Consider the following 116659-nt stretch of genomic DNA (forward strand, 5'->3'; position numbering starts at 1 on the left):
TGCTGCAGTGCAAAGTTCAAGCTTGGTAAACTCTGACCTGCGAAATCGAATCACTTGACTGTGTGAGACCAATTGAGGATCAAAACATGGCCTCTCTGGACAGAAATTTAAAACATGGAGCAATCGCTCGCTTTTTTTAATGTCTAATAATCTTGTTTAATCCCGCCCCTTTTCGCAGAGCCATACGAACAAAATTTCGCAAACTCAAACTCTGGTGTGATCACAGCTTAAGACCTTGAGTTGCTTGTTCAGGTGCACTGTAAAAAAAATTCCGTTGTTTTTACAAAAAAAATTTGGCAGCTGTGGTTGCCAGAATAATTTTGTAAAAAATACAATAAAATTGTAAACCTGTTTACAATTTAAAACTGTTTATGTACAGAATAATTATGTAAAAAACTATTTAATAATATGTCAAATTTACAGAAATTTTATGTAAGAAATAATAAAAATTTTTGTATTTTAACAAAAAAATCTTGTTGTTTTTACAAAAAAAATTTGGCAGCTGTGGTTGCCAGAATAATTTTGTAAAAAATACAATAAAATTGTAAACCGGTTTACAATTTAAAACTGTTTATGTACAGAATAATTATGTAAAAACAAATTAATATTATGTAAAATTTACAGAAAGTTTGTGTAAGAAATAATTACATTTTAAGTATTTTAACAAAGAAATCTTGTTGTTTTTACAAAAATATTTTGGCAGCTGTGGTTGCCAGAATAATTTTGTAAAAATTACAATAAAAATGTAAACCTCTTTACAATTTAAAACTGTTGAACATATAGAATTACTAATCTGGCAGCTGTGGTTGCCACAATAATTATGTAACAAAAATACATTGTAAAATATAAACAACTTAACAGCATAAAATCATCACTTTAGTCAATTGTTTATTCATAATTATCAAAAAGTAAACAAGTAAATCTTTTCTGAAATGGCACAACTACACCTAAACCAATTATTTTAAGACCAATGTTGTTTCGTATACTGAACATAGTTTGATTTCAGTAGCAACTGTAAATCATTTGCTTTACCCTTGACCATTAATACGATAACTTGTATGTTACACATTACTTAGGAATATAGATTCTAGATATGCTTAGACCAGAAACAGCACTCAAAGACTTAGTAACCAAATTATAATTTGTATTTATTAACCATAAACAAGTCAACATTGTCTGTCAGTTCACATTTGTATTGCTTACTTTCCTTACAAACTATACATTCACCATTTTGAAAGCATGTGACAGATTAATGATTGTCTTCTTTAAAAAAACAAATAAGGAAAATTATAGACAAAGACATGGGAGACATTGCCAGTAAAACTAAAATTTAAATGGCAATAAAATGAAAGATATTCGGTAACACTTTGTAATACCTACACACTATGAATCATTTATCAACCATTAGCATATAGTGAATTAACTATTCACTATATGCTATTAACAATAATAGCTATTAACATTAACTGTTAAGCATTAACTCTACATTAACAGACGTTAGTAAGCAGTTTATATACAAGGCTACAAATGCTGTATTCTTGTCTTATGAGCACATTTATAATGTGTTTAATAGTTGTACTTTCATAATTTGTGAGTAATTGATTTTTCATGACTAAATTAAGTATCACATTATTTACGAACCATTTGTATTTAAGAGCAGTTGGAGATATTTAAGACAATTGAGTGAGTTAGTAAATGACTAATAAACCATTGAAACCAATGTTTATATATCTTATTATTCAGGCATATAGAAATGGTTACCATGTATGTTGATAAATGCTTTACTAGCACAACTTCATCCAGTTTTATGACCTAATCTAAAGTGAGGACTATTTATGCTTTATAAATCCCTTCTAAATGACTAATAAAGGCTCAGTATAAAATGACCAATACATCTTTTCAATCTGATCTAAAAAGTTAAACTACTGTAAAGTTTAAACATTACTGAATAACAGGAGTGTCATAATATGACATAAAATTGGATTAAACAACAATATAATTTAACAATATAATAGGATGCAACATTTCATTATTTAGCAATGTTTAAACTGTACAGTAATTTTATTTTACATAAGATTGCAAAGATTATTTTTTCATTTGACAGAGTTTCATTTGTGTTTCTTCAAATTAAAAAAAATAATTCCTGTTAAGAATTTAATAAGGGATTTATAAAGCATAAATAGTCCTCACTTTAGATTAGGTCACAAGATGAAGTTGAGTTAATAAAGCATTTATTAACATACAAATTAACTATTAATATATGCCCGAATAATAAGATATATAAATGTTGATTTCAATAGTTTATTAATTATTAACTTACGCATTCTGAATGATCTTAAAAAAACACCAACTACTCTTAAATAACTGGTTTGTAAATAATGCTATACTTAATTTAGTAATGAAAAAAGAATCTTTAACCAAGTATGAAAACACAATTATTAAGCACAATACACATGCTTTTAAGTCAAGAATACAGCATTTTTAGCTGTAGCTATAAACTGTCTACTAATGTTTATTATAGTAGAGTTAATGCTCAACAGTAAATTAATTCACTATATGCTAATGCTTAATAAATGGTTCATAGTTTGTAGTTATTTTAAAGTGCTACCAACTTTTCTTTTAAATCGATTTAAGAACATTTAAGAGTTGTTTTATAAACAAATATTCCATACAAACAACCAATTCAGGAATAACCTAATTCAGAAAACACTAGATAAAAACGCTAATAGTTGTGTACTAACTTAAACACATACATTAAGCATGGCAGATCAAACAAACCTGAGAAACTGGCATTCAGTGTATGTCAAATCTTACTGACTTCAGTCCATATTTAGACGTCACGCCATTCATGATCTGAAAGTTCCTGAATCAAGGTAAGAACTCTTGGGTTCACATGAAGACGGGCTGTGTTTGTCTTCTCCACTTTAGTGCCTTTCTCTGGGTTGATAGAGAAGAAACACCTGGGCAAAAAAGAGAAAAAATTAAATAGTATTAATGATTAAAAAACAACTTATTTTTGGGGGGGAAAATACCTTTTTAATTGAAACTATAGTGAAATGTATTAACCTATACATATAAACCAGGCAAAATAAAAAGAAAACTTTGCATTAGCAATTTAAGTATTCATAAAAAGCCACTGCATCAATTACTTTAATTTTTTTCACTTCAATGTTGTATAAAGCCTGTACAAAAACACATACTTCTGCAAAAACTCCAAGATTGATGCCAGCTCTGATGGGTAATGGATGTCGAAGCAATAATAGCTCCCAAACATCATACACAGGGCAGAAATAAAGGAGGGGATGTTGTCATGTACAACATTTCGATCCACACACAGCAGGAAACGCTTCGATGAAAAGCAGGATTGGCCTAAGAAAAAAGTTAAATAAAAGTTACATTTGGTATTTATTTATAATACCATAAAAGTAAAAAATACAAACAAATTAAAAAAATCTTTTACAAGATTTATGTTACTATTATATTAAATGTTATCATGACAGTCTTTGATCTTGAAATACATAATAATTTTGGTAACAACAATTATTAAACACCATATAAGTATTGTTGTACATTCATGATTACTAATGGTAACACATTTATTCTTATTGTAAATTATGGAGCTAATAATATGATTTTCCAATCTGAATTTGAATTGTGTTAGTTTGAATTATTGACAATTGTAATTCTATAAATCTAAATTTTTATATGCCGTAAAAAAATTTGAATTTGAATTTCTTTACTTGAATAATGAACATCTGAAATTTAAGACAACTAAATTTTTTAAGGCTGAAATTTTTTTATAGACGTTTCAAGTTTTCCGAACAAAAAATATAGAACATCAAATTCAATATTGTAAAATTCAAAACCAGAAATTCAAATTGTGAAATTCAGATTCAGCAGACAGTAGGTAAGGGGGGGGGGGGGGGGGGGGGGGGGGTGGCGGGCTAGAGGAAGGATGCTTTTAGTTTCGGGTCACATAAAAAAAACGTTGAAAAATCATCAAGTGGCTTTCGCTGTACATTATTCACAACAATAAACTTACCACCTCTTATGTTGTAACCATTTGAAACAAAGTTTAAAGCACTTAACAAATGAGGTTAACAAGAATCTCTGAGCGAGTCATTCATAGTGAGTCACTTAATTCATTTATAAATGAGCTGAATCGAACGACTCTGAATGAACAATTCAATGACAATGACAAAGATAGGGATTTGGCGCCACCTATTGGACATTTTGGTTTCAACGTATTTTAGCTAAAAAATAATGTCATATTTTTAAATATATGGAAAAATCTGATCATTCAAATAAATATAAATGCAAGGTTAAATATGACATTTTGGATGCCAATAGATATTTAAAACGGGCAGCATTTCAGTGTTGATGATAGGCTTTGGCCAAACATCATTCAAATCTTCCTTAAAATACTATACGCTATGCTGTACTATAAATATTGTAATAAATATTTTATATAATTTTATGAAATTTAACAATATAATATCCTATATAATTTGACAAAAAAGCAGGAGCACTGCAGTTCACTGAAGCATATTTATTACACAAACTACTGAAAATAGCGGACTCCGATAGTCAGTTTGCAGAAGAATTGTGTCCTCCTGAGCCTCAAATACACCAGTAAACTCACACAGCTCTGTGAATAGCCGAAATGCTTAATTTTAGCTTTAACTTTTCAGTGATTGTCTACTCTTCCCTGTTGATGACTCCTGACCTACTTTCTGCTGAATCTGAATTTCACAATCTGAATATCTGGTTTAGAATTTTAGAATATTGAGTTTGATGTTCTGAATTTTTTCTTCCTGAAAACTTGAAACTGTACTTTTACAAACTGGATATGTCCAGTGAATGGAATTCAAAAAGACTGCTAGCAAAGTATACAGAGTAATAGATGGGGGTGTGGTTGGGCCAGGGTACTATTCTTTAGTGAAGAATCTCATTTACCACAATTCGGACCATCTCTCTTCTCATTCGTGAACTTGGTAGTTTTCCTCTCTCCAAAAAATGTATCCCATGGTATCAGAAACGTATCCACCCAGTCTACATCAGGGCTTTGGGAGCTGCTGGTGGAGGACGATTGAGAACTTGCAGGTGAACTATGCAAGGCTGTGGAAGGTTGTGATGAGCTGCTTGTTTCTGGTGTCTGGCCTGCAAAAGATCATACACAAACAATAGTCAGTAACAAAGTTTTTTTTTTTTTTTTCTTTTCAAGACCTTTTTACACCTGTTACTTTGTGAAGTTGTCTTGTAGCATTCTGCTCTGTAACACGACTTACATCTTAACTTCCAAGCAGCAAGAACGTTGAGCTTGGATTGGCCTCAATGCTGTCAGCAAATCAGATTCCTCAATAAACTGAAAATCATCATATGTCTCCACTCCAATGGATTGCAATAACTCCTCTAAAATATCTTTTGTTGCCTCTGGAAGGTTAGGCAAGACCTCTGTGATGGCAGTACGAAGAAATGTTGTCTCCAAGTCAGTCAATACTGAAATTAAGCAAGTAGTGATTAAACATGTAGTTATTAAATTTATAAAAAGTTTATTTCTGTTCATCTAAATGCAAATAAAACAAAAATTCAGATCTTACTATTATTTTAAAGAGATAGTTTACCTAAAAATTTGAAATGTATAATTTATTTACCCTTGACACATTTAATACCAGTTTGAGTTTTTTTGGGGGGGGGACAGAATGTTGGAAACTTGTAATCATCAACTTTTATAGTAGCAAGAAATACTATAGAAGTCAACAGTTACAACATTCTTCAAATATCCTCTTGAGAAAAAAAACAAAAACAAACAAACCCTAAACAGGTTTGAAAAAAAGAAAAAGTCAAGGTTAAGTAAATGATATCAACACTTAAAATTTTGGGGAAAACTATCTCTTTAAACTACATGTTATTTTAACTAAGCATACATGATGATTTTTACCATATTTTTTCCACCTCTGTGGACAAGATGTCTTTACTTCAACAGCACGCTGTGTTTCAGCAGAATGACTTGGTACCCATTACCAAAGTATGATATTAGCGGATAAAAATCAACCAAGTCATTAATGTTAAGACACTGTAGCCAGTTACTCTGTTTAGTCATAGAGTACAGATGGTATTCAAAATGATATTCAGCTCTTTGTATTCTCATTACAAAAACACAGCTTCGCCATTTTGAATTAAAATGATGAGAAGTTCTCCAAAATCAAACTCATAATTTTTAGACACAAGAAAATGTCCCTTTTTGTATGATGTTCCTTTATACATTATTTCTGTCAGTAGTATTAAACTCTAAAAAGAAAAAATTCTCTGTATGTTTGATTGATTCACTGTAAAGACTTGGGTAAAAAGGCAGGCATGAAAAGATTTCAAGTATTGAAAACAGCATAGTTTACCTTTATTCCTTTGATCTCTTGATAGTCTTCAGATTGTAAATCATGAACAACAGAATCAAGTTTCAGGGGTTCACTGTGGACCACAAACATTTAAGTTATCGCTCTGAAATTCATTTCTTGTGATTTCACAATACCTGCAAAAATATTGAGCATGACTGAAATTTTCAGTTAACCCACAAATGGCGTGTGAACCCAAATTATGGGTATTATCACTTATAGTATCATTTGAAGCAGCTCTATGCTTCCTGATCATGTGAGTTGTAAAAGACGATTGATTGTAAAAGTATTACAACCCGTTACTGGACAAGACACAGGTCGGCCATCTGCTAAATGCTCTTTTAAGTGGCTTATTAAATCTTTAGCCGTGTTAAACGTGCGGTCACACAACAAAATGGCACATTTAAATCAGCAAAAACTGCTTTAGTACTAACGGTTGAGGCAAACTCAATGTGATCCCTATAGACATGTGCTTTTAATGCAGCGTAAGCGCAAAATGTTCGCATACAGCCAGCAATAACACATTTGAAAAAACAATGGGGTTCGTTTCTGTGAACTTTACAATGCAACACATAACGTTAACGTCTCAGTGTGTCAAGTGTTTTGTTGCAAAAATGACACGTAACGTTAATCATCTTTAGACTTCTAACAAAATCTTCAGTTTTTTCAGCGTTACGTTAGACGGACGATACGACAAGTGACCGAGTTACCTTTGCATTGTAACACAGATTATTATTCCGAAGACCGTGCAACACCCCAAATAATACCCTCTCCTTTTTTGCAGGTGTTTGTATGGTAAAGCGTTTAAAGTACAAAGTAAACCAACTTTACACTAAACTTACCAGTGCCTCGGTAGTTAGAAATGCTGCAAGACGTCTTCCACAGCTTTATTCGCGGGCCGGACAGATTGAGCGCGCGCTCTCACAAACAATATCTGTAAAATGGCTGCTCCCGCAAGAATCAGATAGCCGATTGGTGATTGGACAAGGCAGAACAGAGTTTGAAATTCAAACGCAGACGTTAATTTACGCAAAAGCATACATTTTAAATAGAAACACATCGCAAAAATAAAGGACCCCTGGGGACAAATAACCCTTATCTTTCTATGTAAGCCTACATTAAATATGATAATTAGCAAAGCTAAAATAGCTTATAGACCATAAGGACAATTCTAAACAGACACATTGCCTTAAAACCCCTCATTTAAAACTTGTAAATATGTCATGTAGGATAACATTTGTGATAGTTCTACTTGCTTACACTTGCTTTTTTATCTGTAATAGCTGATTTTTGTTTGTTTAGTATCATTTTGTAATTTTTACAGCAGTTTTCAGTATTACATGTTTTTACTATTCAAATAACAGTGATCAGTAAATTTTACAAATAAACATTGTTATTGATACACAGTCTTACAGTACAATTAACAGTTTAATTTAGTTTAACATTTTACAACTGTATTTTTATTTTTTACAAAAGCATACTGTAAATTTAACGCTGTTTCATTGTTTTTCTATTTACAAAATTTAGATGTCACAATTTTACAGAATTTCACTGTTATTTTCACAAACATTTTTTACAGTGTGTGTTTGATTAGGGTTGAAGCTAAGATCTGTAGGACTCCAACCCTCCAGGAACAAGATTGGTGTCCCCTGGCATAAGTGATTAAATCTGATTAGACAGTCAGCATCTCAATCAAAAAAAATAAAAATCCCAAAAATATAATTCACATTTAGAATTTTCCTATTTAAAGCTTGACGTGTCTGGAGTAATATTGTGTCCTAAGACAGACAGAATCTGAAAATGCCGGAATAAGAGTATATTTCTTGTTTCCTATATTAAAAAACAGCAACTGTTCATTTTCCATCTGTCTTATTATACAATGCAACTTCAGAAGCAGCAAGCTTTAAATAGAAATATCAAAAACTTTCAATTTGAGTATGATGCTAATGGTCTAATCAGATTCAATGATTTATGCCAAGCTAAAAGTGCTCAAAATTCAACTATTTAACTCCAGGGGATTTGTAAAACAAGCCCTTTCCCAAAAAAGTTGGTGTTCCATTAAGTGGCTTCACTGAGGAATGAAAGAGAGAAAGGAGAAGAGAGAAAGGAGGGAGGAAGGAAAAAAAAAAAAAACTCATTAAAATTGTTGCAACAAACTTCTGGATGGACACCCTTACCCAAGAGCCTTCACTAAACGTTTCATTGTGGCAACATTTTGCAATAGGTGATGCTGTAAAGCTACAGCATCTCGCAGTCAACGGAAAGCATGAAACCAATCTAAAAAAACTACAGTAGTGTTAATCTACTGAGTATTGTTGTATTATTGAGTACAAACAGCACAGAAGGACAAATTGGGAGTTAAGGGAACTTGAATAGCTCATATAAAAATGCTAAGTTTATTCGCATTGCCTTTAACAGATAAAGAAACTCAAAAGACGAAGTATACTTCCTTCCCTACTATGGATGTCAAAGGCTAATTAATTGCCAAAATCTCTTGTGAACAGAAAAAAAATTCAATCAATTTATCAATTTTAGACCAAGAAGGAGTAATTTTCTTGTTTGGGGTGAATTATACCTCTAATAATAATAATAACAAAAAAAAAGTACTTAATTGAGTTTATTAGGAGTTTTTCCTTCTTGCAACCCAAAATTAATTTAAAAAAAAAAAAAAAAAAAAAAAAAAAAAACTATTAACTTATAATCAGTGCCAGACGGAATCTGCGGACATTTTTTGCTATTTCTGCAGAGAATTGATAAAATCTGCAGATTTCTGCTGAATTATTTTGGGAGTATTATAACTAAAACCTTAATACATGAAATAAAAAGTAATAAATTACTGAATAAAAAGATTTACTCAAGTAAATAAACAGAATTAATGGGCTAAAAATCTGCGGAATTCTGCAGAAAATCTGCGCGCACAGATTTCGTGTGGGCCTACTTATAATTAGGATTTCTTAGCTGAAGCAGCCTCAAGCACCATCCTTAAAGAGAAAACCTTAATAAAACGCACATCTTGATCTCTAGCTTAAAATGAAAGTGAAGCACATGCCAGCGCAAGAGAATTTAAGACTCGTTAATTCTCAACTTCAGTCCAGATCATATTGTGTCAGGACCATGCTGCAGGAAGGAATGGATTTACTGTAGATCAGCTCCAAATACAGTTAAGTCAGTTACTGCTGGCACTTGCAAACGGATGTGAATAAGATAAGGTGCGGTGCAAATGGAAAGTTGCAAATCTAGGCAGCCGTACCACCAAGTTGACAAAAAGACATCTTAATCTGAATTACTTTTAGTAAGCACTTTTTTTTTTCTTTTTTTTTTAAATAAACCTTAAGAATATTGCCCAAATGTTTACCTTACTGTTCCTCGCGTGAAATCTACATTGAACATTACAAGCTTCTTTAAATAATGTTCAATATGAATGTATCCTGATTTCAATGCAAGGATTTTCATTGATCACTGGTTTGAGGTTTCCAGTAAAAATTCAAAAGTTAGTCACCTACCAATCAGCAGTGAAAGCACGTTACAAAAATAACCAGTGTCCTGATAAGTTATGAGCATGTCTACTTTGCTTTCAAATATCAACAGTTAACTTAACCTTTCATTATTAGTAATACATTCAAAGTAGACTCTAGCACTGAGGTTAAGAGTCCAGAATAGATGAATCCTTACTCTCGTATATAAAAAGGAAAAAGTAGCGGACACTTCAGTTGATCAGTAGTAGTTTAAATGAACATTTAATTAATCATTATTAAAAAGTTCCATGTTTAAAACAATTCATTAAACTTAAATCTATAAATAAAGGATTGTAAAACTGCACTTTTTTTTTTTTAAAACAGATCTTGAGCAAGTTTTCAATTCACAACATAAAATCTAAAAGACCAAGGTAAATATACCCAGTCACATATAAACTAAAAATTTCAAAAGTTGTCATCCTCAAGAACGTCGTCACGCTTCTTAAGAACAGCCCGGTACAGAGAGGTTCCTCTAGCCTGGATAAACGTAACGGTCATCTGTTTCTTATCAACCTCAATGTGAGCAAAACCACCCAATGTTGAGGCATCGCCATTGAAGAACTTAAGGTAGCCTTTGGGAACGCGGTTGCGGTGGCGCACATCAGGATCCATAAAGTTACCAGCTCCACTAACTACATAACCAATACCAGACTCCTTGATGTACTGGAAAACAAAGCAAGAGGCAGAATGTCAGATTCAAATTAATCAAAAAAATGTTTAACCTTAAATTGATCAAAAAGGCTTGGAGGAAAATTTGAAAATAAGCTCATTTAACTCAAAGCAGGAGTGCCCAAACTGTGTTCTAGATGGCTGGTGTCCTACAGGGTTTAGCTCCAATCCCAACTAGACTTAAACCAACCAATTAAATCTTGGTCATACAACAGGCATGGGTAAACTGTGTCCAGAAGGGCCAGTGTCCTGCAGAGTTTTGCCCAGGGTCTTGAAATCTATAGGTAGGAGTGTTAGGACCAGGGGTGGCCAACCCTGTTCCTTGAGATCTACCTTCCAGCAGATGTTAGTTGAAACTGATTAAACACACCTGCCTGTAATTATCAAGTGTTGTTCAGGTCGTAATTAACTGGTTCAGGTGTGTTTGATCAGGGTAGGAGCTAAACTCTGCAGGAAGGTAGACCTCCCGGAACAGGATTGAGCACCCCTGGTTTAGGCAAAGTCAGCAGGACACAAACCTTCCAGGACGGCGTTTTTTTTTTTTTTTTTTTTTTTTTTTTAAACTACTGTACTAGAAGCTTTTAGGCAGGACTGTTAAGGCAAGTTGGAGCTGAACCATACACGGGCTCTCCATGACAGGGTTGGTTCACCCCTGCCCTAGAGTTAAATGGTGGATTTGACTTTTCAGAAGTCTTTCAGCCAATCTCCAGGTGTGGCAGGAGCACTCAGCTTGAACCATTGATTTGGGATTAAACAATTTGCCTCACATGACCAAAGGGGTTTTGATAACTCATTTAAATTTAGACTTTCAGCAGTTACATTGTGTACCAAGACTGAGGAAAATGAAATTATTTCCAAACCACATCAACCAAGAACTTTTCTGCAGTTGTTAGTACAGCACAGTAGTCAACTTTTAAAGCCGACCAAATCGTGACAAGAATAAAGTGCCGAATAGTTTAAAACGGGTGTCCAAACGCAGTCCAGGAGGGCTGGTGTTATGCATGGTTTAGTTCAAACTTGCCTCAACGCACATGGCTGGAAGTTTCTAGTATACATAGAGCTCGATTAAATGATTCAGGTGTGTTTAATTGGGGTTAGAACTAAACTCTGCATGACACCAGCCCTTCAGGACAGAGTTCGGACAACCCTGGTTTAGAACTACTATGAAAGCTTTTGAACCTCTTCGTTGACTACTGTACATGCAACTACAGAAGCTCTAAATAGTAAAATTTTAACTTAAGATGCTAATGGTCTAATCCAATTTAGCACATTCCAGACAGACCCAAAAACTGGCTGAGTATTGAAAATTGGTAAAATGATTTAACGGAGATCGCTTCAAAAGAGAGGGTTCCTTTAGAGACGTACTTGTAGGTTGTGATCATGGCCACAAAGGTAAGCCGTGGCCTTGTACTTCTTTAGTAATGGCCTCAAATTCTTCAGCAGGCAGTCAGTTGGCCCGTGCTCGGATATGGACCACACTGGATAATGGCCGGCCACCAGGAGATAATCAGCTTTGGACTTCGCCAAGCGTTCCTGAAGCCACAGCAGCTGCCGGTTGGCCAGTACACCACTTCGTGGAGCTCGAGGCTGCTGGTCAAGAAAGTCGTCAGAGTTGCCACACAGCAACACAGTGTCCAGCATGATGATTGTCAGAGTACTGTCTGTTCGAGGAATGCGGAAGTTCATCTCATAATAGTAGTAGGGGAAGTTCCTGGCAGATGGAAAGATTGTTAAAAGCAGCCCATTTGGAAAGAGAAGAGGGCAAAGTCAAAAGTACAGCTGCAATGAACATCAAGTCTCAGTGCAAATTGGCTTAAGAGCCAGGAAACTCAATTAGACATTGAGGCCTATGTACTTTGGCTCACGTACCATCTCTTTGACCTCTGGCTGTACTCAATTTGAGCTTTGACGTTTCCTACATGGTCGTGATTGCCAGCAATGACGTACCAAGGAATGTTAAGAGAATCTTGAGTGTAGACGTCTTCAAAGGTTTCCTATAAAGAGCATAGAGATATTCGATTACTAGGAAGTTACAAGCTGAAAACTGAAGCTGAACTGTGGACATGAAGTGAAAATAAGGTTTCAATTAGTGATGTGCAGATTGATACTAGAATATCAATATCTCTGATACCTGCTTAGCGTGTTCTAGAATTGATTATCAAAATATCGATATTTTAGTAATGGAGCAAATATGTAGTTTATTGGAAACAGAAATGGAGTGGAGGAAGGAAAAAAAAAAAAAAAAAAAAAAAAAAGAAACCATTGCTACCCTAGTTTATCTAAAAAATGCCAACTTAGGCAGAACTACTTGTTCTTCCACCTGCCAAGTCATGTGTAATATGGCACTGTATAACTGCAGAGCACGCTAGCTAGCCACACTCAGTCGGCAGATGTTCAGTCACATGGTCATTGGATATGGGTAACTGCAAGCAAAGTTTTGTGGGGAGCTACTTCACTTCCATAAACTCAATGTTTGTGACACGCAACAACAGCGAGGTACGGTGGTAACCACAAACCTCTTCAAGGGGACTGGATTAACATGTCACTAAACTAAAAGGTGTGAATGTTTGTTTCATGTTAAGATGTTCAGGCAGGCGTTTGAAGACGAACATGCTCAAATGCTGTCAATGAATAAGTTTGCTCTTTTTTTGGTATAATAATTCAAATCAATAAAGAACGTACAATTTGTCTCGTATTCAGTATAAAAATGACACTCAAGTACACTAAACCTTCAACTTTAATTTCCTAAACAGTCATTTTTGGGCAAAAGTATCAGATTGGTATCTCTGATACGTGCCTTTTACTTGGTATCGGATAGGAAGCAAGCGGTATTGCACATCACTAGTTTCAATAGCATGGAGTTCATTAGATCCAAAAGTACAAACAGGCATAATAACATGACAAGAGCACTGCAAGGGTCTCTATTTCAGCTTTCAGAAGGGCATCACAAATGCCCCTTTTCTAGGTGCCATGCACCCTTGGAGCGAGAAACAAACTCTGACAAAGTGGCATTACATCAAAGCAGATTCAAGTCAAGCAGGCTAGAAGCAATAGCCCTACAGGGATTGGTTCAAGCCTTGCTATTCATAACTTAATTGTAGTCTTAACTTTTAAAGTCAGTGTACCTACAGTTGAAGTGTCCAATTTAAAAATGTACACTTAAAATTACATTGGTTTTTAAAATAGTTTGCCTTTGTACCAAAACATGCCCCCACCACATTCTAAGCATCATGGAACATTAATAAAGAGGCTATACTGGAATTGGATGCAGCATGCATAGGGGTACCATATTTTAAAATTATGTAGTCATCTAACAAACACAAGCATCTCCCATATTACAGGCTGTGGTATTACCACAATGGATGGCTCAATAGAGGGAGTCCATTTTAAATGCTTCTTGCGTGTAAAGATAAGGTGCTGATCTGGGTGCGGATCAAACTTAATATTTGAGGTGTTGCATGTTACCATTCAAGGCGTTAAGTGGATAATTTGCAGATCAGAAAAATCTAATTTAAAAAAACCACCATTTCCAAACTGTCACCTAATATACAATGGAGGATGACATGATTTAAAGTCTGGATTTGGGCTCATAGGACCAGACTTTCCTTGTAACACCATGTGCATGCACGTAACATTTGTTAAACTTAGATTTTTCTCAAATGGACATGCCAAAAAGCAATACATAAACTGCTTACAAAACTACTCATTTGTAATTTGCTATCCCATTTGGGGGAGGGGGAAAGATAAAAAAAAAAATAAAAATCCTTGGACCTTAATTCGCTAATCCAGCTGCATTTGATTTGAGTTCACCAAATTAACAGAACAGTCATGCTCCAGTACAACACATAACCATGCAGGACTCTTGTCTCTTATGAACATTTAACCCATAAGGCCATGGAGAGGATTTAGGAAAAAAACAGATGTATGGATGGGATCACGTTCATACTAAATAAACTTTATGGTTACAAACTACCAACAATAACTACCTACTCAAGAGTCTGCAATTTAGACAGCAACACCATAACCACACAATTCCCCCACTCCCTTAACACACCTGGTTCGCCTCATAGATGTGCCATTTTTTGGTAGATGGTGAAATTTAAAAAAAAAAAAAAAAAAAAAAAAAAAAAAAAAAAAAAAAAGCTGACAAAAGTAAACAAATTGCATTAAGACTTAAATTCAAACCTGGAATCTAGGGTCATTGACATCAGTGACGCCCTTGTAGTAGAAGTTGTCACCAACAGCCAAAATGAAGTCCGCACCCATCTGAGAAGCAGTTTTGGCCATCATGCGGGCTGTAGCGGTCTCTATGGGGGTCACATATGGAGGATTAGGTAGTCCACCCCAGTCCCCCAACACTAGGAACCTGATGGATGACTGGTTACCTGATTGAGATGGGAGACAATATTATATTAAAAACTCAGTCGTCAAGTTTGACAAAACTTAGAGATTCTTAAATTCCAAATGAAACCAAAATTTACAATGTTTATTTTGCCAGCTCACGCTTGTTCTTACAGCAAGTCCACACAAAAAAATAATATGGTCTTCAATAAGAACAACGTCTGACCATTTGCTTCCACTTTATGAGTGGTCATTTTGACGACTTCCATTTCAGCTGTATATTAATCTTTGACCACTACCCTCTTGCATTAGATTGGGATGAGTTAATATGCACGAAATTAAGCCCTGCCTCTATTCAACATTACATTTTAGTTGGAAGTGCATCAACATAATAAAATTACTCACCTTCTGGCTCACACAAACTTTAAACATACTACATGAAATCAATAGCAACTCACTTCCTTGAGCTTCCAGGTCAACGAATGAGGAATAGTAGCAAAGGACCCCAGGGAGAGCACTTAAAAACACCAGCATTAGTGGTGACGCCATCTACAAAACAACATACAAACAGTAAACCACTCAATTCTCATAAAACCACACCAAGAAGTGAAACTTGCCAGAAAGCACCTACACCAGCAGCTTCTGCTCTTTGAGAGTCCTCTCTCCACACCTCATACCAAACTAACGCCTAACTTCCACATTTATATCATTCTAATCACCAATAAGCCACGCCCTCATTTCAGCTACAGCTGTTTTCTCTTAGTAAACTAATCAGCCTGATCAGCGTGATTGCGGGAAATCGGCAATACTCTCTTAAAGAAGCAGCTCACTCAAAAATGAAAACATTTATTCTGCCTACTGTGGTTTTACATTTTGTGCTTATAAAATAATGTAGTTGTATAGTAAACGATGATAGAATTTAAATTTTTGGGTGAACTATGCCTTTAAATAAATGTATGTGCTTCTTTCAGAATTCTTTTTCAGAAATCTTTTTCTTAATTTGATTTAAATAATATGAAATTAAATAATAAATAGTCAAAAAAATTACAATTTAATAATTCTTTTTTTTAATTTACAATATATAACAAACAATTTGTGCAGTGGACAAGTTCCATAGATGTTAAAAGTAAACAAAACCAATGATGCAATTAAATTATATAAAAGTCTATTTATAAAATGTTTTTTAATCATTTTTTATCAGTAATACGCAACAATGCTATTCTAAATACCAAATACCCCTTTTTAGGTTAAACTGAACAATGAAGATATTATTCACACAGAAAAAGAGGAACCATGTCCTGACCAAACTTTTTTGAACTGTGTTTTTATAAACATAGTATACACGTAACATTTACGTAAACGTAAAATAAAAAACATTTACCCAAAAAAAAAAAAAAAAAAAATATATATATATATATATATATATATATATATATATATATATATATATATATAAGACAGTAGTAGATAAATTACTTGTACATAAATAATAGTAACAGCTTAAAAAAGATATTACATTACATTAAATGAAAAAAGTAGATAAATAAATAAATAAACTCCAATATAAAGACAATAACTGTGTCCATTCTGTCAAAGCAGGTCAGCGGGTCTTCATCCAGTTCTCTATAATTATCTTCCTACAAGGTAAAACCCAAAAAGTTAAGGAAACTGATTGCTACAAATCATTTAAGTTCAAAAACTAATCCTAATGACTACTGTGAACTTACCCCATTTGAGTAAACGTAGCAATGAGCACAGTAAAACCCACAGTGAACTCAAATCAACTGAGTACTGTAAAACCCAATAAGTTAAGGAAACTCAAACCGTTTGAGGAAACCGATTACTGCAAACTATTTGAGTTAAAAAAAACTATCTATATGAGTACTTTGAACTTACTCCATTTATATTGAAGTAATGAGGTATTTATTGAACTCATTACCTCCAACACTGAGTTCAAAACTCTTTTTAAATGAGTAGAATTAACTTTCAGTCAATTTTGAGTTAACGACACTCATTTCATTTGATAAAGTTGACTGTTGGGTTTTACAGTGTGGGTGTTATTAATAATATATGTAGTGCAAATAAGCGAGACTTACTGGGTGCATTTGTATGTCGTACCCTAAAACTTCACTATCAACCTCCTGCATTTACACTTGTATTTTTAGACATTCCCCAAATCTGACCAAACTGTAACTGAAAACAAATATTGGTGGCTGTAAACATAATAGAAGAGTTGATAAAAGAGACTTACAATGATTGAGTGGCTCAGTCCTCAGCGTCCTCATGCTCAGCGTGTCTGTCCTCAAATATATATCAGACCCATAAAGAGATGGGAGTGTTTATGCATGTGACTTAACCATGTTCCTACTGACTCAATGACCACAGACACTTGTGACACATGTGTATGTGTTTTAGTAACATTTCCACCTTGATGCTACTTCCATCCCAGCTTAATTTAGATGCTCAAGAAACAACTATTGACCCTAAATGCTGTTTAATAATACAAATGAACATGCATTTCAATTTAAGTGTATAGTTCGACCAAAAATAACTACTTATGAGCTTTATGGGTTTATTTTTGTTTGTTGAACACAAAAGAAGATACTCTGAAGAATGATGGTAACCACTGAAATGCATAGTAGGAAAAAGAAACACTGTGGAAGTTAATGGTTACAACATTTTTCAAAGCATCTCCTTTTGTGTTTAACAGAAGAAACTCAAAACTGAAATGAAGGCTGAGGACAGGTAAAATTAGGGTGAACTTTCCTTTTCAGGATAAAGACATCAATGTGATCAGTTCAAAATCAATGTTGTGACTTAATGTGAGCTTTGCTTTGTGTCTTAGTTGACAAAAGTGATCAGGAACAGACATTTGGTCACGTCAGCGGTTCAAAAGTTCCTCATATGTGTTTAGGTTTTGGTTTTGTGTAGGTCGGACAAGTTTCTTCCTCTCCGATAAATCATTTTTTGTGTGTTTGTGTGTGTGTGGGTTTTGCTTTGTGCATTGAAGTATTGTAACTGCGAGAGAAAAGGGCCTTCGCTAAAAGTGTTGCCACAATATTAAAGCACAGAACTGTCTAGAAGGCCATTCTTTGAACCAGTGATCTGACCTAATCTGTTGATTATAGATTAGTGTTTCCCAATACGTTTGATCAGTGCATCTCATAGTAGATAACAAACAGGTATCTTAAACTGTCAATGGGACTACTCATTGTAAAATCAATCTTAATCATAGTTTCACCTCAGACAGGTTTCAACTAAATAATGGTCAGAAAAAAAAAGAGTTTTAAATAATATTAAACAAATTTGGCTCTTGAACGTTTGTATTGAGTATTAGATGGTATAAGATATGTGACTGAGGACCACAAAACCAGTCAAAAGTGTTGATTTGTTTTTTGGACACACTATTTGGAAAATAAAGTGGTTTAAAAAGAGAAATATTAGGAAAATTGGAGCTAAAATTATACAGAATTACTAAATGATGAAAAGAACTGTGTTAATAGTTTTGCTAAAAACTGTTAATTTTAAAAAATCCTTCAGAATTAGCAAGTTTAAGTTGCTGTCTTTGACATCAACTGATTAAAAACATGAAATTATAAATACATTTTACAAATAAATTCTACAAATATATGATACAAATACATTTACAATTGTCCCCATTTCGGGTCAGTCCTGTCACATTTGCATTCAAAATAACATGCAATGTGTGCAATACACATTTAAGGCTATGACTCGGGAGTGACTCGAAGAAGCTGACTGATCAAGCATGTGTTCTCTCATTGAATACTATGATTTTGTGCTTGGTTTGTACATTTTTTTTTAGGACAAGCTTATGTGACCGCCCACTTTTTTTTTTTTTTTGGACAATATTTGGGAAATAAAGCTGTTTAAAAATCTGCAATCTAAAGGGGCAACCAAACTTTTTTGGGAAAAATTGGAGTTAAATACAGTACAGATTCAGTTCTTAGCTTTTGCATATTACCAATCAAAAATAAATTGACAATTACAGAAGGGAATGTACAACATATATTCATGGAACATTCTCTTTATTTATCTAATGATTTTTTAGAACACATTTAATGTATTTTTAGCTATTGGGAAAAATATACCTGTGCAATATAAAACTGGTTTTCTGGTCCAGGGTTGCAAATAATATGAACAGGACACCCCATTTTGAAAATGAAAAATTTCTCCATTTCTCAGTGAATATAGGCATTGTATTTTGGTGAATGTAAACAAAACAGATTTATTAAACAGATATTTATTAAAATAATATTTTAGTCACCAAACATATTTAGAAATTGAAAGATAACAATTAAATTCAAGCAAAATATTGCAAAACTAAATTACAACCTACAAAATTTCAACAACATGTTTTTTTTTTTTTGCTTCTCTTGATTTTTTCTCTTTTTAAAATTGTATTTTTCTATAACATATAAATGTGGATGTACTAGTTTTTGGACCATTATGGTAAGTTATTTTGTTAGATAAGCTCCAGATTTGGCTTCATTACTGACTAAGTAGGAATTATTAATAAGTCAGAATTATTAGCCCCCTTAAATTTTTTTCCTTCTTTTTAAAATATTTTCCGAATGATGATTAACCGAGCCATGACATTTTCACAGTATGTCTGATAATATTTTTTTTCTTCTGGAAAAATCTTATATTTTATTTCAGCAAGAATAAAAGCAGTTTTTAATTTTTTAAAAAACATTTTAGGAACAAAATTATTAGCCCCTTTAAGCTATATATTTTTCTCAAGAATCTACAGAACAAACCATAGTTATACAATAACTTGCCTAATTACCCTAACCTGCCTAGTTAACCTAATTAACCTAGTTAAGCCTTTAAATGTCACTTTAAGCTGTACAGAAGTGTCTTGAAAAATATCTAGTGAAATATTATTTACCGTCATCATGGCAAAGATAAAATAAATAAATAAATGGGGGGGGGGAGGAATAAATCTGACTTCAACTGTATATGCACAAATATAATATTGTATAGCTTCTAACTAAAAATATGAACTCAAAAGAGAGATTTGTGAGGGGTTTACTTGTATATGCTGAGCACTGTTTAAAGGAGCAAAGCAGAATGATATTCTCATAGCTTTTAATATAAATAATGTGTTAATAACATTTTTGCAGACTGTTTTAATAAAACAAATAAAAATATCAATTGTCACCTGATACTATTAAATAAGTGTAAATAGTAAATGCTTTGTTTTGTGAATAATAATAAGAGTCTTTACTGTGGGACGTAAAGCAATGGACTACAATGATAACTGAAAGATGAGCAAATAAATCCTTCCAAAAAGCCCAAATATTTGATTATTTTAACTTGGTTTTACAAAAAAAAAAAAAACTTAAAAATCAATAAACACTTGGCATAAAATGTGCTCCAAAGTCTAAAGGGAGACATTTGACTTGAAACAAAGTCAATAGCATGCGCACAATTCAAAACGTCAGTCAAAAGAATCAAGAAAGCCATTAAAAATAGAAAAAAAAGGTTTATTTCTCAACAGTTGCAAGATTTCACAAACAACATCCACCTCGGAGAACACAAAACATCCTGCACTTGCCTATTTCACGTTGAACCGCAACACTACATAAAAGACGACATAAAAGATGCCAAGATTGAACTCAAATCTCTTAAAACTCCAAAACAAGGAACATCTAAAGTGGTTTCAGGCAAGGAAACAAAGTCTTGCTCATTCTACCGTCCACATTCAGTCCGAAACAAACCAAAAGCTAAAACCTTAGAAGCAAAACTAAAGGATGAGAATAAATATATCTTAGGGGGAAAAACAGAGTAATGTGACAAATATCTTCCATTTGAATCACACCAACCATCTAGGCACAGACAGAAAGCAACTTCCACCATCCTGAAGTAGAATTTCCTGAAATGTGTGGTGAATCAAAACCATGCTAAATTCAGAAGGCAAAGACAAAAAAAAAGAAACAGTATAAAATCTCAAAAGCTTTCGAGTGAATGCTTTAACCTAGCAGTACACGGCAAGCTATAGAATTACAGAAAGGATGTCTGAGTTGTTTGAATAAGCGTCTGTACTGCTCAAACCTGCAGTGTTTATCTGTAAGTGTAGTCTGTGGTGCTCGCTCCACCGCTGCTGTAGCCGCCCAGGTTTGGATATGCGCTCTGGGTGAAGTTATAGCTCTGATTTGTTGTTCCAGGTGGTCCGAATGATGCTGTTCCAGGGGGTCCACTGTATGCTACAGAGAAGAAACCAGAGTTTTAGACAGCTGTGGCTTCAAGAATAAAGACTAAATTACTCAATTTACTAATTAAAACTGAAGAGACTAAATTTATTGGACAAAAACATATCTGTGAACTGATGATTTCATAAGTGAAAAACTAAAATGAAAGAAACTAACAACAGTTACTGAAATGCATAATTGTTTACAGAAAGAGAAAGCACTTATTAAAGCATTTTTTATCTAACTGTAGTGTGCATATATGCGTTTATATACAAGGGTTGGACAATGAAACTATAACACTGGCCAATTGAGTGTTGGAAGTTACATCAATTTGACCAGCCTCGTGGACAATCTTCATTCATTGCACATTCCACCTGTAAAGTCGCGATCACACTGGACTTTTCGCCCTATAGACTTCCATTTATACGCACACAAATGTGTCAGACCGGAAATGCAAGCTTGTGGGACAAGTGTCACAGTTTGCGAAGTTCAAGCTTGGTGAACTAGGACATACAAAATCGCATCACTTGACTGCGTGAGACCAATTAAGGATCAAAACATGACCTCTCTGGACAGAAATGTAAAATATAGACCAATCGCTTGCTTTTTTAAATGTGTAATCATCTTGTTTAATCCTGTCTCTTTATGCAGCGCTGTACGACAGAATTTCGCAAGCTCAAATTCTAGTGTGACCATGGCATAAGAGCAGAGTGTGATGGGTTAATTAGCACAGCAATAGCAATGTTTTGCTCCAAATATTGCAATGCACACACTATTAGGGGTGACAGAGTTCAAAAGAGAAAAAATTGTTGTTGCGCATCTCCCTGGTGCATCTGTGACCAAAAAAATATACAAAATATAAATATACAAATGTTGAACACACAGAAATAGGCCTATATAAACACAAGCATATTGAGAACGCAACAGTCTATCAAGCATATCATTTTCATAGTGATTAATAAGTTGGTTTGATTTAATATTAACCTCATCTAAAGAGACTGGTGGACACAATGTTTACAGCAAAAGTCTATTGATAGTTTAATTATGGAGACCGGCAATCAGAGATTATTCTCAATATTCAGTTGTGGCCTGTATTTAAACATATATTTATATATATATATATATATATATATATATATATATATATATATATATATATATATATATATATATATATATATATATATACACATATATATATATACACACACATATATATATATATATATATATATATATATATACACATATATATATATATACACACATATATATATATATATATATATATATATATATATATATATACATATATATATATATATATATATATATATATATATACATACATACACACACACAACCACATACAATCAAGTCCGCCAAACTCAATGCATAATTAAATGCGTTTCTACCAAATGCGATTGTTGGGAGCTTCACAGGGTCAAAATACAAGTGGAATTTGCTATATCCGAACCTGTGGTCACTTGTGGCAATGACAAACATCTTCTTTAATGATACCAGCAGTGAAAATCTTGGGCTGTGGAAAATGTGAAACATGTATTGTTCTCTGACAGGACCACCTTCATTGTCTTTCCCACATTTGGGAGAGTTATGGTGTAGAGAAGCCCCAAAGAAGTGTAAAGCTAGACTGTTGCATGACCAGAATGAAGCATGGGGGTGGATCAGAAATGGTTTGGGCTGCAATATCATGGCATTCCCCAGGCTCAATACTTGTGCTTGATGGGTGTCACTGCCTAGGACTACGGAACCATTTTACAGGACCATGTGCACCCAATAGTAGTTCAAGCATTTTATTCTGAGGCGATGCCGTGTATCAGGATGATAATGTACCAATAACGCTGCAAAACTGGTGACAGACTAGTTTGATGAACATCAAGTTGAACATGGCCTTCATAGTCACTAGACCTAAATATCATTGAGCCACTTTGAGGTGTTTTGGGAAGTGAGTTACGAAAGGTGTTCCTCCACCAGCATCACATAGTAACCTAGCCACTATTCTGCAAGGATGGCTCAAAATCTCTCTGGCTACTGTGCAGGACTTGTATCTGTAATTCCCAAGATGAAATGAGGCTGTATTGGACGCAAAAGGAAGCCTACACCATACTAATGAATTATTGTGGTCTACAACTAGGTGTTTCAGTTTCGACACTTTGTCGGCACTCAAACTCACCAGCATAATTGTAATTAGGTGGTGCTGCCATGTTCATGCCAGCCCCTTGATACCCATAGCCATAGTCTGGTCCAACAAGAGGAGCCTGTTGATTTGCTGTTTTGCTCTGGTTTTGATTCTCATTCTGGGCCTGGTCCTGGGGTTTTTTGAACTGTGAGTAGGATTGGGTGTATTGGTTGTAATAACCAGTCACAGGTGGAGGAACAGCCTGGTAGGTGGCTGCGCTGGCGGTGGAGGCAGCGGATGGGTCTGCCTGGGGATTCACAGAGGTGCTGGGGTCTGCAGGAGAAAAGTTTTGTTTTAATGCTTTCTCAAAAGGCTGCATTTTTTGATCAAAACATTCATTGAAGATTGGTTGTCACATAACTTTGTTCCGAGACATTTTAAGAGTGCTTTTATACCTGTAGATCGATTGTTTGGTTCTGAAAGAGGGATTAAAATTGTTACAATGTTGCTTTTCGTACCTGGTGCGGTTCGCTTTCACAAGGCACTTTAACTAAATGGACCAAAATAGCTAAAACAAGCCACGTGTGCGTAAACTCTCATCACATTGGTCAGAGTTCCACAGTTTATTTTTCAGAGTCCCGCTCAGCTGTCATGCATCCTTATTTTAATTTGTGACGATGAGCAATAAGACATTAGAAGCAAAAAGCTGCGCTTTAATTTTGAATAGTGACACCTACAGACAGTCACAAAATATAAATCAGACTTTCTCAATCATAGTGGTTAGTAAGAATTATGCATTATAGGCTTTACATTTGAGAGAGAAATTGAGAGTCAATTTTCCTAACAGATTAACAGCTCTGGTTAATAGTTCAGCATGCTTTTACTTTCGTATTTGATATGAAACCCACATTAACTGATACGAATGTTGACATCCCGCTCTACTCATAATTCTCTCTTCATATAGCCATATATGCCCATTACATATCCATAATACACCATGATAAAACCTGTTTTGTTATTTTGTTGAATCGTATTACTTTCTCGCTAAAACTGATCTGCTCCAGAGTTCATTTTAATCAAGTCGAGACCACCTCAGTCGATCTCTGACCAATTGTTTTGGCGGGATCAGATCGCGATTGCTAGATTCACATATGCCAAAAACCACGCCAGCTAGGGAAATGGGCTAGGTTCCCTCTAAGATGCAATTTAGTTCACTGACTAAAGCTGAAACTTCAGCATAATTATTTCATTCTAATATGCTGATTTGCTGCTCGTAGCGCTAAATATTTTTGTTGATACCATGATTAGGGCTTTGTAATATCTATGATTAAACTGTAACTGTTGTTTTAATGAATATCAGCACCATTTTTATGATTTACAGATGGGATGTTATTTTAAACAATTATTTAAGAGAAAAACAGTTAACACCGATCAAGTAACATTTTAGATGATATTGTTACTTTTTTTTATTTACTTTCTTTATTTAGCAATTTCTTGCTGCTATTTAAAGTTTAAAAAATTTCAAAAAGGTCCACAAATTGATAAATAATGCTATGACAGCGGTGTTAGCGTTAGGATACGATTAAATTGCATCTTGTCGCAGTTATGAAATAGCTTGAAAACAAGCAGGGAATGTTCATGAGCCAATTATATCACTACATTGAAACAAGTTTTATCTATTGCTATTGTACCTGTAAACTTGGTGGTGTTAAATCCTCTGCCTCGACCTCTGCCTCTACCCCTGCCTCGATTGAAAGACACCCCACCCATACCATATCCCTAAAGAAAAACAAAAACATCAAATATTGTAGACCTATTCAAGAAAAGAAGCTTCGAGAGATTCTCAAAAACATGCTTATTTACCATAGGATTGAATTTCTTTTTCTTGACCGGTTCTGGAGGACAATTTGGAAACAGCTGCTCTAAAGCCGCAAGTGCTGCGTTGGCTTTGGCTAATTTCTTATTTGATCCAGAGCCCTGAAATTTCTGTCCATCAACATCCACCTGGGAGAGAGAAAAACACACAAGATTTAATAAGAACAGCATGTTTCTAAACTTAGGACAAGAGCAGCAGCAGAAAAACAGCAGAGGTTGAGAGCAAAAGAATGTTTTCAGAATGACAAGTGAAAACACATGAATATTAAAGATACAGGTGTTGTAGCTGCAGTGCATTATCTACAACTGAATGCAAATGCACAAGTGAATTAATTGATCAGATACTAGATATATTATAAAGTGGCATGCCTAAAAAGCCATGCCTATGCATCTGCAACCGTTTATAATGAAAAGAACATGGAAGCAATGTCCTGGCTTTTCTCATTCACCCTAATTAAATATTTATATAGTAGTTGTCCTTGTCACTTCAATTAATCCAAGTTCCAGATACTGTGGTGCTACTTACTTGCCCAGACAGAATATTTTAGAATTTCATCTCAGAAACTTTTTGCATACTTTCAGGCTTCAAAACATTGATTTCTTTATGCTATTATAGCTTAATAACAGCATGTAACAAGTTGCAAGTATAAAATCACAGTGCTTAAAGGAGAGTAGGTGAGATTCTAAAATGTACATATGCTGGACATATTACTATAAGACTTTGGATTTGCGATTGCCGGTGAGATTAAATAATTGACCTAAAGGTAATGACAAATATAGAATGACTGGATTATATATACATTACAAAGAACATACTTTTAAAACCTTAAAATCATAGACTAAATGATCTTAGTGTTGTTATACAGATCAGTTACAGGACCATCAGATCCAACAAAACCAAAATAACTCCCATGAGCTTGGAAGACTGAATCCATAAATCTCTGCAATGACACAAATAAATTATTAATAAAAGTAATCTGGAATGGCAAAGAAAGCTTTCAGAGATCATCAAGATGCATTGGATTCATCTTCATTGCCTCATCCTCCATCTTACACCAGACATGCTCAATAATGTTCATGTCTGGTGACTGGGCTGGATAATCCTGGAGCACCTAGACCTACTTCGCTCTCAGGATCTTTAATGTGGAGGCTGAAGTATGAGAAGGAGCACTATCCTGCTGAAGAATTTGCCCTCTCCTGTGGTTTGTAATGTAATGGGCAGCACAAATGTCTTGATACCTCAGGCTGTTGATGCTCCAATCCCCTCTACAGATCTCTCGCACGCCTCCATACAGAATGTAACCCCAAACCGTGATTTTTCCTTCACCAAACTTGACTGATTTCTGAGAGAATCTTGGCTCCATTCGGGCTCCAGTATGTCTTCCGATGATTGGGATGCAGTTCAACAGATGATTCATTGGAAAATACTACCTTCTGCCACTTTTCCATTCCTATTATTTGTTGCTCTTTCAACTGGGATTGACGACCAGACCATTGTCAGGTAGTGTACTTTGCTACTCATTAATAGTTATTAAGTTAGTAGTTGGGTTTAGGTATTGCGTAGGATTAAGTATGTAGATTAAGATCATACAGAATATGTACTTTATAAGTATTAATAAACAGCAAATATCTTAATAATAAGCAGGTAATAAGCCACGTTAGGAAGAATTGGTACTTTAAAGTGTTACCAAAATGTTCTATAACATTTTGAGATTCTTAATACTTTAATTTTTTAATTCTTTAATTCACTATTTTTTTAAAGAAGTCACTTCATTTTAAGATACAATTCATACTATTAAAACAATTAACCAAGACTTGTAGTGTGATAAATTACTAATTTGCAACTTATTAGGAGTTAGTAAGGTAGTAGTTGAGTTGGGTGGGATTTGGGATGCACAATAAGATCACACTTAAGTACTAATAAACAGCCAATATCTAATTAATAAGCAGGTAACCCATCCAGTCACATAAATCGAAAACAATATTGATATCAAAGGGAATGTTTGCATGATTTGTCAGCATATAGACAATAAGCAAAAATGCACTAGCTTCAGTCAACAGGTCTAACCTCAATAGTGAAGGTCTTGTCGTTGAAGCGTCCCTTGACAGAGACAAGCTCATATTTCAGACTTCTGCGCTTCTCATTGAGCTCCATGACGGGATTCTTGCCATGTTTGGTGAGGATGGGGCCACCCTGTAAGATGAAGTGGAACCAATCATACCAAATAAAACGTCTACACCATACAAAGGTGTAACTCAATCTTCAAAATTTGGACTAGGGCTGGACCAGAATATTTGATTACTTATTCGGTGGGTTGGCATTTGATTTTCAAGTTTGAGATTCAAATATTTTTATTTAATTTTCCTGAATACCTGGCATCCCAACAAAACCATTCTGAATGTGAATTACCTATTAGTAAACATCATAGTTCAGTTAATCTGGAAAAAAATAACTAAAATAACAAAGACGTGCTCAAAGCTGTGTCGAAGCAACACTTGAATTGTTAAATCCCTGAACAGCCATTTTTCAGCTGAACACTTTTGAATTCACAACACGAACGCTGTCTACATTGTCAGAAGCAAGGTTAATTTTAGTAAACAGAAACTAAAAGACTAAAACTTAATTTATTAAGGATGCTCCGATCGATCGGCTAAAGATTGGCATCGGCCGACAATCCCATTTCATGACTCGATTGGTACTTGCCAATCTGGCCGATTTCATGAACTGATTGCAGATGTTTGTTTATGAGTTTACAAGCAAGAGTTTATACACAGACTTAACCGAAGAAAAATGAATTGTTTTCTGTAAAGCTGCTTCTAGCCATGACATGTTCAAACCTAAATGGTCATAAGTGATGTGTTTAAGGGATTATTTGCAGCATCCTCAAAAGAAGAAATCCTTACTCTGTATCGTCTCGAAAAATCCTGATCGAAGCATCCCTAACATATCTATACATTATATATATATATATATATATATATATATATATAAATAAATATAAAACATCTCAATTATATTAAAAGGTTTCCGCAACGGTTAAAGTAAGCTGTACAATTACTAATCTTTGCTTTGGTCAGCACAGGATGCAGGATGGTCTGTTTGCTAGAATTACTAAAACTAAATAGAAAAACTAAACAGAAACTATCACAAAATAAAAATTCAACTAAAACAGAACCGTTCATGAAGCGAACTCAAACTAGACTCGCGTATAAACCGAAATTTAAAACTATCAAAAATAAAAACTACTTTAAAAATACTATTATTTTCAATTTCATAAGGTTCCTATTACAGCATCGATGTTATTCAGGTAAATAGACTTAGGCATCCATTTAGTTATTAAAGCGTAAAAACAGACGAAATACTTTTCAAACGAGGCGCAGTCATTAGCTGCAGGCTAGCGCAGAAATTCCATTGACAATACTTTTTCTAGGTTTTTTTTTTAATAGCCTACTATTTACAGTGTCAGCACAGTAATTACATTTGCTGCCTATTTCTGATTTGGGAGTGATTTGTTTACTAAATTGTTTACTGAATTCCCACGCTGTTTTGCAGTTTAAACGTCCCTATGAAAAGCAAATAGTTATTCGAATAAACAGCAAAAGTAAGTCCAAGGCACTCGAAAAATGTTGAGTTCACCTTGCGTTCAATATATTATTTTAGTATTGTTTAGATATACTAATGAGTCATGAGAACATAGTGTTCAGAAGAAACTCCAGACGCACCAGATCTCTGTTACCCTGATAAAGTCAAGTGTTTGCCAAAGCACCTAGGCGCAGTTAAGGAATAGCCATGTCAATAAGAGCTTTTTAATATTTTTTTCCCACATTCTTTGAGTGCCATGGACTTACTTTTGCTGTTTATTCTGAGGAATCCCTTACCCAAAGAGCACCGACACATTAATTGAGCTACCCTGAGCACTTTTTGTTTGATTTTGCAAGCTATTGTTAATTCTTAATGTGCCACGTGTCCATATTGCACTAAAATGCCATACTGCACATTCTTGGATTCACACAAGACACCCGCCGCACATGAAGTTGCTTGGAATGAACAGTTCTTGACAATAAAAATCCAAACAGACAAAGCACACAGAGATTCCAGCTTTTATTACAGATAAGAAAATGTTCAGCCCCCACCTTCTGAAGCTTCAAACATTCGATGTTGATTACTACAGTAGCTTCGAAGTTCAAAAAATTGGTATTTGGACCAGCCCTACTTTAGACTCTAACCTCAGCGCCGTCATCAGAGCCTGTGGGAGTGTTTTCACTTGAAGCAGTGGCTGCAGGAGTGGAAACAGACTGGCTCTTCTTTTCCTCAGCCGGCTTGGTCTCTGATGGCAGAGGTACACCTAACGCCACCAGTACCTGTGTAATGTGAATACAAAAGACAACAAGTGAGACAAGGGGGCTTCAACTCTAAATGCATGTTAAAACCAGAAGAAGTTTAAATGTAGCACCCCATTTATGGCTACAAATTTAAGATGAACTAAACACTCACTTTCTGGGCAACATGGAGCTTGGCGCTGCGTTTGGAAGGGCCTGTTGCCTCATATGTTACCCCATCCACTTCTACAGTCATTGAGAACTGAGGCTCATGTTCAGGCCCAGTCTGTGATGCCAATTTGTAAACAGTCCCAGGACGCAGTTGATTTAGCTTCATCAGGGCATTTGGTGGCTCTTTCCTTTCTTCTAGGAGAAACCACAGGTACCATGGACAACCAATATGACTGACCTATATCTATTTGCTTTAATGCCATAAAGCAGTGTCGCCATGAATCAATCAATCAATCAATCAATCAATCAATCAACCAACCAACCAATAAATCTATCTATCTATCTATCTATCTATCTATCTATCTATCTATCTATCTATCTATCTATCTATCTATCTATCTATCTATCTATCTATCTATCTACCTACTGTATCTATCTGTCTGTCTGTCTATATGTCTGTCTGTCTGACTGTCTACCTACTTACTTACCTATCTATCTATCTATCTATCTATCTATCTATCTATCTATCTATCTATCTATCTATCTATCTATCTATCTATCTATCTATCTATCTATCTATCTATCTATCTATCTATCTATCTGTCTGTCTGTCTGTCTGTCTACCTACTTACCTACCTACCTACCTACCTACCTACCTACCTATCCATCCATCCATCCATCCATCTATCTAAGCTATCTATCTAAGCTATCTATCTATGCTATCTATGCTATCTATGCTATCTATCTATGCTATCTATGCTATCTATCTATCTATCTATCTATCTATCTATCTATCTATCTATCTATCTATCTATCTATCTATCTATCTATCTATCTATCCAAGCTAGCTATCTATCTATCTATCTATCTATCTATCTATCTATCTATCCAAGCTAGCTATCTATCTATCTATCTATCTATCTATCTATCTATCTATCTATCTATCTATCTATCTATCTATCTATCTATCTATCTATCTATCTATCTATCTATCTATCTATCTATCTATCTGTCTGTCTGTCTACCTACTTACCTACCTACCTATCCATCCATCCATCCATCTATCTAAGCTATCTATCTATCCAAGCTATCTATCCATCTATCTATCTATCTATCTATCTATCTATCTATCTATCTATCTATCTATCTATCTATCTATCTATCTATCTATCTATCTATCTATCTATCTATCTATCTATCTATCTATCTATATGTCTGTCTGTCTGTCTGTCTGTCTACCTACTTACCTACCTACCTATCCATCCATCCATCCATCCATCCATCCATCCATCTATCTAAGCTATCTATCTATCTATCTATCTATCTATCTATCTATCTATCTATCTATCTATCTATCTATCTATCTATCTATCTATCTGTCTGTCTGTCTGTCTGTCTGTCTGTCTGTCTGTCTGTCTGTCTGTCTGTCTGTCTGTCTGTCTGTCTGTCTACCTACTTACCTACCTACCTACCTATCCATCCATCCATCCATCCATCTATCTAAGCTATCTATCTATGCTATCTATCTATCTATCTATCTATCTATCTATCTATCTATCTATCTATCTATCTATCTATCTATCTATCTATCCAAGCTAGCTATCTATCTATCTATCTATCTATCTATCTATCTATCTATCTATCTATCTATCTATCTATCTATCTATCTATCTATCTATCTATCTATCTATCTATCTATCTATCTATCTGTCTGTCTGTCTGTCTACCTACTTACCTACCTACCTATCCATCCATCCATCCATCTATCTAAGCTATCTATCTATCCAAGCTATCTATCTATCCAAGCTAGCTATCTATCTATCTATCTATCTATCTATCTATCTATCTATCTATCTATCTATCTATCTATCTATCTATCTATCTATCTATCTATCTATCTATCTATCTATCTATCTATCTGTCTGTCTGTCTACCTACTTACCTACCTACCTATCCATCCATCCATCCATCCATCCATCCATCCATCTATCTAAGCTATCTATCTATCTATCTATCTATCTATCTATCTATCTATCTATCTATCTATCTATCTATCTATCTGTCTGTCTGTCTACCTACTTACCTACCTACCTATCCATCCATCCATCCATCCATCCATCCATCCATCTATCTATCTATCTATCTATCTATCTATCTATCTATCTATCTATCTATCTATCTATCTATCCAAGCTATCTATCTATCCAAGCTATCTATCCAAGCTATCCATCCATCCATCCATCCATCCATCCATCCATCCATCTATCTATCTATCTATCTATCTATCTATCTATCTATCCATCCATCCATCCATCCATCCATCCATCCATCCATCCATCCATCCATCCATCCATCCATCCATCCATCCATCCATCCATCCATCCATCCATCCATCCATCCATCTATCTATCTATCTATCTATCTATCTATCTATCTATCTATCTATCTATCTATCCATTTATCCATCCATCCATCTCTTTATATCAATCTCTATTTATCAATCAATCAATCAATCCGCTCAAGCTATCCATCCACCCAACTATCTATGTGTGTGTATTGCAATTTATATATGCTAAAAATGAGTGCAGGATAATAAGAGCATGCATACCTTTTCTTGGAAACTTCAGCCTAGTATCAAAATCCCCACCATCAAAAGATTCCCTTGGTCTCTTTATTGGAGGATCAGGCACTGTAATTTAATTTAAAAACCATGATGTGATGAATTAGTAACTTTGGCTTGACTGACACACAATTTAATAGGTAACATTACAGATTATGAAAAAATTCAGCAATTTGTTTCACTCAAATTTTTTTTTTTAATTAAATAAAAAAAATTAAATCAACAAAGTGAACTACGCCAGCAGTTGTCATATGTCAAAAAAAGGGTTTACATTTAGAAGATATAGAGGCAAATAAAACTGCTTTAGTTGCATAAATGTAACGTCTGGTACCTCTGTGTTCAATCATTCTAGCAGCTTTGGAAGTGAGCCTGTCCATTCCCAAAACTTTGTAAAGCTGCCCAAACGCTGACAGTCGTAATGCAAACTAGGGGAGAAAAGGAAGCAGCACATTAAAGATGAAAAAATCAAAATGTTCATTGTTGCATTTTATTTAAAACAGTCAAGCTATAGTGTTGGACTGCAAGTAACCTGTGCACTCTGGGTAATGTCTTCTCTCTGCTGCGATGTAAGATACACGGCAGCATCAGTGGTGTCGCGCTCACAAGGATCAGAAATGCCTGGACCACCTGAAGAGAAAGATGGTGCTCAGTACAGCGTTCCCAATCTAAAACAAATATCAAAGTCCCTGACTTTCATTCACTGAATAGTTGAATTTACACACATTAATGAATGGAAAAATAGGCTGATGTTTTGATTTGCATAATATTAAAATGGTTTTAGATTGAAGATGAAGATTTTGCCTTTAATAGCTACTATGAGAGCAATGGATAAGTAACCTCAGATTTTGATTTAATAAAAAAAAATTAAGCTGCTGTTTGAGGGCCGCAGCTCTGCGAGTCTAGTTTCAACCCCATTTAAACAAACCTGATCAACCTAATAGAGTCCTTTAGGCATGTTTGAAACCTATATATAAGTGTGTTGAAGCAGGGTTGGATTTAAACTGTCCAGGACTGTGGCCCTCCAGGAGCTAAGTTTGACACCCCTGCTATAGACCATTTCTGCTATAGACCATTTCAATGAGATAATGTCCTTGGCTCATGATCATTTCCTGCTTGCTGTTAAACCATTTTCCAAACTGTAACAAGAGGCAATTCAATCATAACTTGACATTAAAACATATGACATATTTGGATTCTCTGAAGCTATGAAAATTAAAAATGTAAAACATGAAATACATTAGGACCATTGTTATTGTTTACATCCCTCAAAATGGACTATACCATATTTGATGGTTAGATTTTACAAACTTTACATTTAGTTTTTCGGTTGTGTACTTTAACACTTGTAAAGTGGTCATTTTGAAGTCAAAGCTCCTAAAATGTATATTACCCAGACATGCTAACTTTAATTTAGCATTAATAATAACAGTTAGAGACTTATTAGTTACAGTCTGATTAACACTTTAATTAAGGTGCACTTCTTGAAAATATTGCTTTTGGCCCACATTTGCATTGAATAATATACTGACACAACTATGATAAATAGTAATAAGCAATTAAAATAATAATGATAGCCTATGGAAAAAAGGTCGATCAGGTGGTCCCGATGCTTGTTAAAGGAGCGATTGCCAGTTCATGAGAATGAAAGGAATAAAACAGAGCTTAAAAACAGACTAACCATAGGTGTAATAACAAGCATGAAACAATGCAATAAAAAATACATATCAATAAATGCAAACTAAAATATAAAGGTCCCAGTGAATTAAAGTTTTTTAGATGTTAGTATCAGTATTAATAGTTTAAGATATCGATAAGCTAGTGTGCCACAAAACAGTGGCAAAATTCCAGTTTGGAAGATATAAAGCTCGCATATACATGTAAAGCTTATAGTTTGTCACTACCCCCTAAATGGGTCAACGGTTTTATTCACGTCACCTCATATTTCAGTTTCTCTTGACCAATCAAATGCTCTATAGTATCTAACATGCCCCGCCCATTTCAAGATGCTTCTCTTTGCTTTTTTTCTTGATGCACTTGACCTCAATCGCTCTCACTTGTAGAGCGGCTATAAAACCAAACGCTTTTGTTTTGTTTTTTTGGTTTTTTTAAAGGGGAGGAGCTACACCCACCCTCTCTTCGTGTTTTGGTCGATATTATGTCAAACATCGAATGACAATGCACATTTCAAAGCACTTCACAGGATCTTTAAAGCAACAAACAACAGTCCCTGACTTTTAATATCTGCAATATACATTTTTTAAATAGGACCATTATAATCCAGAAGTTCCTGTTGGTAAAAGTTCTCAAACACAAATAATGGGTTGTTTCAGTCTTTACCCTCCATTATAATCCCTGAAGCAAGACACTCCAGAACTCTGCGAAAAGCCTCTCCAGGACCCAGCATCCTCTCGCTGGTGGAAATGGCCTTCTGACACAGCAACTCAAGAGTCTGCGAACAAACAAAAGCGTCAAAATGGCGTCCTATGAATTTCTCTATAGAATCACTCAATGTTGTTATTGTTTGAGGTGGACTCACCCAGCCTTTGAGCGGTGCCCATGTTGAAACACGGGAACACAAGTCCCGCAAGATCCGAATCACAATGACACACGACTCAAGCCCGGACACTTTAGCCTGCAAACCCAACAAACAGCAAACCAGTTAAAAATACTACAAACCATTTGCAAAAACAAAAACTTCTAGATGCTTTTAAGAGGTGGATTTGCATTTAGCAGATCAATCTGGCCAAATTATAGCTTCTGACCAAGAACGAACTGCAACCTGGGAAAGATACATCTGACATTTCAACGAATGAGGTCAAAACGCAATCCAGTTTAAATTATGTATTGACGTTTCAATTAAGAATCATTCCTCAGAAACAGCTCAATGTGCAAAATGTATTTTCCCCAGGTCAAAAGGTCAGATTAAGTTACAAGTCGACTTTTAGACAAATAAAGACGGATGCAAACCTGGAACCACTTGGCCTGGCGGAGAGACGCCAGAGAAGCCAGGCATTTCTGCCTGTCCAGAGCGTCCTGCGGAGAGCTTTCCGCGCACGGTTCTAGTGACGAATGGAGTAAGAAGACAAGGCACAGTTTGACCAAGGGGGGTTCTGTCATCTGGCCAGGGGTAGACGCAGTGTTCCCGTGCCCACAGGCAAGAGGAAGAGGGGGAACTGTTCAGGAAGTAATCTGACACAATCTACGCAATCCTAACAGTATTTCAAGACAATCTTCACAATGATCTACTTCTACAGACATTTCACCCTCTTCTTCTGTAGGCCAACTGCGCCCCCCCCTTCAGAGACAGAGAGTTTCCAGTTGGTCAAAAGTCCAGCGCCCCTAAAATTGACAAACTAGAAGGCTTGGTTGAGAAAGTCAATTTGCAACCACAGGCAACAAAAGCAATATCTTGTTTCAATGAACTCAGCTGTGAGCAGGGTAAATACTGCAGCAAAATACAAGTGAAATATGTTCTAGATAAATCCTTAAGCAGATAGATGAAATAAGACTAAAACTCTTATTCACTATATAACAACAAACAAGCATAATCACCAACAAAAACAGCTTAAACTATCAGACTAACCATTTGTTTGCTTTTTTTTTTCTTATTTGCTGCAATGCAAACCCTTCGTATCGCTTAAAATTTGGCGTTCGGAAAAATGCAATGCTCAGCAGAACATAGCTGAACAATAACGAAGAGCAATACTTGTAACATTTAAATTCCTGAAAGCACCCAGTATATACGTTTATATAAATAAAAACACATTTCATTCAACATTAAACAATTTGGTGCAGCAGGAATGTACTGCAGGACTACTATTTTCCCTCCTCTGAAGGCGCTGAATGTCTTTCTGGTCCAAAATTGACAAAAAGTGAGATCATACCTCCAGATGCCTCTTTTTCAACCTGCTCCCTGACCACAGGTGAGGTCAGATGGATGCGGAGTTTCAAAAGGGGTTCCTTCGTGCTTGTAACAATAACAGAAGCTTCCTGGATCGATGGAGTGATGACGTATTTCTCCTCAGTCACATCCTTTCATTGAGAAAAGTGAGCAGAGAAACAGCATGTTAATTTTATTTCCAGTAACACTAGCTTTTAAACAACATTTAATTCATCTATTCAATAACATACGGTTGGTAAGTTGAAGTTTTTGATTTTTAATGAGGTTCTTTTGTTTTACGCTTACCAACAATGCAGGAAGCGAGATTGTCACACGCTCCTTGGGAAAACATTCTTAGGGACATTACACAGCAAAGAAAAAAAAGTGTCTTGTCATCGAAATTTTTTTGATGTGACAAGTTTCAGAATGCTGAATAAGTGGCGGGGTCATCAGTGGGAAATCAATTCTTTTGATTGACTGCTCGGTTTGGTGAACGCATCAATGTACAAGAACAGAAGCAATAGCGATGAAAGTCTGTTCTAACATTGCATCTCCTTAAAACTAATATTCAAAATGCTTCGTTTACGGTTAGTATACAAGCATTTCGGTTTCTCTTTCTGAATGAGGATTATAGACCATTTTCCTGCTGATTTTGACAGCCAAGTTCTTACACAAGCACAGTATACACATGCTACTTTCTTTAGACATCTAATAGTTTTTTGGTGTGTTTTATGATTATGACAAAGATCTTGCGATTACAGCCTTAAAGTTCTGATTTGTTTCTAAAGAAACGTGTTTTGTTATCGATATTAAAAACATTTGTGCTACATAATATATCTGAGAAAACCCTCAGTGCTTCCAACAGGTTTGAAATATACTTGAGGTGGTAGCCGAATTAAAAAGACACCTTTTACTCACAGCACATAAATAGTTAACTATATGTGACAAACAAAACATAATTAGATTTTTAACACTATTATTAAATTATTATTAAATTTCTTTTTAATGCTATTCAGGAGCCATGTGCACCCACTGACAGGTAAAATCAGCTTCTCACTAGCTCTCATTTAAGTTCAGGTTGCTTTGATGACATGACATTTTGTAGAGTATTGACAAAGCATTTTAGATGTATAAAAAATTTAATATATTGACATTATCAAATTAAAATATACATCAAATGAGAAATAAATAATAGAAAAAAGAAATAAAAAAAACAATATCTCTAAAAATTATAATAACTACAAGAATAAACGTGTGGATTATTTAAATAAAGGCAAACGAGTTGATTATTCATTTCCAATGGCGTTTAAATATTCTGCAGCCAATTTAGATGTAATTTCGCCCTCTAAGAGTACTTAGTCAAGTTTTTCTAGGTCAATTAGATTAAAGAATTAACAATTTAATGTCTCTCTCAGCGCATAAAATTAATGACAGCTTAGAAAACAAAAGCAAAACCAAATTCCGGACATTTTAGGTGATTTAAAAACGCCGACCGGATGCAAAAAGGTGTGGGTTTCTGCAGAGCACGAGAGACTGTCGGAGTGTTGACAGATCTTGCACGCACAGAATGAGCAGTATGAAACATGTAAAGGATAGAAGATTTTCCACTACTTATCCAAGAGCGATTGTTTATATTGGGCGGATACAGTGTAAAAGGATGATAATAATAATAAGAAAAAAAATTGTCAATAAATATACTTGAGCGGCCATTAATAAATCTGGGCACACCGCCCAAGTAAAGTTTATGTGTGGGAAGTACTGACCCTGATATCCGTTTAGGATTATCTGATGCATATTAGGTTCAAAACAGCATTTTCAGAGCACAGCATAAATGAGTGTATATTTTATTGTTGGTGAATATAAACAATATATTTTGGTGCATTTAAATAAAACAGTTTTGTTAAACCATTATATTCATTAAAACAAGTGTGTGGTCACCTAACATCTTTAGGAATGGAAAGAAAATTAAACTACAAACCACACCATTTCAACTAAATGTAATATATATATATATATATATATATATATATATATATATATATATATATATATATATATATATATATATATATATATATATATATATATATATATTTTTTTTTTTTTTTTTGCCTGATTTTTTTCTCTTTACTCATTTTATTTCATATTTTTCTTTAACATATTGTTTGGTGTGTACAATTTAAGTTGTTTTGTTATATTAGATCCAATTTTAGAACTGACTAATCCAATGCACACACACAAATCTAATTGTACAGCATCCTATAGAAAATATTCATTTAAAAGAGAAAACTTAAAAGGGTGTACTCATTCAACATTATAAATGCATCCTTGATAAATAAAAGTTAATTATTCTGAACAGTTGTGCATGCTTACAAAAGCATTACTTAATTTTAATAATGCTTTTAAGCACTAATAGTGTATAAATTTAGTGCTTTTAACATTTAAATTAAATGTAAATATGGTCAACGGTGGTATGAGTTTTCTTTTTCTTAATGTAAAGATGCTGATCAATTTTGCCAGCCAATCTTAATGCTTATGTTTCATAAATGGGTTCTAAAAGATGACAAAAAAGCAAGCAAAATTCATAGAATAACCACAGAATCAAATAAGCAAAGTGTAAGGAACAACCTTTATGAGTTCTGAGAGTTTTCCAGAGACCAGCCTGAGAAGAGAGCTGGTAGGCGCATCCCTGGTGAGCAGCACCAACTCTAAATCCAAGTCATCTTTGAGCAGGAGTCCTTTAGCCACCAGGCCTACTCTCAAAACGCCACGCAGTTTACTTTGCGAGGATTTGCTGCATAGGAAAAAACACAACAAGAGATAGGAAGCATGAGGAAGGAATTTCTTGAAAATGCAGTGACGTGACAATTTTATCATCTTGGAAAATGTTTAAAGTAGTAAATTTGGACATGACCCTAGTATTTACTAGAATTTATTATTTACAGTTTATTAAAAAAAAGATGAAAGACAGATGTATTTGCCTCAAAAAATGTCTGTTGTTACTTCTGGTCTGGAACACAAACTTGTCTAAAATGTGGACGTCACAGATTACCACAGAGTTTAACAAATTCTGATTGATATGGTCTTTCCTTTAAGAATACATAAAATAACTCTCGTTGTCTAAACAGGATTGTTTGTTATTTCCTTTCGTTCCTACTGAAAAACTGCTCTAAAACAATGTGGTAATTCTTTGTATGTCATTTGTTATATATGCATATGTGTTTAACCATTTTTCTCTCTGGCCACACCAAAAATAAATAATTATTTCTTAGCCACACGTTTAAAACAATTTTAAAATTTCAAAACAACATTAATGTAGCTGAATAAGGGTATAAAGTAAACACTAAATAGAGAGTGGAATTCAATACCTTTTAAGACCTTTACTATGACTCTTTCCATACATTAAGAGGTCATCGCTACTTTAGGTTTCAGCCGATAACATTGGCGCAATTTTAACTTACAGCGTATTTATTAAATACTGATTGTAAGAAACGAATCCTAAACTAAAACATTTTTCATGCACTGAATAAAAATGCTAATCCAGCAGTTGGCACCAATAGAACAACAGAAAAATTATGTCTTCTTGGTTACTGCAGTAAACAAAACAGGGTGATGTCAAATCTTGCAGGATTTGATTGATTTCATGAGCTACGCAACATCCTGATATTCCCAAATTAAATTCAGGCAAACTTTAGCATGCTGAAACAAATTTAATCCCTTATAAAATAGCATTTAGGACTTTAAAATATTTTTTAAAGGCCTGTAATTTCTTTAAATTTAATTATCAACTTTTATACTTTTTAAAGATATATATATATATATATATAGTAATATGAATACAATTTTACAAAATGACTTAATAGAATTTATAAGGTTAGTGGGAGTGCATCTCCATAAAATCTAATAAACAATCTGCAAAAATTTAGAGGTCCCCAACACATTTCCGTTGTGGTCTGTGCTATTTGCTTTGCATTTCTGTATTTGCATGTGTTGTCAGTATTTCATGCACTTGTTTAGTCCGAGATTGATGAAATGATGTTTACTATTTGCATCTCCAAAAAAACTCATAAACAATCTATAGGCTTTTTGTGATTCCCCAACTCATTTTCTTTGTGGTCTGTGCTATTTGCAGTGCATTTATGTATTTGTATGTGTTTAGAGTATTTTTATGCATAACAATCTATAAATACAATTGAGAAAAACTTACAATTTCAATGAAGTGTTTTATCATTTCTGAAGTCTAACAAGTAGTAATTGAATGATCAAAATAAAAGAAAATCCAATAAAATGAATCGCAATTAATGTCACAAAAGGTCAATTTCTTACACCTGAATTTTAAAAAAAATCATTATACAATCACAGCCATCAAAAGCACATGACAACAATAAATTATAATACAAATTCCACATTGCATATCCTGCAATGTGACTATTGCAAATAATCAACTCCAATCTAAACCTATGCAAATCAGTCTATCCTAGCTAAAGGTCCCAAATCACTATACATAAATAAAGCGTAAGGCCCAATCCCAATTCTATTTTTGTACCCCTTCCCCTTGGCCCTTACAACTTAGGGTTAAGGGGAAGGGCTTTAAAATTTACCCCTAACCGTACGTTCACACCGAAAGCGGCGAGAGTGTCAAAGTAGCCGGAAGTCATTCATTTTCAATGAGAGCCGGCGGCGATAGGCGGCGAGGAGCAGCGTGGCGCGTCTTCGCCGGCGTGAGCGTCGAGGAGAGTTGAAATGAAGTCAACTTTATGGTAATGAGCTATGACGCGGTTCGGCAGCAAGCAATCAGAATGAAGACGTCCATCGCTTGATAGCAGTTCAGAGAACACAGACCTGTGAACTTTGGTTCCGACCACAGTTGTTCCCAAGGGTTTGATTATTGCGGTCACCATATTTCCAATTATTTACAATTTTTTCCTACAGGAACATACATTAAATAAGTTACTGGCGATTTACTGATGTTCATTAATGTTATATAAATTTGTCTTAAAAAAGCGGGAATCTCATGCGATGTGACAGTACAAAACAGTACTGCTGCTTCAGGATATTTCAGACATATGGACACATATTGGATAAATAGAGCAAAGCCAAACCACATGCAACTTGATCTTCCATTATTGTATGATTTTGATAAGAAGTGCGCAACATTTTCACGCTAGAAACATGTTTTATGCAGGAATGTAACTGATATGCTGCAACGGCTCCTTTAAATATGAGATCAATGTAGCGAGTTTTGACGCTCTCGCTGCCGGAGCTGAAGGCAGAGAGCGTTGTCGCCAGGGCGGCCAGAGCGACCTTGGAGGCTCTCGGTGTGAACGTACGGTAAGAATTGGGACAGCACTACATCACCTGCACTTGTCATCATATGTCCTCACGATTTCTTGCTTCATATGAGATCAGACGATCGCGACTGTAGGTATTCCACTTGTGTTATTTTTTGGTATTTATCTTCAGGAAATCACTGAAGGCATATATTATGTTATCATAATGATCTAATGTGGCAATAAGATATAATAATACAATAATAAAATACTGTGCATTTAACACAGTGGCCATACTCAATGTAAACACAAAAAACAGCATTAACATTATAGCAGACACTGTAAAAAGCCCATTGACAGCCACTAGACTTTTCTGACAGTGTATTCCAGTGTTTTCGAGTGTCAAAGTTGTGGGACTGCTGTACAGGAGTTATGATTAGGGATTATAGATCGTGAATAGATCATGAAATTTAGCGGTTTTTGTTTGAGCATTTTTTTAAAGCATGACGGTAAAACATGAACGCGGTTATGAATGTATTAAAACGTGTTTGTTTGTTGTAAAAAATCGTAATAATGACAAAAAATACTAATTTGTGGATCACCTTACTTCCGGGTGCAGCTGTTGTTGGGGTATTTCTGGGAATTTTTTCTTACCCCTTGGTTTCAAGTGTGGTCCTGAAAAGTCTTCGTTTGAAGGGGTGTATACCCCTTGCCCTTAACCCTACGCCTTCAAGCTAAAGAGAATTGGGACACTACTATCCCTTCACGGGCACGCGCAAAACAAGGGGTAGGGGTAAGGGCTAAGGGGTAGAATTGGGATTGGGCCTAAATCTCCTATTAAAGCAAGAAAATTGTAAAGGATGATAATTAAACCACATTATTCAAAAATAACTGCAAGCAAAAGAAAGCAGGTGAAAAACAATGTGTGAAACAATGAAAGAATGATCACACACACGATTAACAATAGGCCCATTATTAATCTGCTCATAGAATGGGTAAAGCGAAAGCGACAATCGCTGCTGTTTACAAAAAGTCAAAAAACATTTCCCACATTTTTTTTTACATTTGTCCAGTCTATTTCAAAGAGAAGCAATTGCACCGGTTGTGTTTCCTGGCACGGTTTCTTTGTAAGATTGCAAGCTTTTTATACACTCGCACACATTACATCCCATGTGCGCGTGACACTTAAGCCCTCGTCAAAGAGTGAGGATAGCCTGTGTTTCACCGTGTACATGCGATCATCCTCTCATTCCTTTTTCAGCTACTTTCATACGTATACAAGTAAATGAACTAGAAAAAAAATTACATTTAAGCCCAACACATACCTTTTAGTATCGGTGTCACCGGCCTCTTTTTCATTAAACCAATCAGAGACAGCCTTCATTGCAAACTCTATATGAGACACCATGTTCTGCACAGCATCTAGCTGCTCTGATGACGGATATACTGTTGTGTGCTTGGCCCGTAAATAACGATCCTCATTCACAAACGTTCGCTGAGGCGGTGGCCTCATTGGTGGCATCGGCTGGGGAAGAGAAGAGTTGAATTTAATTAATGGCAATGTGTTAAAATGCTGATTATCAAGGTCTCTTATTATGCAATCAACTATGAGCATATAAGGGATAATCTAATAAAAAGTAAGAGAATTAATTTGGGTCATTAAATAAATAAATGTTAGTGACATACTTCCTCTGGGTGCAAATTCTCCTCCTCCCACTTCCTGTACTCCACGATGTAGTCATTGTACTGCCTGAGGTCTTCTTCATAACACAAGCAATCATACCAATAACGCAACTCTTCATACCTGCAACGAGAATTGAGCTTCATCACATCTTTATGCACAGACATTGATGTCATTCCTCCATCTAGTTTATGACAACATGTGACTCATTTAGAAAGTTAACAAACTTATAATGAAAATACTATTAAAATCAAGACCACCATCCAGCATATTCTAGCTTCTTCCCCATTAAACATAGCTAAATTAGCTATTCAAGAAAAGCTTACTTGGAATACTACAACCCGGACAGCACAGTATATCATTTTAGCATCCAAATGCCATTTGCAAGAATCACATAGCAAGATCTGAAACGTAGAGTCAGGATTATGTTTCACCAGGCTCCACAGAACAGAAAACATAACCGTGTGAAGGTTTAGCATTTGTGTGTTTAAAGGCTTCTGACTGTGAGCCTTTCAAGCAAGTTTGTAGTATTAACAAATATTAATTATATTTATTATTATTGACTATGGTGTTATATACATTTGATTATTCAATTTATTTACCTGCAAACTATTATTTCATTTAAAAGTGTTAGACTGTAAAGTGTTATTTAGACCTGATTATTCAATTTATTTACCTGCAAACTATCATTTTATTTAAAAGTGTTAGACCATAAAGTGTTATTTACATTTGATTATTCAACTTGTTTACCTGCAAACTATCATTTCATTTGTACCTGATCCTTGCCCTATTGTATGGGATTCTGTATATTTTACGCAGATGCTCCACAAAAAGTTTGTTGTAATTACCAACAAACTTAACAATAATTTAACTTTATTGAATGCATTTTGCAAAATGAAAATAAAAACAAATCTAAAAGAAAAATAAATGAAACCATTTGCAAAAACAACAATAGTTATGTTGTTATAGTTATATAAAAAGACACCTGTTTAGAACATTGACAACAGTAAAGAATAAATAGTAAGAAAATAAAAAAATGTCAGAAAGAAAAAACGAATAAAGAAAACTGTAGAAACTAAAACACTCGTGAGACATTCTTTACAAATTGAGCCTTTCAACTTCTCTGGTGAAATTATATTGATATCACAAATATAAACATTGAGCTAAAGTTGGTTTTATATATTCGCACATTTGTTCATTTTAACAGTCACTATATTGTTTACCACGCTAACTTGAATATTTAGTCTGAAGTCACAGGCAAGTTGGACTTTAAAACAACATTAGTATAAACAACATTAGAACAATAAAATAAATTGAGGTAAAGATGAGTTTATATTCGCATTCATTCAGTGACAACTTGTGGAATTCTTTCTATAATGTTTACCATGGCACTTTGAATATTTGGTCTGAAACACATGCAAGTGTGACTTCAAAACAACATTGGCACTATTTAATTGAATGTGAACAATGCTGTACTTTGATAGTATTTTGCTGCTAATATTGATTCATTTTCTTATTGGCTTAGTCCCTTTATTAATCCGGGGTCGCCACAGCGAAAAGAACCGCCAACTAATCCAGCAAGTTATTACACAGCGGATGCCCTTCCAGCCGCAACCCATCTCTGGGAAACATCCACACACACTCATATACTATGGACAATTTAGCCTAACCAATTCACCTGTACCACATGTCTTTGGACTGTGGGGAAAACCCACTCGAAGGCAGGGAGAACATGCAAACTCCACACAGAAACGCCAACTGAGCCGAGGTTCGAACCAGCGACCTTCTTGCTGTGAGGCGACAGCACTACCTACTGCGCCACTGCATCGCCTGCAGCTAATATGACTTTTGCTATTTAGAATTTGCAAATAATACATTTATGATATTAAATTGTTAAGGGGAAAGTCTCAATATGCAAATTTAACAGCAACTGTACCTCAGTACAACAAATAAAGTGTTTTACCGCTCGTAGTCGTGCGGGTGGAGGTGGTACCCCTCCTGCATGAGATTATCCCAGTGCAGCAGCTCCTCGTAGGCCAGGTGCTCGTCCCAGGCGGGTGGTGGTCGAGGTGGAAGAGGTCCGTCCCTTCGTCTCGGAAAATGTCTCATTTGAGCCATATTCTTCACACAATAACCTGTAAATGGAAGATTGTTCATTGTAAATAAAGGACAACACTCCCTAACGTTAGCATCAACGTGCTAATACGCCATTTAATTAAGATAAATTGTGTTTTGAAATTTCTGGCCGAGTCACAATAAATGTAAACTTAATAAAACTGCAGAATTTAATAAAATACATGCTCGTAGAGCGTCTAACACGTTTTTGGACAACGCAAACAGATGTTAGTGAAGCACGTTAGCACGCGCGCGAACAAATCATTTGGTTAAACGAATAACGTGCAACAAGACTTTATTCATATTTACCTGCACAGCTTCTAATGCTATAAAAAACTCGTAGACTTTAATATTCAGTGCCCATGTATTTGTCTTCAAATCTAAAAAGATTTGTTGCACACACTGCTGGCTCAGTTTACTGAATGAAAGCGTAAAATGCTCCACTTCCGGGCCACGCTCTGACCCTTTCGCGCATGCGCACTCAAGATTCAACTTTCTTATAATTGTTTACATCAATTTTTACTCCCAAATAAGGTAAAATAAATTATATCCCTGCAATATATGTATAAATAAATTAAAATATATATATTTCACCACAATGTTCTTTTTGTAACACTGTACCTGAAAGTCTTTTACATCTATTTTGTACTTGTACATTTTCTGAGGACTTTTGGAAACAGGTTTCAGGGTTGATTTTTGATTCATTTCACAAAATAATTAACTTTGACAAATGCATGATTTTTTTTTTAAATTTTAAAGCTGACTATGATGCACTCGATAATGCTTTGAAGTTGATCATTTTTCTTGGGAAGTTTCACATACACAAGACAAAAGTAATGTTTATTACTCCCTCCTTTAGTTTTTTCTGTAAAGATTTAAAAATACTTTATAATTCTTTGACCTCAATTACAAGAAACAAGAAGGCTTTAAAAACCTCTCTAATAATGAAAAAAATGAACTATACAATCCAATAATTGAAATATGATGGATCCCCTCATATGTAGTGTAGTATTTTTTATTTAATGTATGTTCTGCATCTCTAAGCTTTGCATGACTTTTACATATGTTCATATCATATAATCCTGTATGCTTGTCAGTTATATGCTTCAATACAAAAATAAAGAAAATTGTTTACATCAGGGATGTCCAAACATTTTCTTATGAAGGGTCAAAAAACCAAACTTGATTGAGGCTAGTGGGCCGAAGATAAATATAGTTGCCATAGGTAATTTCCTAGTTTATTTAGTCATTTTTTTAAATGGCTAGAAAACATTGGTTTAAACATGTTTTATTTTTACATTTAATAATGAACTTATTACAATAAAATCAAAACAATCTAATTTATAACAGAATTACACTATTTTTTTTTGCCTTGATTTGCTTGCCGATGTCCTCTGTGTAGTTCTCTAATTGTGGAGTGACAGTGGGCTATTTACATTTTTAAAAATCTGATTCATTTAAAATATTTGATAAAAAATTTTTTATTTCAGTTTGCTTTTTTTGTACCTCTCTCAGATGGGATGGTAGGCCAAATCAAAGGCTACAATGGGCCAACTTTGTCCCACGGCCCTACTTTAGGCATCTCCGGTTTACATGCTTATTTATGCACAGTAATTTTGTGTGCTGATCATAAACATCTAGTTATTTAGTAAGCATGAAGTTTAGAGTAGCTTAATTTTTATGTTAAAAAAAACTGCATATTTTGAAAAGGGTTTGAATAACCAATTTATTACACACAATTTACATGGTTTATTTGTAGCTCGAGCCTCAAAATGCTTTACTTACAGTTTGATGAAGCACATTGGTTATGCATTGTGAAAAAAAATGAAACAGTACCAGATCTGAAATTCACTTACTTGTTTTATTTTATGTATACTTTTGCCATGTAAATATCAACATAAGAAGCTCCAGAAAATTGGAGGGGAAACACAGGAAATAAATTATACAAAAATATGAACATTATTATTCACACAAGCAATGTGCACCTTTACATATATGCAAGATAAACATCAGTGGAAAACGCAGTCTTCCTCCTATATACATTAAACTGAGTTTACTTTACAGTTCTGATATCTGATAAAGATCATGCTGTACAAAATCTCCGAAGGGTTAACTTTACGCAACCTTTTTTTTTAATAAGTGTACAAAAAACACTTATGTTTAGTGCCACTTTTCACTGGCATGCCAGTTTTTGTACCCAATGATTTCATCATAGGAACAAATGGCTACAAATAAAAACATAGTCCTGGCTAGAGCTATTGCTACATTACTAGGTAATCTTGGCCAAAGCGAGAAGGGTCTGGCTGCAGATGCAAACTAAGACTGCATGCAATGCTTTTAATGTGTACACCTAACCCGTTTCTAACACCTCACAGTGACGTCCCTAGCTCTATTGAGTGCAAGTCTGCATTCAAATACTCTTAGCCAAAGACAGCAAATAATTGCTGATTTCTTTTACACTGCCATGAGTGTTTCTGGCCAAAACTATTAGAGCTCTATCGTGAGGAATGTCCATCTCATGCTTTGTCTTTGAGCAGGTTTACTTTATACATTCTTTACACAGACATAGAGAGTGCATCACATGCTGTAATTAAGGGCTCCTCTAAATAAATGAAATGTCTCATGTGTTGTGTTCTTTTTGGTTAGTATATTAACCCTTTACCCTGCTGAAAAAAAACAGCATGTACTGTATGTTATGATGCTGGTGTGCTGGTTAAAAAATATATTTAGCTTAAACCAGAGTTTCTTAACTGGTGGGTCGTGACCCAAAAGTGGGTCGCGGGAACATTTTCAGTGGGTCGTGTAGTGTGTGGTCAAAAAAAAAAAGTGTAATTTTAAACTTTGACTTTTATTTTGAAATGCATGCAGGACAACTGTACTGTTTGACATGTGAAATTTTATTTAATTAAAGCAACAAATGCCCACATATGACCCTCAATATGTAAAGTATGGATTTACATATTTGACATATTTTTACATATATATATTACATATTTTTATTCAAGAAAAAAAGACTTAAAGCCTTAGTGTGTCATAGGTAGTGAGGTGCTCTCACAAGTGAGCATGAAACCTTCTAAATTAAAACAACATAGAACCCGACAACATGTTTTATTAACAGTTCAGTTTTAGTTAATGGTAACTGAACATTTCCTTACCCTAACCACTGTTTGCAGTATTTTTTCTTTTTACTTTATAATATTTCTATAATTTGATACATTTTGTTAAACGACAGCAATAAAATATAGTTTATTTGTAATTGTTGGTGATTTTTTTTATGATTTATCAGTCACTACTTGTGTATTGTAACAAATAAATCCAAATTAATTATAATTCCTAAAATTGTATTTTAGTTCCTAAAAATTTGGGTCGCGGCTTGATGACCGTGTAAAAATGTGGTCCCATGGCCAAACCAGTTGAGAACCGCTGGCTTAAACGGGCTAATAATTTTGATAATTTTAAATAAAAAAAAAAACTGCTTTTATTCTAACCCAATTTAAACAATAAGACTTTGTCCAGAAGATAAAATATTATCAGCCATATTGTGTAAATTCCCTTGCACTGTTAAACATAGTTTGGGAAATCTTTTAAAAAGAAACAAAAAAAATTTAAAAGGGGGCTAATAAAACCCACATTTGCTGTGGGTCACGCCGATCACTCGACACAGAAGTATAAATCAGCCTTCGGGTAACAGCAGTAGATTTATGCAGAACAGCAGGTGTAAATGGCATCCGCGAGAGAAATTTGAGACCTGAAAAAGTGTACACAGCGGCCTCTGGTGGATTTGCAAAAACAAAAACGGAAGAAAAAAAACTAACCTCCTGGGACATTTTTGGCGCTTTCCAGAAATGTATACAAGGGTACATCTCAATATTGAGCCTGGGTTGAAAAATTACAGCATAATTGCTAAGTAAACTAACTTTCACTTACAGTAGGACTAAATTAACTATTTTCATTTTGGGTTTGGACCAAATAGTCCAAGAGAACCAAACTACAAGTGTGAACACACACTTAGCAGGGTAGTCTTTTTTTTAAGACTCTTACTCTCAGACTCTACTGACAGGATTCTTCTCTGAGCTCGGAAAAGAGTGGATCTCCCAGCAGCGGAGAGTGCTTTCCTTCAAGTCTGTTTGACGTTTGGTGATGAAGTAAATCTTTTGGAGGACAGAACGACGGAGAAGGATGTAAACCCATGGGTCCAGGATCTGGTTCCAGGAAGCTATTCGCACACCCATTATCATCAGGGTCTTGTAGGTGGCAAGATCGTCTCCTATGGAGTGCTCGTATGACTGCTTGACTGTAATTAGGCCAACAATCTAGATTTGAGACAAAAACAAAACATTATTAAGACTGCAGCACAAAATATTCAGGTCCAGTAAATCTATATTTCAGTCCATTACAATATATATTTATACTCTGTGTCATTTGTAGTATAAACTAGCGACTAAATGTAAACTAAATTTAAGTCAGTACATTTTACTTAGTAGTGAGACTAAGTCAGAATATTGCTGACTTTACATTTATTCATAACTTTTTTTTCAGCTTAGTCCCTTATTTATCAGGGGTCACCACAGCGGAATGAATCACCTACTATTCCAGCATATGTTTTACGCAGTGGATGACCTTACAGCTGCAACCCAGCACTGGGAAACACACATACACGTTCGCATTTACACACTCATACACTACGACCAGTTTAGTTTATCCAATTCATCTATAGCGCATGTCTTTGGACTGTGGGGGAAACCGGAGCACCTGGAGGAAACTCACGCGAACATGGGGAGAACATGCAAACTCCACATAGACATGCTAAGCAGGGATTCGAACCAGCAACCTTTTTGCTGTTAGGTGGAGAAAAAGATATATCTCACCAAGTAATTTTGTGTTCAAAAGACATCTAATAAATGTCCAAACATAGACATATTGGCTAAAACAAGGCCATATTTAGGCTGTCAGTGAAAATTTATTTGAAAAAAAAATAGACTAGTCATTAAATAGGCAGAGCTTGCATGTGTAGTCCTTCATTCCTGTTTATTTGATGACTTATTTGTCGCTGGTTTGAGTACTGGCTGGGCCAGTTGGCATTTGTATGTGGAGTTTGCATGTTCTCCCCATGTTGGAGTGGGTTTTCTCTGGGTGCTCTGGTTTTCCTCCATAGTCCAAAGACATGCGCTATAGGTGAACTGGGTAAACAAAATTGGCCGTAGTGTGTGAGTGTGTGTGTATGGGTGTTTCCCAGTATTGGGTTGTGGTCCTTTTATGTGGTTCACCACGTAAAAACATTTGCTAGAATAGTTGGCAGTTCATTCTGCTGTGGCGACCCCTGATAAATAAGGGATTAAGCTGAAGGAAAATTAATGAATAAGTTCAATAGTAAAGCTGCAATGATTTTTCTTTTTATGTTGACCCCAAAATATATTTTGAAGAATGTTAGAAACCCCTGACTTCCATAGTAGGAAGAACAAATATAATGAAAGTCAATGGTTACATGTTTCCAACATTTTTTACAATACATTTTTTTGTGTTCAAATGTTCAGAAGAAAGAAACTTAAACTCAAATTTGTGACAAGTGAATAAGTAAATTATGAGAGAATTTTCAATTCTGGGTAAACTATCCCTTTAAGAGACATATAGTTGAAGGCAAAATTATTAACAAAATTATTATTTATTATTTTTCAACTGTTTACCAAGTGATGTTTAACAGAGCATGAACGTTTTCACAGTTTTTCAGATGATTTGTTTTTCTTCTGGCTGGAATAAAAGATTTTAAAAATGCTATTAATATTAGGCGTCACGGTGGTGCAGTGGTTAGCACGATCGCCTCACAGCAAAAAGGTCGCTGGTTCAAGCCCTGGCTGAGTCAGTTGACATTCCTGTGACGCAGTAAAGTGATGCGATTTCGCAGGTCAGAGTTCATCAAACTTGAACTTTGCACCGCAGCAACCTGTGAAACTTGACGCATGACCCTGCATTTCCCATCTGACGCATTCGCGTGCGTATGAATGGAAGCCTATGGGAGAAAAAGCCCAGTGTGACTGCAGCTTAAGAGTGTATGGGTGTTTTCCAGTGATGGGTTGCAGCTGGAAGGGCATCCGCTGCGTAAAAACGTATGCTGGATAAGTTGGTGGTTCATTTCGCTGTGGCAACCCCCTAATGAAATAAGGCACTAAGCCGAAAAGAAAATTAAATGAATTATTAATATTATTCCTGATGGGTAGGGGCAGACAGAATCTGTGGACATTTTCTGTGCAGAATATTGTAAAAAATCTACGGATTTTTGTGTGTATCATAACTAAAAACGTAATACGTTGAATAAAAAAATAACAACACATTTTTAACTTTTATTTAATGTTTATTAAATGCAAATCCTAATAGATCCATTTATTTGCTAAACAAAGCAAGTCTCAGAATATATCGACCATATGTCTTCTACTAAAAGACAGAAATGATTACTTTACAAATTGTATTGTCAGTAAATCATATGAACATTTTCATATTAGTCAGTAATATTGCTGAAATTAATAAAAAAACTGAATAAATATAAATGTACACACATTTACACACAACTAAATAAATAGACTCAATGATGGGCTGAAAATCTGACCTACAAAACTACTATAACTTGCCTAATCAACCTAGTTACGCCTTTAAACTGCACTTTAAGATGAATACAAGTATCTTGCAAAATGACGTAAGCTATTATTAAAACTAATATGGTTCAAAATGTGCAGAAAAAATCTTTTAAACAACACTTGAGTATTGTTTTTAAAATATTACAAATTTAACAGGAGGGCTAATCAATTTGATTTTAACTCACTCTCAGGACCAAATACACCCCTTCACATAATCTCAACTTTTCATTTCTTACTATTATCAATTAATTTATTGAGTGTGAATATCTTCAAAAGTTGACTTGCAATCGCTCATACTCACCAAAAGAGGGCTCCAGCAGATACAAGATGTGACCATGATGCCCACGAGCTGCACCACCATCTCAATATCATGAGATCTGGCTGACCGTCGGTTACATGGTTTCTTTCGTATCCTTCCTAGCACCAAAGTTAGTCCACTTATAGTGTTACAAACCAAAGCAACAGCAAGGGAGGTCAACCCAAGTCCTGAAAACAACATGACAAATGCCATATCTGCCTTCTCAGCGTCCTCCAGCACTTTAATAAAACACCAGGTTCCAGGGTATTGGTAGGTATATGAACCCAGCTGAAAACAGGGCAAAAGGGCAACACAAAGAGCTGCCAGCCAGATGACAGAAAGCGAGAGTTTAGTCCTTGTAGTTGTAACAAGCGAAGCATGAAGAAGTGGTTTTGTTACTCCCAGACATCTCTCAGCTGCCATGGCACAGCCAAGAAAGAGCGGACACAGTCCGAAAAACACCATACTGCCTCCTAAGAACTGGCATAATGGGTCAGCCCTGTTGTATTCCTCAGCTGGGACACCTCCAGAAAGATACAGCCTCATGACTATTGCACCAGGTATGACGTGTCCCACAAAGTCTGTGGCCACCAGAGAGCCAGCAAACAGGAGAAAGGCCTTGGATCGCCTGCGCAGGCGAGCATACGCATTCGCCAGGATGAGAAGAGCCACGATGTTAGACAGGATCCCCAGGGTCATGGAGAGCATGGCAGCTATGGGGCCGCTCAGGATGGGTCTGCTCGAGGTGACATTTGAGGGGTCGGCGAGTGATAGAGAGCCGGCCTGTCCTTCCCATTGACTGCGGTTGGAAAATGGGTTGAGCGGCACAGCGCCTGATGAATTGGCGTGATGCATGGCTACCTGAGAGGGGTGTTTATATGCTGCAGGGCTCCCATCTTCAAGTACAGCTGTGGATAGAAAAGTGAAATAAATACAGTTGAAGAATTATGAACCCTCTTATATCCCGATATCTGTTTATCGAATAGAAGAACACATTTCTAAACATAAAAGTTTTAATAATTCAATTTTTAGTAGCTGATTTCTTTTATCTTTGCCATGATGATAGTAAATAATATTTTACTAGATGTTTTTCAAGACACTAGTATTCAGCTTAAAGTGGCTTAAAAGCTTACCTAAGTTAATTAGGCAAGCTAATGTAATTAGGCAAGTCATTGTATAACCGTGGTTTGTTCTGTAGAAAATAAAAATAAAATATTGCTAAAGGGGGATAATAACATTGACCTTAAAATTGTTTTTAAAAAATAAAAACTGCTTTTATTCTAGCTGAAATAAGAAATATTATAGGAAATACTGTGAAAGATTCCTTGCTCTGTTAAACATAAATTTAACTGTATACATGTGAGAGCAGGTCATTTCTAAGAGTTCAAAGCTTGTGTGGCTTTCAGTTGATGTAGATTAAAGAGATTCACCTAAAACTGACATTTCTGTCATAATTCACACACCCTTTATCTTTTCCAAGCACATTAGATTTTTTTTTGTGCTGAAGATATTTTGAAGAAAGTTGGAAACCTGTAACTAGCTGTGCGATTAATCGAAATCGAATCACAATTTAAATCGTAGCGATTAGCAAGAGGCTGCAATATGAAATATATCTGTAATATTTAATTTCCCCCGCCAATTGCAAATGTGTGACTGCCGTCTATGTGTGATAGTCTAACTGGCCAATTGAGTGAGCACAAATGAGTGATGAGTGTCTTGCTAAACAGTCAACTGAGTATTGCCAGTGACACTCAATCTAGTAGCAAGCAACAGAAAAGTACATTTTCAGAGTTGTTTCAGCCCTGTTAGTTTGCTGAGTGTTTTTTTTTTTTTTTTTTTTGTTTTTATAATAAGCTACACTAATACTTAACTTGAGTTCAACTTGTTTACAGAAAGGTACGGTCATTTTGTTTGTGTTTACTGTTTGCTCTAGAGAAAAAAAAATGAGTGTTTAATTTCTGAAAATGTAAAAATAAATTTGAATAAATGTTTAAGAAATGTAATATATTTTCTGTTTCTTTTTCGACTAACACTCATTTTTTATTTAAGAACCATAAATGACAGTTATATCTGTTTGTCAAATATTTCATATTGTTATCTATCTATCTATTTATCTATCTATCTATCTATCTATCTATCTATCTATCTATCTATCTATCTATCTATCTATCTATCTATCTATCTATCTATCTATTTATCTATCTATCTATCTACACTGTAAACGATTTCTGTTGTTTTCACAGTATTATACTGCATTTCTCAACAGTTTTTTACTGTATAAGCTGTGCACAGTGTGTTACTGTATATATTGCTGTTTTCACAGTATAATAATGTATTTTCAACTTTTCTATACTGTAAACATGGTTAACAGTATGTTACTGTAGATTTTATAATGAATTTTGGGGAAAAATCCGTTACTGTGCATCTAAATACAGTACTGCAAATGACCAAGAACAACTCCACACACACTATATATTATGATTATTATGTTTATTTATTTTTAGACAAATTATTTTGTGAAGTAAATAACCTAACCAGTTTCTTCAGACTGTTCAATGCATTAAACTGTCCCCTGGTTTTCCATTTTTGGGTGCACTTTATAAGGCAACATGGAAATATTAAATAATATTTAATAAACATAACTTTGTGCTGAACCAAAACGTAAATTGGAACAAAGATAAATTGATTCACGTAACCAAAGACTGTTAAACACACAAAATGATTTCAAAGTCAGCTTAAATGTCAGAGTGACCAACCTGCTTTAGACGGATTCAAGAATATTGGGCGCCCATATTGGCCACCGTATAGGTCACATATCTCCGCATTTTCAAAACAACATTTTAAAATACGCACTATCTTAATAAATAAACCACAGAATTGAGTTTAAAACAACTACATTCTCGCATGAAAAACGGTTAAAACTTTATTTCATAACACATTTATTATCTAGTCATCGAAGACAGGGCATGTCTCAATAATGTCTAGGCCGATTAAAGCATGAGGTTTGCCGGATACATGAGTGATGGAGCGCCGTCAACCCCTGGAGGTCAGAATCTCCCCTATCGGCAAAGCACACTTAAAATTAGACATGATATCTAAAAACAAACCACAGATTTGAGTTTGGAAGAACTACATTCTCGCATGAAAAACTGTTAAAACTTCATTTCGTGACATATTAAACGCAATATTTATGATATGATCTGGCTTTTCTCATCCGCCATTATATTTGCTTGTTGGTGTGAAATGAACCCTGGGAGAAAAAAATATTAATTCTCAAAACACTTCAAGCGAACCTTATTCTTATTGTTAAAGTCAGATATATGTAATATTTTCGCTGGTAAAGTGAGAAGAAAAAAACAATATTACTATTTTATCAATACCACGTTTGCACTGGTTCGGTTCAGCACACAAACGACACCGAATCGGATTGAACCGTTTGCTCGGGAATTATTTTATCACACGTGTTCACAAGCACATTCAGCAATATGTGTATAAATGTGTGTGGCCGAGCAGTATAACGAAATAGTAATGATTCATTGTTGTGTCTTACCATAATATACAAAAAGGAATCGGTTTTAGGCGGACTCGACTCTTTACTGTTCTAAGGAGCCGATTCATAAAGCCGAGCCGACTCGATTCGACCTTCACCAGGCAAGCAACGGCTCTTCTAATTTGAAATCCACCTGTCGCCTTTTCTTCCAGTGAATTCATTCTCGGTAAGTGTTTAAAAGTCAAATTCTGTTCGTTAAAGGATTGTTTTGTGTATATTTCCGTGTAGTGTGTGTGTAATTTAAAATAATTAACCAAGTTACTTTAGTTGTACTGTAAGTTAGGTACTTATGTCACGTTATTCGACGCCAGACCGTGTTTGTAGTGTTTGCGAGGTATTAGATAAGGTAATTACAGTGAGTTTATCTTGAGTGAGTTTTTGACCATAGTAACGTTAAGTTACCTGAAAAAAAAAACTTAACTTTTACTTGGGGTTAACTGCATTAATGAATTCTCTATTTCAGCACAACACTGAGATGAAGGCAAAGTCACCATGAAAAGTTAAACGTTTAACGTTAAGGTAAGCTCTGGTCTTCATGTGGTCATTATGACTAAGCTATCATTATGGTTAGATTTGTAAACTGTAAGTTAGTTATTCACACTAAACTCACAATGAAACAAGTCTAAACTGTTTTATTAAATTGAGCTGATAATAAAATTCAGTTGATGTCTTTTAAGCTAACGTTAATATTAACATAATTCATATTAATTGTCTATTTCTCTCTGGTTAATGAGCTTATTGTATAACGTTATTGTGTCATTAATTGTACATTTTATCTTTGGTGTTCAGGTGTGGGGAATGATTTGTATACAAATTTTTTTGAACCCCATACAGATTTGTATGGTTGTACCATAGATTTAGATTATTAAATGTTAAGTCTTATTTTACTCTTATTATATTTATCTTTTTTGCAACTACAGCAATTGATGCTGAAAAACTGATGCTACCAATCTCTCCTCTCTTGATTATTCAAGGTAATGTTGATGTCTTCCTCATTTTGATTAGATTTTGAAATGTCAAGTTGTTCACAGATTTGTTGTGAGGAGTTTCATGTACAACCTCTTTTGCTTCTTCCAGAAGCGACGCAGTGGCACAGTAGGTAGTGCTGTCACCTCACAGCAAGAAGGTTGCTGGTTCGAGCCTCGGCTGGGTCAGTTGGCTGAATACAATGGCATAATGATTCTGCTTGCTCACAGGAGGTACTTGATTTAGTTTTCCTCAAGCGATACATCAGTTTTTATGAGTAATGCGTGACACTTGAATTGAAGGGACAGTTCACCCAAAAATGAAAATAATGGCATCTTTGGCATCCTCCACTTGTTTCAAAATAGTTAGATTTTTTTTTTTTGTTCCATTGAACACAAACTCGTATTTTTTTTTAAGAAATTTGGTTCAAATATGGAAGTCAATAGTTACTGGTTTCTAACATTCTTCAAAATATCTGCTTTAGTGTTCAACATAAATTTAAATGGATTTAAAACACATGGAGTAATGGTGGCAGAAAAGTAAACTATCCTTTTAAATATTTTATTCTGAGACTTATTTAAATGTGTCTTGTCTTTTGCCATATTGTCTTTCTAGCTCAGATTGTGATGGACCTGGAATGTGACACCAGTTACTCTTAAGTCAAGAACCAAATAAAGCACAGATGTGGAGGGATCTGCAACTAAACTAACTGGAGGAAAGGAACCTTTAGGTAAAAACACCTGCTTTATTTAGATCTGAAGTATTTTATTTGGCATAGAGTATTATTTTTTTATTCTTATTCTAATTTTATGTTATGTATACTGAATATAAGTCATTTAAATTTCACAAATGATTGAATATATAATATCATCTAGATGTCTTATTTTTTATTGTCTTAAACAGGGGTGCTCAACCCTGTTCCTAGAGATCGACCTTTCTGCAGAGTTTAGCTCCAACCCTGATCAAACGCAACTAAACAAACTAAATAGTATCTGAAGGAGCACTTGGTAAATAAAGACAGGTGTTCTTGATCAAGGTTGCAGGTAAGCTCTGCGGAAAGGTAGATCTCCAGGAACAGGGTTGAGCACCCCTGATCTAAATGCTCAAAAATGCTGTTTCAGAGGTGAGGTTGGATGTAGTTCAGAAATAAATTCATTAGGATCAATGCTTAAAGTAAATGTTTACTTCTCTCTGTAGACCAAACATGCTTAGTATCCCACACATTTTAATGAATTATTTATTTTGGTTACTTTTACATCTATATATGGGTAAGCAAGTATTTAATAAATAAAATTATTTTAAACCACTTAACCAAATGACTCTATTACCCTAGCTTCTGGGGAAAAAAAACATGTAAAATAACAGATTTTTTTTTTTTTACAGTGTGGGTGAACATACTACCTTGATGTCCAACAAAGGCTGCACAAGAGCTCATTTGATGGCACATATTCTGTCCTGTCTACATCTCTGACGAAGTGCTTCGACATCAGTGAGTAATAAATCTTCATATTATCATGCATTCAGGATTTCTGTAAGCCTATCTTTAATTTTAGTTTGTAATTAGCAGTGACTGTTTTAAAATTTGGTATTTAAATTATTCTTAACGTTTTACTGATGCTGTGCACAGTAACGTTATGATGATTTAATTTGAGGAAATGTCACTGGTGAGGTGTATTAATATTTATTTGTCTCACTGACATGCCATCACTGCATATTGAAATACAGTAATACTAATTGACCGCAAAATATTATCACAAACATTTCATGAAGTAGACTGCTTGACTACTCTTCATTTCTTTGCTCAACTTTAAAACATTTGATCGTGTTGCTGTGCCTTTCGGCAGATTTTGCCAAAAATGAATGCTTAGTGATTACTTTTTTTTATGCGAACCAAATGTCAGTAACTTATCATTAGCATTATTTTTTTTTTTTTAAATCACCCACGGCTTTCATGTTCTCTAATGTAATCTTGTCTGTAAGTTAGAAGTAGATTTTCACATGTTAAAAGCCTAAAAGTACTTGATTAACATTAGTCACGTTAACTTAGATTATTTTATTTATTTATTTATTTTTAATATGTAGCCTCTTAAGGTCAGAATGAACTGTGTTCACCCCTATTAAATTCATGGAAGCGCTAGTGTGGTCATGGAATCAGATATTCAAGCTATACAGAGTCAGACATTAGGTTAAGATGAGACTTTATTTTTTACATACCTGTGTGGACACTTGACTAGTGTTGACTTGACTGATCTTTTCCCCATTAACGTTAGTGTAATTGTAAATAGACAACAATCTGTATTTTGCCAACAAAAACGATAAAAAAACAGTGTCTTATATATATATAAAACAGCAGTGCGGTGTTTGGTTTCTGAATGAATTAAATAATTTGAGGCATGATTAGTTTTTACTCCAGTGATTGATTTTGCTTGTCGTTTTTGCAGGATCATCAGAAGTGCTCCTGCCCTTTTTCACTGTCCCTTTTCCACAACATCATTTGGCCTTCATCATTTCGTGTCTTGTAGCAGTATTTTCATCTGTTTTTAAAATTGTAATACTTTTTGATGCATTAATTGTTGACTGGTTTTACTGATCAATTTTTCATTAGTGTTCTGTTGCTGTGTTATATTGAATAATTGCTACTGTTTCAGTAGGGTTTACACAATAAACTTTTATTGTGAAGTTAAAGTTTCAGTTTCTTTATTTTTCTTGTATTTCTTGAACAGCTAAAATAACATTTGTGCAATTTTTGAACTTTTTTTGCTCATTATAAAGTAGCACTGTTAAATACAATAAAATAACATTTAATAACTGTAAAATACTATACAGTAATAATGAAAGTAACGTTAAAATACATTCTGCATGGTAAAAATGTACAGTAAAATACTGTTTTCAGTTTTGCAGTATGTGTATTACTACTGTAATTGGTGTTACAGTATAAAAAGAAAACAGTAAAATGATGTATTACATTTTACAGTAAATCTAATACTAAAGTAATTAGTATTACAGTAATGTTACTGTTTTATGAAATACAGCAGCTACTGGATAATTGTTGCCAGTAACTTACTGTTAATTTAACAAGAAATCGTTTACAGTGTATCTATCTATCTATCTGTCTGTCTGTCTGTCTGTCTGTCTGTCTGTCTATCTATCTATCTATCTATCTATCTATCTATCGATCTGTCTGTCTGTCTGTCTATCCATCTCTCCACACACAAACATTTAAAATTTAAAAAGCCAAGAACTATTTAGGGCCACACCAAAAATCTTACATGTGAAAGAAGCAGGCATGTTCGGACAGGGGCTCCTGACAGCCACAAATCATTTAAAACATTCCTCAAGGTTCCTTCTCCTGCCTTTGACCTCTCAATATTATTTCTGGTAAACATCTTTCTTTAATCATGCTACAGTGAGTCATACTGAGCCATATTTAGCTAATTACATGGATGCATTATAAAGCACTGATCCAGGAAACACATAAATATTTGCATAGTTCCTCTTGATTCCTGCTGTGACACTTGAAATTGAGGTAAAGTTGGTTTTAGATTCACACGTTCGTTCAGTGATAACTTGTGCTCTCTATAATGTTTACCATGTAACTTTAAATATCCAGTCAGAAATAGGATGCAGGTATAACTTCAAAACAACATTAGCACTATTTAACTGACTGAACAATGTTGTAAGTTGATAGTTATTGGCCGCTTAAATGATTTCTCTATTTGGCATTAGGAAAAAAAATACTTTTAGTAAAAAATTATATCAAGGATAAAGTCGGAATGTGCGACTAAAACCAACTTTACCTCAGTCACTTGACATAACTCAGGTCGGTGAAGAGCAAACGCTTCTGCTTACCGTCATTATCGGATTTCCATTAAAGCATAATTTCCATGAGGATCGCCTGTGTGCGCAAAAGTTACAAATTGAGTTGAATAATTGTGTATATGAAAGGATATTCTAGTTTAACCTTAATAAAAATATAGAAATTGCTGTTTTAAGCATAAAATATTACATTATTGGTTGAGATGAACGCAGAAGGAAAATGGTGCATCCTCGTATCCAAAGATTCCATCCGAGCGCCTGGTTATTTTTAGTTCAGTCTGAGGAAAAAAGTAATGAACCACGTCCAACATATGAAAAAAACTAGTTCTCCATAAGAATCTGGATTTTAATGAGGCATTGCAGATTTTTAGTTCGGTGGATTTCTAGGTGTTTTATTCCAGCAGCAGAAGCGCGCGCTCGGATCAGCAGCTTCAGTTCAGTGTGAATCTGACGGTATATGCGGGAGACTAAATAACCCCTCCCCGATGAAGATCACTGCTGTAAGGTGAGTGTGAATCACTTATCAGTATGTGAGATACACCAAGATGAAGATGTTTTAAGCCATAAAAACATGTGTTAATGCGATGAAATAAAGGTGTTGTTAACCCTCATAATGCACTCGACATCTGCGTCCAGTGTTGATTGTAATTAAAATTACTGTAATTAAATCCACATATATCTCCAAGTCATTCGTTTTCATCTTCAGGTAATTTAATTTGGCTACTGTTAATTATAAATGTACTTGCCCTAAATAATTTAAATACATTCTACTGTTCTGGATAAATCAGTTCAGAGAAGCAGAGTAAATCAACTAAACAAGCTAGTAAGAATTTAGCTAATGCTAAGAAATTGCATTAGGGCTAACATGTTTTGTATGAAATATGGTGGCATTGCTTAGTTTTTTTTAAAATAACTGTTTTGATATATGATTAACTTCTTACGCATTACATTATTTTTAACATAGCTGAAAAGTCACATTTGACTCACATTTAAAGATTTAAGTTTTAGTCTCTTTAGTTGAAACTTCTGCATTTTTTAATTAGAGTTGGATTGGATTACTTGAGCAATTAAGTTATTTTTAGGTATTTAATTGTATTTAATAATAACTTTCCCCAACACTGTCTAGCTATACTAACAGTTATTTTATAAAACAGTCATGTATTTTTTATATAAATTATTAATTATTAGTGACTTCTAATTACTTAATTTATAACTCAAGATTGCTCAAAAAGTCCAAATTTATGACACTAAAATAAAAATATTAGACTAAAAGAGTTTTAACACAAAATATATTCATTTAACTTGCATAAGCGCTCCTTTAACTGGAAAAAAAAAAAAAAAAACAGTAATCAAGGACTCATGCTTCAATGGTTTGTCAATAAGTGTAGCTAGATGCATAAAATATCAAGATTAAGTCCCAAAAACTAATATGGGTAATTGCCAAAACATACTTCAGAAAAATGTTGACAGTGATGTAATTTCACAAGCAGCATTTAAAAAAATTAAAGCTTAAAATGTATAGAAAAAATATAAAAAATCAATATTTAGATAGTGTCACGGTCACACAATGAAGACAAGGATGGTTATCTCTTTTCATCAATTTATTCAAAACACAATGAATAGTTCAAAAGGAGAAGCAGGTAAGTCATAATCATGGATGGAGAGCAGACGTACAAGTTGTTCACAATGTAAACAAGTTCTTATAAAGTCACTTTCCTTAATCACAGAACGTGCATTTACAGGTTAGGAGAAACATTTACAGGTTAGGAGAAACATCCACAGAAGAAAGGCAAGCAAGGGAGAAGGTAAAGTAAACCATTTGACTTTATTTGCAGCTGATGAATGACTGGAACCGGTAAGTCTTCATAGGGGACTGTGTTTGCTAGTGCAGGTGTGTCTCATTAGAGCTCAGGTGATTGTGCACGGGTGTGATGAGAGGTGGCTGGAGAGGGAGAGCGGTTATTGGTGCTGAGGGAACGAGATGGTGAGGGGAATGGTGATTGGTGCAGCAGGAACGAGCTGGGGATGGAGCATGTTGAGGGATGTAAACAAAAATAATGGTCCCAACGTATTTTCTGTTTTACATTTTTAATTTCTAGAGAATCCAAAAAGAATCCACATATTGATAAATAATGTTATGACAGCTCTTTTAACATTAAATTATTGTTGAAACGCCTCTTGTTGCAGTTATGATTTAGTTTCATAACTAGCAGTAAATGTTCATGCCATGGGCCAATGATATGACCACATTAAAATGGTCTATTGTGTAGGATAATTAAAGGTGTAGGTTATTAACCTACTTTACAAACTATTTTGGAGCAACTGCAAACATGTGCTTATTTATTACAGTTATAATGCATTAAATACTAAGTCAGTAATACCCTAACAAAGATGAAGACTGATTCAGCTTTTGCGAATTAGTTTTTTTCCTTCTCTCTCAGGTCTGACCTTGAACATACTATTAAATGTTCCACTAAACCAGGTTTTTGCAGATTGAAGACAGGTGTCTGTGTTTGCTTTACTTTCTTCAGCCTGGCAAACTATAGTGGCTCCACACTTGTGGCTTGGATTCTGACTAACAGCAATATTTTTACATGGCGAAATTAAAGACGGCAAGAGAAAATGGGATGTTCAACACAGAAGTGACATGTGCTTTTAAAGCAAAGATCTCTGGACCGGACTTTAATACGCATCGATTCACATGAATACACATCAAAGCAACATGATTCAATGAAATCAAACTCAATCAATCAATCAATCAATCAATCAATCAATCAATCAATCAATCAATCAATCAATTAATCCACCGACAAATTTTTTGAATTTTTATTTTTTGCTCAAGTGAACAATTAACCACAGTTAAACCAATACAAAATAAATACATTTAGGACATTTGGACTAATGGACTTTACAAAAAAAAAAAAAAAAAAAAAATATATATATATATATATATATATATATATATATATATGTATATATATATATATATATATATATATATATATATATATATATATATATATATATATATATATATATATATATATATATATAATTTACAATAATTAATGACAACATTTACAAAAGTTATGACTTTGGAAATGAATGGAAACCTATTTTCTAGTGGAAATACAAGGCAAAATCTCTTATTTATTTACTTATCTGTTGTAGATTTGCAGTAAAACATGTTTTGGAAATTACACATTTCATATCAAATTTGAAAACTATATGCAGTATATCTCTCCAGATTGCTGGTTTTACTATGGTCATTTCCTAACTCTTTCAAAAAAAACAAGTTTGCATATCTATATATAAACATTATACATATCTATATATATAAATATTGGGATTTCCAGAAACATAATGTAATGTGTAATGTTAAAATGCGTAAATGAATGGTCAATACACATTAAAAGATTAAAAAGTATTTACCTAAAATGTACCTAATAATAAAAAAGAGGCTTTAAAGAAAAAAATGCTCATAATTTTCTCTTTTTTCCCCAAGTGAACATTGGAAAGAAAAAATGTTTACAAAATGAACGTGTTCGTTCTTGGAGTTGATAGATGTCAAAACAGAAAATGGCGCCTCATGTCAACCGCATCAATGAGCTGAAGCTGCAGAGCTTTCCAGCCACCCAGGTCTCTCTCATTATGTCATTAGACCCTAGTTTTGCTTGTGAGAAGCTCATTATTCGCCTATTGACACTGGAACATTAAAGTGGACAGAGTGTAATTTTTCCTTTGTCATTTAAAAAATGTGGTGTTCAGAAATGTCAAGCAGGAGTCGGGTATTTGGCATCAGCAGAGATTTTCCATTTAAAACAGCCGCGTTCTTTAGTCCACTTAATAATCTTGTGAATGTGGCCACTTGGAGGTTGTATGAGTTCATTCTCCTAGACTGGAAGTCTAAAAGCTCTGACCATTATTTATTTATTTATTTTATAAAGCCACATGCTGTATCCGCTCTTCCAGTGTCAAACTGTAGACAACCGAATATAGAATTTGAGCGCAGAGTAGGGTCTAAAAGGGGAGCAAAAAGTAATTTTTAGCTATTTGTCAAGGGAAAGATTTCTTGTGATCATTTAAGTTACACAAAAAATGTTGAACAAAATACACTAAACTGAATGTATATGTAAGCTAAAATAGAAGCTTTTATTAAAGTCATATTCTAACAAAAATGAATATATACACTAAGTATTCAGCAGGGAAATTAAGTATTGAACACATCATGTTTTTTCCTGTGTATAATATTTCTAAAGGAGCTGTTGACATGGAACTGAACCAGATTTTGGTAAAAATCCCAAACAAAACAAAAAAAAAAATCAGAAAGATGAGTTCTGTCTCATGAATAGCTCAGATGTGAATCTTTCACAGAATTCAGTAGAGTGTAAAAATCTTGATGGTTCTGTGGGTCTCGTCTATCCTATCTGATCCTTATTTTGTATTTTCTATAGGATTTAATTCAGGTGATTGGCTAGGCCATTCTACAGCTTGATTTTTTTTTCTCTGGCTTTTCCCTGGCTGTGTTTTGGATCCTCGTCTTGCTAAAATGTCCACCCTGGTGGTTTCATCTTCATCATCCTGCTAATGTAGATGTTGGACTGAGAGGCTTGCTGAAGAACTACGGAGAGATTTCAGCTCTGTCTGGGCTTTCACTGCCTTTGCACCTCCCCTTCTTCATGTGTTTAATACTTTTCCCCTGTGTCATTTAATTTTATTACACATAACTTAGATTTGTTTTCTTTGCATATATGTATTTCTTTGATTGTTACCAACATGCAGGGAAAATTTTAAGTCAACAGCACCTTTAGAAATATATTTCTGAAAAAATGGTGACATGCTCAATACGTATTTTCCCCACTCTATGTCATAAGTTAGATTTTAGAGTTTAAATTTCAACATAATATGAAAGCATAATCATCATCTTTATGTGTTTTTGAACATGCCTTCCTTAATTTTGTAAGTAGATTTTAAAACCAAATGTCCAAGCTGATCTTTCCCAAACAATAATTCCTAATAGTACTAATGTAAAACTTAACTTAGGTCAAATAAGTCATCTCAACTTTATATCAAGTGTTATTTACTAATAGTTAAAGAGTTTCTACTTCTCAGATGGCATTACAACAATATCAATGTTCAATAAGCATATAAAACACCACAACTGAGTAAAAAAATAATAACGTTAGTTCTTCTAAGATTAGCAATAACCTAAAAAACACACAAGGAAAATGGCAACTTTATCAAAGGACATGACACACAAAACACATGCTTTTTTGATTAACCATTATAACATACATGCATAAAACATCTCACTTGTGTGTCTGTCCAGCCTGATCTCACGAGAAAACGTAAGTATTTTACGTTTTGCCAGTTTAGTGGCTAATTCGTACGAATTCGTACGAGTTCAGTCGTACGAAATGGTAAGATTTTAAAAAGGAGGCGTGGCACCTGACCCCACCCCTAACCCCAACCGTCATTGGGGGGTAAGCAAATCGTACTAAATTGTACGAATTAGATTGTACGAATTCATACGAATTAGCCACTAAATGAAAAAGTTACGAATTGCCGTGAGATTGTGTTGGTCTGTCTGCGCATGTGCTGATCTTACTCCACCTTCTGACCAAAGTGTGGTACTGCATGGCTCCAACCTTAAGTTAAATAATAAAGAATAATTCTTTTTCATATAATTTTTCAATAATTCATTTGTAAATGGCGCCTTTCTAGACAACCAAGGTTCCCTTACAATAAGCATTAACAGCCATGCTAAAACAAATTAAAACTAATAATAAAACATTACCAAACAAGCATTGACCAAACAAGTATAAACACACGTCGCAAATATAAAATAACATGATAAAAAACATGATAACAAAATTGTTAAAAGAAAGCCTGCAAAAAGATGTGTCTTCAGACGAGGTTTAAATGTGTCAAGACTATCACTGCTCCTTAGATCCAGGGAAATTGAGTTCCATAGTCGAGGAGCTAAAAGATCTGTCTCCCATTGTGCTTAATCGAGTGTGAGCTGGTACCAGGGAGTAGGAGTTGGCTGATCTAAGAGTGCGAGAAGGGGTGTAAATATAGAGAAGTTTGGTGAGCAAGATTATGAAGTACTTTGAAGGTTAGAAGTAATATTTTAAAATCAATAGAAACTTTACCTGAAGCCAGTAAAGCTGATAGCATGCTTTTGAGAATCCTAGAAATGACACGAGCTAAATGGTTCTGAACCAGTTGGAGTTTACGGAGAAGTTTAGAAGGAAGCCCAGAAAAAAGTGCATGACATTAGTCAAGAAGTGAAGTTACTAAAAGCATTGATAAGAATTGCTGTGTTATTGGTTGTGAGAGAAAGGCAGAGACAAGTGATTTTACGCTGGTAGAAATATGCAGTACGTGTAATATTACTGATGTGACCTTCAAATGAGAGTGTGCTATCCAAGATGACACCCAAACTCTTTACCTGCACAGAGGGAAGAACTGTGCTGTTATCAATGTCTATTGTGAAATTATCAGCTTTATCCAAAACACTTTTAGTACCAACGAGAAGAGCGTCAGTTTGGTCGCTATTTAATTTTAAAAAGTTTACTGAAAGCCAGATTTTTATTTCAGCTAAACATCTGCTCAAGTAGAAGTTGGAAAAGAACTGGAGGGCTTGGTGGACGCAGGTAGAGTTGAGTGTCATCAGCATAGCAGTGAAATTGTATGTTTTATTTTCTAAAAATGTGACCAAGAGGCAATAGATATATGATAAACAGGAGAGGACCCAGAACGGAACCTTGTGGGACACCAGTAGTGACAATCTGAGATATTGACTTAAATGAAGTTTCACAAACTAATTTCGAGAGGAGCACGTGATATGATTGACTGCAGCTGGCCACTCATCTACACTCATCAGCTAGCCAATCAGATTCATCCAAACTCACTATAAGTAACCTAGCTGAGAACTACTCCCTTATCTTCGTTTTCCCGAAGAAACCCCCCATCCACCCCTTCTCCTCCTTTCCTCTTTTGCCGAGGGGAGCTCTCGAGAACACCTGACCTCGTACTCCCCTCACATGCTCTATGGACCTGGCGGGAGCCCTGGGCTCAACTATCTCCGAGCTCAGGGTTCTCTCCCGGGACAGCACGCCAAACCTGCTAACTTGCTAACAAGTTGTCAAAAAGTGTGAACTCTTGAAAATCTTTAATTTGCCAGAGATCCCTAATGAGGCAAGCCTATTCAAAAGTCCCTCGTGCGAAACCGTGTCAAAGGCTTTACTCAAGTCCAGAAGAATAAGAATTGAGTCTGCTGCCAGTAGTAAACTATCAGTGATACTGACAAGAGCAGTCTCAGTGCTATGGTTGGGTTTAAACTTACTTGATGAACTTCAGTACAGTTTACTTAAGTTATTCAGTTTAGCTACTGGATTCACATTAAAGTTTACCTAACACAGTCAAATCAAGTAAAGTCTGCAAATTTGCCAAAAAATGATTTAATTTTCATTCATTTATTCATTTTCTTGTCGGCTTAGTCCCTTTATTAATTCAGGGTCGCCATAGCGGAATGAACCGGCAACTTATCCAGCACGTTTCTATGCAGCGGATGCCCTTCCAGCCACAACCCACCTTTGGGAAACATCCACACACTCATTCATAGACACTCATACACTACGGACAATTTAGCCTACCCAAATCACCTGTACCGCATGTCTTTGGACTGTGGGGGAAACCAGAGCACCCGGAGGAAACCCACGCGAACGCAGGGAGAACATGCAAACTCCACAAAGAAACGCCAACTGAGCCGAGCCGAGATTTGAACCAGTGACCTTCTTGCTGTGAGGCGACAGCACTACCTACTGTGCCCCCAATTTTATTTTAATTTCATTTTTTAAAAGGTTACAAGCATTTTTCAATTAGATTGAGTGATTACAGTGCACTAGTACCTGTTATCCAAGTCAAAAAACTTTACATTTTTTACAGTATATATTCAGCTTCCTAAGAGTGAATAATCCTTAATAAACTTGACTGTTACAAAGTTAGACTTGGGAATGAGGATGCAGGCCAAACGGTATGATAATTTCTTTAATAAACATAACAAAATTGCAGGCTGAAATGAAAATATTTTGCAAAACTCTGAGACCGGGGCGCGAGCGGGTTTGGTTTAGATCCCCAGAGCATTCAGAGGGCACAAGTCAGGAAAAGACAGTGGCTTTCAATTTTCCGAAGAGGTGGAACATTGTTCGCTACTTGCCAGACATTACAAATCAACCCAGATGCATATTTTTCCCTCTGGCACGAGACATAAAAACAGGTATTTATCCTGGCATCCATATAGACATGTGAATCCAGAAACAGATCTATGCGGATTGGAATGTGGTTTCTGTTGATCAGTTATTCATAACCATTCTCAAGCCGGCTTGATGTAGTCAGCATTAAAACTCATTTTGTTTTGCTAAATTCTGCTTTTGGTTTTCGCTGATTGCTCATTTGTTTGCTCTAGATCGAGGAATTTTGGATCGGATCCCACTGGAGCTGAAACAAGATACAAGGAATGAGCTGTGGGTAGAAGAACTGCAGACGCAGACTACACAGGTTGGAAGTTATACATCTGTTTTGTTCCCTCATTTAAATAAAGCTTCTCAGTAATATGATTGCGCAAAGGGCAGACTCTTCCACTGATTTGTCTCTGTGACAGTCGCAGTAAGGAAAACAGCTAAAGCTATTTCCTCAACCAATTAGCAAAGTGTTTACAGATGAGCGCGAGTTGTAGCCATCTTCTCTATGAGGCAGATGTGCAAGTGGTGAATTCATTGAGGGGACATTTTATCCACCTTTTTACAATTCAAAATGTCTGGTGTCCTCAGAATGTGTGAACATTCAACTAAAAGTGCTGCGCAGATGATTTAGTATGTGCTATATTTGCTCTTACTTTGGTGTGAACAAGACATGCTGAGTTCTTTCTAGAAAGGGGCGGGGCTTTTATTCTTCATTCTGATAGTCCAGAAACAACAAAACAAGTACAGCCAAAATGTCAAAAATTACATTTTTAATTCCTAACCCAGGCTCATTCTGAAAACATACCCCTATATACATTTCTGGAGGGCGCCAAATACATCCCAGGAGCTACATTTATTTGCAGTTTTCATAATCCACCAGAGGCTGCTGTGTATGCTTTTTGAAATCTGAAATTTCTCTCCATTACCACCGGATATTTTCGTGTAATCCATCATTGAGGCCATTGTCGATTGAATGACTGACTGACTGACATGGCTGACCGATCGACTGACCCACCCTCCTCTTTCCCTAAACCTAACCAATAGTATTTTCAAAAGCATCAATTGACCTGCCCACCAAGCAATCCAGAAAAAGAAAAGCCCTCACCTGACTTTTACGACGTTTTACCTCATTCTCACCCGGTTATTAACTTGTTTATTTTATTTTTTTGGATTCTGTTTTGGCCTTATCTGCTTTCTGGAATCGTTCTTCACCAGACTCAAACCCTGTCGTCATGGTGAACTTCTCTCTGCATCTCAAGTTCACTGACGCACATGGCGAGCTAACTAAATAACCTGGTAACAGCTGGAAAACCGTCCATACGGAGGTAAGCGGTCAGCTGGTAATCGTGAAAAGGAACGGCGTCATACTGCCCTGTAGCGTTCGTTTTAAAAACAAAATGCAGCCATACGTACTTCTGGCTACATAATTTGCGATTTCCAGAAACGTATATAGGGCTACATTTTCATTATGAGCCTATGTTGAACACTCCAGAATGCCACAAGCAGATCATGTGACAGAAATCAACCAATCAGCTTCACACTTTGTATAATCTATACCAGGGGTGGGCAAACTCTGTCCTGGAGGGCTGGTGTCCTGCAGAGTTTAGCTCCAACTCTAATCAAACATACCTGCTTATAGATTTCTATTGATATTAAAGACACTTATTAGCATGTTCAGGGGTGTTTGATTAGTGTTGGAGCTAAACCATGCTGGACACCGGCCCTCCAGGGCCGAGTTTGCATACCGCTGATCTATACACATGCCAGTGATTACAATATACTACCTCAGACAAAGCAGAGCACTCAAACTCTGCCACCATTTGTTTTTTTTTTTATTTTCTCCAAAAATAAAATTTGTATCAGAGTGACAGAAAGGGTTTGTTAGTGGTGATTTCTCTGTAAGTGCCAATTGCTGGTTGTGATCGCAAGCTCTTGAGCATGTAAGAATTGGTGGTGGAAGGGATGCGTCTTTTTTTTTTTACATGGTTATAGATCTGATGTCAATGGCCAAGAAGCATCGTAGGCCTAAGTAGATTTTAAAATTATTTTAATGTTACAGCCTGTTTCCCAAAAGGATTGTAATTTATGTACTACTTGAACATTGTAACATTGTAGATCTATGAGTACTCATAGGGAATCATACAGAATCTGCTCACACAGAAATCTGCGTGTCCATCATTGAGTCTGTCAACGCGTTTCCTATGCATAACCATATGTTCTTCAACCTTAAGATTTTTTTCTCCAGCTGTTTTGAGCCTCAGTCTGTATAGACTTGTCTTGATTGCTAATCCAAACACAATGACAATTGTTGCAATTTTGGAAACACGTGGAATTGCGACAAGCATTTGTAATCTTGCACATACAGAATGCTCTGAGCTAAAAAACATTGTTACCAGGAAACACATTTTTTATTAAATCCTGCTTTTAAGCAGCCGGGTTCATCACTCTTTGGGGCCCCCCAGCACATTTCCATTGTTGTCTGTGTTATTTGTAGAGCGTTTCTGTACTTGGATGTGAGATGTTTTCTAATGTTGTTACCTTTTTTTTGTATGTGTTGCAGCACAGTGGAGCTCTCTCAGCCACTTTAAGACTGCCACAAAATATATTTTGTGCAAATTTATAAAACTTTGCTGACAGTCTGATATTCTTCAGCACATTTCTTTAAAAATGAATTTTAAACACAAGGTTTGCCTAATTCGGCTTGACTTATGTTCATTGATAAATTCAACAACAGAACATTTTTTGGCATTAGGTTCAGTATCAGCATGATTGTGGCATCATATCTTGTTCCTAAAAATATTATCAAAACAGAAAATATAAAATCGCTTTGTTGCTTGTCAGAAATATGTTTCTCTGTCAGCCTAAAATGTTATAAAACTAAAGGTTGAATGAGATAAAATAACAATCAATATTGTGTAAATAGGTCAGGATGTTTTCCTGCTGTTAACCTTTATCCTCTGTTCGGCCGCAGGCTCAATCTTTGGTTTTGAAAGCGAGAGACATGCGAAACCCACCATTTGTTCGGCAGCCCAGAATTCCACCCAATCATGAATCTTTCACAAATCAAATGTGGTTCACCACATTCACATAAAAATGTCAAGGCTTTAAAAATGCTCCCCCTTGCATTGCGCTGCCGACCCATCAGACTGAATGCCAAAATGCTGTGGTGTGGAGGGTCAAAAATATGAGAGAAACCACAGGTTCCCATGAACCACAACAAGGCTGATGTTGGCTCTCAGTTGGGCTACTGCTCAAATCCACTGGACATCCATCCATCCATCAATCAATCAATCAATCAATCAATCAATCAATCAATCAATCAATCAATCAATCAGTCAGTCAGTCAGTCAGTCAGTCAGTCCACTAACCAACCAACCAATCAACCAATCAACCAATCAATCAATCAATCAATAAATCAATCAATCAATCAATGTCTATCTATCTATCTATCTATCTATCTATCTATCTATCTATCTATCTATCTATCTATCTATCTATCTATCTATCTATCTATCTATCTATCTATCTATCTATCTACCAAGTAATTAATCATTCTATTAACCAACCAATTAATCAATAAATCAATGACAATGTCAATTTCATTTATATTGCAAAATCTTTAAATAAATTTTTTTATATAAAAAAAAACTAAACTCATAATTGCTAATCTCTTATAATCATACTTGCTAGTCTAAATAAGAGAACTAATTGAACTGAAGGTGTCCACATTTACATTTATTATGTACAGTCATTAATTCATTTAACTGACACTTTTATTCAAATGACTTGACCATTAGTTTAGTTGCATCTGCTGTATATCATTGCAGTTTAAGAGATTCATTCATTCATTCATTTTCTTGTCGGCTTAGTCCCTTTATTAATCCGGGGTCGCCACAGCAGAATGAACCACCAACTTATCCAGTTAGTTTTTACGCAGCGGATGCCCTTCCAGCCGCAACCCAACTCTGGGAAACATCCACACACACATTCACATACACATACACACTCATACACTACGGACAATTTAGCCAACCCAATTCACCTGTACCGCATGTCTTTGGACTGTGGGGGAAACCGGAGCACCCGGAGGAAACCCACGCGAACGCAGTGAGAACATGCTCCACACAGAAATGCCAACTGAGCCGAGGCTCGAACCAGCGACTCAGCAACCTTCTTTCTGTGAGACAACAGCACTGCTTACTGCGCCATTGTTTCGCCCCAGTTTAAGGGCTATTAATGAAAAATGCTCGAAATGTACTCACAATTCTGGAATAGCATAATTATAATAACAGTAATGCAGCATTCGTTGTTTATAGGTCGTATTAAGATCAAAATATCTCTGTTTAATGTTTTTGTGTGATTAAAGATGAAATATGCAGTGAAGGCACGTTCTTTACTTACCCAGAAGCCACTAGCAGAACATAATGTTCAGAACAGAGTTTTCTTTCAGTATGTGCATCAGTAAGGATAAATGGTTGGTTGGCAATTTGAAGACAACAAATAGAACAGAGAAGGACAGAATGAATGAGATTCATATAACGAAATGGGAAAAATAACACTGATGCTCATCTACGTTTCAAATGAAAATAGTGACCCAGAGCTGACCAATCACTTACTGTTTTGTTCAGCGCTCATTCGAACACTGGGTTTTGGAAATGAGTTTCATACATTATTCAGAAAAAATTGACTCATTATCACAACATCTATCACATATTCATCAGCCTCGGCCACTGGGGTCAATAGGATAAAACCTGTGTACAACGGTCTAGCTCAAGGCCACATAAGACAGGAGAGGGCTTTATCTTTTCAATGGAAAATCCATTGAAATCAAATTAGGCTTTCGTCACATACTTAACCCTTTGCTTCCAAACTACACATCAGTAAAATCAAGCAAAGTGTAAGTTATACTGCCTTAAAGTGAAAGTTCACCCAGAAATTAAGATTTACTCACTTTTTACTCACCCTCAAGTGGATACTCACCCAAGCCTTTCTTCTGTTGAACACTAAAGAGGATAGTTCGAAAAAAAGTTGAAAACCTGTAACCATTGACTGCCACAGTATGAAAAACAGAAGTCTATGGTTACATGTTTCCAACATTTTTCAGAATACCTTCTTATTTGTTGAACAGAAGAAAGGAACTTATCAAGGTTTAAAAGGATGAGTAAATGATGACATACATACTTTTATCACACGTACGATCACACCGGTGTGATCAGCTTTGGCTGATCCCTGAAGCATATAATCACACCAGTGTGGTGTGCTTAGAACGTTCAGAACGTTCACATAACTACTAGCAAAACATACCATTCAATGTTTGTAAAATACACAAGATTGTCTATGGAAATGGCAAGATTAATTATTTTTCAATATAATTGGCTTTGTTCACGTAAGATACACACTATTTAAGTTACTAGGTTTGTTTTCTCTATTCCTCTTCCAAATAAACAGTCGCTTATCTTCATGTGTTTCGGAAGAAAATTATGAATAAACATGACGTAAATCCAGCAGCTCAGATCTTTCCAGTGGTTGTTGCTATAAGCAAGATGTCCACGCTGATGTCCTTGCTGCAGTCTGTATTACAATGACTTACTTGACCAGGTCCAATATGTAGTGGACCTTGTACCACCCACTAAGTTAACGCCCACACTACTGTGATGGTTGGGTTTAGAGTTGGGGAGGTGTAGGGGATAGTTCATTACGTAATGGACATTGTACAGCCCACTAAGGTAACACTTATACTACTGTGACGATTGGGTTTAGGATTGGGGGAGGTGTAGGCGGTCGTCCATTATGTAGTGGACCTTGTACCGCCCACTAAGGTAATGCTCAAACTACTATGACGGTTGGGTTTAGGGTAGGGGGAGGTTTAAGCGGTCGTCCATTATGTAGTGGACCTTGTACCCACCACTAAGGTAATGCTCATACTACTGTGACCGTAGAGTTTAGGGTAGGGGGAGGTGCAGGCGATATTCCATTAGGTATTAGACCTTGTACTGCCCACTAACGCCCCATTCACATGGGCCGTCAGCGTCAACGCTTCCCATTCACTCTGAATGGGTGACGTCTAGCATTGCCGAACTGCATTGTGGATCCGTCGGTGCCGCTTCAGAGGCATTGCTCACTGCAAAAGGGTGGGACTAGCTCAAATTTTCAAGTGCTGACGGAAGCGTCAGCCAATCAGATTGCACCAGCTAGACAGTGGCCTATTGCTGACTGAATTTCATGAAGACATACCTTCAGTCAAGTGTTGAAGCCACGTGTGAATGGGGCGTAAGGTAACGCTCATACTACTATGACGGTTGGGTTCAGGGTAGGGAGGGGTGTAGGTGATCATCCATTACTGTATGTAGTGGACATTGTACCGCCCACTAAGGTAACGCTCACACTATTGTGACGGTTGGGTTTAAGGTAGGGGGAGGTGTAGGTGATCGTCCATTACATAGTTGACCTTGTACCGCCTACTAAGGTAATGCTCATACTGCTGTGACGGTTGGGTTTAGGGTAAGGAGAGGTTATCGTCCATTACATAGTGGACCTGGTCCAGTGCATCATCAAGCTGCGGGATGCTGTAAGGATTGTCTCACTAGAAGGGATATAGCTGTGATCAGAAGTTTACAAGAAGTATCCTCAGCTGTATCCCTTCTAGATGTCACCGAGCAATTTTCACAAAATAATTTGAACATTTGTTAATATTTACAGAAAAGGGCAAAAAGAAACAAAATACATTATATATAAAGATCATTGGGGCGGGTGGGTTACGTGATAAACACATCATCATGGGATCTTTAGAACGCAATGGATTCTAAGTAACGGTAAAACTCATGCATGTAAGGGTTAAGGCTTTTCACACCAATAACAATGACTGAAATGCTTAAAATATAGCTTTTTAAATGGGCATTTAGGGTTGCTAACCCAAAATACATGTAAAATACTGTTAAAAATACAACTTCAAAAAGTGTGTGTTACCATTTCTAGAAATTTGTTTCTATGCCAATTTTATCAGTGAAATTAATTTTGCAAATACCTTCACAAAGGCAAGTGATAGTAAAACAGGAAATTGTGAGGCAGAAAGTGAGAAATGGTATTTACTTATAAAATGTACTTCATACAATAAATCTTCAGAAGCACACTAAAATTACTAAGTTTTATACAGCAATTGCTGGTAAATTACACAAATAATAACAAACCAATGTCAAGATTTACGTCTGAGATTCATTTCAGAGTGAAAAATGTTTCAAAGTAAATCCAACAGCTATTTTTTGTGTCTGTAATTTGAAGTAGATGTATAGAGAAGGCTTTTTCATTCTAAGACACAGCTCGTGTTTTGTCTTGCATTCTTGCTTAGTAATATTGATTCGCCATTGGCTCCCTTTCCAGATGGCACGTAGGTGTTGAACTCAGATCAATTAATGGACTTTTCTCACAATATGTTCTGTCAGTTCAGCTGATTTAATATGTGCTTCTGGCTGCGAATGGCTTAGCAATTGCTCCCTTCATGTTGGCATCTATTTTATCGGCCAGTGAGTTCTTCAAAATGGCTTTTACAAGGAATCCCTTTCGCTTAAAGGGATAGTTCACCCAAATATTTCAATTCTGAATTACCCCGGAGTGATTTTTGACTCTTCTTTATTTCTTAATAAACATATTAGTTCAGTTATTGGAGCTATTTGAGATCTATTGGAAAGTTGAAACATCTTCTCTCAAGTGAGGACATGGAAGTTGTTAATTCATCTAAACTGGATTACAGTAACTCTCCTTATTCTGGTCTTTCTCAATCTTCAGTGTTATGAATGCAAGCTGTTTTACAATGCTGGGATCATATTTCTCCTATTTTATCATTTCTCTATTGGCTTCCTGTTAAATTTAGGGTTGATTTTAAAATCCTTTTAATTGTAAATTAAGCATTATGTGGTTGTGCACTAAGTTACATTTCTGAACGTCTTGTGCCATATTGTCCAGTTAAGGGTTGTTTAAAAACTCAAGATAATCTGTTTTTTTTTTCTGTGGTTGCTCCCAAACTCTGGGGTCTCCCCCTCATCATGTAAAATCTGTGCCTTCTCTGGACATTTTTAAATTTAGACTTAAACACTATTTTTATTTTTAAGCTTTCACATGTGTGTAGATAGATTAGTAGTTTCATAGCCTAGATCTGTGTGTAGATTTGTTCAGCACTTTGGATCCATTATATTGTGTCTATTTGCTTTATAAATAAATGTTGTTGTTTATATGCCAGTAACTTCTTCAAAATACTTTTGTAAGAAAATGAATAGTTCACCAAAAATGTGAATTCTGCAATTGTTTACTCCTTCTTAACTTCTTTAAAACTCATTTGAGTTTCTTTAAGTTTTATGAAAAATGCAGGTAGCTGGCACCCTTTGACCTCCATAGTTTTGTTTTCCTACTATGTAAGTCAACCCAAGGGTATTCTGAAAACGTAACACTATATTCATTTGTGGAGAGCATGGACATAAGTTTTTTGCAGTTTATATTTTTGCAAATTCACCAAAGGCTGATGTGTGCGCTTTTTGAGATCTCAAATTTCTGCCATTTACGCCTACTATTCTCGCATAAATCCACCAGCGTCTGCTACCGACTGACTGACCAATTGACTGACCCAACCTCCTCCAGCCCCAAACATAACCGAGAGTTTTAAAAAGCAATCCAAAAAAAACAAACAATCAAGTTGTCTGCCACAAAGTTCAAGAATTTTGTTGTTATATTTAAATGAACAAGAAGCAAAAATCAGTGTAATTAATTTTACAAATAACTTCACAGAGAAAAGGCAAGTAACACAAAACACAAATTTAAGATTGAAGTGAAGAAATTGAGATTCGTGTGAAATGGTATTTACTTGTACAGTGTACTCCAAAATCTTATATACACTACCCTGCTGAAAAAATCCAGCTTAAACCAGCCTAAGCTGGTTGGCTGGTTTTAGCTGGTCGACCAGGCTGGTTTTAGAGGGGTTTTGGCCACTTCCAGGCTGGTTTCCAGCCATTTCCAGTCTGGTCTTAGCTGGTCAGGCTGGGAGATGACCAGCTAAAACCAGCTTGACCAGCCTAGCCAAGCTGGGAGTCCAGCCAAAACCAGCTATATCCAGCTTATACCAGGCTGGTCAAGCTGGTTTTAGGCTCCCGCATTCAAACCCCAATAAATCTTTGATTTTTGTTGTCTTGTCTTTCATGTAGTGCACCATCCCTAGACGGTGCGTAACACACAGAAATGCCTATTAAATTTCACAAATAATTAGCAAGACTATCTTCTGAGATTTATTTCTGAGTCAAGAATGTTCATTGTAAATCATACACATATGTATTGTGTCTAATTTAATTATGACTATGAGGTAATTGTAAATTTTGGGTAAACTATCCCTTTCAGAAAGACTATACTGTTAAAAAAGGGGGTTCCAGACAATTCATTCATGCTATCCCAACACAAATTGATTGAGTTAACAAATTTAAGTAGATTGAACATAAAACAATTAAGTTTTCCCCCTAAAACTCAAGAATTGTGTTGTTTTTTTAGCTCAGTTTTTAGAATGCAGAATTATGGAAAATCTGCTTTGGACATTTTCTACGTGACTCTGTAAAAATAGTGATTGACTGCTGTAATAATATACTTGCTGAGTAACGATGATTGTGTGGTGGTAAAATGCTTCTACGGTATGTGATAAATAACTTGCAATAACAACTCTCGCTCCATTACACACCAGCAATAACAACTCTCAGTCCATTAGTTTTGCTGTAATTTGTAAGACTGTCATGGGCTGAAAATCGAACATATGGTTGGTGGGTGGTGAAAGGAGCGTAATTACATCGGGAGCGATGTGCAAGAACATTCATTTGCAGCGAAACATCCATGTCAGCACGAATCAGGCGATGTATGTGCGCGTGTTTGGTCTGAGATTACTGAATGAACTCTACACAACAGAGTCTATCTCTAAAGCTGTCTAATAAATTAATGATGGCTAATAAAGGCTTTTATGTGTTCACAAACGCGGCACTAAACAAGATTGGGAAGCATCATTTATGATCTCCAAACAGAAAGACAAGCAGGTTATCTTGCCAGCCGCAGCTCTAGCCGGTATTCATAGCTAAAGCACGGTCAAACACGTGACGTCTGATTTCAGAGAGTTAATCAAAGCCACTTCCCGCAGTCTGGAGGTTATGATCACATGACGGAATATTGAGTTTCTCCTGTTGGGAAGAGCCACTGTTTAGGCATTATGGTAAAAACAAACAACTCCGATGATTATGATGATGAAGATTACTATTTGCAAAATTGCGGTGGACAATTAGTGGTGTGTAAGTTACTAGGGGTAAGTTACTGCAAAAAAGTAATTAATTACTAATTACATAATTTAAAGAGCATTTGAGTAAATTTGTACATTTCTTTGTCTATAATATTAATACATTTTATTTATCATGCACTTTTGTTAAACTCAAAGAGCTACAATGTATACAAAAAATAAGAACACAACCAAAATCAAAACAACAAACTTGCATAAAACCTCAGTAAAAAATCAGTAACAATAAACAAAATTACAAGTTGCAGGATTGGCAGTGTTATATCACAAGTTAAATGCTTTACTAAAAAGATGAGTCAAAACTAAACATCCACATAAATCAATAGACAATAAATGAACTTTATACTTTAACACCTTTTAGTTTAATTTAATAAACTTAAAACACCATAAACACTACTTAAAACACCATATATACAGTTAAAGTCAGAATTATTAGCCCCCTTTTTTGATTCTTTTTTAAATATTTCCCAAATGATGTTTAACAGAGAAAGGAAATTTTCACAGTATGTCTAATAATATTTTTTCTTCTGGAGAAAGTCTTATTTGTTTTATTTCGGCTAGAATAAGAGCAGTTTTTAATTTTTTAAAAATCATTTTAAGTTCGAAATTATTAGCCCTTTTAAGCTACATTTTTTTTCAATTGTCTTCAGAACAAACCATCATTATACGATAACTTGCCTAATTACCCTAACCTGCCTAGTTAACCTATGTATTTAACCTAGTTAAGCCTTTAAATTTTACTTTAAGCTGTAAAGAAGTTTCTTGAAAAATATCTAGTCAAATATTATTTACTGTCATCATGGAAAAGATAAAACAAATCAGTTATTAGAGATGAGTTATTAAAACTATTATGTTTAGAAATGTGTTGAGAAATCTTAATCATCTCAATCATCATTTCACCTAATCTTATCATTTTAAAATCAAAACACCATATTTCATATTATACATTGTCATTAATTTCTTATTTAGTTCATTGTTTCTTAAACAAGTGCAATTTGTCTTGATAAACTTTTGAGTTGAAAAAATATATTTGCTAAATATATTTGCATAACAAAAGAAAAACTATTTCTCTGCATCTCTGAAGTGATTTCTACAGAACTCTTTACTATACAGTATGTATACCGTATGGATAAGTACATTAGGTAATTAATTGCCTGCCTGCAGTCCTGACCTGTCTCCAATAGAGAATGTGTGGTGCATTTTGAAGAGCGAAATGCAATGACAAAGACCTCGTACTGTTGCACATCTTAAGTCTTGTTTGCAAGAAGAATGGAACAAAATTACACCTAAACACTTTATCACTTGGTGTCTTCAGTCCCTAAATGTCTTTTAAGTGTTGTGAAAAGAAATGGCAACATTACAAAGAGGCAAATGCTTTACTGCTCCAACTTTTTTTTTTTTTTAATGTGGTGCAGATACCCAACTTGTGTTTTTTTAGAAAAAACAAACTATAAAATCACAAGGTACACATTAAACAATGTGCTGTGGTGTTGTCTGCAATGAAATACAAGTCAAAGTAAATTTTGAAATCACTACTTTCTTTTTTATTTGTGTTTTCTATAGTCATAACCGTTCTCATTTAGGGGTTGTAAATGAAAATAAAACATCCTATTTAACGTTGAAATGTAGCGAAGTTAAAGTAAAAAGTCTCCTTAAATGGAAACACTTCAGTACAGATACACGTAAAAGCTAATTATGTACTTCAACAAATGACATATTTTTTCATTACTGTCCACCACTGCAGACGCTAGTGCGTATGAGATATTAAATATGAATTAACTGGATATAAACAGCCTCTTATGAACAAACTTCCGCATTAGTGCTTTATTAAAGCAATATAACATGAGTCAGAGTTGTTAAACAGTAAGTTATTACGAACATGGCTGCCCTGAAACATGCATTATCAATGTTTTGACATACTTTCCACTGAAACTTTCTTATGAAGCCATTAACAACTCGTTTAAATGTAGCCAGCAATCCGGTCATAGTCACCTCGAGCCTCATTTGAGAGCTCATCCTCCTTCTCATCTCTTTATTATTGATTTTAAATACAGCATTCAGTGTAGAATACAAATGGGTCTGTGCACAAAACATATTCAATCTGTGCCTTGTCTGTGCTCTTTATTTATCCAATTCATCCATGCGTAATTCACCATGTAGAGCATAGCAATTGTGCAAAGAAATCAGTCAGAGCTGTGCTTCTCAACGTACAGTTTGGTATTGGTTTGCATCACAGCCAAATTAACACTTCATCTGTGAATTTTCCCACAAAGCAATTCAATGTGAAAAAGACATTTAATGGATGTCAAACATAGACACCTTTGCTAAAATGAAGCTAGATTTTGATAAAAATCTAATAGATGTCTTATAAATTTAAACTAGTCATCAAATTAAGGTTGCTTTCACACCTACAATTTTGTTTCGGAACGTATCTCGTTTGCCCAGTTAGCGCGGTTCGTTTGGCATATGTGAACAGGGCAATCGCGCTCTGTTCCGTGCCAAAGTAATCGCTCCGAGATCGCTTGAATGAGGTGGTCTCGGCTCGATTGAAACGAACCCTGGAGCTGTTTGATTGCAGTGAGAAAGCGATCCGATCCAAGCCTGGTTATATCACAGTGTTTTATGGATATGTAATAGTCTTACGGCTATATGAAGAGAGAATTATGGGTAGGGCGGGAAGTTTCGCGAGTCTCCGGATGCCCGCAAACGAGTGACGATCTCCTGGTAATCTCGCGTCTCCCTCCCGGTCCTCAAATAGGCATCGTCGCGCACCCTTCTCACCCCTCCCTACCGCGTCTCTTCTCAGACACGTCGCGCGCGCACACCCTGTCAATCACCACCAAACCACCACCTCTCCTGACAGCTTAGCGGGACGCTGCTAAATAAACCCTGACACTGTGACCAATGTGAGGAGAGTTTACTCACACATGACTTGTTTTAGCTCTTTTGGTCCGATTAGAAACTTTGCAGTGTGAAAGCAAACCGCTCCAACAGCAAAGAGCAACAATGTAACAATTGTAATCTCTGTTTCGGAACAACTGAATCGATTCACAGGTGTGAAAGCACCCTAAGCCTTGTTTTTGCCAAGATATCTATGTTTGGATGTCCATTGGACATCTCTTAAATACAAAATTGCTTTGTGGGATAATGCAAAGCTGAAGTGATAATATTGATGTAATGTGAAGCAGTACCATACTGTACTTTCAGTTTCAACATTTCTATTATTTCCTATTCAGAAGTTGAGCAAAGAAGCTAATGTTGAAATGTACATTCATTGTGCCTCATTGGGAAAATGTGCCCTGGTGTAAATTTTTGAGAAACAAGAAATACAGTTTAAGTCAGAATTATTAGCCCCCCTGAATTATTAGCACCCCTGTTTATTGTTTATTTTTACCCCATTTTCTGTTCAACAGAGAGAAGATTTTCTCAACACATTTCTAAACATAATAGTTTTTAATAACTCATTTCTAATAACTGATTTATTTTATCTTTGCCATGATGACAATAAATAATATTTTACTAGATATTTTAAAGACACTTCTATACAGCTTAAAGTGACATTTAAAGGCTTAACTAGGTTAATTAGGTTTACTAGGCAGGTTAGGGTAATTAGGCAAGTTATTGTATAATGATGATTTGTTCTGTAGACCAGTGGTCCCCAACCATTTTCTAACTGCGGACTGGTCAACGCTTGACAATTTTTCTGCGGACCGGGGTGGGGTTTTTTTTCTGGGGGAACGAGCGCTTGCACGTCTAGAACGTGCTGACGTGAGACGTCTGCTTAAGCCAATCAGAACAGTCAGACGCGTTCACGTCCGCAATAAGATAAGATCAATAAGATGCTTATGACAAGCCGTTGTTTGTTTACCTTCAAGCTTTGCTTGTGCCCGTGAAACAGCCCGTGAGCGCTAGAACACACATATCATGTACATCTCGACATGGCAACAGGGTTTTCAGTGCTGTGTTAGCGATCTATGGGTATTCTGCCATTACTTTAATCCAGAACACCGGCAGAGTTGTTGTCTCGAACACTGTTTTAAGGCCGCCGTCATTTACGATCTCCAGCAGTTGGTCTTCTTCTTGCACGGACATGCTGGATTCTGCTGGTTTGTTGACAAATGGGTTATGTATCCATTCCCTAGCCGTTTGTGGGTCCTTTGAGGTTGGGAAGTAGCACTCAAACTCCTTTAACAGCGAAGACGATGATCGTGCACCAGCCTGATGAGTGAGGGCTCAGGGCCTACTCACACTATGCCATCCGTACCGTGGCCAGGCCTGTTTCCCGGATCGTTTGAGAAGTGTGAGTGCGCTGAATCGGGCTCAAGCACGGTTCACTTGGCCGGCCCTGGCCCAGTTGGAAGAGGTGTGCCTGAGCGCGATTCAATTGGGCTTTGGCGCGGTACGCTTGTGTGTGAGTGCAAAATGCGTCAAAGCCCAAAACTGAAAGCGAGACGTGACTTTTAAGGGGCTGTTTCATATGGATTTATTACTAATTCTTACTGTTCAGTGAGCGCAAACTGACGTAGTTTATTAAAGACGAGAACTCCTCACAGCACGTCTACTGCACGGCTTCAGCAGACCTCCTCATTCCTGCAGCCCGAGGGCTTTATGATTGTTTATGAGCACCAAAAGTGGCGGATCTGTTCGGTGAAATATCTGACTGCGTGTCACCGCATCCCTAAGGACTGTTTGGCAAAATATTTGACTGCATGTCACTGCATAACAAACGACTGAAACGATATAACTAGAGAAATCTCCACTGTGCTGCTGAGTGAGAGAGCGCTTCTCACTGAACAGCGCAGCAGCGATGACGTAAGCGTGCCGAGGTCCATTTGTGGTGTGAGTGCGGGCCGTCGGGAGAGACGGGAGGGGGGACAATCGTGCTTTGGCCCGGTTCGAGGCAACTGTACCTAGTGCGAGTACGATATATATACCTCAGTTTGGCTTTAAATGCAGCTACTTTATCTGCCAACTTAAAGATAATTCATTCTTGTGCGGCCCGGTACTGATAATTCTGACTTCAATTTTACATCCAAATGGGTCTTTACAAAAATGCATTTGCTAAAAAAAACAAAAAAAAAAAAAAAAACAGAAATGGCTTTTTGCTGAAAAAAGGTTCCCGACCCCTGTTCTAAACGCAAATTTCATCATTGTTTTGGAGCACACTAGCTTGTAGATACCTTAAAAACTAACAATACTGATGCTTACATCTAAAGAACTTCATTTTAATTTTCTGGGACCTTTAAAAATGTTTGTAAAAAAGCTTTTTAAGCATTGCAGTGTTTTATACATCACAAATTGCGATGGAAAAATGAGACTGTGAATAGAGCAGTTTTTGCTTTTCAAATAACACACAGAGCAAATACTGTGCGGGGATGGATGAAAGGTTTCCAGCTGTCTTCACGAGAGCAGAAAACATCTGGAAGGGTAAGTGTGAGAAAGTGTTTAGTGATGGTGGAAGTCCTCTTTGGAGATTCAGCCCCCTGTGGCATTACATAATAACACAAATAAATGAAGCTATAATGGTTTGACCTCTCTTTCTAGCAGTTAGGCCCGTGACCACAGGTGGTCTGTGATGGTCAACAGGAGGTCAGACAATTATAATATATTTGCTCTTAAACTTCAGATTATTCATTCATTCATTTTACTTTGGATTTATCAGGGTTCGCCATAGCGGCGTGGACCGCAAACTACTTTGGCATGTTTTACTTAGCGTATACCCTTCCAGCTGCAACCCAGCACTAGGAAAAACTTCACACAGAAATAATAACCAAATCGAAAGATTGTTCAAAAAATGTTTCATTGTTCCTTCATTTTCATTTTCCTTCTGATTAGTCCCTTTATTCATCAGAGGTCAACACAGCTGAACGAACCGTCAACTTATCCAGCATACGTTTTACACAGCAGATGCCCTTTCAGCTGCAACCCAGTACCGGGAAACACCCATACACACTCATTCACACACATACACTACAACCAATTTATTTATTCAATTCACCTACAGTGCATGTTTTTGGACTGTGGGGAAAACAGGAGCACTTGGAGGGAACCCACGCCAACACAGGGAGAACATGCACACTCCACACAGAAATGCCAACTGATCCAGCAGGGACTTAAACCAGTGCCCTTCTTGCTGTGAGGTGACAGGCCTAACCACTGAGCCACCGTGTCAACCCTCAGATTAAGATTTAAAGGAGAAGTCCTGCTTTTTCTTGTTTTTCCGCAGCGGCTGAAGCTTGTGCTGTATTTCAGATTACTGCTGTAGGGATTTCAGGTTGTGAAGGATCTGATTTTGTCATTTGGGAAATCTTCTCCATAAATTGGCATTACAGAACCTCTAGTGTTTATTATCGTCAGCTTTTAGGATAAGGTAATATAATTTCTATTTAATTAGACGAAACTCCCTGTAGAACTTTGGATACAAATGAAAAGTCAGAGTTCATTTCATCAATTATCAAAAATGTGCCAGGAGCTCGTATTTAATTTAAAACAAATTGAAAAAAGAAAGAAGTACACAAACTTTTTTTCACCTACATTATATGCTGTATATATACACATTTTAATACAATACAATATAGGCGAGGCAGTGGCGCAGTAGGTAGTGCTGTCGCCTCACAGCAAGAAGGTTGCTGGATCGCTGGTTCGAACCTTGGCTCAGTTGGCATTTCTGTGTGAAGTTTGCATGTTCTCCCTGCCTTTGCGTGGGTTTCCTCTGGGTGCTCTGGTTTCCCCCACAGTCCAAGGACATGTGGTACAGGTGAATTGGGTAGGCTAAATTGTCCGTAGTGTGTGTGTGTGAATGTGAGTGTGGATGTTATATCCTAATACACATGCTGGGCCCCATATGGTCTAAAACTTGACAGGTGGGCAAATCTAAGCTTGTTTTTAATAAAACAAATATAAATATGGATATAATAAATAATACTGCTAATAATAATAACATTATACAAAAGCAAATTGTTATGAATGAAATGAAAAAGCCTCTCGAGATGAAGAAGACATAAAAGCAGTGATTTTTCATATTTATGTAGGCTAGAAAATAATATATTTTGTAATATTTTAATCCTTTATATTTATATCCTATATCTATTCTTATTATATCCTACATATATATATATCCTTAATATTTATTTTTTTTCATATATAAAGATATTTGCCTATTGCTCTCTTGTGCGTATTAAGCAGTGTGTAAGCGAGGCGCAACTCTGCACCGGAGTTTAGACCGGGTTCGTTTTGGTCTAATGAAAAATCTATTTTAGTTTCTCAAAACAGCAACGCGCCAGCAATGCGCCTCAGAACACCTTTCTTTTTAGACCAGAACGCCTATGGACGCACATATGAGCACTAATGCATTTGCTATTTAAACAGCGTAGCGCAACGCCTCAAAACAACTCTTGCGCCAAGCTGAAACTACCAAAAGACTATTGTGCTGCGCCTTGCGCCACATTGCACCGGGTGTATGATAGGGCCCTAGATCTTAAACGCACTGATTTTGTAATGGCGTGACAGTTCATCGACTGATTATTAAAGTCTGTTTAATACCCTATTAAATAGATGCCACAAAAGCTGTCCGCTGATCTTGGCATACTGAATTTCTTCAATGATTGTCTCAGTGTTTTAGATGCATCTGTAAGACCTCAGCAGGCAATCCGCTTGTTAAGTGTGACGTCACTCGGAGCGGCTTCCGGGTCCAAGCGCTCTATTTAACTGAATGGGGAGATTCATGAAATGATAATAATAAACGTTTACAAAGGGATTTAATACTTTCGAAAGTCACAATCGCAATATATATGTCCATGCCTAATATCCGATGGCCAGAAAGTGATTCATTGTTTTATAAATTGTTAAAATTTTGGTATTTGTTATGCAGCAAGCCCAGAGATTGTTGTGTACACTATGAATGTAAAATTAACTTTAATGTGTGATAGGAATAAAACGCGACCATAAACGAATGATTTCTCCACTCAAAAGAATGGCGGCTTGGACCCGGAAACAGTATTACACACGTCACAAACACATCACCACTTAACAAGCGGATAATGAACCTCTCTGCTGACTCATTAATGGACTTTATGTGTGAGAAGTCGAGTTCTGAGGTATAGCGTCCACGCAGGCTGCCATTGCCTGGACTGTGTTTCTTCCTGCTTGACCTGGATGAATTCCTACTTTAATCTTCTTTAACAAAAGCAGAGTCCACATTCACATGGATTACATTTCCATAAAGGCAGCCGCGGCTTAATTCCTCTGTACTTCGTTTTGCCAAGTTTAACACGTTACATATTTCTTTGAACTGGGCTGCCAGCAGTCTGGATCTAAAAAACGACAAGAAGATTCATTCCAGAAGATTGAAATATTTTGTACAAACCGTTCACAAACCCTTTGCTTTCCGACAAAGGAATCAATGCGAAATGAAAGCTTAATATATTGTACATCCTACAGCACAACACCAAATGCCATTACCATTCTGATTCGCATCTGCAAACACTGCAGATTTAAGACTCACTCCAGAATAGTGGGTACATTTTAAGCATTTTCCAATCATTCGTTCATTTTCCTTCAGGGTTAGTCTCTATTTCAGTGGTAGCCACGGTGGAATGAACTGCCAACTGTTCCAGCATATCATTTTACGCATCGGATGCTCATCCAGCTGCAACCCAGTACTGGGAAACACGCATTTACACTCATCTAAGCACTGGGATAAAACATTATTTTAGCACATTTGAACAACAGCGCACATTGAAATCCCTCTTACACATCTGGAAAAGGTTGTGACCGTGCTGTGACCAAAACACTATTAGTTCTTATCTCTGGCACATTGTATTTCTCGATGGATTTGATCTTTCCGAAGGCTCTGTGCTCTTTTTGAAGACTCCAGAGATATGAAAAGCATGTCTAGAGTTATTAATCATGAGTGGAGTTACATCTTCAATGCGGGATGCTGAATAACAGTGAGATGATGAGCGATTGTCTCGTAACTCATCTGAATTCAACAGAGATTGTTGGTCCTTCATAGAAGCATGGGCTTACTGGGTTGGGTTTGCAGTCTAGGTCAGTCTGTGCTTCTTAAAGGAACACTCCACTTTTCAATATACGTTCGTTCTAAAAACGTAGCCCAATATACATTTCTGGAGATCTTGAATTATGTAGCCAGAGGTACAAATGGTTGCATTTTGTCTTTAAAACAACTGCTACGGAGCGGTATGATGCTGTTCCTTTTTGTGCAACCAGCTGGCTTACCTCCGTATGGATGGCTTTCCCGCTGTTACCAGTTTGTCCAGTGGCTCGCCATGTATGTCGGCGGACTTGAGACGTGGAGTGGAGTTGACTGCGACGACGGAGTTTGAGTCCAGCAAAGAAGGATTCCAGAAAGCAGGTAAGACAAAAACAGAAGACAAAAAATAAAGTAAACAAGTAAATAACTGGGTGAGAATGTGGTAGAATCTGAAAACGTGGTAAAAATCAGGCGAGGACTTTACTTTTTCTGGATTGCTTTTGAAAACACTGTCGGTTGGGTTTAGAGAAGAGGGTGGGTGGGTCAATGGGTGCTTTTGAAAACACTGTCGGTTGGGTTTAGAGAAGAGGGTGGGCGGGTCAATGGGTGCTTTTGAAAACACTATCGGTTGGGTTTAGGGAAGGAGGAGGGTGGGTCAGTCGTTCGGTCAGTCAGTCAGTTGACAGCACCCTCTGGTGGATTTACATAACAACAAAATGCACGAATGGTACTCACATGCTCCTGAATGTATTTGGACCCTCTTCAGAAATGTATATAGGGGTACGTTTTCAGAATGAGCCTGAATTGCCACTTTTTTAGGAATTGTTTTAGGACTTGTAACTCATTTTACAAGTCACCTAAAGTAAAACAGTTTAGTTTTATCATTTTTGAATCCATTCAGACAATCTCCGGGTCTGGTGGGAGCACTTTTAGCTTAGCTTAGCATAAATCAGTGAATCAGATTAGACCATTAGCATCTCCACCATCAATTTTTGGTAATGTTTCTATCAAAGGCTTTACTCTTCCGTAGATGCATTGTGTACTAAGATCAACGCAAAAGTAAAAGTTGCTATTTTCTAGACCCACATGGTTAGGAACTTTATTCTCATTCCAGCATAATAATCAAGGAACTTTGCTGCTGTACCATGGCTGCAGTAGGAGCAATGATATTATGCCAGACTTAAGCATAGTTACCTGACTTGGGACTGTTTTTAGGTGCTGCGTAATATCATCATCCTAGTACACTATGTAACTACATGTTGAAAAATATTCTCTCCATTAAACAGAAATTGGGGAAAAAATAAACGGTGGCTAGTAATTCTGACTTCAACTCTAAAAGAAAACTATTTTGGGTGAGAGTATTGGGTAATTTATATTATTATGGTGGTTGTATTAACACGACAACTACAGAGTAACCATTCATTTTCCTTCGAATTTCCTTCACCACATTGAAACGAACCGCCAACTACAGAATAACCACAACAGAATAATTCAAGTACTTAGATCAAGTATAGTTTAAAAACACAACAGTATTTGCATCAAATGACTTTATTAATAGTAAAAAAAAGTGGCTAATTCGTACAAAGTCATTCTATTTAATTGAAAATGTAACCACCAATAAACACAAAATTAATCATTGGAGGATGAAAAAATCATTCTTAAAAAATGTACATTACAAAAGAGATTATATAAATTAGTAAGATTTACCTACTAAATCAAAAACTTACAAATTGTCTTGTGATTGCGTTGGTTTGATGTCTAAACAACTACGTTCTTGTTTACAAAATCTTCACACTACAATTCGTGACACAAATGAATAGTGTATGTACATTTGTAATGTGTTTGGACCTCTGCCATTACACTCGCTGCAAGCAATGCTAAAGGCAGACTGATACAAGCGGTTCTCATGGTGATTCTAGTAGAACATCACACAGTCTCTCAGCCAATCAGAGTCTAAACATTTGTCTTAAAAGCAATATAGGACTTTCAGAACTTTCTGTATATTCAAGAGGAATATGTACGTATAAGCAGAAACAAAGTTAGACAGTGTGTGAATCAGTCACTAAGAGAGAGAGAAACAAACAAGAACTGGAGAAAGTTGGGAAAAACAAGAAAACAAGCCTCCAGATATCTGGTTTGGTAAAGCTTTTCACTGGTGCCTGGAGATTCATTATTCATAATAACACAAATACTTACTAATTCCATTTGTTCATCAGAAGACGCACTTTGTTTTAGAGTTTCATCAAAATGATTCTTTCATACCCAACAGAATAAAGTAAATAATAAAATAAGAGAAAAGGTATTTGATTTGTTTCATTTTTCCATACTCAAAAAGTCCAACCAAGACACACCTGGAATTTACAAATATATAAGTGCGTTTGCTCTTCCGATTCTGTTTTAATTCCCTAAGCTTCTTTAAATGTACGTGCATGGGAATGTAAAGAGAGACTAATGAATCACAAGCAATGAATGAGTCACAGCGAGACACTGGGGAGAGATGGAGAGAAATAGCTGTTTATCACGGACCGTAAACAGCACTGAATGCCAAAGAGTATTAGATTTCACATTCTTAGGTGTAATAATGACCGCTTTGCTGTAAACCGAGCGTTTATTGGATAACCAATCATGTTTTTTTCATTTAGAAGTTTACCGTTTTGAAGAATCTATATTGCTTTAGAAATCTCCTGCAATAATTGACATCCATTCATCCAAAACAAAAAACGCTTGACTTGTAAAAATAAACATTCCGGCATTAATTGCTTCAAGCTGTTTAGATTTTGAGCTTTCTTTTGGCATATAATAACTTTAACGTGTTAATTGTAAAATTTACAGTAACTTACCAGCATTTTCGGTTGCCAGTAAAGACTGTAAATTTACAAGCATACAATAAATAATTACAATTTTATGTCTTTTATTACATTACTATTGTAACTAATAATTTACAACGTGCTTGTAAATATACAGTCTTAATGTTAATGTAAATTTAACAGTAAATTATAATTAATAATTTATTCATTTACAGTCTTACCTGCTTCCATAATTGAAAGTAAGTTACTGTAAATTTTATAGTAAATTATGAATATTAATTTACATTATGCTTGCAGATTTACAGTCTTACTGGTAACCAAAATTGCTAGTAAATTACTGTGAAGTTATAGTAAAATGTATTTTTTAATTTACAGTGTGCTTGTAAATTTGGTCTTACTAATGGCAACCAAAAATGCCAGTGAGTTACTGTGAATTTTACTGTAAAATGTAATTGTTTATTTACATTGTGGTCATAAATTTAGTCTTACTGTCAAACAAAATTGCCAGTAAGTTACTGTAAATTTTACAGTAAAATTTAATTATTAATTTACAATGTACAGTCTTACTGTCAACCAAAATTGCCAGTAATTTACTGTGAATTTTAAAGTAAAATGTAATTTTAAATTTATAGTGTCCTGTTAAATTTACAGTCTTACTGGCAAAAAATGACAGTATGTTACTGTGCATTTTACAGTAAAATGTAATTGTTCATTTACATTTTGCTGGTAAATTTAGTCTTATTTTTAACCAAAATTGCCAGCGAGTTACTATAAATTTTACAGTAAAATGTAATTATTTATTTAAAATGTGCTTATAAAATGACAATCTTTCTGGCAACAAAAAATTACCAGTAAGTTACTGTAAATTTGACAGTAAATTCTAATTATTAATTTACAGTGTACTTGATAAAATCAGTAAAAGCATAATAAAATGCACTTTGGGAACAGAGTGGCATCTAAATCAATAAACTATACCACCAGTTTAAGAACACTGCACAAAATTATTTTCTTTTTTAATTTCCTTTATTTTTGTTTAACAAAATAATCTAAAAACAAGTTTATTATACCATATATTGTCAGACATTTCTTTAAAAAGGGGTTTGTCTTGTTTCTAGTCCAAATATCTAAACATTTTAAAAACGTCAAGTAAAATTATTGTCTTGTTTTCAGAAAAAAAAGTCAAAAGGAGTTTTCCCCCTAAAAGTAAAATGTTTTTTAAACCTCACTGGCAGTGAAATAAATTAATAATTACTTTTACACACTGTAAAAAACTGGGTTCCACACAACAGCTTCATGTTGTCACAACACAAATTGATTAAGTTAACTTAATCCTTTTTACAAATTTAAGTGGAATGAACATGAAATCCCCAAAACCCTTAAGGATTGCATTATTTCAGCTCAATTCAAACTACTTATTTAAAATGGGTTGAAACAACACAGATTTTTGGGGGGGAAATTAATTGCAAAAGTATTTTTCAGCAAAACTCATTTTTTTGAGTGCTAGTGATTCTTTGACCCTCTGCCTGGATTTGTCATTGAATCGCTTCTGTTTTTAAAAATAGCCCATCTGTAAGTCAATGCTGTGGCTGGACCGTAAGAGAGGCCAAACATCAAACAAGTAATCATCTGGAAACATATTCAGACAGCGCACTCTTTTTCCAGGATATTATTATTAATATTCAGCCTCATATAGTTACGTGTGCTAACATGAATTATGTGCTGAGAGCATTCCTTTTGTTCAGTCCGTGACAGTATGTTTTTGAAATAAGCGTTTTGTCTCGGATCATCTTTCGTGGAGATTATTAGTTTCTTTTTCCACATCATTTCTTGATTTAAAAAAATGGTTTAATGTAAATAAAGTTTCAAAACAGAGACCAAGCAGGTCAAAGTATTCAACAATGATACAATTAATGATTAAGAGATAATACTGTAAAAACTCTGCAGTGAAATTTTGGTTGCCAGTGTATACTGTAAAAATTGCCAGTAATACTGCAAAATTTATAAGTGCACTGTAAATTAACAAATAATTATGGTGTAAAACTACGGTGCGCTTGAAAAATTTTGCCAGTGATATTGTAAAAGTTGCCAATAATACTGTAAAATTTACAAGTAGACGGTAACAATTTTAATTGTGCTGTAAAACTGCAGTGTGCTTGTAAATTTTGCCAGTGATATTGTAAAAGTTGCCAATAATACTGTAAAATTTACAAGTAGACGGTAACAATTTTAATTGTGCTGTAAGACTACAATGTGATTGTAAATTTTGCCAGTAATACTGTAAAAGTTGCCAGGAATACTGTAAAAATGGCAATTAATACTTTAAAATTCAAAAGTGCACTGTGTGCTGTATAATTACAGTGCGCTTCTAAATTTAGCCAGTAATACTGTAAAAGGTGCCAGTAATACTGTAAATTTATAAGTGCACTGTAAATTAACAATTACAATTATGCTATAAAACTACAGTCTGCTTGTAAATTTTGCAAGTAATCCTGTACAAGTAGCCAGGAATATCGTAAAAAATGTCAGTAATACTGAAAAAATTTCAAGTGCACTGTAAGATAACAGTTAATTATGCTGTATAAAGTACAATGCGCTTGTAAATTTTGCCATTGTTTACAGTAAAAGTTGGCTGTAATACTGTAAAAATTGCCAGTAATAGTGTAAAATTTACAAATTTACTGTAGAATAACAGTTAATTACGCTGTATAAAGTTAAGTGCGCTTGTAAATGTTGCCAGTGTGTACTGTAAAAGTTGCCTGTAATACTGTAAAAGTTGCCAGTGATACTGTAAAAGTTGCCAGTGATACTGTAAATTTTACAAGTGCACTGCAGAATAACAGTTAATTATGTTGTAAAAGTGCAGTGCACTTGTACATTTCTGCAGTGTGTACTGTAAAAGTTGCCTGTAATACTGTAAAATTTGCCAGTCATACTTTGACATATACAAGCGGACTGTAAATTAATGATGTAAAACTACAGCACAATTGTTATTGTTTATTTACAGTACACTTGTAAATTTTACAGTATGACTGGCAACCAAAATTACCAGAAATACTATAAATTTTAAAGCATTTTTACAGTGTAAATCCAGCTTGTTGTTATAACAGATTATTACACGGCTCCCTGGATTTGATTCTGATTAGCCAATCACAACATTCCCTCTACAACAACCGCTACTTAGTATTTTGTGATGGAAGTACAACATGGATTAACAGTTAACATGGATTGGCTCCTTTAGAAAAAAAAAAAAAACATAAAAAAAAAAATATATATATATATATATATATATATATATATATTATTTTTATTTTATTTTTTTTTATTTTTTTTTAAAGGGTACACACCTATTAAATGCACAGACTAAACAAATGTTACAAATGACTTCATGGTAAAGCATTACTATTTATGTTTTTATAAAAATTTTAATAAACATGTTCATTTCTCTCCTAAAGTTGAATTTTTTACTTCATCAGTATTTGGCTAACCTGAATATTTTGGCTTCTAAAAGCTCTCCTGAGGTTTTGCAAACTTTTCCCATTTATTTATTTATTTATTTTCAGGGTTAGTTTTTCTGGAGACTGGCCTGAATAAACGATTAACTGTATTCACATGTCGCAGTAAATAAACATTATTGTTTATGCGTCATCCTGGATCCATTAGTTCCAGACTCTTACAGAGAGATATTGAAGAACAATTGATCTTCACTCCACTGCAGTGACTTTTTCAAATGTCAAGATCATTTTGTATTGGTTTACTATTTCTTTTCATTCATTAATTTTCCTTTGGCTCAGTTCCTGATTCATCAGCCACAGCGGAATGAACTGCCAACTACTCTGGCTTATGTGGAAACACCCATACACTCTTACGTATACAATCTCACATCCACACACACTTTGGCTTATTTTGCTAATCCCACTTCTAGTGCTGGTGTTTGGGAGAAACCGGAGCACCCAGAGAAAACCCATACAAACACGAGGAGAACATGCAAACTTAACACAAGAAATGCCAACTGACCCAGCAGGGACTCGAACCAGCCACTTTAGTACTTGTTTTATTCACCTTATTCTCAGCTAACGAGCGGGCGCTGACATTTGAATCTTTTTGTCTCGCGACTTCCGGTCACATTCACATCCATTCATTTTTTGACGTTAACAACTGCTCGTTACGCTGCTTGATGTTGCAATTTAATATTTTCTTATTATATTATGCTACTTGGTCTGTGTAGTCATGTAAACATTTGTTTGTTGAGCAAGTAGTTTGGCCATTTTTTGCCGTTTATTATTCCTAGTCATTTCTCCCATAGGCGACTGAATCGGAAGTTCTAAGACAATCGCGAAAACAGGCGCACTTCCGCATTTTAGAATAAGGTCAATACATCTTAGTCTATAACTGGTTTGCAGTGACTTAAGCAGTGCTATTTTAGTATTATTGATTTGGTTATTGTTTTCATTGTTGAATAAGAGTCAGGATAATTTGATTAGTTTTAAAACGTCTTTATTACGTTTAGTTTTAGCTTATGTACTGCTTTGATTTTAACTAAACAAAAATGAGAAATGCTGCCATTTCAAGTACAGCTAAAATAAAAAATATTCTTTAATTTCATTTAATATTTCCCTTTTCCTGATTTATAATATACAAAATGTGTTTTAAATAGTTTAAATAAATGTAAAAATTATTTTTAGCAACTTAACATGCGATCATTTTGTACAGGTGACCTATATAAGATTACATTAGCTTGTGTAATGCCCTAATGTTCAGGGCTGAACTTGAGCGGTGTCTTTTAGCTCCTACATTAACATAGTTATGCAACTTCCTCCTCTTCCTTCCTCGTTTAACTTCACCTTTCCTTCCGCTCAGCCAATCATCTCATGGGATGTGCTTTTATCACTTATCATCTGGCATCAGCTGTAGCGCTGTCTGTCAGACATGAATTATGTTTGTGCATTGTCCTAGTGAGTTGCATGTTGAAGATTTTGCATATTGAGGATTTAGCCGGCACTTGAGTTAGAGCTGAAATTACTCTAAAATTTAAAAATAAAACATTAATAAAAAAATAGTTATAATAATAATAATAAGAAGAAGAAGAATGCTACTACTTCTACTATTAATAATAATAATAAACAGTAACATGCTGACAATTTTGAATTATTTTATATTTTCATCTTTCCATTTACTCTTAGAGTTTAAGGGACAGTTCACCCAAACATGAAAATTCTGTCTTTATTCTGTTGAACTTAAAACAATACATTTTGAATACTGAAAATCTGTAACCATGATACCTGTCAACCCTCCCGTTTTTCCCAGGATTCTCCCGTATTTTACTGTTCTATCCCGCTATCATCCCGTAAAGGTATTTTCCTGTATTTCTCCCGTATTTTCAGTCTTTCTTAGAACAGCCGAGCCTCCCTATACCCAACCCATACCGCCGAACCACCAGGTGTCACCCATAGCTCTGAAACGTGAGTCTTCTGTGCTTTCGCTTTGTTTAGGAATGAAAACACTTATAAGTAAATATTAATAACGGCGCGAATTCTATACAATCCTCAAAATATAATGGTGCATGACTGTCAGCTGATGTGCTCCATAGTGATAAACAGATGCTGTTTCCCAAACGGATTCTGTACACGCGATTTAAAGCGGAGAGAAAAAAGTCTGGCTTTTGGGTGTGTGTTTAAACAGATATAAACAAAATAATAATAATAACAGGGGGGCTATGGGCAGGGGATCCTGATCCCTTATTATGTTGGCCATATCCCTTATTTTCACATACCAATGTTAACAGGTATGGTAACCATTGACGTTTTATTTTTTTCCTATTATGGAATTCAATGGTTACATGTTTTCAGCCTTCTTTAAAATACCTATTGTGTTCAATAGAAGACTAAAATAGTGATTATATTTTGGTTTTTAGACAAAAATGATTTTAGAGTAAAATTGTCACTTAAAATGCTCTTGTTATGCATTTTTTCAGAGATTGTATTTACTTTAGAGTGTATTAATATAACAAGTTAAATGTCTGCAATGCATGTAAGGTCAGAGTTAGTGACAAATGGAGTTATTTTCTCCCAAAGGAAGGACAAAGTGGTAATTTGCAGTGTATGTTAAGAGAAGACAATGCACTAAAAGAATCTGCGAGACCGCAAATATGAACTGCATAAAAGCAAGTTATCAATGTACTGTATTTGTGTATTTATAGTTATTTACATAAATATACACAATATACAGGTAATGTAATTACATAGCTATTACATTGTAATTACATCCCAGATAATATTTATCAATGTGTTTCTTTGTATATTTCATGTGCAGTGTGTATTTATAGTTTACACTTAAATGTGAACAATAACCATGAATGTATTATGCAATTACAAACGTTTATCTTGGATATAATTACTGTGTCATTACATTGCAATTTCTATGTCATTACAATGCTATTACATTGTAATACATCCAAGACAATAATTATTAACTCAAATGTTTCGTTGTATATTTCATGTACAGTATTTGTGTAATTATATGTAAATATACACATATAATTACAAGCTTTTATTTTGGATGTAATGACATAGTCATTACATTATAAATACTATGTAATTACATTGTAACTACATGGTTACAACATTGTTATAACATTGTATTGACATTTAAGATTTCTTTTCTTTTCTAAGATTATTTCTTGTACAGTATTTGTAAATTATAGTTATATACATATACACAGTACACATGTAATAAACAATTACAAACTTTTATCTTAGATGTAATTACTATGTTGTTACATTGTAATTACATTGTAGTTACGTCCACGTCAATATTTATAAAAGTAAATGTTTCTTTGAATTTATTTTGGATTTAATTACTATGTTGTTACATTATAACTATGTATTACATTGTTATAACATTGCATTTGCATCTAAGATAGTATTGTAAATGTGTATATTTCATGTACAGTATTTGTAAATTATAGTTATATACATAAATATACACAGCACACATTTAATATGTAATAAACAAACTTTTATGTTAGATGTATTTACTATGTTGTTACATTGTAAATACATTGTAGTTACATCCAAGTTAATATTTATAAAAGTAACTAAATACTGCATGTACATTTGTTTATTTACAGTTGTATACGTAAATATACACAGTACACACGTAATTACAAACTTTTAACTTGGAGGTAATAACTATCATTACATTGTAATTACTATGTCATAACAATCGTATTACATTGTAATTACATCCAAGATACGTCATAAACTTAAACGTTTCTTTGTATATTTCATGTACAGTATTTGTGCAATTATACGTAAATATACACAAGTAATTACAAACTTATTTTGAATGTAATTACATTATAATTTGTAAATACATTGTAGTTACTATGTAATTACATTGTTACAACATTGTATTTACATCTAAGATAGCACCGTAAATATGTATGTTTCATGTACAGTATTTATAAATTATAGTTATATAAATCAATATACACAGTACACATGTAATATGTAATTAGAAACTTTTATATTAGATGTAACTACTATATCGTTACATTGTAATTACATTGTAGTTACATCCAAGTTAATATTTATAAAAGTAAATGTTTCTTTGTATACTGCATGTACATTTGTTTATTTACAGTTGTACAGTATACGTAAATATACACAGTACACTACAAACTTATCTTGTGTGCAATTACTTTGTCTTTTTATTGTAAGTACTATGTCATTACATTGCAATTACATTGTAACTAAATCCAAGATAATATTCATAAACACGTTTCTTTGTATATTTCAAGCACCGTATTTGTGTATTTATAAGTAAATATACACAGTACATGTTAATACAAACTTTTATCTTTTGTGCAATTACTATGCCATTACATTGTAATTACACCCAAGATAATATTTCATAATGTAAACGTTTCTTTGTATATTTCATGTACAGTATTTGGCAATTTATAGTTGTGTACGTAAATATACACAGTACACACATAATTACAAACTTTTATCTTGGAGGTGATAACTGTCGTTACATTGTAATTACTATGTCATACCAATCTTATTACATTTTAATTATATCCAAGATAATAGTATATAAACTTAACTGTTAACTTAACTGTCTTTGTTTCATGTACAGTATTTGTGTACTAATACTTAATAAAACGCAGTATATATATATGCAATTACAAACTTTTATTTTGAATGTAATAACTATGTTATTACATTATAGTTATTATGTAATGACATTGTAATAACATTATTATGATAACATTGTAATTACATCTATGATAGTACTGCAAATGTGTTTTTGTATATTTCATGTATGGTACAGTAACAACAACAGTCTGTGAATATAACCAGCTTCAAATAGTAAAAATGTATTAATTTTACTCTTTGTAAACTCACTTCATCAAAAAATTGTGTGGTGAAACACTTTGATTGGCGTTCTCCCTTTGAATGTGTCATCAAAGGAGGAAAGCCCTGCCCATTAGTGACGATCTCTTCCTTATTTTATAGGACGTTAGTCTTGTTTTTAAATCTGCCACTATGCTGACACACAGGCATTTTAGCTCCACTCTCTTTTGAAAAGTGGCCACAATCTTATTTGAATTTAAAGCGACAGTCAACAAAATGGCACAATTAGGATCAAAGCCTAAAAGGGTCAGTTTCAAGGAGTTATAAAACCATTTTTGTGTGGTAGTTTGAGGTGAAACTTCACATACACACACTCTCTAGGCACATCAGAGACTTATTTTGCATCTTGTAAAAAGGGGCATAATAGGACCCCTTTAATGTTATCCTATCACACCCATTTTTATCACATGATCTGTTGAAACCAAATAACATGACTTTTTAATGTGCATGCTTGAATTTATTCAGTAAATGTGTTTCCACTGTAGTTTATGCACATTTTTTCCTACAGGATAACATGTTTATCCTACTCAGTTGTGTGTTTGTTATGCACATTTACAAAATGCATGTGTACCATTTTTTACAATATTCCAAAATGCGCATCAAAATATGTGGATGAAACATAGCTATTGACTTCCATAGTATTTGTTTTTCCTAAATCAACTGTTACCACTTTCCAGCTTACTTCAAAATAGGTTTGGAACAAAGTGAGTGTGAAAAAAACCCCTGTACATTTTCATTTTTGGGTGAACTATCCATGAAACATGATGTTCAGTCACGTTACGAGAGAACTGTTCACAGTATTCACTATCCATCATTTCTGAACATAAGGTACACGATTCTTCTCCCTGATCTACAAGATACAGGAACAAGAGTCATTTTGAGCAGAGCTAAGCCATTCATCAACAAACGTCCTTCACTTTGAGATCATCTTACCTGAGCTTCAGTGGTATTTTGCTTCAGATAGATCCGCATTTGGGCCGGGTCAAATAACAGTCCACTCCGAATACAGAATCTCTGCGTCATCAACAGAGGAAACCAAAGATGGGGTGAAACATTTTGTCCCCAACAGAGAGCAGATGAACATTACAACAACAATGACGATTCACTTGGTTTCATTAAAACAAAAAATAATAATAAGGCTGCACAATATTGAAACAAAAACACACACATACAATTTCATTAGATGACTGGAATAGCTTCTTTTGTAAGAAATGAATGATTTTAAATTGATTAGGATGATTTTTGTGGAAAACATACAAAATAACAAACACATCACATGCATGGAAGGGAAAAAAACAGGACAAATGTACCATACTGTTGCTACTTGTTCAAACCACTTATTTACTGAAATATGAGTTGAACCAACACAATTCCAAAGATTTTTAAGACAGCTTAATTGTTTTATGTTCAATCAACTTGTCACACCCATGGCTCGTTCCTGCTGTCCAAGTCACTGCCCTCCCTCACCATCAGTGAACCCTCACCTGATTACTTATCACCTGCACCTGCACTCACCTCACTCACTCAGTCATCGGCTGGAATCAAAGGCACATGGTCTTCTCTCCTATGTTTCTCCGTGAATATTCTCCTCCTGTGAATCCACCTTTTTAAGGGAAATGAGTATTCTTATGCTGGCGTATAACCAAAGTACTGAGCTTATCCATTGAACTGTTTGTGTGTGAGATCGCTCACCCTCTTCAACGCCATTCACCTGCTTCACCTTACCTTTGTTGTCACGAAGCTTGAATAAACACCCTTGAAGTTTTAGCCTCCTTTGTCTTCCTTGTGTGACCGTGACACCACTGAAATTTGTAGAGTTAACTTAGGGCGTACTCACACTATGTACAGTTGCCTTGAACCAGGCTGAAGCAAACTTGTCCCCCCCCCTCATCTCCCCTGACGGCCCGCACTCACATCGTATTTAGGCCTGAGCATGCTTACGTCATCAATGATGCGCCGTTCAGTAAGTGCTCTTGCTCAGCACAGAGAAGATTTCTTTATATCGTTATATATTTTTCGTCGTTTGGGATGCAGTGACACACTGTCAAATATTTTGCTGAACAGATCCGCCACTTTTGACGCTCATAAGTAAGCATAAAGTCCTCGTGCTGCAGGAATTAGGAGGTTTGCTGAAGGTGCAGCTGTCATGCAGTGAGGGGTTTGCATCTTTAATAACCTAAGACAGTTTGCGTTCATTAAACAGTAAGAATGATTAATGAATCCATATGAAACAGTCCCTTAAAAGTCACATCTCATCTTCAGGTTCGGCCTCAGGCGTGCTTTGCACTCAACACTACAAGCATACTGAGCCTAAGTGAACCCTGCTCTGGTACACCTCTTCCAATCGGGCCAGGGCAGGCCAAGTGAACCGCGCCTGAGCTGGATTCAGAGCACTCACACTTCTCAAATGATCCGGGAAATCGGATAGCATAGTGTGAGTATGCTCCTAACCCATTTGTGTTAGGACAACATGAAGGAATTGTGTGGAAGCCAGCATTTTTACAGTGTGTGTCAATCTGTACCAGGTGGTATTTTCTGCAACTGTTCAAGAACTTTCACAATTTACACATTGAGTATGTTCACATGAACACCAATAATCCCGATTTAATACGATTAATATAATACTCTAAATTAAGAGTCTACCATGTAAACAGAAATTTTTGATTAACTTAATCCGACTAAAGTCATAACTAATCAGAAATCGAATTAGGACATGTGGAGTATGGTGATTTTAGTGGCATTATTAAAGTGCAGTACAGACATGTAAACACTGCAATAAAACTATTACCGTTGTGTAGGACTTTTCACTGCATTCTGTGATAGGATAGTCCATACACACACGGCTGTTAGACACTATTCTCTCCACCTATCGAGTCAGTAAAGAACCACAGACACCTGCATCGAGAAATGCAGAAAAGTTTTCTTTCAATTCGGTGTTTGGTTTCAAATTCCATTAAAACACTAGCCCTTACTTCATACTCACATCCAATACCACAGTTTCTCACAGGGGCATGAATGAAATGTTGTTAAATGAAAGTAAAAGTGCCAAACTGCAGTTAAAGTCGACAAACTAAAAATGAAACATCCGAAATTACATAAAACTCCAGAGGAAATGTGGATAGTGTTGTGACGCAATTATGTTAATCTAATTATATGCTATAACATGTAAAACAGGATCATGAAAGGAACATTTAAAAAGCAACTCATGTAAACACCTTAATCATATTATTGTCTTATTAGGATTAAGGCAAATAATGTCCATGTAAACATACAGTAGTCGGTGTTACTTTTGACCGTGTCAGTATGGATGAAAATAACGCACTAGTGGGTCAAAAGTAACACAACTGTATTATCTAAATTTATGTTGTGTTACTGCAGGTTAATCTCCACTGTAAAAAATATTAATACAGTATTTTTTTGAGTCACGGGTGTTTTTCTTTTATAATTTGCATTATAGGACCTGTCAACTGTTGATATAAAATTATTAAGCACTGCAGTTCAACAAAGTCACTTTTTTTGACATTTCAGAAGCTTGAAACAATGTTCTGTGTAATAAATAATATATGTAGAATTGAGTCTGTGGAATAACAAAAAACAGTACTGGCAGTTAATTACCAGGTTTTTGTGCCACAATTTACAACACCAAGCAGATAATTCATCACTTCAAACTATTAAATATGTTGCTAAAAGTCACCTTTCAACATCTGATACTAACATTTAAAAGACTTTAATGTCATGAGACCTTTGATTGGACATTGGTTTTTTTGAAGAACATTGTACAGCAGCATTTTATGGAATATGAAAAAAAAAAAAAAAGAGCTGATCTACTATGAGAAATGGCTCCTGAGAGGCGTTGAGCCCTGATTGCAAAGCCACAAGTTGTGTGAGGAAACTGTTCAGAGCTGCCAAACCTTGAACTGTATAAATCATTTATCAAAGATTACAGGCTTCGATTAAATTGAGAAAAAGACTGTAACTCAATATTGTCATCTCACAGCTTTAACTAGACTCCCTTTTCTCAGGGCTTGAGGACTTTGCGTTTGGCTCGGCTCTGATACGTGGGCTTTTGCGCTGTGCTAGGATAATGGACGTCAGAACTGACAAGCCCACTGAAAAATGCTGTCCAAATTCATTTATCTGATGATTTGATTATTTAACTGAAGATTCCAAACGGCTTATTTTACATCTATTAACTAGTCATTCAAGCTGCAGAGTTTATAAACATAACAAATGTCCATCACGCATTCATTCATTCATTCATTTTCCTTCCGCTTAGTCCCTTATTTATCAGCGGTCGCCACAGTGGAATGAACCACCAACTATTCCAAAATATGTTTTACACGTGGATGCTCTTCCAGCCACAACTCATTATTGGGAAACACCCATACACACAAATACACTATGGACAATTTAGTTTATTCAATTCACCAATCTTGCATGTCATCATTTACTCACCAGTCACAAACCCGTCAGTTTCTGTCTTCTGTTGAACACAAAATATGTTACTTTAAAAAATGTCTGAAAATAGTATCCATTGACTTCCATAGTATTTGTTTTTCCTACTATGAAAGTCAGTGAATACAGGTTTTCAACTTTCTTCAGAAAATATTTTGTACAGCAGAATTAAAACTCAAGTAAATAGTGAGTACATTTTCATTTATGGGTAAACTATCCCTTTAAATTGTTTTATATTAAAAATCAAGACACTGATTATTATTATTTTTTGATTAAAAAAAAAAGTTTGATTAAAGTAGATGTCATTGAATGAAATGTATGAATTTGGCTTACTCAAGCATGCTTAGTTTTACACAGTCTAACATTTTTTTAAGAAAAAAAAATTTTACTCCCTTGATAGCTGATGTATAATTTGCACAATACTCGCATACACTCCCTTTTGTTAGGTACACCATCCTAGTACCGGGTTGGACCCCTCTTGCTTTCAGAACTGCCTTAATCCCTTATGGCATAGATTCAACAAGGTACTGGAAATATCCCTCAGAGATTTTGGTCCACATTGAAATGATAGCATCACGCAGTTGCAGCAGATAAGTTGACTGTACATCCATGATGCGAATCTCCCATTTCAACACATCCCAAAAGTGCTCTATTATTGGATTGTGATCTAGGGACTATGCTCAAGAAACCAGTCTGAGATGATTCAAGCTTTATGACATGGCGTTTTATCCTGCTGGAAGTAGACATCAGAAGATGGTACACTGTGGTCATAAAGGAATGGACATGGTCAACAACAATACTCAGGTAGGCTGTGGCATTGACACAATGGTCAATTGCTACTAATGGGCCCAAAGTGTGTGAAGAAAATATTCCCCATACCACAGTCACCACCCCTAAATACATTGTTCGGATGTTATATTTCAAAACATTTGCCACATTGCCAAAAAAAAAAAAAAAAAAAAAAAAAAAAAAGCAAAAAATTTTATAAATTTAATTATTAACAGATTTAAGTGGATTGAACATAAAACAGTTATCTTGTCTCAAAAAGTTGCCCCCCTCCCCCTTTCTTAGTCATCTCATCCAAAGCTTTGTGTCTTGCTTAAATTTATTTACTGTCAAATTACAGTATTAATATTTGAAGTGATTTGGAACCGATTTAGCTGTGAAGTTGACTGAAAATAAGCTGAAATTATTGATGTTGTGTCTGTTAAACCTCAGGTGTGTGTGTGATATATCTGCTTACACTGTAAAAAATGCTGGGTTCCACACAATCGATTTTTTTTCCAACACATTTCTAAACATAATAGTTTTAATAACTCATTTCTAATCACTGATTTATTTTATCTTTGCCATGATGACAGTAAATAATATTTTACTAGAAGACGCTTCTATACAGCTTAAAGTGACATTTAAAGGATAACTAGGTTAATTAGGTTAACTAGTTAGGGTTATTAAGCAAGTTATTGTAGTGGTTTGTTCTGTAAAAAACTGAAAAAATATACAGCTTAAAGGGGCTAATAATATTGACCTTAAAATTACTTTTAAAAATTAAGAACTGCTTCACTGAAAAAAAATATTCAAAGATGATTCCTTGGATTTACTAATTTTTTTTACATTAAGTGGTTGTAAACAATTTATTTGTGTTGAATTTAAACAAACAAATTAAGTTGAACATTACTCAACTTATTTTGTTTAAATTAAACACAAATAAATTGTTTGCAACAGTTCTGCATGCAACACTTTTTTCAGTAGCCGAAATAAAACAAATAAGACTTTCTTCAGAAGAAAAAATATTATCAGGCATACTGTGAAAATGTCCTTGCTTTGTTAAACATCATTTAGGAAATATTTTTAAAAATATATTAAAAGTGGGGTTAATAATTCTGACCGTTATTAAACATAAAACGATTAATTTGCCTGAAAACAAACTTATTTTAAATAAGTAGTCTGAAGAAACAACCCATCATTTTTGAGTGTATGCTTATCACACCTAAAGACACTGTTCAGAAGTATTTGTTGCTATTAAAGTTTAGTTTGTTTAGGGCTTGCAGCATTAAAACACCAGGGTGAGTAAATAACAATAGAACTTTCACTCCTTCATTACGATTAATGGCTTGTGCAGAGGACACATCTGCAGAATTTCTCCTCGACTGCATCCAGAATGTTCTATAGCTCAGATTGCCTTTTAAATTCTCAAAAAAAAAAAAGGTCTCTTCACATCTGTTCACTACAACCTAGTTCAGCCACTTCTTCTATGTAGCTCACATTGATCTCTCTACACGAGGGGCTCGGGCTAAACTAGAAAAACACTGCATTATAGTTTTAGGAAGACAGCACTTGGGTCAATCTGCTAACAATAGCGCTGGACAGTTTTAGGATTTTTCAGTTTTGTTTTTAAAAAGTCATTGCAGAACTTTCCAGAAATCATATTTCCCCACTTCAGGTCCAAAGTGTCATTTAATGTAATATCTGAAGGATTTTAAGAATGCAGCGTCATATGTTTTACTACAAATAAACAAGATGTCTTTTACAGCATATATGAAGCACATAATAACGGAGTTTGTCCTAGCAGAACAGCCTGTTGTATAAGTGCTCAATTTCCCCTTCCTCTTCCACCTGAAAAGGCCCTTTATTCACATAAGAGCTCCATAAATGTGTCGACCCAGTCTATATGTCCTGTAATGAACAGCTGTCAGCACAGCTGCTTTACACAGACTCCTCACTGCAGGAAGCAGACAAAACTCCCCAAACAGGAGGGTTTCATTTACGCAGGAACATCACATTAACAGAGCTCAAAAGTGAAAAACAGCTCGAGATGGGAAAACGAGAGCAGCTCTGGGAATATCACTCTTTTTGGTCTCAGATATAAGAGACGTACGCTAAATTGATTATTCTAAAGATTCAGTCAAACAGTCTATAAATGGCCCGCATTACAGTAAAAAGACTTACAGTGTGACTTTATTAATCAAACGCAGGTATAAAAAGTTGTTTTAATAACGTGTACCAAACTATTTCGCAAGAACACTACAGGGATTTTGAACTGGATTTTACTTAAAACCTTAAAAGGCCTGCAAATTGGTGAAAACAAATCAGAAATCACACAAAAAACAACAGATGTGGAAATAAATTCCACATACAACATTCTGGAAAGGTCTGACGCTAGAGAATACAACATCATCTACTCCAACCTGACACCAGATCACAGTGAACATGTAATAGCATCATGTAAACACACAAGAACATGTAATAGTATCAAACTGTAGACCCATTTTACACGTGAAGACATAGGGAAAAAATCTGTTATAGTAAGACAGTAAACGTTCACCTAAGATCACTTGACGTCACCTGACTGCTCTGTAATGCTGGTTTCTGTTTATGCTGCAAAAATCCTGAAACTATTTCCTGAACACATATAAAGAAATCTGTTTTTTTGGCATTGAAAATGACACTGTAGGATGGTGTATAAAAATTTTAAGTACTAAAAGTAAAAATAATATTATTTTCGATGACCAATTGCTGGTCTCCACAGTTTGTGTTCATAAAACGCTCTTTAAAACTAGACACATTAAGTACTAATCGCAACTTTTAAGTACAGTATAAAACAACGGGCTTGTAATCTTGTTAATCAAGAAACCAGCAAAACGTAGTAGCGTTATGAAAATACGATAAAAACCTACCGGCCTTCGCAATGCTTGATAGGTAGGACAAGCTGTGGTCCACATTTTTCAGTAGTGTCCTATAAAACTGATCACCTTTGAATAAAAGGAAACATCACAGTTGACAATTAAGGTCCAGATGATGAAGCTGTACTCAAGTCAGTGTAGTGTCATTGCGTAAGATTACAGTAGAGAAAGAGCCTCTAGACTGCCTGAGGGCCGATGAGCAGCGGTGTTTCTGGTTGGCTGAGAGGAGGCTGAGCTGATGAGCCGGAGTCCTGCTTCAGCTTTAGGATGTGCTGCTGGAGGTGCATCACCCAATCCTCCTGGATGGAGAGCGGCCCGTGAAAAACCTCCTCACAGAACCTGCCAAATCATTCACAGATTACTCCAGTCTTTACATAGATATATTCTTTAAAAAGTACGCATGAAATCAAATTTGGAGATTTACAACAAATCACACCATGCTTTCTTGAAAAGATGTGCATGGCAATCACAGCTTCGCTCGATGTATTCAATGAATTGAAAAGTCTTAGTTGAAGATTAGCAAATCAAACTTCGGTAACACTTTAGAACGGGTGTCAAGCTCAATTCCTGGAGGGCCGCAGCCCTGCAGAGTTTAGTTCCAGCTCTCCTTCAACACACCTATCTGTAGGTACCAAAAAGCACTCAATTAGTTTAATCAGGGTTGGAACTAAACTGTGCAGAGTTACAGCCCTCCAGAAAGTTTGACACCTGTGCTTTAAAATAAAGTTTCATTAATGCTAGTTGAAGCATTTACTAACATTAACCAAGTATGATTAATCATGTAAAGCAATTTATTAATCAAGTAGTGCTTGTTAATATTATTGATGCAAAGTGAGTTAACATGAGCTAAAGTTATTTAACTTAAAATTAGATAAAGTAAACAAACATTTACATTTACATTTAGCAGACGCTTTTACCCAAAGCGACTTACAAATGAGGACAAGGAAGCAATTTACACAACTATAAGAGCAACAATGAATAAGTGCTGTAGGCAAGTTTCAGGTCAGTAAAGTCTAAGAAGGAAAGTATTAGTATTTTTTTTTTGAGTGCAGTTAGTGGTATATCCAGAGAGACAATTGCAGATTAGGAAGTGAAGTGGAGACTAAATAGTTGAGTGTTTAGTCGTTTCTTGAAAACAGCGAGTGACTCTGCCGTTCTGATGCAGTTAGGGAGTTCATTCCACCAACTGGGCAGATTGAACGGGAGCGTTCGCGTGACTAAATACCGTTATAAATGTATTACTAATAGTTTATGTTAATAAATACCTTAACTAACATTAACTAATGGACCTTTACTTAAGCGTTACCAAAAACTACTACTATTTTTGAATGGATTAATTGTGGATGTAAAGAGTAACAATGTGCACTAGGAAAATAAACATTGTGAACTGATTTTTAAACCTGCTTAGACAGCTCTTCTCCACATCCATGCAGGAAAACAGGCAAGCTCATAATAGTACCTCACGTACTACAGTAGTAGTATAGTAGTAGTATTTCGCGTACCTGCACTTGAGGGAGTATATCTTGCCCACCAGCTTCACCAAGCTGGTTTCTGGTGGTCTGGGCACCAAAGAAGGAATGTTTCCGACCCGAGGAGGCTTTGAAGGTTCTGTTTCCCCAGATCTGCTCTCAGAGTGGGATGAATGCTTTGTAGGACGCCGTTCAAAGCCTAAGACAACAACAGAGACTTTCACTGCACATATTCTTTTTCTTTTACTTAATACCTCAATTAGTGCATTGTACATTTAAGCTTTAAATTTAGATCCCTTTACCTCGAGGTAAACGAACGTTCAGCTCACTGCGGGCTGTGGGAGACTGGATAAGGCTGTCTGAGGATAGTTCATCTGACGGAGGCCGTTTTTTGTGAGTTGAATAGTGGCTCATCCCTGCTTTGCCATCTCTTGCTGCTTTGGAATTCTGGGATACCTGCGGCTGACCTGCAGAGTCTTTCGATGAAGCTTTGGGAGAACCAAGACGGACAGACTCAGAGTCTGAGGATGAGTATGGAGTGGAGGTTTTTCTGGGGACCTGCAACAGAGATGGTTTGAGAAGATTAATTCCCAGCAATCAAACATTCAATAAGGTATTGAGCCAGATCAGTCTAAAAAATAATATATTTACAAAATATAATTCATACATCCACAACATTCACATAAATACACGTTTACAAAATCCAATTTAAGCTCAAAACACAATTCATATATACACACATCAAATTTGTAAATTTAAAACACGATTCATAAACACACAAACTCAATTAATACATTTAAAACACGATGCACAAATGCACAAATTCAATTTGTAAATTAAAAACAATTCATATTAAACTCAAATCCAATTCGTAATTTTAAAACACGATTAATAAATACACAAATCAAATTCCTAAATTCAAAACAATATTCATGAATACACAAGTCCAATACTTAAATTTACAACAATTAATAATAATCACAAATCTAATGTGTAAATTTAAAACAATTAATAATATACACAAATCCAGTGCACATTCAAAACACAATACAAAAACACACACACCTAATTCGTAAATTCAAACCAATTCATAATATACACAAATCCAATGTGTAAATTTAAAACACGATTCAAAAACACACAAATCCAATGCATTCATTAAAAACATGATTCAAAATATACACAAAATGAATTCGTGAATTCAAAACGATTCAAAAATAAACAAACACAATTTGTAAATTCAAAACACAATACAAATACACAAACCCAATTCGTAAATTCAAAACACGATTCAAAAACACAAATCCAATTTGTAAATTCAAAACACAATTTATAAATACACAATTTCAATTCGTAAATTTAAAACAATATTTAAAAATACACAAACCCAATTCGTACATTTAAAACAATTCATAATATGCACAAATCTAATTTGTTAATTCAAAACATGATTCATAAATACACAAACCAATTCGTCAATTCAAAAAAATTCATTAATACACAGATGCAATTCGTAAATTCAATGGCTTTTTTTTTTTTTTTTACATTCTTTAGTAAATGATGTGTAAAACCTCGTTCAGTGTTGGCGCCAGTAGCCTAGTAGTACTGTGCGCTGACATCTAGCACCAACATGCGCACGGCGACCAGAGTTCGATTCTCGGCTCGAGGTCCTTTGCTGATCCTTCCCCTCTCTCTGCTCCCAAAGCTTTCCTGTCTGAATTCTCTACTGTCCTGTCATAATGAAAGTGAAAAACCCCTAAAGAAATTGATAAGACTCACCTTTTTAACAAACGGTAGTTGGCCCCTCATGTAACTCTTGTGGAGCTCTGCTACTTTCTGCGGCTCACTCTTCATCCAGGCCATTAGGGTCTCAATAGGAGAACCGTGGACCTTCCAGTCCACTCCCTGCTGCCTCAGATGGGCTCTTGCGTGGCTGGCCAGTGCCTTTCGGTTCTCAAAATCAAAACCACACAGTTCACAGGTAGCATCACAGCCTATAGCAGAAAGAAAAGACAGTGAAGAATAAAAGTCATTAAGATTGAGAGTTCCACAGTATTGTTAGCTATGGATGTCAATGGCTTCTGCTTTCCAACATTCTTCAGCAACTTGTTTTGTGTTTAACAGAAGAAAGAAACCAGGAAGATGAAGATTTTGGAATTAACTATGCCTTTAAGAGACATTAACAAAGTCACAAATTTAGAATATTGTTTTAGATGAGTAGATATTGCAAGAAAATAACTATAGGTAATTACAAAAAACTTAAAATATGCTTTATTTATTTGTTTATTTAACTTATAATTTAACTTATTTAACTTATAATTATTTATTATATACTTGAAGTGTTATTTAACTCTGTACTCACAAATAATCAATAATAATCACAATTAATTTTCCTTCAGCTTAGTCTCTGTTTCAGAGGTTGACACAGCAGAATAAACTGCCAACTAGGCTTGGGCGGTAATACGGTAATATGGTATACCGCAGGATCTAAAATAACAGTTACTAGTGTAATTTGAAAGGGAGCGGTTAAACAATATTGCTCCCGAGCGAGCGAGCACGCACACATGCGCATGTTTGCTGTTTGTGTGTGTGAATGAGAGATAGTGTGATACTATGTGTCACTTGGTGCTCTCTCTTTCTCTATGTGTGTGTGATCGAGAGAGAGAGAGAGAGAGAGAGAGAGAGAGAGAGAGAGAGAGAGAGAGAGAGAGAGAGGTGCTCTCTCTTTCTCTATCTATGTGTGTGCATGTAATTGAGATCGAGAGAGAGAGCATAGTGCTGTGCGTCACTTGGTGCTGTCTCTCTCTGTCTGTCCGTGTGTGTGTGTGTGTGTGAATGAGAGAGAGCGTCTCGCGCAGAAGAATATGAACAGGACAAACAGTTGACCTAAGGTTGCATATACGGTATTCAGTTTCTGAAAGGTTTAGGCACAAGCCAACAGTTTGGTGGCACTGTCCGAGCGTTACGTCATCATTTTGTTAGATAAGCACGGTAATACCGGATACCGAGGTAAAATGGGGAGGAGACTTAATGGTATCAAAATTTAAAATACCGCCCAAGCCTACCGCCAACTATTCCAGCATATGTTTTAGGCAGCTTCCAGCAACAACCGAGTACTGGGAAACAACCATACACACTTATACTCTACGGTCAATTTAATTTATTCAATTCACCTATAGCGCATGTCTTTGTACTATGGGGGAAACCGGAGCACCCTGGGGAAACCCACGCGCGAACAGAGAAAACATGAAAACTACACACAGAAATTCCAACTGGCCTAGGCTGGACTTGAACCTGCGACCTTCTTGCTGTGAGGCGACATTTCTAACCACTAAGCCACCATGCTGCCTTATAAATAATCATGCAAGTAAAAATATTTTCATAAAAAAAAAAAATCAATGTACCTGCGCCGTCTTCAGGTTTCTTGTTTTCCACTGGTGATAGAGTTAACTTTGGAGGTGTGATTGCCTTTTTCTTGATTTGCACTGGCGCCCCTAAAGCAGATTCTGGTTTGATTTGGGATGCCCGTACAGTGCCCTCTCTCCTCATGAGCTCATGCAGCGCCTCTATGGGTGGGAACTTCAAGGACCACTTTGCTCCCAGTTGTCGTAAGTGTGAACGTGCGTGACAGGACAGAGCTTTACGAGTATCAAACATCTCACCACAGTAGTCACAGCATACAAATTGTTTGGGCTCCTGGTTCTCAGTTTTAGCGGCTGTGTGAAACAAACATTGTGAACACTGTGATCAGAAAACAAAAAAATGTTCATCCAATTAAATAGAGTCGGACCAACATCTCTCATAATTCCGATAAGTAGCCCAAAATACCTGTCAGCAAATGCAGATTTAAACAATGGCGCAGCCGTTTGTACGCAGCTCCGAGAGAGAGCATGTGCGCGCGATCGGTCAAAACATGGTGAATCAAACTTTTTAAAAACCTGTATCAATATTGGAGTTACCTTTGCACGCTGGAGAAAGGATGACACCATGTCTGAAGGATTTCTCTTAGAACGGTAATGTTCTGTTTTAGAACTGTTTTAGCTTCACACAAAGCTGATGCAACGTTAAGATGTTACAAATGGGTTACATCTTCACAGAAGTGTTGTTCAGCTACTAAAATCTTTCGATAAAAGATTTATAAGACTATTTTCAGTTTCATAAGGGACCTTTTACAGCATCAATGACGTAGATTTTAATTAGTTTAACAACAAAACACAAGTAAATAGCGCTATTCTGCCTAGTCTCTCTCTATATTGTTTACCATGCAACTCTAAATATTCGCTCTGATATAGCATGTCAGTTTGGCTTGCATGCCGCCGGACAAGCACTAGTCGCTTTTAACACATTCTTTTGTGGTGCTCCTGTTTCAGGAGCCATGGCTCTAGACGGCAAGGTAGCTGTTAGCATTGTGGAAGATCACCTACTGCACCTTTAACACAATTCAATTTAGATTGTTTTGGAATATTATTAGCTCCATAATATAACAAAAGTTAACAGGAACTTTAAACACATTCGACCTTCCCTGACTTTCAGACAAATCCCATTCGGGCAAATTTCTGAGTGTCTCTATAGCAGGGGTCACCAATCCTGGTCCTGGAGGGCCGGTGTCCCTACAGGGTTTAGCTCCAACTTGCCTCAACACACCTGCCTGGATGTTTCAAGTACACCTAGTAAGACCTTGATTAGCTTGTTCAGGTGTGTTTGATTAGGGTTGGAGCTCAAATCTGCAGGACACCGGCCCTCCAGGAACAAGTTTGGTGACCACTGCTCTATAGTCTATATACAATTAGAAATATTTTATTAAATTGCTGTTGTTTTTTTGAGAAGCAAGAACCAAGCACAAGTTTCTTGTACATTACATACAGACAGGTGCGAAAGTAATAGCTTGCTTGCTGCAGTTCCCTAAACATCCACTAGTGTTGCTACATATAGCACCTTTCTAAAAGATCAAATTAACCAGAAATCTAACCATCACACAAACATTTGCAACATTGTGTTTAAAAGAAAGCAAAAACCCAAGCAACACATTAGTACTCACCAATCACAGGTGATTTGACTGCGTTTGAATCAGACAGAGGTGTTAAAGGTGTGATGGGTGCACTTTGTGACTTTGAAGACTCTATGTTCGAGACATCAACCTCCACAGGCTCGTCTTTTGGTTTGGGGTTCACAGTCCTGAAACCTTTCTTGGCCTTTGGAACTTTGTGTGGAACTGGACGAGGGGAGGATGAAGGGGGTTCAGGAGCTAAGAGAAGCGGGGGTGCTGAGGGAGTTGCAGACGGAGATAAAAGTGGAGTCAGTGAGGGCGGCTCCAGGGTAGAGAGAGATCCTGCAGAAGCAGCCCGTTGGGCCATCACCTCTCGCAGGGTAGCCATGGGAGACCCCTTGACAGACCACTCTGTGATGCCGAGCTGCCGGAGGTGATAGCGAGCGTGACTTGCTAAACTCTGACTCTTCTTAAATTTCTCATGACAGAAATCACATTTGACAGTTTTAGATGATTCACCTTTGGAGGACGAAAGAGAAAAGTATGTTAGGACCAGAGATAAAGTCTCAACTGTGTTTCTCAATCACATTGCAAGAGGACCACCAGCTCTGCACATTTTCCATGTCTCCTTTATTAAACACACCTGATTCACATCCTCAGCTCATTAACAGCCTGAAAGACTTGAAAAGTGTGTGGCAGACAAAGGAGACAAAAAGTGCAGTGCAGTGTGAGAACCACAGCTTAAATACAATACAAAAGATTTTTGATCTTTCACCCTTAAGTGAATATACACCGAGATCTGTTTGGTATTGAGGGAGTATATCTTTGGTATATTTCTCCAAACATAATTCTTTATGTTTAGCAGAACCAAGAAATTTACACAGGTCTGGAACAACCAGAGCATGAGTAAACAAAGACAGAAGTTTTTTTTTTGGGTGAACTATGCCTTTAAGTAAATGTAATGCTATCTATCAAAAACCAATCAAAAAACCAATCAAAAAATATAAATAAAAAAACTCATCTGGTGCTCATTTATGAAGAAAGAAATTAATATTATTATACATTTTGAAAACTTTTGTTGTGCTTAACATTTTTGTAAAAACAAAATATCTCATAAGAACATCATTTAGCTGTTATTGACATCCTTGCTGAATATTATAAATAAATAAATCAAAATAATGATAATTATATAATAATTATATAATGATATTTATACACACACACACACACACACACACACACACACACACACACACACACAGACACACACACAGACACACACACACACACACACACACACACACACACACACACACACACACACACACACTCTCTCTCTCTCTCTCTCTAACGGAGAGAAGATTTTTTTTTTTTTCCAACACATTTCTAAACGATGTTTTGATAACTCATCTCTAATAACTGATTTATTTTATCTTTGCCATGATGACTAAATAATATTTGACTTCTATACAGCTTAAAGTGACATTTAAAAGCCTAACTAGGTTAATTAGTTTAGCTAGGCTATCGAACCACTATCGCCAAAAAATTGGCTTAAAGGGGCTAATAATTTTGACCTTAAAATGCTTTTTAAAAATGGAAAAACTGCTTTTATTCTAGCCGAAATAAAACAAATAAGACTTTCTACAGAAGATAAAATATTATCAGACATACTGTGAAAATTTCCTGACTGTTAAACATAATTTGGGAAATATTTAAAATATTTGAAAAAAAATTCAAAGGGGGGCTAATAATTCTGACTTATATTATTATCTATATATATAAAAAAAAAAAAATATATATATATATATATATATATATATATATATATATATATATATAGTTAAATATAAAATTTACATTTTGCTTTTTAAAAAACTATTTCAAAGTTTCCAGTTTTTGTCATTTGGGTTATTTCAAACATTCTGCCAACATTAGAAAACCCTTAGTTTTACAAAAAATAATATTACATTAATAATTATTTTCTCACCATGACAGCGTGATTTAAACTCTGCTTGATCGCCAAGGGACAAACTTGCTGAAGCATCTGAAGAAATCTTGCATTTCTTCACTGAGGGAGTTGATTTCAGTTCTGTTTTCTCAATGAGAGGCAATGCTTCTGAAACATCTGCAGAAACCTTCTGCTTTTTGGCTGGTGGAGATGATTTCGATTCTGCTTTACCACTGACAGGCAATATGCTCAAAACATCTGGAGAGAGCTTTTTCTTCTTCCTTGAAGGTGATTTTAGTTCTGTTTGGCCACTGAGAGGCATGTTCCCTGAAAAATCCTGTGAAATCTTCTTCTTTTTGGCTGAGACAGTGGATTTAAATTGAGCTTTTTTGCTGAGTAAGTTCCCTGAAACATCCAAAGAAGTTTTCTGCTTTTTGACTGAGGGAGGTATTATACGAATAGATGTCAGTCCTTTAAGTACCAAAGAGGAAGGAGATGGATTTTTGCTGGTAGATGATGATGTGGAAGGAACAGAGGTGAGTGAAGTGCGATCCTTAATGTCTGGGATGTCCAGCAGACCAGCACTGGCTTTTTCCTGGAAATCCTCGCTCTGGATAATTTTATGGAGCAATTCTATGGGAGCACCTTTAGAGTCCAAATGGACGCCAAACTGCCGGAGGTGGGACCGTGCATGGCTGGATAGACCTTTACGAGTCTCATACCACGCTCCACATAATTCACACACATGGACGTCTTCCCTCTTTGTGGAATTCGTCATAGTTGCTGGTGAAAAAGCACAAAATGCATTTCAGAATTTGTTTATTTTAATGTTACACGCAAAGATTTAATTAGCTTGCTTTATAGAGTGGTAAAATTAGCAAGTCCA

General features: G+C 35.5%; 4 protein-coding genes and 2 long non-coding RNA genes across 22 annotated transcripts in view; 1 reads left to right on the forward strand and 5 right to left on the reverse strand.

The window, feature by feature from the left end:
• Positions 1–9703: 9703 nt before the first annotated feature.
• On the reverse strand, positions 9704–17205 carry acp5a (acid phosphatase 5a, tartrate resistant). Of its 4 annotated transcripts, none has more exon segments than NM_214773.1 (6): positions 9704–10570; positions 11942–12287; positions 12446–12570; positions 14762–14961; positions 15376–15466; positions 15549–15594. In NM_214773.1, coding segments are annotated over 5 exon segments (1020 nt in total). In that variant the 5' UTR covers positions 15549–15594; the 3' UTR covers positions 9704–10312.
• Positions 17206–20403: 3198 nt separating this feature from the next.
• Positions 20404–45661, reverse strand: ilf3a (interleukin enhancer binding factor 3a). 8 transcript variants are annotated; one of them, XM_068221651.2, is made up of 20 exons: positions 45511–45661; positions 45050–45221; positions 43092–43209; positions 42731–42930; positions 38764–38929; positions 36140–36287; positions 35223–35314; positions 34792–34887; positions 34593–34704; positions 32785–32882; positions 32587–32680; positions 32244–32324; positions 29640–29827; positions 29372–29506; positions 27213–27338; positions 25133–25273; positions 24961–25048; positions 23324–23602; positions 20993–21144; positions 20404–20841 (listed from the first exon to the last, which is right to left on the reverse strand). In XM_068221651.2, the coding sequence occupies exons 2-19, from the start codon at positions 45202–45204 to the stop codon at positions 21002–21004; spliced, it is 2460 nt and encodes an 819-aa protein (XP_068077752.1). In that variant the 5' UTR covers positions 45205–45221; positions 45511–45661; the 3' UTR covers positions 20404–20841; positions 20993–21001.
• A 1387-nt stretch (positions 45662–47048) lies between these two features.
• ptger1a (prostaglandin E receptor 1a (subtype EP1)) lies at positions 47049–60903 on the reverse strand. Of its 2 annotated transcripts, XM_005165731.6 has the most exons (4): positions 60651–60903; positions 60494–60539; positions 52132–53036; positions 47049–49514 (listed from the first exon to the last, which is right to left on the reverse strand). In XM_005165731.6, the coding sequence occupies exons 3-4, from the start codon at positions 52981–52983 to the stop codon at positions 49245–49247; spliced, it is 1122 nt and encodes a 373-aa protein (XP_005165788.1). In that variant the 5' UTR covers positions 52984–53036; positions 60494–60539; positions 60651–60903; the 3' UTR covers positions 47049–49244.
• On the forward strand, positions 55135–59328 carry LOC137487446 (uncharacterized). The gene is made up of 7 exons (XR_011009981.2): positions 55135–55844; positions 56142–56197; positions 56599–56652; positions 56756–56877; positions 57260–57374; positions 58028–58133; positions 59086–59328. It is a non-coding gene; the product is annotated as an uncharacterized lncRNA (long non-coding RNA).
• A 25250-nt stretch (positions 60904–86153) lies between the features above and the next one.
• On the reverse strand, positions 86154–100893 carry LOC141386176 (uncharacterized). 2 transcript variants are annotated; one of them, XR_012407624.1, is made up of 4 exons: positions 100747–100881; positions 100165–100245; positions 88253–88340; positions 86154–87327 (listed from the first exon to the last, which is right to left on the reverse strand). It is a non-coding gene; the product is annotated as an uncharacterized lncRNA (long non-coding RNA). The 2 variants fall into 2 exon arrangements; XR_012407625.1 differs by lacking the exons at positions 86154–87327; positions 88253–88340 and adding an exon at positions 99667–100081 and having other exon boundaries at positions 100747–100893.
• Positions 100894–106619: 5726 nt separating this feature from the next.
• wiza (WIZ zinc finger a) overlaps positions 106620–116659 on the reverse strand; it is a 13620-nt gene continuing 3580 nt past the window's right edge. For 2 of the 5 annotated variants that reach the window (XM_068221883.2, XM_009302168.5), the window contains exons 4-11: positions 115813–116556; positions 113877–114344; positions 112243–112554; positions 110618–110832; positions 109141–109396; positions 108872–109037; positions 107530–107708; positions 106620–107438 (exon numbers count right to left, since the gene is read on the reverse strand). In XM_068221883.2, coding sequence (XP_068077984.1) covers positions 107546–107708; positions 108872–109037; positions 109141–109396; positions 110618–110832; positions 112243–112554; positions 113877–114344; positions 115813–116556 — 2324 coding nt within the window. In that variant the 3' untranslated portion in view covers positions 106620–107438; positions 107530–107545. Of the gene's footprint in view, positions 107709–108871; positions 109038–109140; positions 109397–110617; positions 110833–112242; positions 113449–113603; positions 114345–115812; positions 116557–116659 lie in introns of those variants that run through there. The other 3 variants (XM_005165748.6, XM_679537.10, XR_012407614.1) reach the window with 2 other exon arrangements.

This window comes from Danio rerio, chromosome 6, assembly GCF_049306965.1.
Source record: "Danio rerio strain Tuebingen ecotype United States chromosome 6, GRCz12tu, whole genome shotgun sequence".
Classification (NCBI taxonomy): domain Eukaryota; kingdom Metazoa; phylum Chordata; class Actinopteri; order Cypriniformes; family Danionidae; genus Danio; species Danio rerio.

Bases quoted from the DNA above. Each gene is read 5' to 3' on its own strand.
- ilf3a (XM_009302153.5), bottom strand. From the start codon at position 45,204: ATGGCTCAAATGAGACATTTTCCGAGACGAAGGGACGGACCTCTTCCA. The intron at 32,325-32,586 runs GTACCAGACGTT...ATTAAATTACAG, and splicing joins TAGAATGATTGAACACAGAG to TGCCTGATCCTCCAATAAAG. The intron at 23,603-24,960 runs GTACAATAGCAA...TTTCTCCTGCAG, and splicing joins TAACACCACCAAGTTTACAG to ACCCCAGCACCTCTGTGAAT.
- ptger1a (XM_005165731.6), bottom strand. From the start codon at position 52,983: ATGCATCACGCCAATTCATCAGGCGCTGTGCCGCTCAACCCATTTTCC. The intron at 49,515-52,131 runs GTGAGTATGAGC...TCTCAAATCTAG, and splicing joins TCTGCTGGAGCCCTCTTTTG to ATTGTTGGCCTAATTACAGT.
- acp5a (XM_005165726.6), bottom strand. From the start codon at position 15,466: ATGGCGTCACCACTAATGCTGGTGTTTTTAAGTGCTCTCCCTGGGGTC. The intron at 12,288-12,445 runs GTACGTGAGCCA...TCCATCTGCCAG, and splicing joins AGCCAGAGGTCAAAGAGATG to GAACTTCCCCTACTACTATT. The intron at 10,571-11,941 runs GTACGTCTCTAA...TTTGTTTTCCAG, and splicing joins GCCATGATCACAACCTACAA to TACATCAAGGAGTCTGGTAT.